This window comes from Poecilia mexicana, unplaced genomic scaffold (assembly GCF_051168715.1).
Source record: "Poecilia mexicana isolate PSO_F unplaced genomic scaffold, ASM5116871v1 scaffold_2, whole genome shotgun sequence".
In the NCBI taxonomy this organism is placed as follows: domain Eukaryota; kingdom Metazoa; phylum Chordata; class Actinopteri; order Cyprinodontiformes; family Poeciliidae; genus Poecilia; species Poecilia mexicana.
In genome coordinates, this window is record NW_028263371.1 from 18,020,921 (window position 1) to 18,165,099 (window position 144,179).

Here is a 144,179-nt window from a genome sequence, read left to right on the forward strand (position 1 = left end):
CGGGCCAGATCCGGCATTGTTCAGGGGGCCGGACCAAATGACGTGGCGGGCCGGATCCGGCCAGCGGGCCGCAGCTTGGGGACCCCTGCCCTAAGGTAATAGCTTGTTTCTACTACTTTATCCACTAATAATTGGCACAAAATTGAAAGATGTTTAGAAAATTCTTTATCAAAGTAAAACTGGAAACAAACAAATGAATAAATGTTAATTAAATTACATTAATTAACTTAAATGTTAATTATTATTGAAAACTTGATGACTGTGCTTAAAACAAACCTCTGCCTCTTTCCCATGAAACCAACCACTCAGCTCCTCCAAACTAGCGGCAGCAGCAATTAGCAAACAGCTGGAACTGCTGAACTATTTCTCAGTCCAGTGCTCCTAGGAATGACTGTTAGCGACATGATGAAGCTTTGTTGGAGCCTGAAGGCACAATGTCACAGAGTAGGAGCTTCTTAAAGAGACAGAGGCCCAATTTCAAGATGTGAAATTTTTAAGTCAAATTTCTTTTAAATCATATTTGACATATGCAGAATTTCCTGCACATATCAATTGAAGTTATATCTCTATGAACTACTTGGTTGTGCTATAAAATGGCGCTATATGCCTAAAACATACTGTCCCTTTAAATGGACAGGGCCTTCTAGGAGCTCAGCTGCGCTTGTGGAAGTGTATTTGCCAAAACAATGTTTGAGTTTCAGCAGAAAGCTGGAATCAGACACTTCAGAAAGAGCTTTAACATTGTTGAAAGAAAGCCACTGTGTATGTGATGTTGCCATCAGCACAGGGAGTGTGCTGCGGGCTAACTGCTCTGTCAGCTGTTTGACTATTTTTTCTTTTACTGAAAAAGCCCATTATGTGACAGCTTGCAGTGATGAATATTGAATTCACTGTGTGCCAACGGTAATGTCTCCAGATGTGCGCGAGAGTTTGGGCAAAGCGTGCAATAAAACCTGATAAATCAGGGAGGGAAACACACGCGACGTTGGAATCACATGCTCGGCGTCCTCGCGTTACTCTATTAACACACATACACACACACACACACACACTTCCTGCACGTATTACTTATTTTCACAGTAGTAAATATTTGAATGATTCCTGTTTATCTTTGCTGTGCATGAACAGCCGGGGACCAGAGGGGGAGGCAGCGAGCGTCCTGCCAGCAGGCTGCAGTGTATTAAGATAAACAAGCAGAGAGAATAAGTGACAGGTGTCCATTGAAGCAGCACAGGCCAGCCGCTGGGATGCGGAGGGAGTTAATGCCTAATGAGAATTCACCATCAACACTGACAGATGCTGAAAATAATAGTTACTGACTGACAGTTTGCTGCCACATTCTCACAGTTTGTATTGGAGGTAAAAGATCTCAGCGGAACATGTTGGAGGAAATATCGTTGTGATCCCGGGACGTTTTAATCTTCTCAGCTGTTTGACGTTTCTCCAGCTCTCTTCCCCCTCCCCCACCTGTTTCTTCTGCTGAACCCTCCTCAGACTACATCCTCGGGTTCAAATCGTTCATTTTTATAATGTCAAACTCATCCTGTGAGGATTAACAGCTTCTCCTCTACTTGCTCTGAATCAGATGTTTTTGTAAGACTTTAAAACTTCGACAAAACTAAAGATGCAGGGAAGCAGGCTGATTTCTGACCCCTGTTTTTTTTTTTTTTTAAAGAACCACATTATAAGAAGATGTGAGAACAGCAATAAGGCACCTGTGAGGCGCTGAGCCGGTTCTCCTGACCTCCGGCTGCAGAGGGAAGCAGACAGAACAGAGCAGCTGCTGCAGCTGAGGCAGACTTCTTCTCCTCCAGCCAACGGGGAAAGCGTTGATGGAACCCTGGATCAGAACCTGGCCCGGTTCAGACTAAAGTAAACAGCCATCATATTGTTATGACACACAGCACAAAATCTCATTCCTTTCTGTAAGATATGCTATAGGAGCTGCAAGTTTGAGGAAAACGATTTCTCATTTAGGGCAGTTTTTAACATATAAGGCTGATCGATACTGAGACGGATTTTTATCCCGTTAATATGACGGAACAGACGTCAACATTTAACACATGCCTTCCCTCCTAACACCGAGCATTAGCGGTCTTTATGACCTGCTGGTCCGTCCCTGGACAGACCAGTGCGGACTGGAAACAGCAAGGATGTCAAAGACTGCTTCTAACACATCAGGGATGTAGACAGAATGGTCACATGCTACCCGATACGTCTGACCCACAAACAGGTGCCGAAACGAATTGCCTTCACCTCTCAGTGGTCATAATGTTATGCCTAATTTTAATCAGATCCATACCTTGATTCTGAAATTTGGAAAAAGCTTCCAATGTTTCCAAATCCAGCAGGTTTCATGGATCTGCCTCTAAACATTAGCTCTGCTGACACTGGATACTTTTAAATCTCTCTTGGAGACGAGTTTTTATGAACTGGATTTTATTTCAACCCAAATTTATCGTACCTCATTAAAGCTGCAGTAGGTAACTTTTATAAAAAAAAATGTTTTCACATATTTGTTAAAACTGTCACCATGTTGTCACAGTAAGAAATGAGACAATCTGTGAAGAGATAGATCTCCTCCTCCTCACAGTGCTGCTGATACCGTCTGAAGAAACCAATCAGAGCCAGGAGGAGGGGCTTAGGGCTGTCAATTATCCTTGTGAAAGTGCTGCTAAATGTGGTAACGGTGGAGGAAAAAACTTACCATCAAAGGAAAACCGATTTTGCTGACAGGGACGAGCTGCACCCGAGCAGAGAGAAAAGGGTGCAAGGAAAGAGGACTGAGCAGCACCCACAAGGGCCTGATTGGCATCATTAAGACCCGCCTCCTGGCTCGGATTGGTTGTTTCTAGTTTGCACAGGGAGAAGGCAGAACCTGATTTTTTTTTTTTTTTTTTCACAAATTATCTGTCTCATATTGTCATAGTGACAGTGTCAACAGCCATGCAGCATGTAACGGTACATTCTGCAGCTTTAACAGTGTTTGACAAAAGCATTTACAAATGAACAACACCGCACGTGCATGGCGCTAACTCTGAACATCTGCCGCATTCTGATTGGTTCCTGTCTCCATCTTCTGTGTCACGGAGCATCAGCGGCGGCTGAAGCAGCCTCCGGCGCCCGGGGACGGCCTCTGGCTGCCCTGGACGCCCGGCTCTGACCTGCCGTTACGTCAGGGCTCCCGCCACCGCAGCCTCAGGCCGTCCAAGCTGTTCCAGGCTGAGAGGAGAGGCGACGGCTGCCTCCGAAGGACTTGATGTTCCCTGGTTCTGTAGGGATGTTGTTTTATGACCCAGTGCTCCGACAGAGAACCTTTACATTTAGTTTAATGAACACAAATCAAGCCACAGCATCGACGGTGTGCTCATATATTCATATTGGGCCCAAATACCTGCAGACGAACTTCATTCTCCTGAAACTTCCTGAACTAATATCTTTGCAAGGGGCGCCGAACTGAAACAATCTTCTCTGAGTGTATTCAGGACTTCAGTTTAATGTGTTTAAGCAAATCCTTTGATGGATGAAATTATTACATTTGCCCTCGTGCATAATTCATGTCCCAGTCCAGATTAGTTATTCCAGGGTTTAGAGAAATGCTGAGTGTGATTTATTTTTAATCAGAGCAGCTGTTTGCCTTCTCCTATCAAAGATCTGCTCTGACAAAGACGCAGACTCGACGAGACAGAGCTGACCCCACGCGACCGCTGCGCATTTTTAATCCGCCTGGTGGTGATTTTTATTTTATTTTTATTTAGTCTTTTTTTTTTATGGAGGAAACAGCCGCGCTGCAGCCTGCGGCGGCCTCTCGAACACACATGTTCAGTAAAACAAACATGACTGTGGTTTCCCGTTTCCCGGGACAACATCTGAAAGTGTTCTGATCGCTTCGAAATGTCACAAGCCATATTCACACGAGTCGAGATGAAAAGCTAAGCCCTCCCTGACAAGAAGTTGTTAATCTCTCCATTTGGTTAATGGAGTGTCTGCTGCTGTTTGCTGCTCACTTCCGTTTCGCCGGCACAACTGAGCGTCAGCGGCGGCTTCGGGTCGCCGGGTGGATTGGTGTTGGCGGATAGCGGAGCCGCTCTTCTGCTTCTATCCTCAGCCTGCTCACCAGATGAGTTAAACAGGGGTGGCTGGGTGGGACATCGGCTTGTTTTGTGGGGGAGGGGGCAAAATGAAATGCCTTTTTCCCCCCAAAAAATTACACAAGTGAATGTAACAAGTACCACACACTTTTGAACATAGACAACAACATCAGTAGCCTATATGCTACTTAACAAGCTCAATGTGCTGCATTGGCATGAGCTAGTCATTAGCTAACATTAGCATCCAACAGCATTACTCAACTCAGTCGGTTAGTTTTGGGGGGAAACGGCACAAAGTTCTTTACGTTTTGCTGCCGCACAGGTGTAAACCCAGCGCGAGCGTCTCAGCGCTCATGTTGCGTTTAAAGGCGGCTCGGAAAAACAGGTTACTACGTGTTAACAACGGATTAAACAGTTTTAACTGCTGAAAATAGTGACAGAAGGCACAGATATAGGAAGTGCGGATGCCCCTACTGTATCAAATCGATATAGGAATAACAGAGAGTTGGCTACTTTAAGGTAAAACAACAAACAGCTTCCAGTACTGTGTGTGTGTGTGTGTGTGTGGGTGTGTGTGTGTGTGTGTGTGTGTGGGGTGGGGGGGAGGGGGAACCGGCTGACTCTGTGGGTGGGCAATGCCCGCCCGGGCCGCCAGGCCTGCACAGGTGCGTCTATCAGTTTCTGTGCAATTCTAAAAGCCTGGAAACAGACTGAGTTTGAAGTTATTATCTTTAATGTCTAATAAACTTGCAGAAAAATATCTCTCATTCCTCATACTTTTAAAATATGAAATTCAGTAAAAGCTTTTAATTGTGTCTTATGTAAAAATGTTGTTAAAGATGGCTTCCTTCAACATTGATTTACTTAATTAAAAGTAGTGGTTTTGTTGAAAAATGCCTGAAATATTGTACAAACTGCTGGAAAAATCTAGAAATATGAAGTTTTGAAGAATAGCAGAGACTCTGGTTAGTGCTGCGCTGCAACGTCTGTGATGTTGATTTTGATTAGCGGACATATTGACCATCAATTAATGTTCCTGACTGTCTGCAAGGTTATCTTCTGAGCACAGTAGGAGGCCACAGGTGTGTGAACCCTCTCTGCAGCCGGCCTCCCTCTGGGTGCTGCTTTGTGGGTAATAATAGTTAGCAGCAGCAGCTGTGCCCCGTCTCCCTCCTTCACCTCTAATGTTCTCTAATCAGCCCTCTATCAGGCCTAATGCCCTGCAGTGTGGCCCTCACAGCTGTCTGAGGGGCCCTGGGTATCCAGACACCTGTCAATCTCTCTCTGCCTCATTTTCACGCACCAAGAAGCAGAAGCACGGGCCAACAAAACTCAATCATCCCACTCTGACTGTGGGATAATTTCCAACAGATATTTAGAGCTGCTTCTGGCAGAAAACAAAACTGGAACGTAAATCAAAAATCTCTACTTTTAAACGTTTGTTTGTTGCAAAACATAAATGGGAAGTATTATAGAAAATTTACTTTTTTGAGCTTCACATTATGCTATAATGTTATTCCCTCATCAGAAACATACCTGAAATGTTGCTTTGATTTTTTTCATGCATGTTTCAGAGATCATTTAACCTCCCAAGGGAACCATCCAGCTGAGCTAAACACCTGGGTGGATCTAGCACCGCCCTCAAGGACAAAGCTCCGCCTCTGAGCTTCAGGTTAGAAGCTTCCGAGGTCCCGCCTCACGGAGCAGCCCTCTCCCAATCAGCTCCTTCAGACTAGCCAGCAGCAACTAACAAACACCTGGTGGAACCAAGCATCAGCTGAGCTCATTGCAGGAGCTACTTCTCAGAGAAATGCTGGTAGAAATGTTGTTAAAGGGATAACAGAGGAGCCATGTTGTCATGACTTCCTGAAGGCGGAGTTTCAGAAAGAGCAGGAGTTTTTAAAGAGACAGAGGCCCAATTTCAAGTTGCTAAATTACAACATAGATTTTTTAAAATGTACAGCATTTTTATAACAAACCAAAACTTCACATATACTGAGTAAAAAGACACACATTTTTATCAGTGTTTTAAGTTAAATCAGACCAAACCTTTCTTTGTTTGACTTTGTTAGAATTACAAAATAATAATTTCTAATATCTCATCGAATTCAAAAGTTTTCATACATTTGGTCAGTATCAAGGATAACCGTCTTAAGCTTTATGACTTGGGTAAAACCTTTTGAGTTTGGGTTACCAGTTATCACCAGGTTTTCTGGCATTTAGCAAACAGAAAGAGTTCTAACTGAGCTAAAACAAGAAATGTTTGTTCTAACTTAACTTCAGACAGGGAGGAAACAAAACGTGAATGTGTCTCTTTAGTCAGGGTATGTAAATATCTGGTTTCAGCTGTAAAATAGTTCCTTGATTGAGCTATAAAATGGTACTATGTGCCTGGAAAATACATAAAACATCCTTTGTATTCCTCAACCTAAACCTTCTCCAGTGTCTGGAGAGTCAGCGGGTGGGGCTGCCTCACATTTGGAAACTTCTGATCTTTAAAGTTAAGTAATAATTCAATTAATGAAGCCTAGCGTCAGGGTTATAAAATCTTTTAGTTTTTCATTAGTTTAGTTTCATTTTCTTTTGACTTTTTTCTTGAATTCACTTTACTTTTCATTAGTTTTTTGGTGAGTTTACTAGTTTTTATTAATTAGTGAACTTTTGCTTAGTTTTAGTTCAGCTTTAATTAGTTATAGTATTTTTAGTTTTTTCATGCTTAATTTTTAGGTGCAGAATTCAAAAAAGTCAAAGCATTGTAATTATGTGAGCACTGACTGGGTGATGAATACTTCACAGACGATATCATTTTTTTATAAAAAATTGTTTCTATTATTGTTGGTCAACCAGCTGACTGCTGCTTTCTAACAACTTTTGCCCTTTTTGTCATTTTGTGAACTAGGTGTCGGCAGGAGGAGAATGGAGAACCATAATTTGCCAACAGCAAAAGAAATCTATTTTACATCAATTAGAAAGGCTAATAAATAGCATGAAGTCAAAGGTTATTTTATCTATAAGTAATGAGTTTTATAAATGCACCATATAGTTCCAGTTAGTTCTAGTTTCCCCCCCTTAATCACCATTTTTACTTGTTTCTGTTCTCATTCTAATCCGTTAGTTTTACTCCCGGTTTGTCAGAACTGAAGCTTTGCTCCCTCCAGCCGAACACACCCAGACGGCAGCGCAGCATCCCGGCTAACCGCAGGCCTCTGGGTGGTCTGCTGTGTTCATTACTGTCTGTCTGCATGTCTGTCTCAGCTGAGCAGCGCTGCCTCCGGGCCTGGTTCTGACGGAGCCGCCGCGCAAATGCCAGGAGGCTGATAAAACTGCAGCGACACCCTGCAGGCTGCTCGGGTCTTTCATGGCACTGCATGGATGAGAGAGAGAGAGAGAGAGAGAGAGAGAGAGAGAGAGAGAGAGAGAGAGAGAGAGAGAAAGAGAGAGAGAGAGAGAAAGAGAGAGAGAGAGGGTTCAGGCCTGCTAACACCCCTCCACTGCATCAGCAACCCTGTCTGTTAATGACTACCAGCTCTGGGAGACCCCAGGCAGGGTGTGTATTTGGGTGGGTGGGGGGGTCTGAAACCCACCAATTGGGCGAATAATGAGTTGAATTAGGAGATTTAGGGGTGAGGTGGAATGAGAACGGGGCGGATGGTACTGAATGAAAACCAGAGGTGCTTACCACAGAACCGCAGCGCAGAGAGACTGCAGCTCTGTCAGAGACCGGACAGACGGTTCATTTAAAGGGGCAGCATTACAGAAAATCAACTTTTTAAAGCTTCACATCATGTCATGTTATTCCCTCATCCAAAACATTCCCGGGGTGTTACTTTGGTTCTTTCATGCATGTTTGAGAAATCCTTTAATCTCCATGGCAACCATTCAGCTGGATGGACCTTGCCCCGCCTTTGAGACCCAGCTCCCCCTCACAGCTGCAGTGAGTTTCCACCTCGCAGAGCGGCCCTCCCCTGTGACGCCCTCACTCAGCTCCTTCAGACTAGCCAGCAGCAGTTAGCAAACACCTGGTGGAACATCAGCTGAACTCATCATAGGAGCTACTTCTCAGTGAAACGTTGTTAAAGGGTTAATAGAGGAGCCATGTTGTGGTGACTTCCTGAAATCGGAGTTCTTAAAGAGACAGAGGCCACATTTTAAGGTGTTTGATTACAAGGTAACATTTCCTTATGATTTTTATATAGCAAACTGAAGGTAACATAGTTATTTTACTGTGCAAAAAAAAAGCACTATGTCCCTGTAAAACACTTAATAATGCCCCTTCAAATTTCTCAAAAACGTATTTATAAATGTATTACAGATTTTACAGTGATCTCACAACTACACTGCAAAAAGTTATCCCTTATACCTCTAAATCATTGAATTCACATGTTCCATCCACTTCCATTTCAACAGGTGTTTAGAATCCAACACTGAGCCAGACTGCAGACTGCTTCCACAGACATTCGTGAAACATTGGGTTGCTATCAGGAGCTCGACGAATTCCAGTGGTTCAGCAAACTAAGACATGCAGGAACATTTCAGCCTTCTAGATGTGTTGTAAGGGTTTGTTGATGTCGCCTTTGTGCTCCAACATAATGGCCGCAGTCCGAACAGGCGTTTGGTTCAGAAGAACATCTGACTGGAATGCAAACTGACGCTTTGGGATGAATTAGAGAAGAGTCAACATCAGTGTCTGACCTCACAAATGTGTTTCTGTGAGGATAGCTAAAAACACCCACACTGACAAAGGAGAATGGAGTTTTTCTTACCTTATTTATGTTTGTTCATCATGACAAGTTAATGAACTTAATACATTTTCTTGGATAAACTTAAGTTGATGACTTGCAGCAAATTAACTCTTTTTTTTTTTAAAAGTTGGGTCACCTGTTTACTTATCTTTCATTGGAGGAGCACTCTGCTCAACCTGCGGGAAAACCTTCCCAGAAGAGTAAAGGCGACTACAGCCGACTTCATATTGGACTGGAACTGGTTTGTGTGTAGGCAGATTGTTGCAGCGCTAAACGTCGTCACTGAAAGTAAATCACATTGTGAGCAGGAAGCGAGCTTCTGTTTGCTCCAGAGGCATGTGTCGACTGAGAAGAGCATTTCCATCCAGATGAAGTCGACGTCTCCTCGAACGCCTCGTTTTGCATAATGTCCTGGATGATGGGCTTTGAAGGGAAAACGTGCATCCCAGTGTTGATCAGTTTTGTTGGGTTTGACGGAACAGAACAGCCTCCTCCGTAATATTATTTCATGTCAAGTTGAGTTTGCTTGCAGAGGAAACTGGCAGGTCTGAATAGGATTAGCATCCAGTCTGAGCCGCTGCCCACTTATTAGCTTTATGCTGCGTAATATTTCATTTTATTTAGCTGGAGGCTGATTAGTTTGGGCGGTCTGAGTGAAACTGGGCCGGGAAGTGCCTTCGTTGTTTTGAAGTTTGGCTTTTTAATTTCTTGGAATACCCGTCTTGGGTAATAAGACTTTTTAAAAGTGTGTTCTCGCCCTGTATAAACACAGGAAGCTGCATTGTCATCCAACGGTTCCAGTAAATCCCTCCCTCAGCGACCTCTTGGGTTGCTGTTTTTTAAATTTTTTTTTTTTTTTTTTTTTTTGTTCCATCTCTGGTGTTCTTTGATTGTGTACAAGTGGAGCAATATTTGGTTCCTGCGGCTGCGGCGCTCACTCACCCGGCCCCCGTGACCCCTCCCACCGCGCTCCTCCAAGCCAAGCCTTCTTCCAGTTTATACACAATGCACAACATTGTTCAAAAGACAAGGCGCTGCTCAGGCTTTGAACATCATCAAACAAAGTCATTCTGGGGTTTGCTCAGACAGCCAAACATAAACTCTCAGAGCCGGGTGATTCATGCTAGAAACAACGACAGAATTTGTTTTTTTGTTTTGTGAAAATGACACTAAAGCAGCAACAGAGGAGAGGAGGGATGGCCGCTTGGTCTCTGGACGACAGTCTTTTTTTGTTGTTGCTTTGGTCAGGTATTCTGCTCAGTGATGCTATAAGAATGTGTCAGCGAGTCTGAACAGTGTTCACACCAGCTTAATGAGAGCGTGCTGAACCAAACCCTCCATCCGTCACATATCCTCTACAATCCTATAAATCTGTGGAAGGAAAAGAAAAAAGATGAAAAAAGCTTCACAACCTAATTGCATTAGTGAGCATATTCTTTACCCCAAACTTTGTTAAAGCATCTTTTCATTATTTTCTCCGTGCCTTTCAGACTGTGAGGACGTCTCCTGTCCAAAGCCGCATTCTGGCCGTTCCAGAGATCTTCTGTCAGATATAATTATGAATATTAGCTAGTTCATTCCAAAACGTTCATTTTCCACTCCTGGAGTCAGTCCTTTGTTGCTTTTGTCTTTTAGGCTGTAATCCTTAAACAAACGGTATCATGCCTCCCCATCTGTACCGTTCTATCTGGTACTGTTTGGTTGCAGGTCAGAACAGATTTGTGTTTAGAACTGTTTATGATTTTATCCAATGTGACAAAAACAGAAATCCCACAGGATGATGCAGCCAGCACCATGTTGAACATGGCGTTTCTTTATGTGCAGAGCTGTTTGGTGTCAAACGTGCATCTTGGAATTATGCCTGAAATGTTTCGGCCTTGTTTCATTAGACCATAAAACTTTGAACCACAAGGTTCCAAAAATGTTCTTTAGGGCAGAAAAGAGATCTGTTTTCCATGTGTACTGTATGATAAACATTGTAATATTCCTTAAAGGACTGGAGTTTTGTTTATTATTTTGCTTGTACCGTAATTATTATTATTTCCAGAAGTCATGACGTGTTTGGTCGTACCATAAGACATGCAGGGTGTGAGCGCCGGATGGGACAGAGACAGCTGACGATGCAACAGAGAGAGAGAGAGAGAGAGAGAGAGAGATGAGATCATGTTGATCCTCTTTAGTGTCTCTGCAAATTGCAGCTTTAGCTGAAAGATGCAAGAAAGCCAGTCATAAATCCTAGCAGACAACACAAAACATACAATCGGGTTGTGGCTTTCACTTTTTCGGAAATTATTTGGGGAAATTTTCATTTTTAAGTCTCAAATGTGAAAGGGGTGTGTATACTTTTCAGACACAAGAGTTTCTCAGCAGGAAGAGTCAGTCCACAGACAGAACCACAGCATGAGCTGATTGTCCTGAGGCATAGAAGACGCACTGAGTGGGGCCGGGTCTGCAGGAAGACCTCTACCCTCCGGCTCATCAGCTGCACTCAGGCTCCATTGTTTACTGAAAGAGTCAAGATGGGCATATAGAGCCGCAGAATGCCTGATCCGGCCCCCGGCGGCAGGTTAAACACCTCCAGACACCTCAGGCTCATTACACAGTCAGCTTGAAATGTGTTTGTTCCACTGGTGCAAATGACTGTCATAATGAAGCTGTCGGGTAAATTGTTTTCTTGTTGCAGCTCGGCGTCAGGATGCATCTGGAGCTGGTCATGTTTTAGACCTTCAACATGTCCTGTCTTACTTTTCTCCTGACTGGAAATAGAAGTGTCCCTCCTGAGCTGTGAGTTTTTTACACCATGCATCTTCTCCTCACACATCTCCACATTGTGGGCTAAAGATCCAGCAGCACTGTTGCTAACTTTGTGCGGACCGAGTTGGAGTGAAGCTCTCTGCAATCCTTCTTAAAGTTCTTTCAGTGCTTTTCCAGCCACACTGGGCCTGGTTCTGGTTCTGCTGGAGGTTTTTCTGTATTGCTGCAAAGACCGGTCTCTCTTACATAGATAACTCCTGCTCTACTTGTTCTCATCCTATTTCACTTACATTTGACACTGTCAACCAGGGTATCCCTTCGTCCGCACTCACTGTTCTATTTGTACTTCTCTCATTAGTGAATATATCCTGACTTGGTCACACTTCTCTTTGCCACAGGATTTCCCAAAGGCTCTGCACATGAATCTCAAACTGTCTCTGACATGCTGTCATTGATCAAAACACATCATCTCCGACCAAGATTTCCCCCTGGGACTTGTAATGTATGTGATCTCCTAATAAACTGCAAACAACCTAGAAGTGTTGGAGTGGAGGACACAAGAGCCACTCACACATAGAGAGCGTGCTCAGTGGTTGTGGAAGTGAGCACGGATGCCAATGGTGGAGCATGTCTGCACAATAGAGACATTTCTGTGTAAATGTGGCCTGGCTGTTCAGACTCGGGTCACATCTGAAAAGATCAGAAATGCATCGGCTTTAGGGACACATATCCAAGTGTCCTGGGTCGCATTTGAAAAGTCCGATCTGTGTTGTTCAGACAGTCGTGAACAGATCAGATACATCAGGCGTACATGAGGTCAAAGGAATCAGATGTGGGTCACTTCAGGCTGCGGTGTGAACGCAGCCCAACTCTACAAACCTTTTTGAACGTTTTCATAGAGGATTGCTGGGTCACCCTGGTCATCAAAGGTTTTGGCTAACATTGTCTACACCTCACTCGAGGCATAGCAGGCTCTACATTTACTGTTCCATGATGGTGCGATGACCTACGCTACAGAAAGTGAACTATCTGTCTTCATCTGTCTCCCTTCTGCTGCAGCATCAGATCAACAGTTCCCTCTAGTCATATGTTACTGCTGACAGAGCCATCCTGGTCGTTTTTCTTTTAAGAAGCTAATTGTTAGCTTCAATACTAACTTTGCTGTTTTTTTTTTTTTCTGTCATTTGGGATTAAAGTCTCTCCATAAACATAAACATCCCAGATCAGATGAGTTGGATGTTATAATATGGAGTTACTGCATGGAACTGGATTAGAATATGATTATGCTTTCAGTTCATTGGAATGAATCGGATTGTGTTTGCAGCAGAAATGGACTTAATGGGTTTCTATATAACAATAACTATACACACGAAAGGGACGGATTTGTCTTTTTGACCACACTTTAAAGTGATTGCTCTGTAAATTGAATTATATGAACAGAGTTTGGTTTTAATTTAACATGATTAAGAATATGTAAAACGTGTTTGTAGTTTGGAAAAGGACAAATGATTGTGACTTTCGACTAAAGTCCTTGTAGGTTGGGTTGTTCAAAACACTGATAGAAAGAGCATCAAGTCCACCTCCGAGTGGGACGAAACACAGCAGAATGAAGACTGTAGAATAGCCTAGTCAAAGTCTACAACATTGACCAGGCTTTTCTACAACCTGAAATTAGACCACTTTGAATTGTGATGCGGTGGAATGTTCTTAAGCTGAAATTCTGAAAAAAAGAAGAGTGAGTGGAAATTCCCTCAAAGTGAAATAAAAACTAATTAACTGATTTTAAATGTTTGAAGTTGTTGCTGCTCGGAGCAAAACAACCATATGTTAGGGAGCGATTACTTTCTCCCACAGGACCAGGTTGGTTTGGATATCTTCTTTTCCCCTTAATGAATTAAATCATCATCTGAAAACGCTTTTTAATTTTATTGGATTATCCTTTATATTACGTACAGCTGCCTGATGAGTGGAAATAGTGAAGGACGAAAAAAGAAAAAGAGAAACAGAATAAATATGTAACAGGTAGATCACTTTTGCACGACTCTGCTAAAAAAAAAAAAAGCTCTTTTTGTTTACATCAGTAAATATGATTTCTTTATCCAGGTTTGACTTCCAGCTTTACTTATTTATGTGTTAATATTAAATGATTAATGTCAGCAGATTGGTGGGTTTGAATCCCAGCCTGGAGTCTTTCTGTTCTGTGTGGCGTTTGCATGTTCTCCCTCTGCATGCATGGGCGACTTTCAGGTTGACTGAATACCGCAAGTCACCCTTAGGTGTGAGTGTGTGTGCACGGTCGTTTGTCCTGCATCGTGTGTGTGCTTGTGTGTGTGTGTGTGTGTGTGCTGCCCCGTGATGGAGATCACAACAACAAACCAGTTTTGAATGCACAAATTTTTAATTCACTTCAACATTTATGGACAAAGATTTCCTTACTGGAGTCTAACCCTGATTCCTGTCACATAGAAGAACACAACAACATATCATCATCATCATCACACAGAGCACTGACTGGACAGGCAGCTCGCTGGGCAGCAGCCAATCACCATCGTCGAACCGGACGGTATCCATGCTAGTATTTCAAACATACAGAACGCTTACACGACTGCACCAGACATCAAATAAGAAGAGCGTGTGTGTGTGTGTGTGTGTGTGACTTTTTTTTTAAATAGCCTTGTTGAAAGTTTTCACTGAGTCCTCCGTCTCTCCGAACTGGCTCAAAATTTTTAAAAACACTCAGAAAAAAAAAACCAAACAAAAAAAACAACAATTTATCCCATTTTTGGGTATGTACAAACATTAAAAGCTAACAACAGAGTTAAACCTGCCACTTTTCTTTAAGAGCTCAAAAAAGTAGATTGTCATCAACTGCAGCAAAAAAGAAGCACTCTGGATACTTTCCTTCCAAGAAGTCTTTCCTATGTTTTTGGAGAGGGGAAGGGGAGCACAGCTAATAAAAAAAAATGGCATAACACAACATGACAGGACATTTTCATTTTACCCAGTAACATCAGTAACTGCCTCTCTTTATTTTTGTCCAGCCTCGCTGACGTTTCTTTTTTTTTTTTTTTTCTCGTCCCCCATTTTTGACGGCGGAACCGAAACTTTTACTGTCTGTTGTCCACACAGCCGCCCAGTTCTGGAAACCGCCGCTTCAAACCATGGAAATAAAACCTAGAAATAGCACGCAGTGACAGCAATTCTAACCATAATAACAACAATAATAAAAATAATGATAATAATAATCATGGATAAAGATAGCAATAAATAGGCTTGGTGACGTTTAAGTGCGGGTAGGTGTGGTGAAACACAGGGGCTGTGGGCAGGGAGGGGAGGAGGGACGACTACCGCACATAAAGTGACTGATTGTTTGGTTGCTGAACATCTAGGCTCTGTCTTTAAACCTTCTGGGTACTTTTTTTTTTTTTTTTTCCCTTCCACCACACGTTGACGGGTGGAGCCAGGAAGGTGGGTCAGGCCCGACTGTCCCTCGGGGAGAGCAGAAGGTCGCCCCTAACAGCAGTGAGTCCGTGTGAACTGTAAGTGCTAGACAGGACTACCGGGGGCTCTGGAGTCTCGTTTGACCTCCTCCCTCGGCGAATTAAAGCTTGTCTGTGTGCATTCTCAGGCAGGCGAAAGCAACGTCACCGTCTCCTGAGGACGGATGAAAGCCTCAGGTTCCCGTCGCCTCTGAGGGGAGAGAACCTGACAGTCAGGTGAGGACTTTCCCGGTGAGGTGTGCTCAGACTTCAGTGATCAGGAGGAGGAGGAACTTCCCTTTGTGGCAGAGAAGTTGCGGGACTGTTTCTGCTTGAGCAGCGAAGGTCTTAAAAATCAGACGGGACGGGGGTGGGGGGAGGGGAACGATAAAACGGTTCTGTGGTCATTTGGTCACAGTTACACAAACCGCACCTAACAAAACCTGCAGTCTGTTTCTGAGGTAAATTCACAAATTCCACAGATGGGAGATTGTCACGATGAACTGTTTGAGTCATGTACGAGTGGGATCTCAGATCAGTGTGTCGTCACGGACATCCACGCCTCACGCCGTCGCTTTGCTGCTGCCATGACAGCTTCCCAGAGTCTTCTTCTCCAGTTTTGTCCTGATCTGGCGATGTCGCTCGGTTTCTACCTCTGGTAGTCAGTCTGCTGTTGAGGACTGGATGAGGAGGAGCCGCCCGGAACCAGAGGACCACCAAGCCGGCCGGGCCCCTTGTCCTTGCCCTCCTCCAGAGCGACACTGTTACCGGAGGACAACTGACTGGGGGTGGAGCTAGAGGAGGTCGGGGGCTGGTTCAGCCCCCCCGTGCTGCCGCTGCTCCCCTCTGCCGTCTGGTAGATCTCCTCGGCCCCGTCCTCGCTGGACTCCGGGTCCTCAGAGCCGGAGAGCAGCTCCTCGTCCCTGTACTCGCTGACGTCGACGCCACCGCTGGCCGCCGCCCCCTCGCCCAGCTCCTTGAGGCGGCCGTGGTGCTTGACGTGGTAGCGCTGGTTCTGGAAAAACTTGATGATGGTGTGCTTGGGCAGGTCGAGCTGCGCGGACAGGGTGTGGATGGCCTCCTGATCCGGGTACAGGCCCACATCCTGGATGAAGCTCTGCAGTATGGCCAGGGCCTCTAAGGAAATCTGGAAGGAAACGGCCGAATCAAACAGGAAGAACCAATCAGTTTTCACATTTTATGAGACAGACCGATACGAAGGAGTGCAGAATTCACTGTATGAAAAGTTGTTGGGGCATAAAATTGCTGTGAGCTTTGAGATTTCGGGCTGTCAGCAGGAGTTTTGTGTCAGAACTCCTGCTGTTGGGAACTGCCGAAGTGCAAATCAAGTCTTCACCACTGGCCTTGCCGACTACCTCATGCTTGTATTTTAGCATTTTGTTGAAATGACTACAAAGTGTTGTAACCAAAGTTATATTATATTGTATTAAAGTGAATGGAAAAATAAAAAGGTTTTGAACATTTTATACAGAAAGTAAAGAGCAGACCTTTTGAAGTATGTCTGCTTCAACTATCAACTGTGAGTTCTGCCCAGTTTTCTTTGCTAAATACCTCAGTTTCAGTCAGACTGGACAGAGTATCTATCAGCATCAATTTTCAAATCTTGCCATCGATTCTCTACTGGATTTAGACACAGACTTTGAACAGGCCGTTCAAACAGAAGACCACTCCTTTGATCTAAGCTGCATTATAGCACTATCTGTGCGTTTAAAAAAGTCACATGTTTTTCATAGTTTGGCTTGTCCTGCGACGTATGTATGTCTCTGTCCTCTTCATGACGTAGGTTTTGACTGATGCGTTAAAGGTTAATTCATACTGACGGACATGAACCGTCAAGTCCTTCCTTAGACATGATCAAAGGAAGTCTAAGGAAGGAAGTTAATCGAGGGCTGAAAACAAAATGGAGGACTAAGTCCACAACTGGGTACTTAGAGGGCTAGTGAACAGTGAGGCCATGTCCTGTAGTTGCCAAGGAGATGAATATAGAAGTGTCTCTATCACACCGGATTTACACTGAATGCGTCTCCGCCCTGCTGCGCACTTCACTAGCAAAGTGCCACTGTTCCTGACCCTCCTATTTTAGCGGAGGGTCATCGGCACGTCACAAACTGCTACCAGACCTCCATGCCGAAGTCAAAAGTTCCTGTGAGCTTGTTGAAAAGCATCTGAACACAATGTAACCATTTGTTTCCTCTTCATGATGTAGCCTTTGGCTAATGTGACTTATACTCTGGGAAATACGCTAACACTCTCCTTCCTTGAGAAGGAGCCATTTTGTTTTGGTTTGTCGCACCAGATATTCATAGTGTGACCCCTACCACAAGATGTCAGCTGAGCCAAAGGGTCTTTTAGTGACTGTACCTTAGTGCGTGATCGTGGCTTCTTGTTGCAGCCGGCGCTGCTGGCCGCAGCAGGAGGACATCCGCCTGCTGCTCCAACTCCCACGTTCTGCGACCTCTCCTCATTCGCTTGGGCGGGCAGCGGCTCTTCACGCATTGGAGACAAGTGGTGCTCCTTTACCGGAAGTGGGGGTGGCCTGTGAAGTGCCTGGCGAGAAAGAAAGTAGAGCTGATTAACGGGGCACAGTGACCCCTGATCAAAAACCCAACCAGAAATCCATTTAGTAAAAGGAAAATCACATGGGTTTAAATCCAAGATCAAATGACATGTTTTGAGAAAATGTGGAACACGCTGTGATGCAATCCATCTTATAAAACATCCATTTACTGCCCCTCCTCTGGTACACAGTAGTCAGGGCTGCAGGGTGAACAAAAGGTGAGAACAAGTGTTTCACAGCTCCGAAGCGTCAAGCACCATTAACCGGCTCCAGGGCTGCATTTAAACGCCTCTCTGTCCAGTAAACCTTTGACCTAATGTGTGTAAGATTAGCTGTAGTGAAACACCAACCAGCGGTCCGCCAGGAAGCGTCTTGCAGCCCCATCACTATTTAACCCACTCATTCAGAACCTCTGAGGACGGACGAGGGGAAAGGGTGTTCAAGGACAATCATACAAAATAATGATGTGTACATCAGCATTAGCTGTATCTGCATCTGTCTGAGCTGCAGATACATGTGAGATAGTTAGATTGAAAGACCTTTCAAAACAAAATGTAAGATTTTTATTAACGTTGTCGTATTTTCCCAGCAGTTAGAAGTGAGATGTGGTCATAACGGATAAAAATAAGAAACATGTTAATTTTTGGAAAGCAGAATACCAGAACCAAACCCATAAATGTAGAAAACCTGAAACTTCTAGGCAGAAAGGTCAGAGTTTAACCTCTGAGCAAGATTGAGACAGGATGGTATGAGGCAGATAATATGTGGAAAAAAATTGAGCTTCTTTGCCTTCTAACTAGAAACGACCATTCAGTCAGGATGTGCGTCTCGGGGCTGTCAATCATCCTCTGTGTGGTGCTGCTCATTCCCAGCTAATGTAGTTAGCATGTCCACTGATGACAGCGGATAAACGGTTTTCCTGTAGCGGTGAGTTGTTTCTCCACCATTAGCACATTTAGCATCGCGTACACAAAGTTGACTGACAGCACTAAGCCCCTCCTCCTGGCTCTGATCGGTTGCTTTTGACCGGGAGTCAACAGCCACTCAGAGAGGCGGTTGAGATCTTTTCAGATTATCTGCTTCGTGTTACAACAAGGTGACAGTTTTTACAAACTTGTAAAAAACATATTCTTTAAAATAAAAGCTTTAAAGATCAGAAGGATTCTTGTTCAGCCTTAGAAAATGATTTCAAAAGCAGGTTTCTCACTTCTCATACTCCACACCAAAGGTGTTTTTATCAACTCAGATTATTCAGTAATCTGGGTTAGGACTGAAGCAGCTCAATGTTTAGCAGCGTTTAACCCGTAGCCTCCGAGGGGCGAGGCTGGGGGAGCGGTAGAGGAGTAGAGGGGGGGTTTGGAGGGGTAGGTGTGCTGGCTGTCAGGAGCAGCTGAGGCTGTTTGACAGCTGTGAGGAGGCCAGGATGAAGTGTTGGGAGGGATGTTGGGGATTCTGGTTGTTTGTCAGAAGGTAGTGGCTGTTGTGAGAGCCTTGTGGTCCCGGCCCGCCCCGCTGCCTTAAAGAGCAGGGAGGGGCGTCCCCACTGGAATGCCCAGCTATAAATCTGTGGCACATTAAAATTAAAGGACCCACATAAAGATAATAGTCCTTCGCGTTTCTCCCTCTCTCTTCAATAATAACAGGGTATTACTTAAATAATACTGTGGGCCGGCCAGACCATGAAACTGCTCCACTTTATTCGCGGGGGCTTTATATTCCGGGGGAAGGGAATGACCAGTTTACAGGAATTCACTCCTTTCTTTTCCCTCCTTTCTTTCCTCCTTCCATAATGCAGATTTTGTTTTGTTTTGCTCCCTCAAACGTCTAAAAACAGGCTTGAAGAATGCAGGCGAGGCCAAGAGCAGAACAGAGACAGTTAAAGGCATGAGGCATGAAAAAGAAGATGTGTTTCCTCGCCTTAATGAGGACCACACATCCACATGCCCCCCACCGCTGCAGCTAACCCAGACACTTAATAGCTTAATTGAGGGTAAATCATGGAGAGGATGGTGAAATGCACCGCGACCCGCCACCCCTCGTCCCTACGCCTTCATCACTTCTCTGCTTATTCGTGCTGACATGTGGGGACTCGTTGGATCAATGGCCACACACACGGACACACACACACACACGCAGGCATGCATCGGCGGTGAGGTCTGGTCTCCCTCATGAGCTAATGATGATGTCAGCGAGCAGAGCGCAGCGAGCCCCGCTCTAAAGACACCCCCGTCTCCTCCTTCACTCCGACTCTCCCCTGACTCCTGGTTCAGGACGGGAGTGAGACGGGGCGCTGCTGCCATGCCAACCGGGATCCACCACGTTACTCGAAGTGTCGATAAAACTGAGAATCCTCCACGACCTCCAGGAACCCTAGCACTGCTCCTGAAACTCATCTTATCCTGCAGGGCTTTTTGCATCTTCATTTGTTTCCCCCACTGAACTTTTATGTAAGAAATTCCTGTAAAAAGTATAGAAGCAGCTAGCACTGGAGAATAAATCTGATAAAATATTCAATATCATCACGTTCCTAAAATATTGGGCAAAGTCTCTCTTTTTTGCCAAATGTTATTTTGGGGGAAAAAAACCAAACAGAAACACCACCTCTGTAGGCAAAAAGTAAAAAAATAATAAAACATCACTTTGGCAAAAAATTACATATTTTTATGAAGGTGATTATATGTAGAATACCATAACTTTAACTTTTAGTATTATTGCTGTAAATTAGATTCCATCATCGTCTAGACCATGGAAAAACGTACTTCTATTAAATCCTAGATAATCCGTCTGGTAGAGTTTTCAGTAATTTCACTGAAATCCAAACCAGAACCGCACAGCATTCTGGGAGATGTAGGCAGAGGAAAGGCTTTAGCTGCTCAACCTCTCACAGCGAGCTCAACAAGCTTGGTGGCAGGCAGAAACTCACTCTTTGGTTGCCTAGCAACAACCTATTGAGTAACTTGCGCAGCAGCAGCTTCAGGTTTCGCCACCATGACTCATAACTGCTGAAAACATAAGAAACAACAGCGTGGAGAGAAAAATGTGGATGAAACGGGAGAGGTCACGCCACCAGTTGTCAGTATTCCAGATATTTAAAGCAAAAAAAATAAATAAAAAAACTAATCAATAATTATTCATATCGACTGGTATGAAATTTCTATATCATACGTTTTTCAGCTTTTCAAGTGCGTGTGTGTGCGTGTGTGTGTGTGTGTGTGTGTGAGCAAGTTTTCCTCAGAAACATTTCATCTATAGCACAAAATTCTACTAAAATATGTCAAACTTAGAGTTTATAACATTATGAAAGACGATAAGGTTCAATATGTACGGCTACCTGTCAAAGCCGTGTGTGTGTGTGTGTGTGTGTGTGTGTGTGTGTGTGTGTGTGTGTGTGTGTGTGTGTGTGTGTTGTGTTATAGAGAAAATCTGCGCAGTTTATGGGGTAAAAGTTTAAACGTGGGGACACGAAAACCAGGTGAAAACTATTAAACATGTCTGCTCTCTGGTAGATTTAATTAGAAACTGAAAAAAGCGAGAGCCTCGTGTCACTGAGGTCGACACACTGCGCTGAAACAGCTAGCTAAACGCGTAGCCGAGCAACGGGACGGCCGGGGGGACAGGACCTCTGAATCTGGTTGCTTTGTTAAACATTTTCTGATCCTTTTTTTCCTGCCCCCCCAAAAAAATGAGAAAAACATGTTTCAGACTTTAAAAAAGGCATTTGTTAGTCGGAAAACTGACTCACAGGATGACTGTTTACTGATCTGTCATCCACACAGGCAAACTCTGTTTAAGTTTAGGAATAAAAACTATTGTGTTAAGGTTATGTAAAGATCATGGTTTTGGTTTCCAAACCTCTGCAGCAAAGGCCAAAGAAAGATCAGAGCTACAAGAAGATCCACTGTAATCACTTCAGGAAAAAAAAAGCCTCATGCTCAAAGCTCAGAGGAATGTAAAATGTTCATTTGGTTAAAAAAAGAGAATCGCACACGCCCGTGGCACAAGCCGTTCATGTTTTCCTCACTTTCATGAGGTTTTTCCTTCATGTTCCTGTTTTAACAAAGACAAATTTAATAATAAATAGTATTTATGCAGGCCTTAAGTTAGAAAAATAATTCACCAACTTCTGACCAACAATTTACTGAAATTCCAGTTCATGTGTGCATTTATCATAAAAAAAACAACCTTTTTTGCAACTAGATGCATTATTGAACAGGAAACAAGATGGAGAGAGAGAAGACATGCAGCAAATGGCCCTGCACTGGGAATCGAACCCACGACAACTACATGGAGACCTACGGCCACAGACATAACAGTTTGTGTCTCTGTATGACTTTAAATTAGACTAAACATTCCTGTTTTTGGTCATTCGGCCACATATTTTTTTTTTTTTTTTAGTATTTTCAACACCCACAAACTCCCACACACCACCAAGTTGTCACATCCAAACCACATGATGGTGTCTTCAGACTTCAAAGCTTCCCGAATCTTCCTACAAATATATCGCTTGACATTACTGGCAAAGACGCCATTGTAATTTCATCAGACCACAGGATATAACCCTTTGTTCCTTACTGTATTCCTTGTCTATTAACTTTTACTCTGAAGAAAGAAAGGAAGTAGTACTGGAGTAGCACTGTTTGATTTTCATCTGGAGATGCTCAAATGCAGTTAGATATTAAAGAACCAGCACTAGCAGGAGGCCCTGAAGCAGATGCTAATTTCAACAATGCTAGTGGCTAATGGTCGTTTAGCCACAGTATCTGAAGAATGCAAACTGTTCAACGCGTGTTTTGTCTTTTTTCATGAAATGCCAAAAATGCTGCTCCACAAGCACCTAACCTTGACCTTTAAACAGGTCGGTCTTGTTGAGACGTTGCTGGCCAGCCTGAAGAGAAGGTCGTTTTAAAGTGGTAACATGAAGAAACTAAACGCTAACAGAAACAATAGGATCTGAGTCACAGTAGCAAAACATTCTCTCTTTTTTCCTTTTTCTTTGCTGTGTTTCACACACATGCAGACACAAGCTCCTTGTCTGCTGTTGAACTGAGTGAGACTGAGAACAGGCACAAGGGGAGGGCCACAGAGAGGCTTATTTGATATGCAAATATTATATTTTGTCATCTGAGTTTTCTACATTGCCTTCGTGTGACCTAGAGGAGAAGGTGGGTCAGGCTTCATTTAAAGAGAGTGACTGGCAACATAAATAATCTGAGCCAAAGTTAACATCCATCTGGATGGACTCCTCTGATGACCAGAATGATCCAGAAACGGACAAGTGACAGAAAAATATTCCATTTTGGATAACTGGTATTACCACTTATGGAGGTTGATTCAGATCAAAATCTTACCAATTTTTTTCTGTCAGTGATTGTTATGTGGATAACATTAGCTAGGCGTTGTAGCAACAACAGATACACCAAAAGAATGGTCACACCATAGCAGGACAACTCTACCACATTTTGAGATTTATGAAACAAGTTATTTCTGTGGGCTGCACAGTGGTGCAGTTGGTAGAGTTGTTGCCTTGCAGCAAGAAGGTTCTGGGTTCAATTCCCAGCCCTGGTCTTTCTGCATGGAGCATATGTGGGTTCTCTCTCCCACATTACATCTTTACTGAGAAGATGTAAGACTTACTCCTGAGTCTGCTTGTGTATCATCTGATTAATCTAAAGAAACTTGACTAGGTCCATGTTGTTCTTGGTTCTGAGGTCTGTTTTGTACCTTTACTTTACTCTCAGGAACAATTGCGGGACAATCAGAACAGACAGCACACATGAACCTCCGGACTAATCAGACTCCCCTGGAGTTTCAACGTGTTGCTTCTAAGATGCCTAAAAAAAAAGAAAAACAATTCAATGTCACTTTTAGATCAAGCCAATCAAACCACAGAGACCTGGGACTTTGTGGTGAGGCCATCTCTCCTTCTTTAAATCCCTTTTTTTCCCCATTCCTCTACTCCCCGTAACTCACACACACACACACAGAGACACACACACCTTCCTGTCCTCCTGGCAGCATTCTGAGTGCTCTGCAGTGAAATGAGAAAGTTTTCTTTTAAACGTAAATCAAGGCAAATTTCGACGCAGAACTATGAAAGAATTATGGAACATGAAACATTTATCTCTTTCTTAATGAGCTCAGGTCCTCCAGGGCAGCTAACGCTCCCTGTGTTTCTGCCTGCCTGGATGTGTGAGTGTGTGTTTGTAGGGGTGGAGTGGGGAGGGGGGAGTGTGTGACCACCAGAGACACCATTAACACAGAGATAAATATATAATGAGGGGAGAAGGAAGGGGGGGGGGTCACTTTTCTCTTAGTTTTTGGCATGACTTCACCTTCGCTGTTAATTTTTGCTTCATTTTCCCCAGATCCTCCGTCTGTCTGTCTGTCTAGGCCTGTTTCAGTCTCTGTCTTTTCGTCTGTCTTTCTGTCGTAGTCCGGACTAAACCACATCCTGTTTTATTGACATCACACACAGTTTCTCTGATTAAAAATCATAAGCAGGCTGGTGTGGGTCTCCATCCCGTATGCTGCGTATGTGCGCTCCGCATGCGAGGCTTTGCTGCATTGTCCTTTTCATGTCTCTAGCTGTGTGTGGTATTCATTCCATTTATCTGCAATTAAAGAATTAACTTAATTGTGGTTCACCAAAAAGCCCAGACTCCACCCTGCAGCAGAGCGAGAGGCCACCGGGGTACAGCGCTGAGGCAAACACACTGAGGCAAGCACGGACACACACACACACACACACACACACACACACACACACACACACACCCACACGCACACACACACACAGACACAAACACACACACGCACACACACACACACACACACACACACACACACACACACGGCGTCAACACTCCATCCTCAAATGGAAAACATAAATGATAAGATGCAGTAACCAAAGATCCAAATTATAGAACCTGCATTGTCTTTAAAAAAAAAAACCCCACATGATTTAAAGTTCACGACATGCTAAACTGAAGCTGTTAATAGGTGTGCAGACATTACACCAATGTTTTAGGAGAAGGAAATCTTGTAAAAATCAATGCTTTCCAGTGCCTAACACATTTTCCCAAATAAAAGTGTAGCGTCTAGTGAGAAGGTCACAACAGAAAATTAGCAGATAAAGAGAAAACCCGAAGGGTTGCTACTGTTAACTAAAACTAACAAAATAACAAAAACTGAAACTGAGAAAACATTTTTGTTAACTGAAAAAACATACACACAAAAAACAAAAACAAAATAGTAATTAATGGGGGAAAGTATAGCTAAATGAAACTTTATTGTGTGTTTATAAAAGTAAAACACACTTAAATTATACATGATATTCTTTGCTTTGGTGTTTATGAATCTATTTATTAGCTTTTTGAACGGATGTGAAATTGTTTTGTTTTTTTCCTCCACACCAGCAGTTTCCGTCAGCCATCAATAAATTACGGTTCTCCTCCTGCTGGAACTTAGTCCACAAAATGGCGACAGCAAAAGTTGTTAGAAGCTGGTTGTCCAACAGTAACATGTTCATTACTCGATCGATGTATTCATAATGACAATACAATACTTTGACCTTTTCGAATCCTGCACTTAAAAATAAAGAATGAAACAACTAAAGCTACTACTACAGACTAAAACTAAGCAATATTTCACTTTTACTATGTAATAAAAACTAGCACGCACTCTAAAAACTAATCAAATCTAACTGAATTAGTCAAACATAAAGTCGCAATGAAATAATAATAATAATAAATAATACATTTTATTTCAAAGGCGCCTTTCTGGCACTCAAGGACACCGTACAAAGAGTGAAAAGTAACAGCAACAATAAAAATGTAGCAATTAAAAATAAATCAAATAAATACACAACAATGTATCTATATGAAATCTATATATAAATCTATGTAAAAAAAATCTATATAAAAATCAATCAATAAAACTAAGCAGTAATGAAACACCCAAACAAAAGCGACGTAGCGTCAACCCTTCAGCGGCTCGTTCTCAGTCAGTGAAGTTAAAAGGTTTTTAGGTTTTTCTGTGAGCTACGGGAAGTCAACAGGGTCATAATCTGTACTTTACAACGCCTGATGGTCATTCATGAATGTTGTCAAATATCCTACCTGGTGTTCAATAAGTTCCAGTTGGAGTTTAAGCCCTGTAATAATAAGTCAAAAGGTAATGTTTAACATTGTTTTTGTTGGGTTTTTTTTGCATTTTCACATCGGGAAGGTTTCTTTTGTTTCACTTATGAATCTGTTAGTGTTGATGTTCTGAACTCTATCAATGCACAATTTGTTATAAATATAAATCAAAGAGAAAAACACTCACTTCAATCAGAATTCATTTGAACTTGCTTTCCTATAAAGTTGTGTCCATTGATTATAATAACACATTGATTTATTTTCTGCAACTGTAATTTGCAGGAACCAGGAGTTTTTTCTTTTTCTTTTCTTTTTTTTTTATTTCTATAAGTCAAAAGGTTCCAGGAAAGAGACCAACATGTTCCGGCAGCATAAGAATAGAGCCGACTATATAAACGCACACAATATTAAAGGCCTTTTTTTTTTATCAGAACATCTTATCTACATATAGGAAAGAGATTTAATTCACAGCCTCCACCCAGCTAAAGTCCATCACCAGTGCTGTGGCCACAATAAACTGCAATGAGCTGACTTGTAAAGCAGACGTTTTAATAGCTTTGTTAATCATCTGTCATGTAAAATCATCAGAGATTTACAGAGAAACATAACAAGTGTGCATTGTGGTCATAGTTCAGCTCAGCTAAACAGTAACACTGAAGTGAAGCATCCGCGTGTTTGAGTTGAAGACCTTCAACATGGCTGCCGCTAGTCCTGTTGGTTTAACCACTTTGTTTCTTCCTGTCTGATGTAGTCGTGCTTTCATGCAATATGTTTCCAATTCACATGTTTCCCGACGTTTAGTTTCATAATTTAGCTTTTTTTTTTTTTTTAATGAGATTTAATACTTTTGCTGTTTGTTAACCTGGATGTGGGGTTTATGAGGAAAACTGTTAATATGTTGTGGGATCTAATTATAATTATATACTTTTTTTTCTTAGGGCGGCACATTAAAATCATCATTTCATGTACATGATCTGCGGTCTTACATCACAATGAACAGCGGGAAAAAACTTCAACAACAAAACTTATTTACCCAAAATAAAGCACATGAAGCTGTTTAGCTTGTGAAATCTGTGCAGTAGATTTGTTTGTTACAATGGATCATTTTTCTTGTCACTCAATTAGCCTGTTTAGCTTAGCGCAGCTTAACTGTATACAACTCTGTCTTTAGCACCGCTATGCTAAGTCTATTCAACTTACTTATCTGCTTAAAGTCAAAATGATTGAAACCTTATAGTCTACAAATTACAAACAACTGTTTCATTTTCCCATTTTCCACTTCATGACATTTTTTTGGTGCAGTAATCTGAGGCTGTTTTTATCATCATTATTATTATTAAACACCCTCTACATCGACCTGCTGAAGAGACAAGAGATGAATATTAGTCACGTGGCTACAATATGACGTATTTAAATGAAAATGTTCATTAAAATGTAATGTCCTAAAAAAAAGATATGATATGATATGATATGATATGATATGATATGAACAAACTGACAGCTTGGGTAGTGGTGACCAGACAGGGCGGCCAATCAAATTTCAAGGGTATCCAGGGCCCCGCCCCCCACCAGCAACCCCTGTGGTCATGCCCCCGCGCCCCCTTTTTTTTTTATTGTGTAAAGTCAGCATATTTCTAAAATAACTTCTGAGTAATTATGGAAATGTATGCAGGAAATCCCTCGTCTTCTGAAGCACACCTTCCCACTGAAGTGAGACTCATAGATGCTGCCTTTTCTTTTTCTAGTCTGTTACTTCTGAGTTTCTCTTCCACAACAAGAGGCACATAAACAGCAGCGCAACTGGAGTAAAGAAATAAAAATAAATGGAGCAAAAATCAAAAGAGAAATTATTTATGAGGGCAGACTTTACCACACTGGCAGCGGGACGAACGTTGCTGCTGTGAGGGCTGTGGAGGCGGTTTCTGGAGAATCGTGATGCCGCACCGACACGCAGCACCTGCAGACCTGACACACACACTCTGGCAGGCAGTGATTTCTCAAAGCCCCCCGACGCACAGGACCGTCTCACACCGAACACCTGGGTCTGTTCAGACACACACTTCAGCGGTGCGGAGCTTCACCTCAGAGTCGCAGCGGCGCTTTCATTTTTTATGTGGATCTGCCTCGGCGCAGAACACCGGAACCACCCAGGATCAGTACCAGGCTGTGTGAAACATGGGGCCAATGTGGGGCCCGCAGTGGAACACACACCCACCCACACACAGATCTCGTTCCTCATTAATTCATGGCAAGAGCGTCACTTTGGACTTTGAACCACAGAAGAGGCAGAGGACGGTACAGCAATGCTGAGCGTCTGGATCAGAAGATGTGATGTTTGAGCATCTGCCTGTTTTTGGTTTGTAGTTTGTGGTCGAGACGATGCGATACTAATATCTGTACCAGTTCTGATACTGAAAGAAATTCTAGATCTATCGTAACAACGTGCCTGATCCACAAGGGCACATCTATTCAGTCTGATTCTATGCTTTGTGTCATACTTTATTATTTATTTTACATTATATGCAGAATTTTTCATTTCACTTCCTGAAGCATTTGAAAGAAGACTTGTCGCTGTATAACTTTTACACTGTTTTTATCAGTTGCCGTTTCTTTATTATTTATTTTAAATTGGATGCTATCCTCCTAATTTAATACTTTGTGCTTTTACTATGTGAGGCACTGCCTTGCTGCTGAAATGTGCTGCATAAATAAACATTGATTGATTGATTGATTGATTGATTGATTGATTGATTGATTGATTGATTGATTGATTGATTACTGAGCTGACTGAACAAATCAAAGTTGTGTAGTTTTTCCATGTTTGACCAAGCTTGTGAAGCTGTTGGTGTAGTTCATTGTGCTGTCCTGGTGCACAGTTATCAAATAAATTAGAAATTCACTACATTAATGTCTGTGTTTAAAAAAGAAATGCTTTAAGTCAATTCACTGTTTTTCCGAATCATACCGATATCAGCCGATACTAAACCTCAGATATCGGTATCGTATCAGAAGTGTAAAAAGTGAACCGGTGCATGTGGAATAACGATCTACTGGAGATCGGATGGATTCATGGGTTAAACGCATATAAAGCTGGACTCAGGCTAACCAACAACCTTTCCATCTATACTGAGATCCATGACAAAGGAAGTGACACGTCTTTCTGTTGGACGCGGCTCTGTGGTGGTTTGACTTTTTTGAGACTTGGGGGGGAGAAAGGAGGGAATCTGATAAGTCCTGACGATTTTTGTTTGTTTGTTTGTTTTTTTGTTTTTTTTTGTCAGGATGGAGCGACTTGCCCAGACCTGTTCTTTATCATCATCACAACACGATGACTGATCTCAGTGACGGTGGCTGGATACTGATCTCTTGCACAACAGTTTCTACAGACGTATAAAACAGATGGATGGAGCGAACGGCGCTGCAATCTGCATGATGAGACGCTTGACTTGAGACGCTGAAATCTTAAAATGTTGGTGTTTCATGGAGATACAAAGATATTCGTCCTGGTAGAACCGTCTTCATGAATAATAAGTTCCTCTGTGTGACTTTCTAGAATCCTAGTCCTCTCTTTCTTGCAGCATGTTTGCTAAGGAACATATTTCTTCCAGTTTTAGCATTTTATAAAAGTTTTAGTCTATTGCAGGACTCATTACTTCCAGGTTTTGTTGTAGATATGCGGTTATGTTTGGGATCACTGTTCTGTTTGTGATGCTATTTGCTTTTTAGCTTCTTTTTTTTTTACATCGACTCTGGACAAGTTTGGCTTCAAGAACATTTTGTGATTGACTCAATGGATGTAGGCCCACATCAACACCCCTCAACCACCATGCTTGACGCTTATGCAGCTATTCTACAGGTAGAGTTGGGTTTGAGAAAACTGGCAGCTGCCTTGAATGTTTTCTACTTGTGATGGATATGATGGAAATATATATAAGATTAAAAAAATTATTTGTCTGTAAATCTGTTCTACCCAAGACTGGTCAAGTGGCATTTTAAGCTTCACCTAGTTCAAATTCTTAAATAAAAATTTCCTATAAAGCATCTTTTACTGTCCATTTATTAATCAGTTAATCCTAAAGATAAACAGCTGGACACTTATTAATGTCCAGGCTGAGCTTTTTACATGTTGATGTTAGAAGGATATTTTTAGTTGCAGATTGTTTCTTTGCATCAAATGATCACTAAAGGAATGTTATTTCTGCATTTAATGCAATAAAATGTCTAGTTATTTGTTGATTTGCATTTTCTTATGCATTTCAAATGTACAAAAATAAATGAAAAATCCGCAATTTTCTTGATCCGATTACTCGTCAGAATAACCGATAAATGAGTCATTTGCTAAAATCGTTAGACGCAGTCCTAAAACAAAGTTGTATATAAAGAAAACACATTTTAAAGAAGAAAGCAAAAGAACAAGAGTAACTTCTAATAATTTTTACACGTTCAAAGGCGTGGGGAGAAGAATAAACTTATTTTTAACTCCACCCTTTTTGCAGCAGCAGAATCATCCAGTCAGTTACTGCTCCGGCTATGTGGCTTCATTCACTCCCTTCACGCTACGTTCAGAGCTGATTTCAAATTCACCCATGCAGGTTGGTGTTAAAATGTCTTGGCTGGTCTGTTTGCTGAGGATGAGGAGGGTCTTCGGTGGGAGAAAGTGAGTGATCTCCATGTTGTGTGTGAGTGGGAGGGTCGCAGCAACGAACGAGGCTGACATGTTAGCATGCATCCTGCATCGATCCCCCCTTGCCCCCGCCCTCCTCATAAACTAATGGGGCATTTCCTCTGATGCCACACCACCCAGCAACACTGTTTATTCTTGGCTCCAGAGGGGCACGCAGGGACACACAAACACATGTGCATGAGATCAAACGGCCCCCATGCAGAATAAATATGAGGGTAATAATGACAAATGAGCTGCGTGACGGTGGACACATCCAGAGGAAAAAAAAATAAAATCCAAAGGAGGCGCTGAAGAGAGACATGGAGGAAAACCAAGATGGCAGCAAAGTTACAGTGAACTAAAACTAATGAGATAAGAAAGAAATCCTGACATTGAGAAGACATTTGTTAACTCACAAAATCAAAAATCTTTATTCATGGGGAAAACCTATAACTGACTGGAACTACATCCTAACACATTCTGAAATCATAGAGATACTAAACTAATGTGATTTTCCCCCCCCCCTCCACATAAGCAGTTTAAGCAGTTCCTCCTCATGGTACTCCGCAAAAAAAAACAAAAAAAAAAAACAGTAAAAGTTGTTATAAGACAGTCAGCTGGTTGTTCAACAATAAAGTTCATTTTTTATCTTCTGCGTAATATTCAATAACCAATCGGTGAATAAATAATCCCAATACTTTGGTTACTCTTTTGGTGCAGAATTCAAAAAGGTCAAATTATGAAATAAACTAAAACTACTGCTGTGACTAATACAAACTAAACTGAACTAAACAAGCAAACACTTTAAAAACTAACTGAATTAGACAAAAAAAAAGTCAGAATGAAATAAAACTAGAAAACCCAAAACCATTACAACCCTGGTTTCTCTTTCAGTCCAGTCGGTGTAAATGGGTGTTTCATCTCAATGCTTCAGAACCACTCAGAGTTCAAGAGGTTCAACCAATCAGAAATGAATATTCCAGCGTTTGCTGCCTGATCCGGAGCCAACCAGCCTGTCCATCCACGCAGTGAGGAGAGCTTACCTGAGCGTCCTGCGGCAGGTGGAGGACGGTGTGCAGCCGTTCGCTGTGATGGTGTCGGGACTCCTCTTCATAGGCCAGGTCCCTGTCGGCCTGCGGCAGCGCCAGGAACCTCCGGATGGTGCACAGGTTGTCCCACAGGGTGCGGTTCTCGGGGCTGGGGTTTTCCTTCCATCGAAGCAGCTCACACAGCCAGCCCTGCGGAGGAGAGGGGCTTCTTTCAGACCTGCAGCGTTCACTTTCTTATCGCTTTCTGCTAAAAACCCCTCCACAGTTACTCCAGGCATTGAGAATAATCACGATTAATCACACACCTACTGTGATTACATTTTTTAAATCGATTCCTCCTCTGAAGTTCTCTCTTGTTTTCCCCAACCAGCTCACAGTGACATGACAGCTTCCTGCTGCAGGGTAAGGGAACTATTACGGGCAACTTCACCGACCCTCACGAAAAAAGTACGAAGTAACGGTTTAAATTGAGCGGAAAAGTCGTGGATCTACGGGACGTTTAATGAGGAAGATGGAGAGGATTGAATTATGTCTGCTAGACTGCTCCGGTTTGTGCCGCCAGCTGCTGTGTTCAGCCAGCCTCCTCGGGCAGCATGTGCCGCTAATAGCCTGATCATCTCCGTCCTCGTGGCCAGCTGCAGCAGATGGGTGCACCGAGCCGTGACCCTCCGCCACCCCCACGGACCCTCACAACCCCGACCTGGGGGACGGAGCACACCACCGACACACAGAAGAGACTCATGACCTGCATGCACCCACCCACCCACACACACACACACACACACACACACACACACACACACACACACACACACACACACACACACACACACACACACACACACACACACGCACACACGCATCTGGATGGCCGTCTCTGAGCCAGACGCTGCTGCTGCTCGCTCTGCAGATCCTGAGCTCTTTCACATTCTATCAGGTTATAACCTCAAACTTTCATGTATTTAATAAGGATCATATGAGGCAGACCAACACAAAGCAGTGCACAATTGAGAAGGAATATGATAAGTTTTTAACATTCTTTTCAAATGAAAAGCCCAAAGATGTGTCGTTTTCAGCCCCACTTACTCTGTTGAACTTGAATCAAATCCTACAGAAGTCAGCCAGGTAGTAGGGGTGCACCGATTTATCAGCTGGCCGATTTTCTTAATTTTGGGAAATTGGTGATCTGCCCATTTTTACACATGAAGCCGATCTTGTTCATCTATTTCTGTTTACTTCTGCAAAGGTTTTTCAATCAACCACTATCCTCTTGTGCTCTGCTGTGACAGAGGTCTGACTGACAGACTGGCCCACCAGGTCATGTCTATATTTTTGGAGTTAACAATAATCACCCTCACTGTTGGCAACTTATCGACTTTCTTGCCATGTTTAGCAACGTTTCAGATAAAAAATAAATTGGTATTGGCCAAAATCAGAATTAGCAGCTCAGGACTTTTAATATCCTGGTGGATCAGTCAGAAACATGCAACTGGTGAATCTTTACAAAGTAGTTAATAAAGTCGACTTGTGTCTAATGCAGCTGTTCAGTTTCAGCATCATGGACACCAAGGGAAGGTCAAAGTTCAGACTCAAATTTGGAGGATGACTGAGGTGTGACTGAATAAAAATGATTGGTTTGTAAAGTTCATCGACGTTTTCCATTCAGTCAGGCAAAAAGGTAACACTTTATTTGAAGGGGGTTGAATAAGACTGACATGACACTTTCATAAACATGACATATCACCTGTCATGAACATGAATAAGCCTTCATGAATATTTATGACTGTTGTCATAAAGCGTCATTCGGTAAATTATGACACTTTTAATACAAAGTTGACATTATTCGAAATGTCTTTGTTATGACAACTTGACATTAACCAATAAATCATTACTGATTAAACTTTACCTTTAATAACACAAAGTTACCTAATTTTTAAAGTGCAATCAGTAATACTTTTATAACAAATTTATATCATTAATGATTTATTGGTTAATGTCAAGTTGTCATAAAGACATTTTGAATAATGTGAACTTTGTATTAAAAGTGTCATAATTTACCAAATGACGCTTTATGACAACAGTCATAAATATTCATGAAGGCTTATTCATGTTCATGACAGGTGTTATGTCATGTTTATAACAGTGTCATGTCAGTCTTATTCACTCCCCTTCAAATAAAGTGTTACCGGCAAAACTTTTAGTCCTTACATGTGAAAAACTGGAAAAGTTGTTAGAGTTTTTCACCCACGATAAATCCACACCACTTATCATAAAACTTCGTCTGTAAATAATTTTGAAAAATAATTTCCTTCATCTGAACAATTAAACACTTTTTTTTGTCTGTTTCATGAAATCGCAATGAAATATGAAAGTTTCGGATTGCAAGGTCACACAGCATGGATAAGGAAGCTTTCAGAAATGTCAGGCATCAACAAAAAACCTCCAATAATCTACTCCTCAAAAACTAACATTACATAATTAAATACACATATTTCCTTTTTATTTTCTCCACACAAGAGTGTCTTCATGTTAGCTAGTTTTAGATAGACTCCCAGCATTGTTCTGCTGCAGAGAACAGATGCAGTAACTCGGCCTCCTGTGTACTAAAGCTGCACAGAGCATGGAGGCATTTTCCCACTTTCAGCAACACAAACTCCATCCTCCAGTGAGAGTTTAAAGTATTACAGAGGTCGACATCTAAAACTGCAAACAGCGCCACAGGCTGCAGCCACAGGTAAAGCTCTACAGTCCATCTCATCACAGCTCTGGATCTTTTTTGTCCCACCTGTTGCTTTTCAAAGCAGTTTTCTCCAAGTGGATTTTTTTGGACTCATTTATATCTTCTGGACTCTGATACAGACAGAACACCCCGGTCCGTCGGAGCCTCCTCTCCCGGCTCACCTGGCTCTTGTTGGCGGCCACCTTGGCAAACAAAGCCTGGGAGACTTTGGCTCTCTTCATCTCCTGCTGGATCTCGTCGTAGATGCCCGACGTGATGTTGACCAGCGACTCCAGCTTCAGAGGCAGGTCTGGGCCCGGGCCGGACGGCTTCGGCTGGGGGGGAGAGAAGAACAGTGCAGGGTCACAAAGTGATGGAGGTTCAACTTAGAAAGCCTCCGTTGAAACACACTGTTTGTTACCATTAGAAAGAGCGCCACCTGTGTAGCCCTTGAAGCAACAGTATGTAACTTCTATAAACAATATCTTTATTCCATATCTATTAATAATCTCACCATGTTGTGACTTTATGGTATGAGACAAATAATCTGTGAATAGATCGATCTGCTCCACCTCCTCCCTGAGTTTCTGTTGCCATCTGAAACAATGAACCACTCCCAATCAAAAACAACAAATCAGAGCCAGGAGGAGGGGCTTAGCGCTGTCAATCAATCTCATGTGCTCACAAAGTGTTGATGGCAGAGAAAACGATGCTATTCAGGGAGAACAGGAATAAGACAGACTGTGGGAGTTGTTGCTCTTCATCACCTGATGCCCATTTCCTCTCTGAAGCCACTCTGACATTTCTCTGCAGAGTGGAACCATGGGAGGGGAAGGCTATCAGCTGACGATCGAGGCGAGCCGCTCTCAGCAGACGCGCCGCGTTCTCTGCACATCTGCGGCACACGTCTCCACATGACCCGTGTTTACAGATCCAAGTCATTAAGAACCCCCTCTTTTGTCTCTTTGGGCTGTTTCTGTTCGAGCCGACGTGGGCTGGCTCTCCCAGAGCTTGTATACACAGCGTTTGAAGTCGTCCGCGAGACGTGCACGGACCAGCTCGCTTACATTCCCTCAGTGTAAACCATGCTAAGATAATTTTACATAGCCATAATAAGAACAGGGTAACATATTCATGGCTGCGGCCATGAATAGGCATATGCCCTGACATCAGAGGCGGCGCCTTATCACCGCCGCTGCCAAGCTGCTGGGTGAACTTGGAAGCATGCTGAATGCCGCTTTATTGTTTACCGCGAGCTCCTCTGGAGGCTTTTAAGGCTGCTTGGGGTCGGAGTTCTGGGCAGCAGTCAGATTAAAGATGGCAGATAACTCACAGAGTTGGAGATCTTCGTCTTGTTCTTCCAGATGGAGGCCCAGGTGTCCGGGGCTATTGGGTCGTCCAGGCTCCTCTCCCACACTTTCTATGCACAAACACACATAGAGGCCCAGTTCAACGTTTGCATCTCTTCGGATGTAAAAGAAAAAAAGAGAGAAAGAAATCTCTGTTTTTGTGTTTGTTGAGGTCGGAGGAGACTTCTAACCTGCGTGAGGCGCTGGGCTCCGGGGTTGGTGGAGTTGGAGGAGGGCAGCCCCACCGAGGGGTTCATGGTGCGCTCCCTCTCCTCCTGGTAGATGCGGTCTCTCTCGCTCTCCGGCAGGTTCAGGAAGTTCTGCATGGCCTTCAGGTTGACCAGCAGGGACTGGGACGCCGTGCGGGGGTCCTCCTCCTTCCTCAGGATCTCCGACAGCAAGCCCTGACCAACACAACCCAAACACATCGCCACTGTCACCCACTGCCCACCTTCAGAGTATTTAAAGGGACAGTTCAGGGCTTCAGTACTGAGGGGAAAAGACCAGGAGGACTTGGAGTGTCTTAAAGACGATTTGTTTTCCAGCCACATAACGCTGTTTTATAGCACAATGAGTTGTAATCAACTTGTTGATTTAATGCCTTAAAAGTGGGCCTCTGTGTCTTTAAAAGCTCCTGCTCTTTCTGAAACCGTGCCTCTAGGAAGACATTACAACATCACTCCTCTATTACAACAACGTTTTTGTATATTAAAGTAGTCTGTGTAATTAATTCCATCAGGTGCTTGCTAATTGCCGCTGGCTAGTCTGCAGGAGCTGAATCAGTTCTAAGGAGCAGCTGTGTCTCAAAGGCGGCGCTCGGTCCCATCAGGTGTTTTCCACAGCTAGATGGTTGTCATGGGAGATTTAAGGATTTCTCAAACATGCATGAAAGAATCAAGTCAAAACTCCGGATATGATTTTGATCAGGTTATAACATAATAATATGATGGAAAGTTTGAAAAAAAGTTGATTTCACATGATACTGCCCCTTTGAAACTCAACCATCTGCAAAGGTCACAGTGATTTATGTGAACACTAATCTGTGAGCCTTTAACCTGTGGTCACGTTTGCACACAGGCTGATTACCTTTTTAAATGTTCTGAAAACAGAAAAAGGAAAACTTCTTCTGTCCGAAAATTGAATGGAAAAGTAGCCAGTTAATAATCGGTAACGATTTAATGTTTTTTTTTTTTTTTTTTTTTTTTTTACATCCAAAAGGTATTTTGGATGCTTACTGTTTATATTTTCCTCGCTCTGTGTGTTTCACACAGGAAGATGATTGACGATGCACCGCCTCCAATCTCCAAAAGCCAAACCAATTCGCATCAGCTCCTCTTAATGTAACCCAATGCAAATGCTCGCAAAAACTGAGTTGTTTGGAACTTTGAAGTGGGCCTGAATCAAACTAAAACCAATCAATATAAATGTATGCTAAGTGAAGTGACGCATACCACCCGCTTATGAGCTTTGAAAAAACTGAACTGTGTCTTTCATATTTTATGAAACGTTTGACTTAGTTGCTTTCGCTTCCCCACTGTTTAGCAATGTGTGAAACAAAAGCAGTCTTTGGTTTGGATGAGCTATTGACTAGACAAACCAATCGCTGTGTGTTTGATATTTTTGGGTTAGAACTCATCAAACCCCGCTCCGTTCTCAGAATGGCACACACTCGTTTGTGTCCATTTGATGAATTTAGGTTTTTCCAGATATGTGGCCAGGCATTAGGAGCCAAACTTCTTGTCTTTGTTCTCATCTCCCCCAAAGAGACTTGGGGCCAGACAGCTTGCGGTTTTCCTTGGAGCAACTTTGCAAACCTCCATTATTATTATTACACATGCACCAATCAGGTTTTCACTGGTCAAAGCAGATTTATGATTTGATTTAAGATCTGACTTGCTGCTTTTGGGTTGATGTAATTAGGATATTACAGAACATGCCCGTGTTAATGTTTTCACCGACTGGAAAAGTTGGAGTTTTTACACTGGGTTGCAGTTAATGAGTAATGGAGGAAAATCAGGACCGAATCCAGGGGATTTTGGTCAATTTGATGAATCCAGTTTGATAGATTAATGCTAACCAAAAACATCTTAATTTGTACAGATTGTTCTCAACCACTATTTCAGTTCTAGGATTTATTTGTTTAAAACAAATATCACACAGTGTAATATTTTAAATGTCGTTCATTTGACTAGTTTTACACTCCAACTTTTTAAAGTTAAAGTAAGTCATATTAGCTTTTGTTATAAACACATTACTGATGTCGACTTACTTTCCTTTTGATCCATTTGATTATTTTGTCATTTTTTTTACTTTTGTATTATTTTTATAAGTAGTAAGTATTTATGAGAAAATACTTTATTTTAATTGGTTGGACAGTAATTTAAGCAATGATCTTAATGTTCAACGTGTAGCAATTATTAGCATCTGATCCTGTTTTCAGCTAAAACTGCCTCCTGTTTCTAAATGAGAAGGAAACTCTAGATGCCAAACAACTGGCAACGTTAGGCTATACCTGCAGAGTGATCCATGTCATTCTAAACAAAGCATATTTATAAAATAACTTCTAGTAATATTCTTGTGCTCATGAATGTCATATTGCCTTACCTAAAGGACTATCTTGGAAAACAGATAGAGTATCCTGAACGTAAGTGAGTGGATGTGTAAGTAAGTTACCGTGTAAATGCATAAGTCAGTTAATAAGTTAGTAAGCTAACTAAGCTAACACATACTGTGTATTAGTAGGCCGGTCAGGATAACAAATTTTGCTGGACGATAAATTGTCCCAGAAATTATTGCGATAAACAATAATATTGTTGTTTTGAGACCATTTTCAAGTGATATAATAGTAATGGTATAAAAATACAAAGACACATTCTTAAAGTTCAATCAACTTTAAGAATTAAATATTAGACGCTCCAATGAGCGTCTAATATTTAACGCTGGAACTAGAACACATTTTAAATATCCAAAATAAATAAACAAAATTAGAAAAAATAAATAAATTAATTATAAAGTCTCTGTAAACAAAAGTGTCCTTCAAAAAAAAAAAAGAAGAAAGATCTAGTTGAGACCAAAACACCAGCCTGAAGAATTTTGTCATCCAGTTTTTGGTAGAAACAGAAAACAATAAATTATGCAAATACAAATTACTGAGCTTGCTTTTAAATATCATGCAATTAATTGATTAATTGATTCATTGTGACAAGCCTGTGTATTAGCAATGAGCAAAACCAATTACTTGTTCAGTCTGGTGGAGAAACAGAGCTTCCAGTGGGATTTCTCAGCTGGATCTAACAACAGAACAAAGCGGACATCTGCGCAGGAGTCTTCTCCTCAAAGATGTACTCAAAAAATAGATATTTTATTATTTGGGCTGAGAACATTTAACCTGCTGGACTCCAATAAAAAATGTTTTTTAATGAATAAATGTTGCCATTGGTTATCGTTGGCTTCTAAATTGTTGATTGCCATCATTTCTGATGAGATCATCGATGTTCCCTGAATACAGGGCAGGTATTAACACGATGCTCTAATCCGAATATGAAAAGCTAAAAGAGGGTAAGCGTGTTGTTGATAGTGTGTGACCGGGTGACTTCACATGTAAGTGCGGCTCTATAAACAGACACAAAGCTGCCTCCCTCCATCACACCTGGCCTCCCTGAGCCTCCTCCTGTTACTCTGGCCTAATGGGGCGTGCTGTAACCAGCTCAGAGCAGCCTGAATGCATCAGGTGTTTGTGCCGCTGCGAACGCGGGGGAGCGGACCCAATGACCCGGGAAGCTGCTGCTAATCACAGGGACCACAGGACAGGAGAGAGGAGCCCTTCCATTATAGACGTTCTGATGCTTGGGATGGGCCACTGTGTGTCTTCAGCGGCTGAGAATGCAACAGTATGAAGCTACGGAGAGCATCACACACTGTAAAGCCTAATTAGTTCTCTTTACTTAAGAAAAATATATGCAAATTTGTTGCCTCCAAGTTCCCATTAGCTTCTATTAATTTAACTGATTGTGTAACATTAACTTGTGCAATTTTAGTGAGGGTGACTTCTATGTTTTCTGTCAAAATTTGAGCAAATAAAAAAAAAAAATTAAAAATTAAAACCAAGACCCAGGAGCTGTTTCGGTCAAATAGTTTTCTTTTTAAATAAGTATTTTCAAGTAAAATAAAATTTTAAAAAAGTGCTGTCGCGCTGCCACGGTTTATTCATTTTTCACTAGAAGCAGCTGTTAGCAAACACCTGGTGGGACTGTTGATCAGCTGAACTCATCATAGGAGCTACTTCTTATTGCAAAACTGGTAAAAATGTCGCTAAATGTTACTAGAGGAGAGATGTTGTGATGACTTCCTGGAGGCGGAGCTTCAGAGAGAGCAAAGGTTCTTAAACGACAGAGGCTCAATTACAAGGTGTTAAATCAAGTCAAATTTGGGTAACACTTTATTTGAAGGGGTGTGCATAAGACTGACATGACACTGTCATAAACATGACATAACACCTGTCATGAACATGAAGGAGTCTTTATGAATGTTTATGACAGTGGTCATGAAGTGTCATTTGGTAAATAACGACACTTTTAATGCAAAGTTGCTCTAAAAGTTGCTCTAAAAGTCCATTAAAAGTGCCAACTTTGCATGATTTTGTAAATTATGATAATTTAATGCTAAGTTGGCATTTTTAATGGACTTTCAATGCAACTTTTAGAGCAGCTTTGCATTAAAAGTGTCATTATTTACCAAATGACACTTCATGACAACTGTCATAAACATTCATAAAGACTCTTTTATGTTCATGACAGATGTTATGTCAGTCTTATGAACACCCCTTCAAATAAAGTGTTACCCAAATTTCTTTTAAGTCACATGTAAAATATACAGCATTTTTATAACAACTGGAGGAAACATAGTTACTTGATTGTGCTACAAATTGTGCCTGGAAAACACATAACACTTAACTAACTTTTAAAACCGTTTTACCTCAAAAACTTCTCAACTTATTTAAACTGAATGTTTTTGATTAAAGTTAACATTTTAATTCACCAACATAGTGTTAACAAAACCTTGACTGAAGTCGGGCTATATTCACTCATCTTTTTCAGTGAAACACATGGTAACACCCGACAGCGTAGCGCCCGATGCCCCAGATCTCATACCTGTGTGCGGTTGAAGGCCACCCTGGCGAACACGGCCTGGGACACGCTGGCCCTCTTCAGCTCATCCCTGACCTGCTGGTAGATTTCAGAGGACACCTCGGCGGCCGAAGGGTTGCTCCCGGGATGGTCGCCCGCTCCTTTGGAGGAACCCCGGGGGATGGGCGGGTGGTTGAGGAACTGCTGGTTGAGGCTCTGAGGGTGCTGATGGGCCAGCAGGCGGCTCACGGCCAGCTGCTGGTTGATGAGGTGGGCCATGGCGAGCTGTTGGCGAACCAGCTGTGGGGAGAGCTGTGGCGAGAGGAGCCCACCTGGCCCCAGCAGGGGCTGCAGCGCACCCGGCGGAGGCGGTGGAGGAGGAGGAGGCACCTGTCCTGTGCGGAGAGGGGGGCTGTGGTGGAGGGGGCCATGAGGTGATGGCTGCTGTTGGGGCGGAGGGGGCTGTTGGAGCGGCTGCGACGGGGCCTGAGGGTCCCCGGATCCGGCTTTGAGGAGGGGGCCGCCGGCACTCAGGTGGCTGAGCTGAGCCAGGTGGGGCGGGGGCCGCGGCCCCAGCACGCAGAAGTCCGACATGTTGTCCCTCTCAACTGGAGTCAGGAGAAGCAACGTTAAACAAGCACCAAAAAACAAACAAAAAAACAAAAAAACAAAAGCGACCTCAGAGAGTTAAAGTCTTACTTTTAATGTCTGCGGCGTCGCGACCAGTCCACATCTTCTCCAGATAGTCTCCTGCTTAAAACAATGAGCAGAGAGTCAGTAGCTGCGTCGACACTGGAATTACAAAAATAAATTGAATTTAGAAAAATGTTTTGCCACTGGGATGAGGTGGTTGTTCAGAGTTCAGAGTAAATTTCAGAGTTGAGGAAAGGGCCTGCACAGGAACTGTTATAACATTCATGCTAACTGCTCGTATAAAATGCTAAACTTGTTTAAAAAAATGTATTTATATGAGCTATATAATGTGTTTGCTCTTGTTTTAAAATGACCGAACCTGGCTGACCAGCAATCAGTCCGTCTCACAGCTTTGTTGACATATTTTCTAGAATTCTTAAATATTACATTATTGGACACAGGATCAAAGCTGTATGGAGACTGCAGATCGGAAATCTTTGCTAAAAAACTAATTTTTCATTTCATCAAAATTTGCATTTCATTTTTTCCTCATTCTCACTTCAGTTAATTTTGGGATATATTGTTAAAGAACCATGGTAAAAATAATAATCTCATGGAATATGAAAGCACTGCATTGCATGTTGTTGACATCCTCTTGCTTCGACATTTTAGGAGTATTGAAAATTATGGGTTGACATTTATCGCATCATTTATCATTTATCATGATAAATTTCTTATCATAAGAATTCCTATTTATTGTTGTCATAAGTTTCAGTTAATGAAGTTAAAAAGAACTAAACTGTCTGAATTCACAGAATTGTTAGTTTTACTATTTTCTCCTCTGCTTGTTCAAGGAAATTACCAATAAATATTAATTAGTGAAACAAATCCCATTTCTTTATGTAACTGGGATCCTAAAGAAGCATATTACAAACAAGTTTGTTTTTCAAGAGCTGTATTTGTGATTGCTGTGTTAGCTAAAAAAAAATCAGTAATAAAGAGTTCTTATCATCACTTTTATAATCATCACAATATTACCACAAAATATTATGATAAAACGTAAAGTCCATGTCGCCCAACCCATACTTCAGACTGCGTGAGTGCTGGCCTTACCTTTGATTTTCTTGTACTTCTTGTACCAACGGCCAAACTCTTGACATTTGGCAGTGGAGACGTTGGCATAGTAAGAACTGTTCACTATGGAGGAAATCATGCTCTGAGGGAAGGAGAGAGGAAAAAGATAAATAATAACTAACAACATATGAAATGCTTTGACTCACGCAACACCCACATAGCATTTACACACACACACCCACACACACACACACACACACACACAATAGAAGCAGAGAAACATTAATCATGACTGGAAGCCACCCATGGAAAGCCGAGCCAGCACAGTGCAGAAGGGGAATCTCCAGCCACACACACATATGCTAGCAATTAATGCAGCCATCGACACCCCCACCAGAGATGGCGTTAAACACAACATGCAAACACATTGCACACATTATGGGAGCAGGGCCGGGTGCCACACTTGTAGCTGGCTGAGGAGACGGTGCTTGGCATGAAGCAGCTGCAGTAACCAGAACCCGGTCTCCTGGGAGGTTGGAGGTGGATTCCTCCTGAATGGCCTACCTGAGACAGAGGACACTCCTTGGCCAGAGTGCTTTGGTTCATTTCCTTCAGCAGCTCCTTCAGAGCGTTCCTGACAGTCGCGTGGTTCCACTGCTCACAGGGCAGATCTTCCAGCTTCGCAAAGCTGCAACAAATCAAAGCCACACACACACACAGACACACACATCATTCATTACTATCCGTAGACACAAACGCATCAGTCACGCTAATCGTTTGGGACGTGTTTTACATCATTACACAGGGCGTGTTAGGAGAACCACTTCATCATAATTATTAAAAGTATTTAGAGGCAAACAAATGTAAGGCTGCTCCTTAAAGCAACATGTTCATGTGCCTAATCCCTTTATGCTGTAAAACTGATAGTTTTGACACTACAAGTTTGCTTAATTGAGCATTTTGAAATATTGGGAATATTATAATATTTTAAATTGGCTCCATGTGTAACAGTGAGAGGAGTCTATATCATAAGAACTGTGGATGAGTCAGAACCACAAACTGTCTGCTTCAAAGAGGGAAGAACACCAGAGCAGATACACCAGATGTACACTCCAGTCCTGTAGGTGGCAGTAGTTCATTTGAAGATTGTTTGAGCACTGAGTGAGAAGAAAGTTTGGTAAACAGTGGTTGAGTCTCCTACAGAGCACACCTGACCTGCATACTGCATAAAACATTTTCCTCTTTTATTGTCATAAATATCCAAAACATATTGGATAACATAGAAGAGTTTTGAGGGTGACAGTTAATTGGTTAAAGGGGCAGCATTATGTGTTTTCCAGCCACAGAGTGAGATTTTAGAGCACAACCAAGTAACTATGTTACCTTCAGTTGCTATAAGAATGCTGTATATATCAAATAACAATTAAAGGACATTTGAGTTTGAAATTTAACACCTTGAAATTGGGCCTGTTTCTCTTTAGGAAAGCTTTGCTCTGTCTGAAACTCCGCCTTCAGGAAGGTATCACAACGTGGCTCATCTTTTAACCCTTTAACAACATTTTTACCAGCATTGCTCAGAGAAGTAGCGCACATAATCGACTCATCAGATGTTTGTTAATTGCTGCTGGCTAGTATGAAGAAGCTGAGAGGGGGCGTCGTGGGAAAGAGCCGCTCTGTGAGGCAGACGCTTGGAAACTGCAGCTCTGAAGAGGTTGTTAGGTTCACCTAGGGGTTTTGCACAGCTGGATGGTTGCCATGGAGATCAAAGAGTTTCTCGAACATGCATAAAAGAATCAAGGCAACACTCTGGCTATGTTTTTGAGGATTAAATAACATATTAACATGATATAAATGTAAAAAAAGTCAGACTTTAAACACAGTCTGAGTGCCCCCAAGTGGTCAAATAAATAATTAGCCAAAATGAGTCAGAAAGTAGGTCGTGCTACCATCAGTTGGAGTCAGAGGAGAGTTTAACCTTAGAGTTCCATCGTGAACTTCTCTTTTTCTACTGTCTTTTTGTTGTTGTTTTTTTTTTTTTAGCTATTTTATTTTCAGCTTTAAATAAATGAGTCAGACTCTGAAAAATAGTCGCGCAGGAGCCCTGCCCTTGCTTTGGATACACACATAAACAAGCCTAGCTGGAATGTGCCACGACAATAGAAACAAATAAACCCTCTCATGTGGAGTTTATCAGTTCTTATCTGCTCATCAGGACTCTGCTTCATTTCTTCTCTGGAACCAGGACGTACCGAAGCACAGACCCCCCACCCCCCGACCCCTTCAATCCCGGTGAACACCTGACGCAGACAGATAGCAGATAGTTCTCCATCAGGGCTTTAGCATCTCAAAACCACTGCAGTCGCATCGGCAGCCCTGCAGACTAACAACCTGACCTCCAGCTGCGATCCTACAGACTTTTGAAACCAGAGCTGGTTGGAAGGAGGAAGTCTGACCTCTGCAGCTGAATGTGCAGCGTGACCATGTGATAGACCTCCATCAGCATGTCTGCCACGGTCGCTTCAGGCGCGTCTGTGAGGAAGTGGATGGGCAGAGGGTTCCACCGTCCCACCTTGATGATGCCTGGACACAAACAGAGAGGATCCATGCAAGTTTTAACATGTAGTCCTCATTTATTTGTTAAAAAAATCTTTAAAAAAAAAAGCACATATACTTGAGAGGCGCATTCCCTTATAATCTTTAGAAATCCTGTGATAACGTTAGAGTTTTTTATTTCTGTGGTGAGACATTTAGAGAGTTTTGCTGGCGTGGATTTTTTATTTTTTTTTGCATCTTTCTGAAAAGCAAGAGTATTCCGATTTTTCTCCAAGCTTGTGCATTGACGCGGATGACTTGACTCTATTGAAATTTCAGGAATAACGGAAATTTAATAGCCTGAAGTAGAGGAAAACAAAACAATAAAGAATAATTAGAAACAAGCACTTTGACTGTCTAGTTAATTAAAACCATCTGTCTGAGAAACGTTTCTCTCTCAAATATTACCACCCAGATTTTTTTTTTTTTACAGAACTTTCATGCTAAATTGGGAAGAAAGCTTACAGCACACACACACACACACACACACAAAAAAAATATTACACAAAGCTGCATTACACCAAGGGGGTCTGTGGGCCCCTTAGTATTTTTGAAATATCTGACCAACACCCCCATGTTCTCCCGATATGAAGCAAGAGCTGCAAGTGCCTGAACACAACCACAAAAATTGTCAGTCATGCCTAATATGCTGTGAGTGGAAACTGCTGAAAAACAAATGAAAAACATTTCTAAGCTCATCATGAGCAACAGCTGCTCCAGACTGTCAGATTCTAATGCTGCTGACTGACAGGTGAGCAGAACCACAGATTTTCAGACTGATGCTCCTGCACCTTTCATTCATAAAAATATATACGCATATATTTTTTTAATATAAAATAAATGAAAAGTTTTCATTTACATAAAAATATTCATATGAGATTACCAACAGTAGCCAGTTCACTCATTTAGTCCCCACTCCATGATGTTGGGTCAATGTGTAAAATTGAAACAAAAGCAGAGTGCAAAGATTTGCAAATCCTTTTCAACCTATATTCAATTGAATACACCAAACGATTAAATATTTTGTGTTCAAATGGGAACATTTTACTGATTTGTTTTCATTTTGATGCCTGCAGCAGGTTCCAAAAATGTTTGGACAGGGGAATGTTTACCACCATGTCCCATCACTTTTCATTATGGTGCCGACGGCAGATAAACGGTTTTCCTTTAATGGTACATTGTCTCTCTGCGATTACCACATTGAGCAGTGAGTACATGAGGATGATTGACAGCGCTAAGTCCCCCCTTCTGGCTCTGATTGCTTGTTTTTGACTGAGCTGTGCATTTCTTCAGACGGCGATAGCAGTTCAGAGAGGAAACTGTCACAACATGGTGACAGTTTCAACAAATATGTAAAAAAAGCAAAACTTTTTCTTTTTAATACTGATTACATACTGCAGCTTTAAAGGCAGACGCAGCCCAGAGACCTGTGGCGACTCTGGAGGAGCTGCAGAGATCAGTTTGCCATAAGTCACATAGCAAGACTTATGGTATAGGGAGACAATTAAATGAGACTAATGTGAAAGACTTTGTGTGACGGAAAACCAACAGTTCACCCTGAAAACAACCCCGCCTCCCGTCTGACTCACTTCAGGTTGTTTACCTTGAAATCTTTTTCATGTGTTAGAGCAGCGGTGGGCAACTCCAGGCCTGCAGGACCAGAGTCTCCCTGGTCCTGCAACTTTGGACCAGGGAGACATCAGGACAGCGGCACTCAAGGACCAGGATTGCCCAATCCTGTGTTAGAGTGGCCCACTTAAAGTCCAGAGCCAAACAACTGAACATTTAATGTTTCACGTTAAATCAGTGAAACATGTTTCTTGCAGAGTGTATTCCAGCTGAAGCAAACAGAAATTGGCCTTTTAAGAATTCAGTTTTTAATGTTTCAATGATGATGAAGTTATGATTTTATTTTTGTAAAATGTATTTGTGCACTATAAATCTTAAAACACTCCAGCAATGCAAGTTCAGCTCAGCACCGAGAGTCGCTTCTAGAAAATGTCACCAGACCACACAGACTGAGATCTGAAGCAACCTTAGCAATAAATTCAGCATTATGGTTGTATATCTGAAATTAAAAAGAGGGGAATATTATTTAGAGCAGCTATAGCGTGGCTTAAAGGCAGCAGTCCAATATTTGTGGTTGATGGGTAACTATAATACCAGTTCTTTATTTCTTTAAGCGCAAAAAATAATTACTAGTGACATTTTATGATTAAAGAGTGACCATAAAACACATTTTGTTTGCAAGAAACACAAAGAACATCAGAACCGTTACGCCTCAGACTCCCTTCAGCATGAAGCACTTCTATGAAATGTTGTTGGAAACGTACGACACTTTGCAAAAATATCCATGACCTTTGAACTTCCAACATATTTAGTCATCTCACAACCACAAATTTAAGTGTATTTTAAGTATATTTTATGCCAGCATTAATAAGATATTCCTCATAATCCTCATTGTAACGTAAATTGTAATAAAAAACCCCTCAAAATTCAAAATGAAGTCCCACTTTGCTTTGGTCCATCACATAGCATCTCCATGAAACACAGTAGCTGCATTTCCATTACAAATGTATGTAAAACATTTTCCGAAAAAAAAAAAACAACGCAATTTTGCAAGTGCAGAGTTTTCATTAAATAAGAAATGCAGTTAAAATCACATGTGAGTAAATTTGTTCACTTGAAAATCATGGAGGCAACGGATGTAATCATAATATTAATGTTTCAACACCAGGGCTCATTATCGGCCATCAGAGGAGAAGTTGGTGTCTTATTGAGGCGTTGGAGTAACAAATCCCCGTAAATGAATTTGTAGTCACTCATTGTGCAGAAGATCTGTGGATTCAAAACTTTCCACTACATGCGTTTCAATTACAAATTTGCTGAAAACCTTGTTTTAATGTTTAAAAAACACAATTTCACAATTAGTGTTTCCCTTAAACAATAAATTTAATTAAAGTCACATGAATCGGTTTGTTCACACAGTAAGTCATTAAAAAACACTCTGCACCATCATCTTCCTACCACTTCCTGTCATCTTTTTTGTCGTTTCCGACAGTGGAAACATCTGGTTGTTGATCACGTCAACCTAGCAACAAAACTATCTATCAAAAAAAATTTTTTTTTTTTTTTTTCCAAATTGTTGTGTTTCCATTAAACAAATTTATTTTCCTAATTCCAATTCGCACAATTTTATGGTTATCGAGAACGCAGCTACTGACAAACTCTACTTTTGATCAATTTTGCGATGCACATTGTCCAAAGAAGCGCTTTGTTGCTGTATACAAACTGGACTGACTGATGTGTTGCAAAAAAAACATTGTTTCCATTATAATTTTGCTAAATGCACCAACTTTGACACAGTAGAAAAAACCCACCTCATCCTAGCACAAAAAATAAGAAAACTTCTCAAAAAAAATTTTGTTTTATCGAAATCATTCCATTCCATTAACCAAATGTATTTTTATAAATCAAATTTGCACAATCTTTTGGTCAACAACATGAATGTAAGGAACTTCCAGAGGTATTAAAATGTTTGCTCAACATTATATTTCTAAATTCGGTGTGGTGTAAAGTAAGACTATAATGTGAAGGGACGTTTCACCATTTCCCTCCAGTACACACAGACTCACACACACGCACACGCACACACACACACACACACACACACACACACACGCATGCACGCACGCACAGGCTTCTTCATGGGACTGGCTGGAGCTGTGAAAACTAAACAAAGCTAATCGCATTACTATCCTCTAAATGAGATCCAGACGCGTCCAGAGAAGTCTCCCATCATCTCTCTTGTTCCTTATGCGCCCCCCCCCCCCTCACCCCACACCCAGTCATCATCCACCCTCCTCCCTTGCATCGCCCTTTGTGAGTTTCTTCCTCCCGTTTCCTCTGTTCTGTTCTCTGATGTCTTTTTGGTGTGTTTACTGCCCAGCTATATCTGTGTTTCCACTCGGTCGAGCTGTGTTCTTCATTAATTGGGCCATGCAGAGGGAGCATCGTTAAAACACCATGTACAGAATGGACCGTTCTCCCTCAGGGCCCAGAGGAACTCCTGAGGAACCTCAGACCACCATGGGAACAAGCAACCATGATCAGAACAAACTGTGTCGGAGCAATTGCAGTTCATGTAGGCTGATGGATGCACAAAACCACTTAAGTATAGTAGGCACAGTTAGATTTACAGATAATTGTACTTTCTTAAAGGGGCAGTATTATGTATTTTCCAGCCACAGAGAGCCATTTTATAGGACAATAAAGTAACAATGTTTCATTCAGTTGTTATAAAAATGCTATATATATCAAATATGACTTAAAAGAAATTTGACTTTGTAAATTAGCGCCCTGAAACTGTCCTCTGTCTCTTTAAAAACTTTCTGATTTACTGAAACTCCGCCTTCAGGAAGTCTGAGGAGGAGCTTCATCCTACAAGGCGGGGCTAGGTCCATCCAGGCATTTGGCACAGCTGAATGGTTAGAGAACTTCTGAAACGTGCATGAATGAATCAAGTCAACACCCCAAGTAGGTTTTTAGATGAGGGAATAACATTATAACATGATGTAAGGCTCAAAAAAAGTCAATTTTAAATAATACTGCTCTAGCTGTGCCTAACTGGTCAATTTTACATGCCAAATTTAAAATGTTGGATTATTGTTGTATGTGCGTTTTTTTTTTCACTTCACACATTCAGACAGACTGTACTGCCTGCCTCCATGCAGCGTCTGCACATCCAAACATGAAGCTAATGCCAAGTTAGGTGGAAGCGAACGGGTGAATAAACAGACAAACAGGAACTCACAGAGGACACATGACAGCACACAGAGCAGTGGACACATAGCGACTCGCATGCAAACACACACACACACACACACACACACACACACACACACCCCCACACACACACACACACACACACACACACACACACACACACACACACACACCCACACACACACACACACACACATACAGAGGATACATAGCCCCTGCTTGCTGTGTGATGCATTAATAATTGATCCATCATTCTTGGTCTGCCCCCATCAGTGGGCTGTGCTTCTTGTGCGCATTTAAAAGTAGGAATTATTGTTCTCATTTCCACATTAAAATTCCATCTCCCAGAGACGAGCTTTCATGTGGCCGACTGGTGGCTTGGCTCATGTCTGAGTGTGCCCATCTGTACAAACGCACACTCACGTCTCCGGCTCCTCTCATCAGCGCTCGCACGGGGCCTGCACGCATGGATGCATGCGCGCGCACGCACACTCACGGGGAAGCGCGTGCGCGCACAGTAATCCCATTGTCCCGCACCACGGTGAGACTTAATGGTTGACGCAGCCGGCCTGAGCCGCTTGATTTAAAAACGGTTCCAGGTTCCGCCCCTGGCACGCTCTGAGGGAAACCCCCTGTGTCTGACTCATCCATGTCATCCACACTGACACTGTCAGGGTTTTTTTATTTTTTTTTTAGTTATCTTTTAAAAATGCTACGTAAGCAGACAGTTCATCAAAAACACTTAAAATGTGAGGATTACTGAAGCAACATGTTCGGTTTAGAACTTTGATGTTAATTCAGCCGTTATTTTACTAATTAAAGACGATCTATTGAACTGATATATTGTATTTACAGACCTTTAAATCCCAGAACAGGATAAAAAACGGACTTATTCCATATCTGCCCATAATTCTGCATTCATTTTAGCGGGCATTGAAAAACACTTGGTGCAACAAACACTGCAACAGGAAATGACTGGATGGAGGTACAATAAAAAGCACTTCACACCAAGGCAGTGCCAGAACCGCTGGTACACAGGAGCTTGAAGACCAAAAGTTTCAGTTTTCTTTTCATAGGACAGCAGAGGAGGTTGAGTGCTGGATGTATGGAAAACCAAAAGGGTCACATTTCTGATGACTGCTGCAACAACAGTCCAGTAGCCACAGCTGGTGACAGGCTAGTGATGTGCAATCAAACAGGATGAAATGTTCACAAGTTTTGTAAATTTGAACAGAAAAATGTTTCTAGTGGTGCAGCTTTTAAAGAGTTTCCTCTCAGTGGGAAGGTCCTGGGTTTAAATCCTGACAGGTGCTGTCCTCTGTGAACGTTTGCATGTCTTCCCGGTATACATCCACATTCATGTGTGTTACGTTACCAGGATATTCTAAGTTTACACACATGATTGTTTGTCCTGTGAGTCTCTGTGCTGCTCCATGATAAACTGACCACCAGCATTAGAAAATAAAGACAGAGCGTTTCAGCCTCAATAGCTTCAGGTTTTCTATACTAAAGTCGTTACATTTGTTTTCAGTGATGAGGCCTGGAATCTGGGCGTAGTGATGGACTCAAACCTGAACCCTGAGAGTCACATAAAAACAGTTACAAAGTCGGCCTTCTGTCACTTTGAACTGCCTGGCTGCGAATAAGCTTGACTTGTTTTGATTACAGACCGATTTTTAAGGGCCTTCTGCTAAAAGAGTGTGGCTTCATGACAAGCCACCTGCTGTGGGAAGAAGGTCTTTGTCACCAACCAGTGGTGGCTGGTGACTGGGAGCATCAGTTTACTTTTAATAGACCGTTTACAAACTGTCCTCTCTGATCTGCTCCACACTCCAGCGAACAGCTGGATGCGACGCTTTGACCCCTCCTGACCTGTGAGACGTGGCACCGTTAACTGTTCGCTGATTGAAGCTGTAAAGTACAGGTCTGCTCTCATCCGCTCTATAAAAGCTTCCAAACCCTTATAATTGAAATAAACAATATCTTCCAGCTAATTACTGGGCTGAGCTAATTAAAGAAAGGCCGCGGTGCTTTAAATACACCGCTGGGACGCAAGAATGCAGGACACAATTCAAACAGGGAGAAAATAGCTAGGACTCTGTATAATTTTGGTCATAGACCGCATGGGGAAAAAATGTATAATTTAAGCCAAAAATTATTCATTTAGCATAAACGCTTGTTTGAAAAAAAAAAAAAATGCATTCATTTGGAAGATGCTTGTGAGCGAGGTTTGCGTGAGGCTGTTTCACGCTGGCCGTGCGCGAACGCGTTCTTGTATTAGCTCTGGTCGTTTTTTTAAGGTGAATTCCGCTCCAGTCGGCTCAGTGATGTCTCCCTCAGCCTCGCCTTTGATGGGCCCGGCGTTGAGCACTGATGTGGCTCCTAGTTGTCAGCACATTGTCTACTGAGACAGACAGAGACCTCCGTTTGGCAACAGAACACTGAGGTTACAAGTGTGACTAACAGCGTTCGTCTGTAAACCTTCCCCTAACTGTGGAGCGGGCTGCTCAGGCCGCTAGCGTAGGGTAATGGCTGTCTGAGTGATTGTTTTGTGGCTGTTTACTGCAGCTCTGAAGTTTACAACCTGGAGCAGAAAAAGCTCAGAGCAAGATTTCTTTTTTTTTTTTTTTAAATCAAGTGAAGGAGTAACTAAGTAACCGTTTTGCATTCGGCAAACATCTGTAGTTATAAGACTGAGTTGAACCTCAGCACAGCAAACAGCTTCTGGTTGATATGCATCAAGAAATTAGGTGATTGGAAACTTAAAATTCTGATCCCGTACCGAAGTGCTACCAGGTTGTCCTGACAACCGTCATCACTGATAAAGGGTTAAAATGAAGTGCAAGGAAGTAAGAGACTATACTTCTAAAATTTATTTTGTTCATGTCAGGTTTTCCTTAACATTACTAAACAAAAAATTGCATAAACTCCCACAATAAAGGAGGAGTAGTGTACATAAAATGTAAATAACTCAAATTATGACACAACTAGAACAGAGAGTCTGGACAATTTACCAAAATATTTTTTCCCACTAATCCAGATCTTTTCACATTTTGCAAACTTCAGACTATCTGAAAACGTCGTTCTTTCCATTCCATATTAAATCATATTTGTTCTGATGTTTTGATCCAGGGACGGACATTTTTTTATTTATTTATTTTTTTTGCAGAACAGTTTCGTTGTGATAGCTTTACGGTCCAAGAAACTATACTTAAAGCTGTATTGCACAATTATACATTCTAGACATGTTGAGATGTGTCTGAATGACATTTAGGCTGCATGAGAGCGAGAGAGAGCAAGACTTTCAGCAGATAACAGCAAAACTATGCAGGATGCGACAAAGTAACTCCGGTTTATTAGTTTCAGCTTTTGACCTGTAAATCTGGATTAAAGAATGACTAGAGTCTTTAGAGAGTGATATGTTATACACACACTTTAGTGTGAATTTCAAGATACATCAGAGGTGGAGGCTGTATGTGCTGAGCCTGTTTCAGGATGGATGGAGAAGAAATAAGAGCTAAAGACCCAGTGGTATTAAAGGGATTAGCTGCCATAACAGAAGCCTTCAGCTGTTATGAAAATGCTACACATCAAATTTGACTTAAAAGAAATTGGACTTTGTAGTTTAATGCTAAATTGGGTCTCTGTCTCTTTAAAAGCTCCTGCTCTAAATGAAGCTCTGCCTTGAGGAAGTCATCACAACATGGCTCCTCTATTAACCCTTTAACAACATTTTACCAGCATTGCTCTGAGAAGTAGCTCCTATAACGAGCTCAGCAGATGTTCAACCAGCTGTTTGCTAAATGTTGCTGGCTAGTCTGAAGGAGCTGAGTGGGGAAGCTTGGAAACTGCAGTCCTGAGGAGGAGCTGCGTTGCAAAGACAGAGCTAGGTCCACCCAGGTGTTTTACACAGCTTAATGGTTGTCATGGAGATTCAATGATTTCTCAAACATGCATGAAAGAATCAAATAATCACTCACACAGGAATGTTTTTGATGAAAATTAAAAATCGATATTAAATAACTGGATCTTTAAAAAAGACTAATGAGTTACAGGCAGTTTATTAGTTTGGCAAAAGCTATAATTCTGATTTGAGGATTATTCTAATCAGAAATATAGCTTCAGCTACAAATAAGACAAGCTATAGCAAATTAGTGATTTGAAAGACACTTTTTGCAGTTTACAAAATCTGTGCATATAAATATGTCTGCACGCTGAAACAAGAATTAAATGGGACAACATGAACACACACACACACACACACACACACACACACACACACACACGCAGTGTTAGGAGATTTCAAACAGATGGGGATCTCCCAGCGTCCTCAGCCAGCTCCAGCAGCTCTGCTGCCCCCCCATCACTCTGCTGTCCCGTTTTATAACGTTGTGAGGCAACTTCTCCAGATGGAATATTCTGCATACTTGAGAGAAGACAGCAGTAAATGACACTGTCCTGCTGCAATGACTACCATGTGTGCGACAATAAATTACAGCGTTTTCTCTGCTTCATAAACATTCTCACACGTACCCCGCACACAGTGTATTTTTGTCTTGCGAGGACATTCCTGTCCAGCTCTTTGTTGACTCTTTAATGACTTTCACAGCCCCTGTCTGTGTCTCTGGTATGTTTTTCAAGCTTTCTCGTGCTTGTTGCCACTGTAACAATGTCTGCTCTCTGTACACACCACTTCACATCACACACTCCCCTCAGATCGTTGCTGAGAGGGGCGCTGTCCTGTCTTGAATGCTGAGTTGTGAGTACTGTAGCTCACACAGAGAGAACGCGGTTTCTATTCAGCTTTGTCTTCTTAAAAGAAGCTTCTTTCAGACGTTTTCTGTCATTTTACTGTTCTAGGAGTTAAAAAGGAATAAAAACCAGCATTTACCGTGTTTATTGACACTCCTGGTGACTAAGCTTATGCTTTACATCAAGGATGAATGGGTTAGAAAGCACTTTAAGCTAACTGGGAAGCAAAGATGGGAATCGGGAGGGTACACTTCAAAAACACCAAACCTTACCAAGTATTTTTGTTCTAGTTTCTAGTGCAAATAGCTTAGTACACGTGAAATAAGACAAAAAGGTAATTTTTAGAAAGAAACAGGAGCTCATTTTAAGTCAATAATGCCTTAATATTGATGAAAAAGTCCTGATTCCACTGGCAGATTATTTCATTTATAACACAGGAAATTTACATGTTATTAGTGCATTCGATGAGTTTGAAGCTGTTTAATGGCCTATCCAAAGAAAAATGTTGTCTGTAAGCAACTTAGTAACCGATTCATAAATAAGCCTAGTGTCATTGGTAATTTGAAAGTCTCCCATTTGGTCTGGCTGCTGTTTTGAAATCAATATTTTCTGTCTTCCTGATGTCTATATTTTGTGAAGTGCACCAGTCCCTCCTGCAGTCAAACACTCACACACAACGATGCTGCTGCCACCACACTTCACAGCTTTTTAGTCCAAAAATGAAGGCGTTTGTCCCTTAGAGTATTTGTAAACAGTAATTCATCATTTTATGTTAATGTCATAATACTGGCTTCTTCCTTCCTGAATGCCCTTTCATCCCATATTGGGTCACCACTAGTAACCACTAGCAGCAGCTGTGTTTGCATTGCAGATGTGCGCAACATTCTGTCAATTTTCCACTAACGTTGAAAAAGAAAATCAATTAAATAAAACAAATTTATGTTGCAAAATAAATAATTTTGCAATTGGGATGCTTCAATGAAATGAGAAACATAATTAAAATCAGACATGAATGAGCGATAAGTTATTAAAAGACAAGCCCGTATCATCCTCCGATGCAATTCCTGTCATCTTCTTCTTCATGGTTTTGTGCCGGTTGCAACATCAGCTGCCCTGTGATGCAAAGCGTTTCCATTGCAATTTTGCAAAATAAGCCAGTTTCAATATGGCCACAAAACCTCACCTCATTTTAGCATCAAAACGTCTTATCAAAAAGCGAGACTACCGTGTTTCTATTAAGCAAATTTATTTTCAAAATGTCAAATTGAGCAATTATTTGGTCAATGGAAACGCAGCTGCAGACGCTTTCTTTGCATAGATGAATGCAGGATCTTTAAGAATCTGGAATTTGGACCTATGGCAACTTTAAGTTGACGTAAGACCCGGCAAACTGTGCCAGGAATAAAAACAGGCAGTGACAAAAGAAAATAACTTTTTTTTTTCATACCGTTTATTTATGAACTGTACCAAACGGCATAAGCTCATAAAACATACTTTGCGATAACAAAACCCTGAAGGAAGCTGATGTGAATGTGTGTGTGTGTGTGTGCGTGTGCGTGTGTGTGTGTGTGTGTGTGTGTGTGTGTGTGTGCGTGTGCGTGTGCGTGTGTGTGTGTGTGTGTAACTGACCGTGGGCCTGCGCGGCTGAGCTGTGGGAGTAGCCCAGCGCCAGCAGGGCCGTCTCCACCAGCTGGGAGAAGAGGATGTCCTTCCTGACCAGCACAAACTCGGCGTGCTCCTCCCTTCCCTCACACCCGTCGCCCTGAAGCCCCGCGTCCGACTGCTCCACCACGCAGAAGACGGGAATCATCAGACCTGTGGAGAGACGACAACAAGTTAAAGAGAACAACGAGGACTTCTCTTTAAAAGCCTGGCATTAATTGACGATCTTCCCGGCACAAATTGGTCTCCTCAGATGAGAAACATGTGGAGCGCATCTGGTGTCGGTGAAGCTTGAGATCACTTGCTTTTTTTTTTTTTTTCCTTCTTGCTTTCACTTGTAATGTATTGGTACACCTCAGACCCCCCTGTAGTCAAGGCAGTAACATCAGATAAATAAGACAGAGCAGTTTTAGAAAGCACCGTTCAGCTGCTTAACGGAATATTAGATAGGCATTCATAGGAATGACTCCTCTCACAGATATGCAAAGCCAATACACAAAACAGTCACTGTGATAACAGCAGCTGCCCTCATTAGGGCATTAATAACCGTTATGATGCTAAATGTCCTCTAATGCTCTCCATGCAGGTCACATATTTTACCCAGCCGTCACCGGCCTCCAGGTGGACCACATCGAGTCCAAATCAGACTGTTCAGACACCCGGGTGCCTCGCAAACGTTTACTGGAACTGGAGCGAATGGACTACTGACAACTTAATGCCCTTCCAGTCTGAGTCACTTTCATTTCTCGGTGCACAAAACAGGGTTCAGCCTAGGCTACGGACACGCTAAAGCTTTCATCCATGCAGAGCATGTCAAAGAGCAACGCTGGTCTCATCTAACCAAAGCGCTTCAGTCCTCACGTCTGCTGAGTCCCCAACATGGCTTGTTGTAAACTTTTAACAAAATGTCTAATAGCTTAATTGTTGCCTTTCTCCGTGAAGAATCGACTGGAGTCACTGGGCGTCCACAGGCTGGCCCACGCCACCACACGTGGCGCTTTGCGTGTTAGCTAGCAGGTTCTAATTAGCTGCATTTCCATGGACCACAGAATTGCACAAATTGGAAGTACAAAAATAAATTTGCTTAATGGAAACGCAGCAATTAAAAAAAAAAAAGCTTTTTGATGAAAAGCTTTGCTGCTAAAATGAGGCTGTTTTTGGAAATTAGTGTACTTGGTAAAACTGAATGGAAACACTTCTGTTTTTTTTTTTTTTTTTGCATCGCCTGAGTCGTGTGATCAACAACTGGATGTTGATGCTGGCAGAAAAGATGAAGAAGAAAAGAAGTGGTAGGAAAATTATGATTTTTAAAAAAATGATTTATCACGTGAAAAAAACATTAATCTGTGATTTCTATTTGCGTTTCTTAGGTTATTGTCACACAGTGCAAACAGAAACAATTTGAAAAACTCGTTTTTCGAAAAAAAAAATTGGGATCATCAGGTGGATTTTTGGTCAAATCAAAATTGATTTATTCTGCAAAACTGCAACGGAAACACTTTTTTTCCCCGCATCATCCCAGTCACATGATCAACAACCAGACGTTGTTGCCACTAATGCAAACCAGGAAGAAGACGACAGGAAGTAGTTGGAGGTTGATGGGGCGGCATATTTTTTAAAGACTTATTGCGTGAGTAAGTTTATTCATGTTGGATTTTAATTGTGTTTGTTACTTAACAACAACATATTTAGGCACTGGCGGAATATGGAGAAAGTTTTGTGCACTTTTATACCGAGAACTCAGCTACTGTTGATCTACCACACTGATGTTTTGCATCTCGGCACAAAGTGAAACAGCTTAAGGGGATCGATTACCATGGCAACACACTGTCAATAACAGCGGAGAAACCTGCTCTTCAGGAAGAGTCTAATTCCCAAATTTCCTCTCCTCGGCTCTCTGCTCTCACACTAATGCCTCTGCTCCAATCTGGAGCTTTTTTCCTGAAAGGCTTTTGGTTTTGGGCCACCTGTCAACCGGCCGTTATTTAAAGTCCCCTGAAGAAATGATGGACTGGGAGCATTAGGCAGCGTCCCAGCTCTAATAATACAGGCGCTGGTGTTTTACCGTATGGCCAAGCAAACCCACACACATTCACGGTTCTCTCAAGTAAATGGTAAAGGGTTCAAGTCCACACACACACACGTACACACACACAGAGAGAGAGAGACCCCGATCCATCTCCTCCATTGTTTTAATCAGTCAATTCCGATATTTCTATTTCCTCCTCATTAATCACTCAGCTCCCAATCCTCCAGGCTCTCATGGAGTGAATTACACACTGGAGGACCGTGCCAATTGAAGTAAGTGAATTTCCCCCAACAGGGAAATATAACTGTCAACACGGAGCAGCTCCCTCCGACCCGCGCTCCTCTCCCTCCGTCTCTCTCCATCTCCAGCTCCAGCTCCGCCCGTCGTCTCCGGCATCTTGAGACTGGATGATCTGGTTTGGATGATGCGATGTTGCCTCAAAACCTCTAATCCCTCTAATATGTTGAGGGATGAGTGAGTGGAGATATTAAAATAAGATATGTGTGTCTTGGCAGGTTCGCAGTGCTGCAGCGTACGGCGGCTGGTGTGTGAGCTTGTAAGTCGGGGGGTATCTGCTGTGTGGCGCGGCCTACATGTGCGCGTTTGGCCCCCATCCTCGCAGCAGCCGTGTGGTTTTTGGGGGCGACACATGGAGTTTCCTGTGTTCAAAGTCAACCCGTCATTATTACAAGCCGTGGCTTCCACCGAGCGCAGGAAACCCCGTCCTTCTCCTGCCTCTCTCTCTCCACACGGTTTCTTCTCCTCCTCCTCCGTCTTCTCGTTCTTTCTGCTGTACCCCGGTCGCCGTGCTCAGACCTGACCCTCCTTGCCGATTTCTTAACTCTGCCTAACCACAGATGGATTATCTTCACAAACTCTTCAAACCCACAGAAAACGGTTTTGTTTTGTTGGAGGAAAAAGAAAAAAAAAACAGATCCGACGTCCGAGGAATATTCCGACATAAATTCTAAAATATATTTACATCAAATGGACCGCATAACGTCAAAATAAATTGATCGATTTTCATTATTGTGCTGCACGTTTCAAACTGTGTGCTCTCCAAGGTCTTTAGTCAGAATTTCCATGCTGTAGGATTTATAACACGCCTATAAAAGAAACCCTTCTGTCTCCTTTTTTTCCAGCCTTTAAAGACAAAGCTGCCAACAGAGACACTAAAATATTACATCTTTTCCTATACTGGGGCAGAATCCAGGATATTACACAATATTTCTGTGTTTTTTTTAATGCATCACAATGGACAAACTTAGATTTTAATGCTCTCACAGATGCTTGAAAACCCATGATTTATTTCCTATTAGAACACAAAGTCTAACTATTGGACTGGACAGCGAAGCATTTTAACATGCTAAAAGTTCAAAACCGAGTCAAACAGCTTGAATAATACTAAATATCATAGATGTGCATTGTTGGCACTAAATAAACTATTATTTGTGTGAATGCATCAAAATACAAACATCACAACCAGAAAGGAAAGAGACAGAAAAAACATAAGACAACATGCACATGTTAATGATATCATCCAAAGCAGAGATGCACTGTTCCGATATTAATATCTGCATTGGCTTCAACGCGTACTCTAGGCAGACTTCCAGAAGAAACATCTCAGCAGGAAACTGTGTTCCCATTAAAATGTAGCAGCAAGCCAAGAGTGTTGAGAGCCACCATAAGCAGCCACTGACAGGTGGAGAGGAAACGGGCTCATGAATCTAGCTAGCATTCTGTCCCATCGTGGGAAACATGGAACCTTTGAAGAGAAATGTAAGCAATATAGTATGAAATCTCAACCATCCTGGACAGCACAGGGGTCACAGCTTACACACAGTTCCCCTCAGTACATGGGAGCAGTTTCGATGTTTTGCCACCGTGCTTAAAAATAAAAAATAAATAATTACATCGTGATGCGTTTTCCAGCCAGATTGATGGATATCACAGGCTGTGATCATGCTTCCAACAACTCACCTCTGCTGGTTGTTCCTTCATGAATGTAAGCAAAGCTAAGCTTTGTGCTAAAGGCATCGCTAGACAAGCTCACATCTCACACACATATGAGTGACTGTATTTGTGTCTCTCTCAGCCAAATTCCTTATTTTGTAATGTTTTACATTTTGATTAAATGTGGACGTGACCCTCCTAAAGGCCACTGAAAACAAACTTTAATCTGGGCTAGCAATGTCACTTTCTTTCTTTTTTTCTGTAGAGCTGGTAAAGAGTGGAAAAGGACAGGAAGTATTCATGATGCAACATTTATTCATAAAGTGAAAGGACAGGTAAAAACCGAGACATTTCTGCAAAAGCATGACAGCACCGACACGGAGGCACTCACATGAACAACTGCACACAAGGAGGAAACAACTTTCGCAGTTAATGCTGGGATCGATAACCCAGAGTGACTTGTATAAATCTTGTTTATATGGAGCAATCTCCTTTATTTGGTAAGCCTGTGTTATACAGTTCCCCCCTGACTTATAGATTAACAGCTCAGGGCTCTCAAAGCACGACAGCGTGGAACACGGAGCCAAACTCGACCCATGTGGCTCGCAGCGCAGCCAGCGGCTGTCTGTGGGTTTGGAGTACAACGCTGCTAAAAACCTTCTGGCAGAAGGAAAGCATGAAAAAAAATCATCGTATGTCATTCATTTATGACAGTTCTCCTCACCATGCTGCAGATTTCATTTGTAGAAGATAACTAATACCAAGTATCTTCACTGTTACTTCAGCCTCTACAGTGAAGCTGACAGATTTCTCTGTCAGCTCTACGGTTACCTCCAAGGGGCCGCGGCGGGGCTCCGTTGTGGCGCGTTCGTGGCCCGGTGGGGCTCCCGTTCAGCTCCAGTCGGCTTTTCTTTCCTGGCGGCGGGAGCCCGCTAAGGTCCGGACTGCCGCCCCTCCGCTCGGGACTGCCCTGGGCGACGGGACTGTCCCCTCCTCGCTCCATCCTCCTCCACACCCCCAACGGAGCTCCAGTCAGAGACAAAGAGTCTGAAGGGATTCAACAGAAAAGCCAAGGAATCAGGAATCCAGTGGATTTTTTTTGTGTGTGTGTGTGTATATATTTTTTTGTTAGTGTATTTTGCAGAACTACAATGGAAACAGTTTTGTTGCATCACATGATCAACAACTGGATGTTACTACTGGTGGAAAAGATGACGAGGACAACAGGAAGTGGTAAGACAATGATGACGGGGCATATTTTTTAATGACTTGTCACATGAACAACTTATTCACATGTGATTTTAATTACATTTAATGGAAACACAGAAATTGCAAAATGATGTTTTTTTCAACATTACTGGAATATCAACAAAGCTTTACACGGATTTGTAATGGGAACACGACTTTTGTCCCAAAATAACATGACTCATTCTCATGCTGCTTTATGCAGACACTCTATCTGCACCGATGAGGATTTCCTCACCCCAGAATGCCAAATGCTCTGACAATAACCTTACCTATTTCAGAATTATAATTATAATCATTTGACCACTTGAGAATATTGTTTAAGCAGCACTGGCAATGATAATTATGGAAAAATAAATCAAATGATATGGCAACATCAGTAAAAGTAACTTACTCTGTTCTGAGACAGAAGCACACTGTTTTTACATCCTTCATCCTAATGTACACACACTTCAAAAAGACACGTATGTCATGTTGAAACCCTAATCATGTTTGAGATATGCCACCGTCCACAGCAAGATGAGGAACAGTGTGGCAGTGGCCATAAAAATAGCTCAAAAATATAATCAACTTAAATATCTGCTTAACAGCTTCGCCAAAGTAACGATATTCCAAAATGATAAAAGCACAAACAAGGCCTCCAATCTGACCTGTAGGTGAAATATGTCTATTCCTTGAGAGATGATGTTATTATTTCAGGCTTTCTTCAGAAAAAAGCAACACAGCTCTGACTTTTAGTCATTTTTTTAAATAATATGAATCAAACAGAGAGTTTTAACATCCAATATATTATATCTCTCACAAGCTGACGTTAGGGGGAATTACAGGAAAGAAAATGTCGACATAAACTTCTACAAATGTTTTGTTCTTCTTGTAATTATGAGGCTGATTGACAAGCTGTCAGTTCAGTTCACTTTGTTAATATAAATCAACAATAACACTGCAAAGTCCAGTCCAGTTAAATCCACTCCATCTAGGAATGATTATTTAATCTTATACTATTTTCTTCACTTATCAAAGAACAAAGAAATAGTTACAAACCCACAAGGAATTTGTTTTTATGCTTTGATAAACAGCTTGTACCCTTCAGGCAGACAGTCGTCCCACAGCACCTTACACATTATGAAGTATGTATGGGGGAAAAAAAATGGATGAATGAAAATGTTACATTCATGTTGCTACCCAAGTTAGCAACTCTGAAATCTTTTCAGCGTTAACTACGTTTAAACCAGAACTGCAAGCCGTTATCATAGTTCCAAGCCCGACCCATCAACTCCGCCCTGACCCCTGACCCCGCCTCCCGCCTCCCTCCCCGTCTCCATCAGTTCCACCCCTGGCCAAGTGTCGCCCAGCTCCCACCAGCAGAGCAAACATCATCACAAGGTGCCACTGTTCAAACACAAAGGGCACTCTTAAAGAAAAATGAGAATTTGAAAAAGTTTTACTTGTGTTAAGCTTTCAGACAAGTTTGGCATCTTTAACGAGGAGTAACCAGGCTGATCTGGAAACTCACACATTTCTAAATATGTGTTTAGAAACACATATTTAGCCAAAAAAAAAAAAAAAAGCCAGCTTTTTATTGCCAAAAGATGGATTTATACAAAAAGAATAACTTTTTCTAAAAAGTGACATCATTTTTGGGAGGCAACAATATTGAAAACTAAGAAAGTATTTTTTTATTAATTCAAAGATGAGTAACTGATACAGGTTCCATTTGCCTCCAAAGTTATCCATTCCTCTCAAACCTTTCCACATTTTGTCATGCTTAAATCCACAAACTTCATTGCATTTTACTTGGATTTTCTATGATGAACCAAGACGTGTAAAGTGGATGTTCCACGGCGTGGCAAAATGTGTCGCAACTCGCCTGACGTAAACAGAGCCAGGGAGCCTGCAGAAGTCAACTCCAGGCTCGGTGCTTCCTGATTGGGAAGTGTCAGCCAAACGTCTAATATGTGTAATGCCATTAGCAGCGCTGCCAGGCCTGAGCGGCGGCTTGGTGCCAGCACACCCGGGCCAAATGAGCAGCTGTTGTTCAAACAAAAGCTCCCCGGCAATATCCAACACTCTGTAAATAAAAAAAAAAAATATCCGGAAGCTGTAGGACCGACTCACTGATTTGCAGTTCTCAAAAAAGCATCAGGTCTCTCCACTTAACTGTGGAGTCAAGCCCTAAATAAAGACATACAAATCGAAAACAGAGGTAGATTTACTGTTTCTAAAACTGATTCAAGCCGCTCTTGTTTATGTACTTATTTCTCAGATGAAGCAGAAGGTGGAATTGAACCTGCAGAACTCGGTGCCTCAGTCTTTGCGTGTTTCTCCAACTACATTCGATTAGAAACCAGAACTGAAAAACCTCCAAAAAAAAAAAAAAAAAAAAAAAAATTGCTTCCATTATTCTTGTTAAAAATACATTTTGTGTGAAAACCAAGATCGTAATTTTTACCACAATAAAGAAAAACAGCTTGTGTTACAGTTTATTATTTTATATCATGGAACAAAATACAAATAAGCACTTTGTTGTTTCCATTACCGCTTTCTGATGCTAAAATCTGACAGTAAACACTAATAGAGTGTGACAACATTAGGAGTTTTATTTCTGCCCTTTTATTCAATGAATGCCTTTTCAAAGAATCATGTAAACGATTTTGACCTTAAAGTGAAACCATGTGTTCACAGCCGAGGTGCTTCTACTGAACAAATGATAAAACGAGTTTCACTTCATGTGAAATTCGCAGTTTCTAACAGCAAATGAGAACCTGTTTATAGACAATGAGTTTTTTTTAATCATACAAGTAACAAGCCATGATGGTTTACAGTAAAGCCAACATGTTAGTCACACGGCCCTCAGCTATCTTTGTAGAAAGATTAGCAAAGTTCTCACTCTTCTTCCTCTCTATTCTCCTCTTTTGTCCCTCCACCTTCCACACACACACACACACACACACACGCACACACACACACACACACAGACGCATTCTTCCACAACAGCGAAGCTGAAAAACACCACAAAAAAAGTAAACAAACTCATGATCTTAGAGGCGCTTGGAGCCTGGGGAAAATGTCCAAATGAACAATAAATTAAAGACATTAGCTCTGGCGTGATTAAAAAGTGTGGGAGGCCAAAGAGGCCAAAAATGCGGGCGGCAAAGTTTAATAAAAGAGAAAACAAGTTCAAAGAGCTGAGCAGAGCGAGGGAGCAGAGGGTTTAAATGCGACTACAGCGGTGGCTCTAATTCACAGCGTGAGGCTCGCTGAGAAAAAGGGGAGGCTCCGCAAATAAATCCGACCGCTAACAACGTCGTAGCTGCAATAAAGAGCAGCTAGCTACGATAGCATGTTAGGGGGGAAACCAGAGGCTCGCGCTCAAATTCAAACTTGATGTAACGTTCTGATTCTGCTTCATATTTTCAAATAACCCTGCAAAGAATCCGACGGTATCAGCAGCAGGTCCAGTCCTGCTCCAGCTGCCCATGATAGCCATCAGAACCAGGCTGCGTCGACATCTTCTCATCTCCCTGGAACTCACTCACACACACACACACACACACACACACACGCACACACACACACACACACATCCCCAGCATCTTCCTCATCTCTACGCACATCCTGCTTCTATTACACTTCTTCTGGTATTTGATCCAGCAGATACAGAATCAAGCTGCATATTTGGGGGGAGCATCTAATCTAACAGATAAGATGTCCTGCCTGAATGCCGGCGAACGTTACCAAGTCACAAGGTCAGGAGAAGACACACGGGTGTTTTTCTATCGACCATCTGAAGACTTCATTAAATTTGCTGCATTTTATTTCTGTACAGTGTTTGAGGGAAGGCCAGGCCCTGTAGTAAACTCTGCAGCGACCACTGCTGCAATTCTGTCATTTTCCTTTTTCTTGGTATTTGTCATGCTGCTGTGGTCCAACCTTTACAGAAAACACCATGTTGTCACTTTGAACAGCGTAACCAAAGTGACGCTGCAAAAACACCAAATCTTACCAAGTCATTTTGGTCTTGTTTCTACTGCCAGTATCTTAGTATAGTTGAAAAAACACACAACTAAGAAATAGGAGCTTGCTTTGGGTCAGTAATTCCTTACTTGTTCTGATTTAGGAATTTACGAGGCAGACCTTAAACCTCGTAAATTGTTGTTGTTGTTGTTGTTGATCGTTGAGTCCTTCGCTCTTAGTTACACCTGTAAGTTTTGTGATGTTATTCCATTAGGGGGTTAAAAACTTTTAGTTTTTAACATATTGATGGCTACAATGGTCTCTTAGATCATTTGCTCTGCTCTCCGACACACACACACACACGCACACACTCCCCCCAGTCCTCCCAGTGAGGAGATGCCCCCTCCAGTCTGTAGCTCTGTGTTGTGCAGAGACACAACAAAGGCTTTTGTGCATTGTTTCCTTTCTGTTTACATTAGGAGGCTTATTGAGTCCAGCAGGTGGCAGTATGACCTACAGCTGGAGGTGGACGGGCTGCTTGCTGCTTTGCAGAGGTTTTAGTTGGTGAGGACGGATTAGTTACAGATTTTCAGGATGTATTTTCGACCGATCCGACAGCTCTGGATGCTGGGAGTTTCTCCTGTCCAGATGTAGACAGATGTGATTTGTGCTGAGGTTTGTTTTTATTTCCACTCTGGTGTCAATCTACACCATGCAACGCAGTAAAACTGTTCAAGAACACTTTGGCGAGACCTGAGGAACCTTTTTACGTTACAGGTATTTTGTTATTCAGACATCATTTTAGCTCAGATGTTCACCTGCAAACTGAAGCTGTAGGAGAGAACGTGTGGAGAATAAGCCAGAACCGCTTTTAGTCAAAACATATTCAGTGATTTGTGGGAATTTATGAAGAAATCGGTTCTTTGGCCAACAGGTTCTTCTATAGTTCAGAGTGAGAAGAGTTTAATAGTGTCAGATATAAATCAGTGAATTTCCAGGTTTTACAGCTGATAAATATCAGTCAGTCACTGCAAAAACACTAAATCTTACCAAGTATTGTGGTAAGATTTAGTGGTAATGTTTGCTTTAAGCAAATAATTCCTTAATACTGATCAAAAATACTTGTTAGATTGGCAGATTATTTCATTGATTTTATTATTTACATTTTTCCCAATGTGCCAATAGAACTACTGCTTTTGATCAGCATTAAGGAATAATTGACTTATATGTTACTGAAAAGCTCCTTGTAAGTTAGTTTAGCCTTATTTCCAGTGTATTAAGAGATCTGCACAAGAAATTATGCAAAAAAACAAATACTTTTGAGAGACTTTGTGTTTTTGATTCGTATTGTCAGTGAACTTTGTTTTGTCTCAGCTGGTTAAACGTGAAGAGGTTTGGTTGTCTGCACCGGTGAATCAGTTACCAGAAACTAAGTGACAAACAGGAAACATTAAAAATCTAAACGACTTCCTAATCAGAAATGAAACGGCTCAATGTGTGAACGTTACAAATAATGTCACTGTTCTGTAGTGGCATTTAACTGCAGACACCTGGCTTTATTGTCTACCTGGACTTATTCATTAGCTGGTACCAGGTTGTTTCTAGACATTACATTTATTCAAGAATAAATTGTCAAATTTATTAGTTAAATAAATTAAACTGGGACACGGACCGGCTGCCTGGAAGTAGTATAGAAAAGGATGTGTGTGCACATCCATTGTCTGGATGCTGAAAGCCTCCAGGTCAAAGCTCAGAATGACTCTGCCTTTTTTATTTTATTATCACGGTATGCTCAGTACTCATTTTGCACAGTTGGAAATCCAACAGACCAGCAGATCACCAGGTGTCACATCTAAAACCTTATAAAAGTTGATGAATTAAAAGAATTAATGATGCTTAGCTACATTATTCTGTAATGTATGAATTTATGAACATCGTTGTTGTTACTGTTGATCGTTTACGTCATTTCCTTCTTTCTTATTTCTTAACACTGCAAAAGCACCAATTCTTACCAAGTAAATTTGGTCTAGTTTCTACTGCAAATATCTTAACTCATTTCAAATAAGACAAAACCAACTTACAAGTAACGTTTCAGCAGGACATAGGAGCTTCTTTTAAGTCTATAATTCCTTAATATTGATGAAAAAATATGAGTTCCACTGGAAGATTATTTTAATGCCTTGCTAATTTGGCCTCCATCTCAGTTCCTCAAAACAAACGTTTACATTTGTTTGTAGTTTATTTGTTTTTTCGTTTTATTTCGTAGTTTAGTTGAAAGTTAGCAGCCTAGCTCAACAGTTTGTTGACTGAGGTACCATAACTGTGGGTTGAGTTGTTTTCGTGAATAAATTCTTACGTCTGTAGTTCCATATCATCAAACCAGCAGGCTGTCAGTGAAACAAGAACTGAAGCTGTTTGGTTATTAATTCCTGATAATCAGGCGCCGTCCAGACTTGGTGATTTTGATCTCAGTTATTAACTTTGTTAATAATTGTCTTTGGCATTTATTAATTATTAATAGCTATTCATAGCCGAACCAAACCTATTTGTTGCACAACACAGGACTTCCTCCAAATTGTTGAGCTTCGGCTCAAATCAGTAACATGATGGTTGAAACTTGAACACTTATGGGATTGTAACACAAAATGATCCTATTTTATTTATTGATTGATTTAGATAATAGCAAAAATATAAAACAGGAAAAGAATAAGCTTCTAAAACATGTGGAATTGAACTACATTGAAATTTTGTGGACTGTACTTCGCAGCCATTTAAATGTACTTTAACAGGTCTGTACGGAGGAGCGATCAAATGTCACGCAAGAAAGAACCCATACTTATTAACCAGTTATTGTTTATAAAATTCAATAAAGCTGTTGTGTTGGAAGAGTCATTCTTTTATCTGAATTCCCATAATAAATTTCATGATATATTTAAATGATCTTGAAAATCATGTCCAAAATGAGTGAATGTATACTTCTGACTGCTACTGCACTGCAAAAACAGAAAATCTCACTAAGTGTTTTTGGTGTAGTTTCTAGTGCAAATACCTTAGTTCACTTGAAAAAAGTCAAAAGTAACTTACAAGTAACTTTTCAGCAAGACATAGTCAATTATTCTTTAATGTTCCACTGGCAGATTATTTAACTTCTAACATGGGAAACAATGTTTAGTTACAGTGAAATGAAACGGGCACTTTGCTATCAATATTAAGGAATTACTGACTCCTATATCTTGCTGACAGGTAACTTGTAAGTTAGTTAGTTGACTTATTTCAACTGTACTAAGATATCTGCACTAGACCAGGAAAGATTTTGTGTTTTTGCAGTGTAAATGCTTATGATATTTGGCACAATAATTAATAACACTTCCCTGTGGGTAAAAGTAATCAAGTAGGTAATCTTCACAAAGATAAGATGGTTTCTAAACTCTGGGAACGGACTAATAACTGGGCGTGACGAAACATGATATAACCATCTCCCTCCTCAGCCTGATAAATGCCAACCTGCTTTATCTATTATTGGTGTGTTGAGCAATAATGAGTCTTTGTTCCAGAGATCGTCTTTAAGGACAGGCGGACAGTATGTGGTGCATCACATGTAAATGCCCCACGCGCCTATTAAAACGGAGCGTTCAGCAACACGACTTAGATACTGAGATGGCTATCGAGTCCATAATAATCACAAGGTGTGTGACAGTGAGGGCAGTTAATAAACAGGCGATAAGAGGAGCTGTTGCACGTCTGCTATGGAGACATGGGGCTGCGCGTAGCGTGGGTTTGATAAGGAACGGCTCACAACACATAACCTAGTTTATCGCTCCGGAAGGCACCGTCAGACCCAGCCGGCCAGAGCAATAATCCAACTTTACTAAGTTTGGGCTGAAGTGAACTTGACTTCGGAGGATATGTGTAATTAGGTTTGACCCGCTGTGTTTCCAGTAAACAGCCAAGTGTAATTATAAGTCGCTGAGATAAGATCAGCAACATGTGGGGGGAGGACAGCAATGTACTCATCTGGTTGTCTCTTTAAATTGACTGGTAATGGTAGGGACAGTATAGAGCATAACTATGGCAACTTTGAAACCGCAGATGCTTCAAGCATTTACATACACTGCAAAAACACAAAATCAATAAGACAAAACTCACTTACAAGTAACTAAAATATAGGCGTTGCTTTTAAGTAGATAATTCTGCAATATTATGTACTTTCCGAACACAAAGTGCCATTTTACAAATTACATTGTGTGTAATTTTGTAATATGATGTATTTGAAGTATTGACTTAAAAGAAATTTGACTTCATAATTGTAGGAGAGATAAGAGCTAAAGACCCAGCGGTAATAAAAGGATTAGCTGCGGTAACAGAAACAACAAAGACCTGTGACAAGTTAAAGGGGAAACCTGAACTTTCGAACTCTGTGTTGTATTTTGTAAAGGAGATTTGTTCAATTAGATAGTCCTGATTGGTTTGAAGCAGAGGGATGCTGCCATACACTGACATTTTGTTCCTTTTAACCAATTTAAAGGGGAAGTAATACGTGTTTTCCAGGTAAATTCTATAGCACAATCAAGTAACTATGTTACATTCAATTGTTATGAAAATGCTTTGTATATAAACCATGACTTAAAAGAAATTTGACATTGTTATTTAACACATTGAAATTAGGCCTCTGTCTCTTTAAAAACTCCTGCTCTTTCTGAAACTCTGCCTCCAGGAAGTCATGACAACATGGCTCCTCTATTAACCCTTTAACAAATTTTACCAGAGCTGCTCTGAGAAGCAGCTCCTGTAATGAGCTCAGCAGATGTTCCACCAGATGTTTGCTAATTGCTGCTGGCTAGTCTGAAGGAGCTGAGTGGGAGAGTCAAGAGGGAGGAGGGCTGAGTGAGGCTGACGCTTGGCAGGAAACTGCGTCTCGAAGGCGGGGCTATGTCCATCCTTGCGTTTTGCACAGCTGAATGGTTGCCATGGAGATTAAAGGATTTCTCAAACATGCATGAAAGAATAACAGCAACACTCCAGGTATGTTTTTGGTGATGGAATAACTTTATAACAAAAAGTTCATGTTACATAATACTAAAAAAAGTCCTACTTCCACTGGCAGATTATTTCACTTATAACACGGGAAAAGGTCTTATTATAGGTGAAATAATCTGCTGGTGGAACTAGGACTCTTATTAATATTAAGTACTATTGTACTAAAAACTCAACACAAATACGTGGTAATATTTTGTGTTTTTGCAGTGTAGTTTGATATTAATAACCACCTTATGCCTCGTCGTATGGGCTTCCTCCCTAAATTTTCCAATAATCTCTCAACAATAATTGCCCTTGATGTAGGGAGATGTGGCCCCCCAGATAAAACTCTGCTGAAGGGCCCCTACTGCTACCGGGAAGTCGTCCGTCCCTCAGTCTGGGTTTATACTTCCATGACAAGAACCGACAGACCAGGAGCCGAAGATGAGATTATAAAGTACAAGAAAAAAGAAAAGATTGTGGACACACCCAAAGGACACATCAACAAACACACCTATAAACAATGTGTTGTGCTCAGACACACACACACACACACACACACACACACACACACACACACACACACACACACACACACACACACACACACACACAGAGGCCGACATGTAATTCAGAGGCAGACTCTGCTCACTGTTTTTAGCTCAACCCCAAGTTTATATATAAAAAAAAACAAACTCTTCTCTGATGGCAGGAAACGTCAGAATACGGCTAAAAAACCAAACATCCAGAAGATGTCCTCAAACAGAGTCCCACTGAGAGGCAGACAGGAAGCACACGCGCACACACACACCCTAAGGTGAAGCTGGGACCTTAACACAGGTAGAAAACTAGTGAAGGTTTGAGGAAGAACTGACCTCTGACCCCCGTCTGAACCGTCTCTCCTCTCCAGCGTCTCGCTGCCGGACTCTGCTGCCGTCCAAATGCAAACCAGGCAGAGACGGAGCGAGCTGCCAGGGCATTATTAGCGCCGTTAGCGGGGGAGGAGGGGAGGCGTCGCCTCCAGGGAAATGTCCTGAGATACGGACGCTCTTCCCTGTTCCAGCTTTTATAGCAGGGCTATCAGGCTATTGGTTAATGCGCGGCTCTGCACAGCAGATAAAAGAATGGCAGAGATATTAAGAGTCCTGATGTCTAATGATCACGCATGCAGAGCGTGCATGTGTGTGTGTGTGTGTGTGTGTGTGTGTGTGTGTGTGTGTGTGTGTGTGTGTGTGCGCACAGGGGAATGGCAAGTGATTCGCTCTATTCTACACTGCAAAAACACATTACCACATTATTTCTCTTATTACACAGAGAAAACATCTTGTTATCAGTGAAATAATCTGCTTTTTCATCAATATTAAGGAATAACTAAAACAATCATATTTCTGGCTGAAAAGTTACTTGTCAGTTAATTCTGTCCTATTTAGTGGATACTGGGATATTTGCACCTACACTCACAAAAATAAATAAATACTTGGTAAGATTTAGTGTTTTTACAGTGCAGTAATGTCAGTGTCATGTTTGAATAACTTCCAGCTCGACAATTTTTTTTTCTGTTGGTCTTTAACAGATTAATTTTTCCTCCAACATGTTTGGATTAATCTAGAAAAGTAAAATGAAATAAAATGTTTTTACCTGACAAACATATTTCACGTACTGATGTAGATTCAACAGAGCTTTACTTCAGATTTTAAAGGCACAAAAACAAAATTAATTCAATTCAAATTAAAAAATATGTTATCGATCCAAAAGAGAATTTAAGAGTAGTTGTAGATGCTGGTGGCTGTGGGTAGGAGGATCTCCTGTAGCAGTCTGTAATACATCAGATTTCACAAAGGTTCTGACTGAAGATACTGAGGTTTTTTGTTTTGTTTTTTGTTTTGTACTTTTTTGCACTTAGATGCAGAGATATTGCATCTCACTTAGATTATGTGGAGACTCCTGAACCTCAGGTGTGAGATCAGACTATTTCCTGGCTCTGGGTCTGGTTTACTAGCTCGTTTCGATGAGAGCTGGTTTGTTTCCAGGGGGATGCTTCACATTATTCACACATCCACCAACAGGCAGGACTCTGCTCTTTCACCGCCTGAGCCAACGAGAAGAGGGGTTTTATTTTACGTGGTGAAATTAGAAGGAAGCTGTTCCTCGGTTTATGGCCGTCTGTTGTGGAACTGCCGATGTGAAGCGAAACCTTAAAGGCTCTCGTGTAAACGTCCTGCTTGATAAGGCGGAGAGGAAGGCGGGCGGCCTCGACCTCCAGGATGAGCAGGCGTCCTTGGTCACACACACAAAGAGCGCTAATTCTACGACGTTACACTGTAAAAACACGAAAACGTCACGAGACATTTTGGTCTCGTTTCTAGAGCAAATGTCTCAGTACTTGAAATAGCATAAAACTAACTCATATGTAACTTTTTAGCAAGATATAGGATTATGTTCAGATTCAATAATTCCTTAATACTGATGAAAAAGTACCAGCTCCATTTCCATGGGGGAAATGTCAGGTTACAAGTAAAATAATCTGCGAGTGGAACTAGAACTTTTTCATCAATATTAAAAAAATGATTGACTCTGAACCAGATTCTATTTCGCGCTGAAAAGTTCCTTGTGATTTAGTTTTGTCTTATGTCAAGTTTACTAAGTATATTTACTAGAAACTCGACCAAAAACACATTTTAAGACTTTGTGTTTTTGCAGCGCAGCAACAGGAGGAGTCGGCTCCTTTAAGCAGACCTGAAGGGTCAGATGAACTCGTCCAGCCGGTTTCCTGTCCTCCACAGTTCAAAGTTTACAAACCACATAATCAACTTTCTAGTCAGACTCGCATCATGATCTGTGAGCAAAAATACGACGATTATCGAGGTCATCAGAGTTTTGTCAAAATTACCAGAACGAGGGAAGACGGCAGCAAAAACTGATTTATCAAGGATTCCATCAGGATTTTGTTGTTGATAGTCATATTCAGGTAGAATATTACGTATTAACAAATTTGATAAGCGTCCAATGCGCCGGTGCTCCTTCCCTCAGGTGGTGTAACAGTCTGAAACGGTTTGGATTTTTTTTTTCTTTTACTATTGCTGTCATCACACACGGTTTTAACTCATTTCCCATTTCAATGCTGTTCCACTAACTGTCATTATTTTATCATGGTAATCGTAAAACCGAAAAAAAAAACAATTTCACTCCTAAATCAAACATCATCTGCAAACTGTTCTGCTGCAAGAGGTCCGGCCTTCCATCAGCTCTGAACGGCCCAGCCGACAGAGAAACGGATTCCTCTGCAGCTGCACATCATCACAATATCATATTATCAACAATATTGCAATCACAAAGGAGGATTTTAATATTCTGGACTCTTTTTTTTTCTCTTAATTCTCTGCAGCCCAGCTGGATGACCCCTCCCTGACCTTGATGCATACCAAGCGGCATTTACAGCGGCTCTGTTCTTCACCAGCGATAAAAAGGCGTGCTCCAATAATTTCATTTGCCAGCCATAAACCTGTGATTAATTACGGTACACACCTTTCATTCAACTTTCCCTTCAACAACAGGAAAACTAAGAAGTTTATGAAATGTATATTTTTAACAATAATAACAATAATAATAATAATAATAAAAAACAAACTTTAAACTGGACGAATGCTTCATCTCTAGTTTCGGTGTCTAAGCAGGTTTTAATGACTGCCTTACAAGAAATGAGCAGAAAAGTTCAGCTGACAGTCAAACAGCAGCACAATGTAAGCGCAAAGAAAATGATTATTAAAAAAAAAAGAAAAGAAAAAGAAACTGCATCAGTTTGGTTTCCTGGAGGGGAACGTATGGAGCTGCTGATTGGCTGCTGTGAAAACCTGTTGTTATCCTGAAGGTTTGGCTGGTTTACACGTGATTTTATGGGAAACACATAAAACTCTGAGCTGATGAAATACTCAGTTATGTTTTGCTGCAACCCAGAGCAATAAGGCTAATTTTTCATGTTTATGTTTTTGCATTAAACGTTCATCTTTGCTACGGGCCAAAGCCAAGCAGCTCTGCAGAGCGTGGCGTCTGCTCTCCGCTTGATAAAAGCTGCCATTCATTTATTAAATTCATACAATTCTACTGCTGAGTAATTTTACATCGTCCAAAACACACAAGTTGAAAATCATGATCGGAGCAGTTAAGATGCATTTCTAAACATATGGATGCCTCTATCAGAAATGACTAAACAGGTTTTCAGTTTTTAACTTTAACTGAATCCCTACTAACAACCACAGTGACATCTCTGTGCACTCGGAAAAATAGAGTTTGGAAGATGTTAAATATTGCTAGGTATTTAACTTTTAATCAAGCATAATCACTTGGAAGTGAATCAATTAATAAAGAACAGAATGAAGCTGCAGTTGGTGGTTTTATGTCTGGATGGTTTTACGTAAAACTGCATCAGTTCAGCTAAAGTTTACAGTTTGGATGGAGATTTAGCTTGTTTAGCAGCAGAGCTAATGCTATAGTCTAGCATGCTAAGCTGACCATGTTAGCAATGCTTATGCAGTAAAATGTAAGAATGCATTTTAAATGTGTTACTTATTTCACTAAGGTTGTATGCTTTAATGACAACCCGGGCCTGGTTGCTCTGAACATGGAGCTCCAGTCAACCTGATCAATCAGAACTGAACTCACCTGGATGAGCAGCTGCATTTAAAAATGACAGTTAGTTCAAAATGAACTTTTTCATGTTTCTTTTGGCTGTTCAGGTTACATCACACCCAGAAATAACAGATGAAAATCCAGCTGAATAAAATATGTTGTGTAAGTGTTTGGTCAGTGTGAGGCTGCTGTCAACACAGCGCTGCTTTTTGTTACAGTCATTTAAAAAATAAATTAAAATAGAAACTCGCCAATTTAGAAACAGCAGTTTAAGTTGCAGCGTCATTCTGATGAAACAGTTTGACACCCAACCCAGGAATTAAGCCTCGTATTGTGGTAGATTTTTTAAAACTGTTACTGTCGATGGGTTTGATTCATTTTTGGGAGCACTATGCAGCACGCACACACACACATTGACTCCGAGTGAACACAGGGAGCGCATCTCTGACGTTCTGCAGTATTACCTGCTGGATTAAAAAAAAAGTGGTTTGTGTCGGTTGCAGAAATCTGGGCTCTAACAGATCGCATAAACACTCACATCAGACTTCGAGTGCGCAGGACTAAACTGACCCCCACAGGCGCACATACACACACACACACACACACACACACACACACACACACACACACACACACACACACACACACACACACACACACACACACCCCACACACACACACACACGAGGCCTCTGCTGTCTACTCGGAGCCAAAGAAAAGCATAAGCTTCTCCTGTTCTGTTGGACGCATCGCCTGCGCCATGCAGGCCAGGAAAGTTGGACCGACGCCTCCCATCACACTGACCGAGACCAATCTGGTTCTCCACGCGGTTCGAGTGGAATTCTGCTTTTAACACCAAAGCAGACGATAAAATAATAATAATTTAAATAAATAAACGTAAGAAAAAGTGACAACATTTAGAGGAATTGTGCCTGGTGAGAGGGACGTATTTTTAGAATAATTTAATGCGCGTCTCACGAGCTGCGAATAACAACAACAACAACAACAATAATAATAATAATAATAATAATAATAATAATAATAATAATTACGTATCGTGATTCACAAGGAGCTTCGCGCGCGCACTTCACCTGATCAGGTGCGAAGAAGCTCCGCTTTAAAAACTAAACGCTACAAAACCAGGAAGAAATGCATCTTGATTTAACCTCCGGTCCAAAACATCTGGGTTCTGCGCAAGCTTACAAAATAAAAATATTGAAATACAGAAATAGCAGAGATGATTTTTATGATTCCCCCCCCCCTTTTTTTTTCGTCGAGCAGCAGGATGGAGTATTGCTCCTGACAGGACGGTCCTCTCGCTGCGGGGCTGCTTCTCATTTGTGGCCTCCCAGCCTCTCACTCCGCCGCCTCTCTTCACATTCCTCATGCTTTTTGGGACTTTTTTTTTTTTTTCTGAACGCACCGCTGCTCAGTCACAAGGCCTTCATCTGCGTCTGTTACCTGCAAATTATTCGATTTATTCAGCCCGGCTTCCAGTGCTGACCCAATGAAAAAGCGACAAAATGATCCAAAAACACGCGAACTGTAATGATTGACGGCTCTCGCGGTAATTGGTCATTAATTGTTTTTCTTGCACGAGTTAAAATGTGACGAAGTGACGTATTTTAAAACGGATTTAATCTGTCACTAGAAAGATACATTATAGATATATATATATCTATACATATATTTATATATACACATATATATATGCTGCGGCGGAGGTTCATATATAATGAACACTTTTAAATAAGGATGGTTAACATTTATCACTGGTAAGCTACTCTTATAATATAATTATGGTTACATGGCTTAAACGAAATTGCTTGAGGTTTTCCGAAAAGAAAATCATCCCACAAATAATTTCTAATTTTTACTCATGATTCAGATTGATCATAATTAGAATTAGCCAACTGTCTCTACTGTACAATTATCAACCTGAATTAGACCACTAGTAATGGAGAAGGCGAAGAAGATCCACTTCTGTTGTCTTATTTACAGCTATATAGTTTACTTCCATGTGTTCGGAATCGTTTAGAGTGTGTGCGTGTATGTGTGTGTGTGTGTGTGTGTGTGAGAGAGAGAGAGAGATAGAAAGAGAGAGAGAGAGTGTGTGTGTGTTCTGCACTCACTGTTCACGGCGTGTCTGTAGCGCTGCTGCCCGCCGAAGAGGCTCTGTCCATTGATCAGCAGTAGTGAATCCAGGGCTGGACCTTGGTTCGGGTCCGGGTCCTTCTGTTGTCGGACCAGATCTGAACTCGGAGCAGAAGATCCGGAGAGAAAGAAAAAGTTCTCCGAGAGAGCGCGCTCGCTCGCTCACGTGTGTGTCTCTGTGTGTGTGTGTGAATCTGTGCGGTTTGTGCGCAGAGCGGCGCGGTCAGAGTGGAGCGGTGGCCGGATGATGGGCGCTCAGGAGCGGCTTACTGAGACGGTCTGCGGACCGGACTGCGCGGCACCGGCTCTGGGTGAGTTCCTCTGACTTTCTCTGTCCTCCGGCCAGCTCTCTGTGCGTCTCCAGGCTGAGCCCGACTGGATTCACGTCTTCATCCTCGAAAAGAGGGAGAGAAAGAGACAGGAGGCGCAAAAAAGGAGGAGAAGAAGAAAAAGAAAAAAAGCGCGGGTCAGTCCGAGATGAAAAAGAAAAAAACCTGAGCCAAAAGTAAAAAAAAATTAAAAAAAATAAAAAAAAATAGAAAGAAAAGAAGAAAAAGGAAAAAAAACAAAAACAAAACAGCAGCGTCTGAGTTCCAGTTGTGCAGCGGGCGCAGAGCGCTTTGGAATCACACTGTCACTTTCAATCGTCCACTGCGCTGACGGCTGCAGCGCCTGATAGAGGGAGGAGAGAGGGGAGGAGAGACGGCCAGGGGGAGGAGAGGAGCCGCCGCGGAGGGGCTCGGTGGGCCGGATCTCTACTGGAAGTGACCAGGGAGGAACTCTGCTGATCCGGATCAGGAGAGGGTCGTGACCCGGCGGCGGAGGAACACCCTGCGGGGCACAACTCGGCCCGAGGCATAAGCGAACTCAGCTGCTGTTTAAGGCCAGCAGGGGGCCCTCAAGAGCGCTTGATCTCTGACACAGCTTGAAGTTCAGAGCCGTTCTGAGATTCAATTCACTTCTTAAAGATGGAGGAGACAAACCGATTCCTCAGACTGCAGCCTGGAGATCAGACCGTCTGTGCAGAGCAGGAAGCAGGAAGTAGGAAGCAGGAAGTAGGGGCCAGCTGTCATGCTCTCAGCAATTAGACTGCAAGACTGACTGAGCTATCGACATAGCTAATGCAAGCAACATGATATGTATTTTATTAATTTTTGTCTGTGTTTTTAGCATAACTATCAGACTAAGTGCTGTGAAGCCAGTTTTGTTCCTGTTGCCATAAGCTTCCAAAACTTTGATTTAGCATAGTTTTAATATTGTTTTATTTTATTTTTTTACCTTGTAATCTTATCCAAATGTCAATACTGTATTTGTGTTGGTGTTTGTTTTTTTTCTTATTCTTTTAAATATTTCAAAGTACTGAGAACCAGACCACTGTGAATCATGTTATATTAATATTTATTGTGTGTCTTTGTAAAGTTTCCTGTTTGGAAAGAAAACCAAACCACTTCACTGAACACACCTAAAGGTAGAAATAAAGTTTGAGTGAGTGAGTGAGTGAGAGAGTGAGTGAGTGGTCGGTCGGTTCTGACATTTCTTTTCTTTGAAAGAATTTAACACATTTTACAAGTGAAATGCTCACAGTAATCATTTCCGCTGATACCTGAGTCCCGTTTTGCTGATTATTAGTAACTGATGGGTTTCTGCTTTTAAACACCAAGCTGCTTCTGACCGGGTGACTCCACGATTTATTTTCTCCTGGTTGTAGATGAGAAAATGTGAACTGGAGTTTAGCTCCCCATATCAAACTCTTCGTAGGATCTGCTCTGAGTTCTGTTCACTGAACTATTTGTAACCAAACATGCAGAAACCTTGAGGTTAGAGAAGAAATAAACTTGTCGGAGTGTTTTCTGCTTCGCAGCATGAACTTATCAGGCTGGTATCTGCAGCTTCTCTCCGTCTCATCCAACAGCCACAAACTGAAGTCCATGTTCTGATGTGTGTTAATAAGTAGCCTAATAATAAGTCCAGGATGAGCTCCCTCTCTCCCTCCCTCCACTGTGTCCACATCAGATGCGCTGCAGCGTTAATCATAAACCTGTGGGGTGATAGACAGATGTCACAGCACCGTGTCTAATAGATAAGGAAGCCTGAGAAGGTCAAATGCCACCGAGGGCTGCTGCAGGGGAGTGTTCCCTCCCAGCAAAAAAAACAATAAAAAAAAAAAAAAACACATTTCATCTTTTGTTGTGATTGTTGCATGTAGAGTAGGCTGACTTTAGCAGGAATAAATGTTTCACATGTTGGAAACCAGCATTTTCTGGCAACATGGAGCGCGTTGTTGGAGTTTTTAAGGGTTCATGTTAACGAACAGGCAGGGCCGGCTCTAGGCTGTTTAGGGCCCTGATCCGAATTTGATGTTGGGGCCAAAAACAAAAAAACAACAGCATCACAAATAACTTTGTTGGCGCTTAAGAGGGGTGCATCCAGAGAGTTTGGTATGGGGGCGACCAGGTGGAGATGGTCCACCTGGGGCGGACCAGACTTAACAAGACTTAACAAACACAGACAAATGAAGGAGGACTAAATAAATACATAAATAAGTTTACATCTCACATCAGCTCACTGAGTTATTTAATACATAAATAGAATTTGGAATAGCACGTTTTTAAGCCTATAGCAGCAAATCAACAACATTTAAATTCTGGGGGGAAATGTTTGCTTTTCAGATGTATTTAGGATCAGTTACAGAATGCCTGGAGTGAGACGTCAGGAGGGATTCCTTGATGCATCAATTCACAAACGGCTTCCTGAGCTGGGATGTAAAACATAATTATTCACTTATTAAATGTCTGAAGCAAAATGAGATTTGAAATCCAAACAAGTCTATGAAATCATTTTTGATTCATTGGAGCAAATTTAAAAGCCATTTTGTTCTTCATTTACTTAATGACTGTTACAGCATTTTAAGATTTATAATCTGTAAGGATTAAAGATCCCTTGGATGCCGCTTGCTGGTCTGAGGGAGCTTTAACTAGAGGCAGAGTTTGCCCATACCTTGGGCCGGCTGTGCATAAACAGCTTACCGGTTATAGGAACAAGGAGATGACTTTTTTCAGCCAATAGAAACTGAATATTCACACCATCCCAACATGACTTAGTGCTGAGATTTAAAAAAAAAAAAGGAAAAGAAAAAGAAAAAAAACTATCCACAAAGGGCACAAAGGGCCGCGCAATGCACGAGGACGCGCGAGAGGGGGTCGCCGCGCGCGCAGAAGATGCGCAGACCTGCCAGAGAAGCTGCGGCGCAACTATTATGATTTAATGTGACAAATATGCGACGAATACAATGCTGACGGAGATCTACGCCTCCTTCAGATGTTTCTAAAATTATTATATTTTTGTAGAAACGTCATCACGGAGCTCCTCGCTCCGCCGCAGAGCGCCAATAACACCTGGAACAGAATAACTTGATGCTACACGTAAAATATTCGTGGCTTTAATTTCATAAAACAATTCTGCTCTTAAAAGAATATAGTATTTTTATTGTTTACTAAGTTGAAATAATTAAGTTTGTGTTTCATTTTTCAGTGTATTTCTTTCCTCCAACAAATTTATAATTATAATAATAATTATTATTATTATTAATAATAATAATAATAATAATAATAATAATAATAATAATAATAATAATAATATTAAATATCTCTTGTTATTATTGGATGAATTATTTATTAGCAGCTCCAGATCAGGCAGAAAGCCGACTCTGACTGTCTGCAGGCAGCGAGTCTCAGGCTGGAACATGAACGGAACTCATGAATAAAAATACTGAAAAAATACACACACAAAAAATCGTCATAGGATTCTAGTTTGCTGAGTTTCATTTGGAAACTGTTTTTTTTTTCAGTGTGTGTGTGTGTGTGTTGTTGTTTTATTGTTTTTTTTTTTTTTTTGCGCAAAACAAAGAACAGAAATCTTCCCAGAAATACTCGGCAGTAAATTATTGAAGCCTCCATCCTCTCTCCCTCCCTCCGTCTTATTTTCCCACTTCTTGTGGATCTACAGATCAACTCAAACAAGCGTGCAAATTCCCACAGCGGGGTGAGCCCGAGATGAAATATTGATCCCTGAAATAAACAGGCTGATTCTGAGACAAAAAAGAAAAATAAATCAAATAAAACCCCAGAGTTCTTCGAGTGAGCGGAGGAAGACGCAGTGCGGCGCAGGTATAAGGCCTCCGCCGGGATGCCTGCAGCCCCATCACTGCTGCAGCCGCCGCCGGGGAGGAAAAGCAGAGCAATATCAGGGTTATTATGTTAAGAGCAGATTCATAGAAAGAACGAGTATGATTTTGTGCAGAGCACGAAGCTCATCTAAAATTCAACAAGTCAGCGGGTCATATGGAGAAGAACGCGCCTGGCTCGGATCAGGCAAAATGAAGCGTGAAGAAGGAAGCGCTCCTCTGGCTGCAGCCCGCAGCGCAGCTGATGCGCAATAAATCATTTCTTCAACTATTAATGACGGCGCGTTTCATTTTCAGGGGCCGTTCTGTTCCCCAGCTCCTCTGGTTAGAGTATCCCGGTCACCTGGTCACATGGAGCCGGTGGCATCACTCTGTGCGAACAGCGCGGCGGTGTGGCAAGCAGGAAGAGGCTGCAGCTGCGCAGGAGGCAGGCCAAAGTGGCGCAAAGCAACGCGGAGCGGCAATTCTGGTCAGAGCGGGAGAAGAAGGAGAAATTTGTTCCGGAGAGTGGATGGAAAAAAGGAAGGAAGGAGAGAGAGAGAGAGAGAGAGAGAGAGAGAGAGAGAGAGAGAGAGAGAGAGAGAGAGAGAATGAATAAAGAAAGAAAGATTGTTATTTCTTTTGTGAAATATAAAAAACAAGGAAAGATTTTTTTAATTTTTTTACTAACATCATCAGAACGACAGGTCACTTATTGTTGGGGCGGTTTGAGTTCTTCTGAGGCCTTTTGTTGTTCAGCTCAAACTTTCATCATTTCCTCTGAAACCAAGAAAAGAAATGAAAGTGGGAGATGACGAGATAAAAATCTAAAGTCAGATCTGGAAAAAATCCTCGGAGCCTCAGATCTGCTGCGGGGATCTCGTGTCCATTTAAAACACGGTTGCTCACAATCTGACGAAGTGGGCTAGGTCTCCACCACACACACACACACACACACACACACACACACACACACGCACACACACACACACACACTCACACACACACACACACACACACACACCACGCACACACACAGAGAGAGATAGCAAGAAAAAAAAGAGAGAGAAAGGATATGGTGCAAAAAAATGTTTCAAGAAAAATGATCCATCAAACAGCAGCAAAATCAGAAATGTGTTCTTATTTACTGACAATTGTAAAAAAAAAAAAAAGAAAAAAGAAAAAAAGAAAGAAAGAAAAAACATTCAAACCAAACTGATATTATTATTATATAATTGTTAAGGAAATAAGTTATAAATAATTTAATAATAATAATAATAATAATAATAATAATAATAATAATAATAATAATAATAATAATTTTGAGCCAATAATTTTGCTAAAATTATTTGTATTGTTTTTTGTCAGGGTTATGATTATTAAAGTTGCCATTTAAAATAAATATAGTCGTTTGGGGAAAAGCACGGGATTGAGGAAAAAGAAAAGAAAGAAGAGAAGAGAAAATAAAAGAAAGAAAAAAAGAGTGCAGATGCGTGTTTCTTCAGAGGAACTGAAGGTATCAGAGGAGGTTGAGTGTCTGTCAGAGGGTTCGGGGCTCCTGGGGGCCCGGGAGCTGCGTGGGTTCTGCGTGGCTCCGCAGCGGCACTAAAGAGGAGCTGATGGCCCCAAACGGCCCAAATGGCTTGTTTTTAAAGGTTGGATCTCGTTTCCGCGGAGCATTAATTTGTCTTTAATTTGTCACTTTCGGGCCGCCCGCTAATTGCTTCCATGCTCAGGTCACGGATCACGGATCCATTATTGCTGCTCTGCTCCATTTTTCACTGAGAGGCGGCGAACCCGCAGCTTTAAACCCGCCGCCGTCAGCAAACACAGCTTTTCTAAATTAATTACTTCATTATTATTATTATTATTATTATTATTATTATTATTATTATTATTCATTTGTATTCCTTATTAAATATTTCGTGTCACTTCAGATTTAGGAACAAATACATAAATTAATTATTCATAAAAAAATATTTGCATAATTATATCAATAATAAAAAAAATCTGATATTATTATTAAAAGTATATCTATGTGTTAAATTGTTTTATAATTATTTAGATATTGAACAAATAATTATGTTGTATATTTTGTTTGTTTTGTTTTTTCTTTTGGGAACTTATAAAGGTTTTATTAATAATGGTTGTTAATATTATAGCCTGAATATGAATGTGTGTTCTCAACTGTTTCTATTTATTATTACATGTGCTTAGTGTAGTTATGTATATATTATTTATATTCATCCATGTATTCCTAAAAGGCATGAATTCATTATTTCAGCAGGTGGAATCTGATCAGAACCTTTTAATATTCATCAGTACTCTGTTATTTGTGTTTCCTGGTTCAGTCATAACGGAGTCTTAATCAGCCAGTAACTGTGAGGCTGAGCTGACCCTTAAAGCCTCGAAGATTATTTTTTCCCAACTCCACAAAAATAAATGTGAAGTTTAAAAAAAAACAACAAAAAAAAAACAGCCTGTCTTCAGGTTTCGTATTCCATGTCAACATTTCTGCTCAACTCAAATGATCAGCAGCGACTCCTGATGACTTCATGGCCTTTGAGTAAAAAGCCGTGCTCAGAGCCGGGGAGGTTCTGGGCGCTCTGCGTCCAGGACCCATCAGGACGGCCGTGTTCCTGGGCAGACAGCAGCTCTCTGCACCCGGCCTCCTGCTTCCAGCTCCAATCCGCAACACCAACGATTGTTTTCCTTTCAGTAAAAGCCCCCGCCGCTCGCTTTTCCACCCAGCAACAAGTTCTTACCTGAAATCAAATCCGCCTGCTTAACGAGGAGGAGGGGGCCATTGGGGGGGAGGGGGGGGGGCACTTCTAAACGTCAGCACTCTGCACTATGTCATCCAGCTCAAGTATTTGACAGCTGGAATTATCTGTAAATACTTCATTAAAGTGTGTGTGAGCCCCCCTCTGCCCCCCGTTTACTTCCCTCCATGGTCCACTTCTGGTAAGATCGACAAAATGATAACATAAACAAAAAGAAAAAGAAATTCAATTCTCATTTGGTGGAAGTGGGGGAGAGCAGAGGGTGGGGGGGGGCACGATCTACAAAACAGTGGAGGTCTCTGTGATGAAGTCTGGAGTGTGTGTTCAGTGTTTGGAGCTCAGGGTTTACTCAACTGAGCCAGACGCTGAGCCTCCGCAGGCTGATGGGAAGCAAAGAGGGACAAAAAAAAAAAAAAAGTGCTAAACTAGAAACCCAAACATCTCCAACTGTTGGTCCAGCAGGATTCACCGGCGAATCAAAAAAAAAAAAAAACCCTCTGAGAGATTCATCCTCCCTTGAACGGCGGCTTACCGCAGAGTCTGCGAAACCGCCGGGCGAAGCGTGAAGATGGAAAGCACCAACGAAGGTGTGTGTGTATGTGTGTGTGCTTCCAGTTTGAGGTCAGAGGTCATCCTGCAGGTCCTACCTTGACGCTCGCTGGGTCACGTCTCGTCTCGTGTCCAGCTCCTCGTGTCCTGCCGCGGCCGCCCGCAGGAGATGATTCCGCTTCACACTTCCTGTCTGATTGGGCGGAGCCCTCCATTCAAAATACACGTCAATCATTTACTGTGGGGCAGCGCCGAGCAGACCCTCTGATTTCTCCAGGGGAAGTCAATGATTGAAAACACGAATTGAGGGACACCCATGATGGCAAGTATTTAGAGTGGCTGTGTGTGTGCGTGTGTGTGTGTGATACTGTTCAGCGACTGTCAGAGTGATAGTGATCTGGCTGGCTGTGTGGAGGGTGCAGGGTCAGAGGTCACCTCAGTGCTGTGATCTTGTGTTTGTTATTGCTTTGCTGCCCTTGGACGGGTTAACATAGCACACACTGCATCAGCTGCTCCACGCACTTCCTCTGTCTCACACACACACACACACAAACCCACACATACGCTACTCAGCCAATGGGTCTGTGAGAGGCGTCTGAGGGTCACTTCCACATGTGTTGATGGGTCAGAGTGAGTTAATCTAAACTGGTGAAATGTTATATCCCAGCGCAGGGCGGGCAGGAGCTGCTGGTTCATCGTGTTCAGACTGGAGTCACGACCAGCATGTTTGACACTTCACTGCTTCAGGATCGGATGCACAAAAATCCCGTCGCACTTAAAGGGGCAGTATTATGTGTTTACCAGGCACATTGTGCCATTTTAGATCACTGTCTTACCTTCAGTTGTAGTAAAAATGCTGTACATGTCAAATATGACTTAAAAGAAGTTTGACTTTGTAATTTAACATGTTGAAATTAAAGGATTTCTCAAACATGCATGAAAGAATCAAAGCAACACTCCAGGTATGTTTTTGATGAAGGAATAAAATTATAACGTGATGTAAAGATCAAGCCCTTTCCACCGTCCCATGGTTTTAAGAGAGGGGGTCGACTGGAACCCACAGGTGTTTTATTCTGTGTGGAGTCAGTGCAACACCGCCAGACTGCTGCTGCAAAGCGAATTTCCAAGTCTTTTTTTGTGTGCGAGTGTGTGTGTGGTTTCAGGAATTGACTGTCTGACGGGACAACTCCCCCCTGCATCAGTTTGTCAGAGATAACAGTGGGGATTATTTTTCTTAAAAATAAGAAGATGATGAGTTTAGCTATAAGTGGACCCCAAATACTTCCCCTCACCCCCATGACACAGTCGGAGGTACTAATACCGAACCATAAAAATATATCAGAATTGTGACTTTAAATTTCAATCTGTTCTCACATTCTGCTCAGTCTAGGCTCTATCTGTTTTAATGTTATCAGAGAACAGAATAGTCAGGTCAATGGAAGCATAGATTCACACAAAGGTAAAATATAACAATAAAAAAAATATCAAATCGACTTGTGTGATGAATTAGAAATTTTACCAATACATTTGGTTATTTTTTTCCTAACTGTTTGGATACCAGGTACCTTTTACGAATGTATTTTTGGAAAAGGGCCTTGTGAAAGGAAAACCACCAATGCTTGGATGGTAAAATGAAATGTCTAACTATATTTTTGATAAAATTCACAGCAGTACAGTTCTTTAATTAGCTGTAGTTATATTTGTTAAAACTGGCACTATGTTGACAGTATAATATGAGACATAATCTGTGAAAATATTGAGCTCCCTTCATGAGATACTATTGCCGACTGAAGAAATGCACAGCTCTCTACCAAAAAACAGCCAAAAAACTACCTACTGTCATCAATGTAGCCATGCTAACTAGCCTTAGCATTCACAGCAGCAAGAGCATTCAAAACGTCACAGTTTTAGTTGTCTTAGAGCGTGCAGATGACACTTTTCCCACCTCATTTTTTTTAATATTACATTAAATAAAGACAGGAAAGCAAATCCTACCTGTGTGATCCCTGGGAGGAGGAGGATGGAGGTTCAGGTGGTGTTTCTGAGACTTCCACAGGAGGAGGAGGTGAAGTGGTAATTTTTGCTTTTGTTCTACTTTTTCTGGCGACTAGATTTAACTGTTTAGCCAATTGTGAGCGTCTTGGCTCGACGCTCAGGATGAGCTGGCAAATGTCACGGTAGATCAACCGGGTGACTTAGCTCTTCGGTTCGCGGGGAAACAAAAAAAAAAACCCAAACCTGTTAAACCGGCGACCCCGCCTCTACTACGCACGTGGTGAAAATTTCAGGCCTCAGAACTGCAGAAGGGTTAAAAGTCCGGTTATTTATTTTTAGCTAGCTTAACTGCAAAGTCACATTTAGATAACAGAAAGAGCCCCAAGCCGCCAAATTAGCAAATGTAAACTGACCAATAACATTTAGTGTTATACCCTTTTTCCACCACAGTGTTGTTAATAGTAAAGGGGGTTAACTAAAAATAATAATAATAATAATAATAATAATAATAATAATAATAATAATAATAATAATAATAATAAAATCCAGCAACTAAAATTTAAAGGAACATTTACGCACAGTGTTCAGCCGTACAGCTGCAGGTCCTACTGGTAGGTCACAAATCGGGTCAGATCTGTGCTGTGTTATCCAATCCTGTGGATTACTGATGGTTGATCCTGAATAGGAAAGCTACTTATAAGATATTACTCTTTTCTGTCCAAGTGTATTGACTTTAAGACTAATTCATGATGTGACCTTTAGTTTCAACCACTTAAAGACTTCACTATATTGTCAGTAGAAAATGTTTTACGATTCCCTATTTGAAACTACAAATGAAAAACAGAAAAATCTTAAAGTTTTAAATACCAAATTAATTGAGCTTACTGAACAGTTTGATAACTATGATCAACTATGGTGACTATGGTGAGTAAGTGTGATTGAATTGTCTTTTTTCTTTTTTTTTTTTGGAGATGCCTTGAGATTACAGTTTTTTGTGAATTGGCACTATTGATGTGAATTGAATTATCATGTTGGATTTTTATATTTTCCATAAGGTCAAATAAAATAACTGCTATTTGTCTATTTACTAATAAGGACTCCACCGGGAAACATGATAGCTCCACTGTTAAACAGTCAGCTTTCAGCAAGATGTTATTTAAGATTCAGCCCCTGATTAGCTGCTCGTTCTGACAGCACACACTCAGATCTTTCAGGATTTGCTTCACACAGACAGACTTCCAAATGTTTCTGTGATGCAGCCACCACATGAATACAATCACAGCCACATCTGAGAGCCGTGCCGACTGCAGCAGCGCCAGAAGAGGTATGGTAGCGCAGACAGAGGACGGTTCTCTGTGCGTCACACACCTCCTCTGAGTGTGGCGGTCGCTGCCCACCCACCTCCTTAAAGTTCAGATTTCAAACACTCTAATCCCCTGTAACACGGAGGATGCCAGGGAAGGTGTGTGTGCTGGAAAAAAGCGGGCTCTATCCTCTTAATCAGCCGGTATTTATTGTCTGTGGAAAGTTAAAATCAACATGTTCAGGATTCCAAAGCGAGCCCTGCGGCCTCAAAACTGCTGTTCAAATAATCGCAGCACAGATACCAGATAAACATCATAAAAATTCTTCCTCCACCGCAGTCCTCCACTTCTCACCTGATGTTTCAGCTTGCTAAAATCCGGATCCAGGTTGTGACACTCTTCCACATCCTCAGTCAGAAAGTCTACATGTGCGCGTGTGCGTGTGTGTGTGTGTGTGTGTGTGTGTGTGTGTGTGTGGCGTTTCAGCAAATGCTTGAATGAAATGAAAACAAATGGGGATCTTAAGTGAGGTGAACATGACTGATGGAGCTCTGTGTGGGGAACAGAAGCATTAGTGTGTATGGTGAGTGGTCTGGTTTGGCACATGGGCTCTGTCTGTGTGTGTGTGTGTGTGTGTGTGTGTGTGTGTGTGTGTGTGTGTGTGTGTGTGTGTGTGTGTGCGTGTGTGTGTGTGTGTGTGTAGGAATGATGAAGCAGATGAGGAGAGGTGGGATGGAGTCAGTGAAGATCTGATGTTGCCAGAACCTGCCATGTGTCATCTATTAGCCGAGTTCAGTTACAATGATTTAGTTGCCAAAGCATCACATTAGCTCCACAGATCCAAAACATTCAGTGTGTGCGTGCGTGTGTGTGTCTGTGTGTGTGTGTGTGTGTGAGGGGAAAGCCAGATCCTTGTTCACATTAAGTAAAGTTCCAAAGTCATATCATGACATTGTTTATTTCTCACACTGCTGCTTGTCTTTTATTGCCCTGAGAATATCGAGTGCCATGGCAACACATACCAAATGGCTGGGTGAGACGTTTTGGGAATTCAGCAGGTATTAGAAGCAAAGTGCAGGGCAGCTGTAGTTTAGACGTTCTAGTAAAACTGATGGTAATTACACTGGAAAGGCAATGTTTTTCTTTTTTCTTTTTTGTTTTTGCTTGGTTAATGTTGAGCTGCTAATGAAATCCAGTCAGGTGAAACTAAGTAAAAAAGTAAGAGTTTAATCAAAAACAACTTAATCAAAAAAAACATTTACAAACACTTCTTTGCATTATTTAGTTCTCTACAAACTTTAACTTTATAGACAACATAGATATGGTACTTAAAGGTGCAGTTTGTAACATTTGTAAAAATAAATATATATTTTTTACATATTTGCTGAAACTCCCCATGTGGTGACAGAAAGTTAGACAGGTAATCTGTGTAAAGGTCGATCTCCTCCAGCTCTTTGCTTAGCTGCTACTGCCATCTGTAGAAATGCACCACACAGCCAGGAGGAGGGGCTTAGCACTGTCAATCAATCTTATATACTTGCTGCTAAATGTGCTAATCGCAGAGAAACAACTTATTGCTAAAGGAAAACTGTTTATGCATCGGTGGCCATGCTAACTAGCCTTAGCATTTATGACAGGCTGTGCTAGCTGCAGAGTAGCACAGAGTAAGGGGGGAAGGAGAGAGGAGGGATGAGCATTGCCCCATGGAAAGGTGATGGACAGCTCTAAGACCCGCCTCCTGGCTCTGATTGGTTGTTTCTAGTTAGCACTGAGAGAAGGCAGAGGAGCTCCATTTTTTTTCACATATTATCTGTCTCATATTTTTCAACAAATATGTAAGAAGATAGTTTTCTATAAAAGTTACATACTACAGCTTTACAGTGGGAGTAAGTATCATGTAAAATCATTGTTTTTGAACTGCATATGTTATTCCTTCATCAAAACCACTCCTGCGGTGTTTGATTCTTTAGTTCATGTTTGGGAAATCCTTGGATCACCCCTGGCAACCATTCTGGGGTGCCTTAACTCTCTTTAATAGTGTAATGAATGATGTTCACTGAGAGCATTTCCTCAGGTTGGAGGTGAAACTCTCAGCTGAATCTGTCTGTAGCCGTTCTCCACCACTTTATCTGGAGTCATCTTTGATCGTTTTATCTGGAGATTTTTTTTATCTTGCTGCTTAAACCAGTTAAGGTCAGTTTGGTCACACATGATGTTGAAAGTATGAATACACAAGCAGGGTAAGACCCCTTAGAGTGGGTTTCTTTGCTTCTCTTGGTCTCATTCTTAAGATGAACGAAGCACAAGTCCAGTGCTGCGAAGCAATGGCTGATTCTCTGATTTTTACTCATTAAATTGTCAATCTTATCTCTTTGTTTTGTCTCCTCTGGGGTAAAAGTTATGGATTGAAAGCTCCTGAAAAGCAGAGCGGCGCAACAGTTTGCTCTCGCAGAGCTCTGGCTATTTTCACAAAACTCCTCCCCCTCACGGAGCAGTCATCTCCCACTCAGCTCCTTCAGACTAGCCAGCAGAAATTAGCAACACCTGGTCTCATTATAGGAGCTACTTCTCAGTGAAACGCTGGTAAAAACGTTTGTTAAAGGGTTAATAGAGGAGCCATGTTGTGCTGACTTCCTGAAGGCAGCGCTTCAGGAAGAGGAGTTTTTAAAGAGACAGAGGCCCAATTTGAAGGCATTAATTTCCAAAGACTAATTTCTTTTAAGTCATATTTGTGGTATAACACATTTTTATAACAACTGAAGGTAACTCAGTTACTTGGCTGTATTATAAATCGGCACTATGTGGCTAGAAAATACATAATACCGCCTCTTTAAAGAACAAAGCTGTTGAAGATACAAGAAAAAGTGTGAAATATAAACGATTTTCAGTTTTAATTACAACTGAAGGTGACAGTTACTTGGCTGTGTCATAAAAAGGCACGATGAGGCTTGAAAATACAACAAAACTTTTGAAGATGCAAGAAAAAATGTATGAAATGCTTCAAGTTTGATCAAATTTAGAAATAAATTTGGTCATCTGTCAGAGGAAGGAGGGGAGCGCGAGGTGACAGAGCCAGGTAGAGTGGAAAAGGAGAGGTGAAGTGAGGGCCGACACTTTCCTCCGACTCCAGCCGGGCCTGTTTTATCTCAGAGGGAGGAGAGAAAGAGGAAGAGGGGTCTTCGAGGGGACAAGGCCAGGCTCGTCACTGCGGTGAGGAGAAGGGAGAAAGGAGAGGAAAGGAGAGGGGAGGATGGTAAGATGAATCTGCTGCAAGCCTGGGGGTCTGCCTGCCCATTCGTCTGCATGTCTGGGCTCTGTGGAAAGCCCTGCTCCAGGGGCTAACTGATTAGCTCTTAATTTGAGGGCTGTCTTGAGGGAACAGCCAATGTTTCTGCCTACCGTCTATAAACCCCGCAGCTCCCGGGAGGCTGTGGCTGCTGCAACAGGACCCCAAGCATGTCAACATGCACATAGAGACATGCGTGCTTATGAAATGATGGATAAGCAGATGAGGGGATTGTGAGCAGGAAGTGATTGTTTTAAACAGACAGCAGCAACACAAATCTTTCTGTCCTACTATCAAAATACAGACACTGTAGAGTTCAGCCAGGCTTTTATACTCAGGTTAACTGATTATAAAAAGCTTATTTCTATCTGCATTAGATCACATGACGGCATGAATTCAAAGGAATTACTTCCATAAAACAGCAAGTAATTTAATAACAATAACCTTTCAATTGAACCTAATATGATATTCAATAACAGTCTAATGTCTTACTATCTCTTTACATGGAATGTTTTATTTAAAAACAAAATCTGTATGAAGAGTTTCAGAATGAGAACACATCATATCAGTCCAGACATCTCTACTTAATTAGTAAGGTTAATTTCCTAACTATTTTTTTATTAAAACAGAGTTAAGCTTACATTTTGTTTTCCCCAGCCAGACAGCCAGCGAGGTGCCACGCGATAAAAATGTCTCTACCGATAAATATTTGAACATGCGCCTGTTTTATTTTCAGTTTCCATCGCTAATCACAGCGCATACAGACGCCGCATCTGCATAAATCCTATTAAATATCTCCACCTCCATGCAAACAGATGTCTAAGTAAAACCAACCTCATTTCTGAACACAACAAACAGTTGAATCCAACTCGGTTTTCGCTAAGCTCGTTAAGATGACAACTTTTTAATTCACGCTTAAGCTAAATTAGTAGAATCAAAAGCAAAATTAAATCAAGAATTTAAACATGTTGCTCAAAACATTCTGGATGTTTTGGACTCTATGAGCCCACCCTTGAATTTCCAAGGCACAAATGAAGGTCGGGGGTCATTCTGTGACCTCTGTGGTTCAAACCTTCACTCTGCTGCTCTGTCTTTGGGAACGGCATTCATTCTTTGTCATTTACTATTCATAGAAACTGAAAATGGCTTTTATCAATATCGTCATTTACTGATGAATTTCTAAGTAATTTCTTCTAGCGTGACAAAAGATTTTTCTTTTAATTAGCGGGTTTTTGCTAATGATCGTGTTACATGTGAATTTGGCTAATAGAGGTTTACAACACCATGCTGATCCACGGGGGATTGCAGTCTGATTACAATTATTCATGCTGTACACAATTGCTACAATAACACTATTTGATTCTGAGAAATCGCTTCCGACTAATTATGTTATGAGCAGAGTTAAATTCTGTACATATAGTGAGATTTTATTCTCTCATCTCTGGAGGCTCTCCAGAAAATTCAGGCTGTAAACCAGGATGGATGTGGAAGAGATGCAAACAAACCTGATTAGCTAAGAACTCATTCCTGAAGTTTTTTTTTTTTTTTTTCAGGAAATATTTGAAACAAATGATAGAAACCAACTGCATGAAGAGGAAACAGAGACGAGGATATGACCAACAACACAGGAATCCATAAAGATAATGACTGACAGATTTTAGGTGAAGTTAACAGAAAGCAAAGCTAACTAAACACAGCAATGCAGTATTTGTCAAAAATGTCTTTTTTATTATTATTATTATTATTTTTCGAAAGGGAGTAAGCTACAGTTAACTCCTGGCTGTCTGAACTTTGGCCGTAATGAAAACCTCTGCTGCGTGACCGTGTCTGCAAAGAATGTTCACCGCTTCTCCTGATTATTTTATCATGTCCACAAATGTTAGAGTTGATTTTGACCAGAACTTCTTTCGATGGCCGCCACTCCTGAAACAAATAAACATATCGACGGTTCTCATCGCTGAAAATGTTGTGGCTGCTGGTTTTTGTACCGACCTCTTCTCGCTCTGCCTGTCAGGACAACGAGCGCATTGACCACAGCTTTCATTTAAGCTAAACCATTAAGCAAAGAAGTCAGGTACAATTGCACCATCCTGCTTGATGAAAATAGTTAGAGCTTCTGAATGTAAGATTACAGATCTTTAGATTATTTGCAGGAAAAGTATTTGCCTCCTTAAGAAATTATGTTTTTTTTTTTCTTTGTTTCAGATCATTCTGTAGAAAGACAACCTGAGGGAATGTGACTGACCACCGGCCACAGATAAGTTTGTCGCTTTTCTCCCAAGAATCATAAAATTGTGCGGATTCAGACTGAAATTAGATTATGCTTCTGTGATCAAGCATGCTATTAATAATGTAAAATCCTCTAATCTGATTGAATTAAAATAATTCTGCATAGAGGAGTGGGTCAAAAATAATCTACAACTAGGTACAAGACTCACTGCCAGTTATCACAGACCTTTGATATCAATTATTATCGCCAAGGTCGGCGGAACCAGGTAATAGGTTTTCAGGGGCAATTCTTTTTTTTACACAGGGCAGGTTGGGTTGACAAGATTTTTTTTTTTTGCCTAATAAATACAATCCTGATTTGAAAACAGCATATTTTATCTTCCTGAAATTAAAATTAGCTGGATTATCTGAAACATTTACATGATTAAATCCATAAGGGGACAAACAGTGTGTTCTAACTAAATATGGCTGCTGAAGAAACTGTTGTGCAATCAGTGCAGAATGCTATTAGCATCTCATGTCAGGTTAGCTTATGTTTTAATGTTATGCACAATATTGCGGCTGTAATTAGAGCTATATACAGTATTTATTGCTGGCAGCTTTAAGCAAAGAGGCTGATATTTATCCAGTGATTATGGGCACTAAAGCTCAGCCCTGCTTTGTTTTCCCTGTGTTGTTTGGCCATTGCCATGACACTGTGTGGGTCTCCACAGTCAACAAGCAGCCAGCAATCTCCCATTAGATCAGATGCTATTAGGGCAGAGAGGAGTCACTGAGCAAACAGTCACTCTGCCTTTAACGGCGAGTTATCTAATCTTGTAAACTGGGATGAGCTGGACTTTGGAGTTCACAGACAGGAAGGCCAGTCTGTTCGTCAGCATTGTTTAGAAGGAAATGCCACTCAAGATGTGACGGGTCTCCATTGGTCCATGGCGCTTTACGAGGGGTTGGGGGAGATCAGATAAGAGGTCTGCGTGGTTCTTTGCTGTGGACCTGATAACATCTGATGCTGATGACTGGAGATGGAGCCTCGTCTCGATGTGTTCAGCCTCAGGTTGCGTTAAAGGCCTTGAGGAGCCGTGACCAAACAGATGAGATGCTATATGGGATTAAATGGTTGGCTTTGTCGATTTTTCCCTTCCCGTCTAAAAGCAGGTTCCGTTTTTGCCCATCTTCACTCACTGTATGGATAAATGGATCGTCAATTTACAATTTGCTTTCTAGCTGAGAGAGCAAGTTAATATGCATGGAGCAATTATCAATCCAAAGTGATTCACATGATAGAAACATAAAACATAAAGATGTAATTAATGATGTTTTAGTTGTTAATGAAAAGGTCATTTTAAAAAGGGGGGAACATTTAGCTGTCATTTAAAAGAACTCAGTATTGCAGCATTTTTGCAGTTTTCTGGAAGTTTGTTCCAGATTTGTGGTGCATAGAAGCTGCTGTTTCTCCTCGTTGGTTCTGGATGCAGAACCAGAACCAGAAGACCTGAAGGGTCTGGAAGGTTGATACAACAACAGCAGATCTTTAATGTCTCGTGGTGCTAGGCCGTTCAGTGATTTATAAACTAGCAACAGTATTTTGCAGTATATTCTCAGAGCTGCAGTGAAGGACTCTAGAACTGAGTGATGATCTCTGTCCTCCTGGTTTTAGTCAGAACGTGAACTGCAGATGTTTTTCTTTAGCGAGCCTGTTGGAGCAATTAGGGGGTCAAGTGAAGATAAACGGTAGATATTATCACTGGAATTATTGTAATATGCTCTGTTTAATTTTATACCTTATGAATATTGGCTTAAAAAACCCTTAAATTATAAAACTATTATTATTATTCTGCTTGAGTTTGTACATTTGTAATGATGCAATTTGTTGTTACCCTTTTATTATTTTTGTTATTTTACTAAAGTATCAGAATCAGTGAGTACATTTATCTTTTGTCTGACTGATTATATCATTTCCACGAGTTAAATTTGACTTTAATGATCTGACAGAAACCCAAATACTTAATGCCTCTCCTCATTGAAATAATCTGGAACTAGTATTTTTTTCACCAATATTAAGGAATTACTGACTTAAAACAAGCTGCTGTGTCTTGCCGAAAGCATACTTGTAAGTTAGTTTTGTCTCATTTCAAGTGTACTGAGATAACTAGACAAAAAACAACACCTGGTAAGATTTTGTGTTTTTACAGTGTATAGATAATGGATGGACTGGATTGAATTTCTTTTTAAATCGTTTTGTCAAAATCTAGAAATCTGTAAAGAAAAGGAACAGATGTAATTTCCCACATTGACAGCACAGTCTGAGAAAACAACCTTCTGTCAGGAGAAAATATCAAATATTTATAATTTGGCCCTCGAGACTTTATGTGAATGTGAGAAGGTGAGTTTTCTCCACCATGTGACTGGCACATCAGACAGGTAAAGTGTCCCCATTGTGGACCTCAAACCGGTGTTTGAAGACAGTCCCCCAACACACTGATATGTGTATAAATAACATCATTCAAAGACCAACAAACAATATTCCCTTTAATATTTTAAGTGACTCGAGCAAATGACTTCCTGATTTATGAATTGCAGACAGTTTAATTCCGACTGTTTTATTGAAAGAAGCGGAGGTGATATTTAACTCAGTGAAGGTCAAGGACCAATAAAACCAGAATAAAACAGGCTTTGAAAACAAGAGATTTTATTGAATGAAATTCTTCCTGTGACAGTAAAGAAATGTTTTCCTGACTGTGTGGGCTGAACTTCAGCACCAGATCCTCCAACAAACAATTAAAGAAAACTGATTTTTTTATGACATGCTTAGAGGAGATACAGTGACAGTAGCTCCAAACTGTGATGATGAACACACTGGAATCTGATTGTTTGAACTGTTGCTGTTCTGAAGATGTCTGTGTGTGTGTGTGCGCGCGTGCGTGCGTGTGTGTGTGTGTGTGTGTGACTGCTGTTTATGGGTGTTAGGGTAGTGGTGTATTTTTATTTTTTCAGTTTTATGAAAATCAGTCAACTGAAGATAAAACTTTGTAGAACAGATTGACAAAAATGTGTGAAGGTCTCTTCCGCATTAAGCTCTTGTTCACCACGTAGGTAACAGTAGCGCCCCCAGCAGGAGGTCCCCCCCAAAATCATTCAGTTAATAAAAATTAATCTTCTTCAATCGAGGAACAAAATTAAAACCCAATAATTAAATAAATAAATATGTGTTAAAAAAAAACACATTTTAATTTATTGTTTGTTTATTCATTTTTAGAGCATAATAGACATCACAGGATAAGCGCAAAACAATGGCTTATGTATTGACTGAATTTTGTGAATGGATCACCTACACTTGCCAACAACCCTGTTTCAGAAAAAAGGAATTAAATTAAAATTTTAATACATATTATAAAAATGTTACTTGTCTTCCTGAGCTGGTCTGGTCACGACAGTTAACGTTTTCAACGTTAACGTCCTGCATGACGGTGCACTTTTTTTCCCCCTTTTTTTGTTAATGGAACCAAAAGGCACTGAATTGCGTAACACCTTGTTGGAACAATAATTACTGAGATTATTAATTTTAACATGTTTCGTTGACTTTTTATAATTATTCTTTTTTAATGAAGCTACAAACGTTTAGGATCTTAGTGAATATTTTTGATAAGCCAATCAGAAGAGGAAGTGCTGGTCTCAGACTGGCGGCGTTCAGTTTGTCACCTGCCGAGATCGACTCAAAACCTTTCCGCGATCGACGTATTGGGCACCCCTGAACTAGGCCATCAAAATTAGACATGGCTGTGAGACGCACTGCTGTTAATCTTATGATTATTCATATGCCTGGTAGATTTAGATCTAAAATTATTTCAATTTGACCAACAAGTATTTTTTTGATTCAACAAAATGAGGCGCATCTTAAAAGATCATGAGACAATGCAAAAGGAAAAATACATTTCTAGAAAAAAGTGTCTATGTGCTTTCATTTAAATTTTATTAAATATTACATGAGGTTGATTCTGCTGAAATTCTGCATGTCAGCCCAAACCAGCCGATACCGACCAGACCGCAGGTCACACAAGCTGCATTTCTGTGGCAAATGTCCACAAAGCTTTGTCAATATTCCACTAATGTTAATTACACACATTTTCTCAATTGTGGTGTTTCCATTAAATAAGAAATGCACATGAATAAGTTTATTCACATGATGAGTCAGTAAGGAACATGCCTACTACTTCCTGTCTTCTGGTTCTTTGTGGCAACATTCGGTTGTTGATCTTGTCAATTATGATGCAAAAACAATGTTTCCATTGCAATTTTGTGAAATAAACCTCCTCACTCACTTGGCAAAACCTTTTTATCAAAAAACAAGGTTTTTTTTTCAGAATTGCTGTGTTTCCATTAAGCAAATTTATTTTAGAAATGTCAAATTGTGGAATTCTACAGTCAATGGAAATGCAGCCTATGATGTGGACACACTAAGTCAGTTTTCTAAGCTCAGTGTTTTTCGTGCTGAACAGACAGTAGCTGCATTTCCATTGACCATATAATTGAGCAATTTATTTATTTTTTATTTCGAACAGACAGAAAAGACAATCAAAGAAAAAATCCCAAAATAAAATAGAATGAAACAAACTTAAGAAATAAAAGGGAAAACAAATTATTTTGCCCGAGTGTCATACAAATTTTATATTTTCTGTTCGAAAAGGAGCAGGTAGAAGATACAATATTTTATAATGTCCTGCCCTTTTCATACTTATCAATTTATAATTAATTATCTGTCAGAACATCAAAAAGAGACAATTTTTTTCCACTTTACATTATATTTAAATATGTACAATTATTTAAACACTATTTATATAATCAATAGCATTTATGGACTATAAAACAGTCATCTTATATGACATATTTTGAAATAAACTCCATTTTAATCAGTTTTTTAAGCTGGTTTATATTTGTACTTGTTTTTGAACTCATCATTCAATCCATTGCAAACATTTACTCCACGCACCGATAAACAAAAATTCTTCTTTGAATTTGACATTTCAAAAATAAATTTGCCTAATGAAAACAAGCCAATTTTGAAAAAACTCTTGTTTTTGAATAAAAATAATGTTTGCTCTAGGATGAGGTGATTCTTTCGGCTGTATCAAAATTGGTTTATTTCACAAAACTACAATGGACACACATTTTCGCATCACACGAGTCACATGATGATGATCAACAGCGAGGTTTTGCCACTGGCAAAAACCACAAAGAAGAAGACAGGAAGTAGTTTGAGGATCGTGTTTCTGAGTGACCTATGTGTACAAATTTATTCAAACTGATTTTAATTATGTTTCTTATTTAATGATTGTGAAACTGTGGGGGTTTTTTTACATTAGAGGAATACTGACAAACTTTTGTTTTGCTTGTTTTGTAATAGAAATGACAGTGAAAGGTTTTCCCAAAGTGTTTTCTGTGTTTTGCTCGTTGGTGTGCTCATCTTTGTCCTTCCCCCTCCCTCCATTTCCCTCAAAGCTGAGTTCCAGAGTCCAGGCTGAGGAGTCGGAGACGGCAGCCTGGCCCAGCCTGCCCAGCGTCAGGCTAAGTGCCTCTGACAGCCCACCACACAGTTATTAACTGTGATCCCCCTCTACCGGGCCTGAAAAAGGGTCCACCAGAGGGCTCGGCTCCAAACACAAAGACCGCTTTCACCTTTGCATACCTTCCTGACCCCTCAGCACTCACTAATACATATTTACATGATTTCATATATGAATCACACACTTTTAGCTGCCCTGCTAACATTTCCTCTCCCTGCCGGGAAGAATTTGATGCTTTCATAAGAACATCTGTGAAGGTGTTGCCGTCACGAAGTGTGTGCACACACCACTGCTGCTCATACCTTCAGTCTCCGTGTCCCCTTATGGAATGTCGTCCCCATTGCTCGTGGCTTTTATCCATATAGGTGGTCTGCTGTGCTGTTTGTCCCGCGCTCGGCCTCCTGCGTCCCCATCCTCCTCACAGGATGTGGGCGAACGGGGAGCCATCAAACAACAACACAACATGGGTCATTAGAAGGCAAAATTGGGAGAGAAATAAATAAATGCTGGAGCAGAAAGGGGGAGGACGGATGAGGGAGAGAGAGTGAGATCCATAATGACAACTGACTAAGTTTAGCCACAGAAAGGCTCTGAGATAAACAGCAGCTCGTCCCGGCTAACCGGAGGACTGCGAGTCGCTGCGACGAAAACCCCCAAAACCTGTTTTTTTTTTTTTTTTTCTGCCCACATCGGCCATAATGACAGTACCGCCATTCAGTTGTTGAATATTTGAGGCCGTTCCCTTTGAGGTGACTGGCTTTAATATAGAAAGAGGACAGACACAGCGGAGCGGCGGACGTCCCCAGCAATGTTCAAAGCTGCGGCGGGACAATGATACGGCTGACATGCATTATTCCCTACAAAAGCTGCCCTTTGTTTGCTTTATGCCCAGATCCCACAAATTGTAGGCTTCGTCCATCAGCGTGTTTTATTTCAGTCACAATCTGTCCTCGTTTTTTTTTCCTGTCCCTTACTGACCTTGGCATTTATTGATGTGACAAACACACTGAAAACCCCGTTTCGGTTCCTCTTTGCGGAAGCCTAGCTGTGACCTGTTAGAACAGCTGGAAGGATAAAAACTCCAGTAAGGTCAGACCAGTCTGGGAACAGCTCTCTGCCTCTCAGGCCTCATTCTAAGGGCTCAGATTATCCTCAACTATCACTGTAGTGAACTGCTTCAGGTTTCGGCCACTGGAGGACAAACTGGCCACATTTCCTAACGTTCTTCTCCTACTGTTCTCCAACTTCGTTTTTTTTTTCTTTTGCTGTTATATCAAACGTTAACTTTTGTTTTTTCTGGTGTTGTGTTTGGCTGTGGTTCCCTCCAGGAGGAGGACATCAGTGGAGCTAATGCTGCCATCAACTAACCCTTCTCCCTCTCCTGCTGTTATTTTTATTTATTTGGTAGGAACAATGCATATCAACTGACATTTCTGGATTAGCTAAATAGCCAATGGTTATTTTCAGCTGTTGTCCCTGAACATTAACTTTTGTGTCTAGTTATTGTTTGTTACTCTAGTTTAGTTTAGTTATTCTTTAATGTTGTATTAATTTCCTAGTACCCAATATACTCTCCCTCGCCCCCTGTGTCACTTTTTCTCTCTCTCCCTTCACACCTGCAACCCGTTAGCTCATCAGTCAGGTCATCTGTCCTACATTCACTCTCCCACCTTTTAAACACTTCCTCTGCTGTCACTCCTGGTTGGATCCTCCTTTAAATCCCATCACTTCCCACTTTCATCCTGCTGGCTTTTTATTCCCAGTTCCTGTTTGTTTGTTTTTGTTGCTCTCTGGCTCCCTGCCTTCCCTGTGAATTTTTGTATTTTTTGATCCTTCAGTTTGAATTAAAACTGCAAAAAGAACTCCACATCTTCGCCTGCTGCTTTGGGTCCTTCAACCAATCTACACATCTTTCTCAAAACAGGTTAAAAACTATAGAAAACATGATGTTTTTTTCCCCATGTGAAATAATCTACCAGTGGAACTAGTACATTTTACTAATGTTCAAGAATTATTGACATAAAATGAATTCATATATCTTGCTGGTAAGTTACAAGAAAGCTTTGCCCTATTTTAGCATATTAAGATATTTATACTATAGCCAGATGAAAGTACTTGATAGAATGTAGCATTTTTTCCAGTGTACACCAGCTGCACCATCACTTCGGTTTGTGTGCGGTATAGTGCTCCTTTGCTTGACTTTCTTCAAAATGTTTATTTCCCTGCCCATCACCACAGCCTTCTTGCAAGTGAAAAATGCAGGAAAAAATGTAAAAAGAGAAATCAAAGAACTGTCAATCCAGGAACTTTGCCTTTTGGCTCAGCTCCTTCTTTGCCAGAACAGATTGAAGCATCATCCTCATTGCTGCCACTGATGAAGAGGAAACTGTCTACAGTGGCTGAAACTTGTGAATAATTGTCACTACAGAATGTTGAACGTCAGGCTGCTGTAGCCTTTCCCAAATATATTACATTATATTTCATTCAGTGTGACTTTTCCATAGTAAATGGGAATGCAACTGTTTTTGTGGAAAGTGATAATTCTCTTAATCTGCCAAATGTTCCAAGGATCAGTTTTCAAACAATCAATTTTAAATTGCAATCTGAATGACTGATTCTCTGTTAAAACTGAAAAATGTAACTTTTATAAAAGAAAAAAAAAGTTTTTTCTTTTTATAATTTTGTTTTACATATTTGTTAAAATGACCACCATGTCATGACAGTATTTAGACAATCTGTGGAAGATTGAGTTACGTTGGCTTCTCCCAGAGCTCCCAGTACAAACTGCAGAAATACACCACTCAGTCAGAAACAACCAATCAGAGACAGGAAGAGGGTCTTAGCGCTGTCAATCACTCTCGTGCTCACCTGCTCCCTGGTGCTCTCTGTTACGCTACAGCTCGTTCACCACAACATAGCCTGCCACCAATGCTAACGCTAGTTAGCATAGCCACTGATGACAGTGTAAAATCAGTTTTCCTGAAACGGTGAGTTGTTTCTCTGCCGTTAGCATATTTAGCACCATTGATTGATAGCACTAAGCCCAGCCTCCTGGCTCTGATTGGTTGTTTTTTGTCAGTGCATTTCTTCAGACAATAGCAGCATAAGCAGGAGGAGCAGCTATTCACAGATGATCTGTCTCATATCATGGTGACAGTTTTAACAAATAAGGGGGAAAAAAAACATATTTCTGTAAAATATGTTTTTTTAATGCAGCTTTAAAGTCTAAAAGTGCAAAAGAAAGATGACTCAATATTTTACGGCTCCGTGTCCCCATGGGAACCATTTGCCTGTTTTCTGTATTACTTCCATATCCTTTCATCAATGCCTAAGAAGTTTCTCATTACGCTTTTAAAGGCTGTCAGAGCGCCGTCATATTCGGGAAACGACTAACAGTTTTCTGCTTTGAGTAATGCCCCTTCAGAGAGGTCAGGCACCATTAACCGAGCACACCGCCAGAGTCAGAGCAGGTCAAAACACCCCATGGCGCCAGCGCACACACACACACACACACACACACACACACACACACACACACACACACACACACCTACACACACACGCACACAGAGCTGATTGCTCAATTAGTGCTCCTTTAGCTGGTGCCTCTCTTAACCCCACAGCTACGCTTACAGGTCATTACATTCAGGGTCAAGTGTGATCCTTGTGCTTAACTGCGTCAACAACTGGCAAGTGCAGCCGCGTGCATATTTTACAAACAGACCTCTGTGATTTACGGACGGATGCGATCAGAGAGGCAATGCTGCCCCCTTGTGCTCTACACTTTGCAATTACGCATGGTTGAAAGATATTTGTGGGTGGTTGGTAAATCCCAGACCTAACTTACTCAGGCCTGCTCTCCGAGAAGCACATCTGAGAGTGGGTCACACACATTTACCTCATGTTACAGATTCCTTACAGCGCCGTGCAAAGACGTTCACACCAGTATTGGCTCTTTGTATAGTTTTTGCATGTTAAAACTAGAAACTCACTGTTGGGATTCAAGGTGAAAGACTAAACAAAACACAGGCATGACGGTGCATGAGGGTCAATGTAAATAGAAAAAATATGGAGGAGTGAATTTCCACCCAAAAAAAATCTCAGAAATTAAAAAATAAAATTAGTTTGAAAGTTGAAAATTTGCTAGAAAAATGTCTATTTTTCGATTTATTTACAATCCATTTATTTTTCCTTGATATTTTCAAACTCTCTCTTCCTACATATTTTTTCTTCATTCTTTTCACAGTGACCACACTTTCTGGTATTATGCGTTTTGTATTGTAAAAAGGGTATAATTAAGTCTTGATCTTGTAATTAATTATTAATATTTCCTCCTTTCCATTTCTTCTTCCAGTTCTCCTTTCTACAGAGCTTGTTTGGTGGCATGGGAGAAAAAGAAAATACCGTGGCCGCAACTTAATAACTCGTGAGAACGACTTGTTTAATTTGTGGGAAAGACTTAATTATACCAAGCCATGGGCATGGCTTGTTTTTTTTTCCAACCATGTCACCAGACGTGGGTGAATATTTCATGTAATTGTTTCAGACTTGTCTCCTCCTACCGTCTGAATTTTATAAAACCATCTTCCTTTGCTTCTTTCATCACACCTTGTTTTGGCCATTCTTTCATCAGTTTTTTGATAATACTCTTTCTTTTGGGTTTGCTTGGTTTTACCATGAAGCTAACAGGATTTTGAATTGCCGTCTTTGACATCTTCTCTGACATATTGTTTCCTTTAACTCCAACATGTGCAGCTGGGCAAATATTAGTGTTAGACAAATGTTTTGTATTCTAAATAATGTATGCAATATTTCAAGTAAAATGTCTGGGCTACTATCAGAGTAATTATGTTTTAAAGTTAATGATGGCGTTTGAATCTGTGATTTCATATCTTCTGTGTTGTTGAACCGCCAACATCTCGCCTGCTCACACCAACAATCCATCTGTGATTCCTTGCTCTATTTTTAAGTTTAATTCCAGTTCTGCTATGCAATACCCTCTTCTTTCCGAGTCAAAGGGTTTTTGATAAAATGACAAGTCTGGTTTGCATCCTGCACATCACCCTACGACAGTAAAATCAACCAGATAAAAGTGACATTGGGTTGCTTCAGCGTCCGTCGTAGCAGAGGGGGACGCTTTCTGAAACGTGCAAAGGCTCAGTTGGAAAAAGACAGTCTGTGATTGTAATGTGTCAAAAACATGCAAACAGCTCTGAATTCTTTTGCACAGCATTTTAAGTCTTATGGCCAACTTACAGGGTGCGAAATGCGTTGGAGGAAGCAAAGGGGATTTCTTTTTTTTCTTCCAGGGAAGCATCTTTAATAAAGGATCAGTCTGAGGCGCACTGTGAGCAGCCTGGGGTTGGACGTCTTATGAATGCCTAACTGAGCAGAGGCATCCAGCTGTAGTGGGCTGACGCTAAGTGGTTTTATTAGCTGGAGAGTTGAGCTGCGAGGTAGAACAGCTGTTTACAAAGCTCCTCTGTTCCTCTGCGGAGCTTCTTCTCCCTGAAAAAGACGGTGCAGTGGGGCTGAGGAGGAAACTCCCTTTACCACAGCCCTGCTATCTCTGTGGGAGTTCATTATACACACAGACTGGCCACACACACGGATGCACACACAAACTCATTCATGAGCTGTGTGAGATTATTGCACATTCACAAACACTGGTGGGCAGATGTGCATTTTACCGCACCGTAAACTAACCACAGTGATTATTTCTGTGGACATCCCCCTTCCCCACCCATCCACACAGGCTCCCCCGGCAGCCTTCCACCCACAACGCATCCACCCACGAGGTCTGGGTGTGGATGTTAAAGGTTGAGGCAAGGAGCACCCACATGGCAGACATTACTATACGGAAAGCCACAGAGGAGTCAAAGGGTCAGATGATGGCAGGGGTAACACCGCTGTCACTTAGACCTCACACACAAGAGCTCCATCACTACACATTTTACTGCTTAGTGGACGAATTAATTCTCTGGTTCAGGGTATTTTTCGTGATCTTGTTGCAGTTTCACTAGGCTCATGTTTAAATTCCATGATTTTATTTATTTATACTTGTTGTAATGAGTAAACAATTTATGGTCATGTTCGAAGCTATGCTGATGATAAACAGTTCTATGTTGCATTGTTCCACTTTTTGACCAAATTTCAAATACTTGGGTATGGATAGTTTAGATTTTTCTTCAGCTCAATCTGGACTAAACTAAAAAAAAAATCAAAATTGGTATAGAAGTACGAGAGAAAGACTTTAAACATTAAAATTAATTAAAATATTAAGGTGTTTTATTTGGAACTAATCTCAGTTTAATGTCAGATTAAAAATCCTAGCCAAATAGTCCAGAACAATTTAAGAATAAATTAAACTCCAAGGTCTATGTCAAGACACACTAGTGCTCACCATCCACTATCACTGTCTGTGGCTGCTGTCCAATAGCTTGCCAACATCAGCGTGTGAATGACTGACGGTAGTGTGAAGTGCTTTGAAGTCCTCTGGACTTGATAAAGTGCTATACAAGTACAGGCCATTTACCATCAATCAGTATTTGAGCCAAAGTGGAATTCATGGTGGACGACTTTGTTGAAAGCAAAGCATAAAAATCCAAGACCGGAATTTACCACAATGCTTGTCGAAAAGCCACAAAGCTTCTGGGAGAATGTACTATAGACAGATGAGTCAGAACTGGAGCCTCTTTGGCAAGGCTCTTTGTTCACAGATGCAAAATGAAGCAGACCGAAAACAGAACACCGTCTGTACGTATAGAGGAGGCGTGATTCTGTTCTGGAGTGGCTTTACTGCATCTGGTAGAGCGACTTGAACAGTGAGCAGAAACCGAACCCGGTACGATGATTCCTCAAGACTATCAAGGCATTCTGCAGAGAAATGTGCTAGTGTCAGAATGCTTGGTCTCAGTCACAGGTCATTGGTCTTCCAACAAGGTAAAAACCTGAAACAAACAAAAAAGTCCTATAATAATGAAGAGCTTAACTGGCCTTTTATGAGCCCTTATCTAAATCCTGCTGAACATCTGGAGAAGGTAGCCTTCAAACCTGAGACCACTGGAGCAGCTTGTCCATGAGGAGTGGACCAGAACACCTGTGGAAATTTGATTGCCTCAATATCAAATATCAAGTTACAGGTACAATAATTTTTGTCAAGTCCTTTTTCATTAGTTTGGTTTTTCTAATGGATGTGTTGGACTTCAATTCAAAAGCAATGTCTGATTTTCATTGATTCATTTTCAGTCTTTTTTTTTTTTTGGTGTTTCATTACTTTTGTCAGTTTTAATTTATTTCAGTGACCATGGGCTCTTCGTAGATTAATTTTGTCGGCCCACTTTTAAGTAAGTGGGACGAATTTATACAGAGCTTTCCCTGTCATACTGACCACACAAAGTACTTTACAACAGTCACAAACACATTCAAGCACAGACTGGTGGGCAACTTGGGGTTAAGTGTCAAATCACTATGTGACAGGAAGAAGCTGTAATTGAACCCACAACCGTCCAACTACAAGAAGACTGCTCTTACAGAGATGATGGGGCGTATTTTTTTTTTGTTTTTTTTCGGACAATGTGCAGCTGGCTCCTCCAGAGCTCTCACAGCATCGCACAGTCCATAAAAAGTTGTGCGTCATTCAAACGTATTGAATCCGTAACTCTTCTGTAAAATCACCAAATTTCATAGGTAGCCGGTCCCAAGAATAAGGGGCTCGTCTCCCCGACGCCTGAATAAGACGCTGACATCTCCTCTGATTGGCTGACAAAGCGCCATGGCTGAATTATGAATATTTCATGCAAGTGTTTACACCCGTCGCTTCCATGTTTTTGAATGACCTATTACGTTTGCAGGCTTATTCACATAATTTTATTTTAACAAATAAAGTTGATATCTGATTTCTTATTTAGTGTAAACACTGCAATTACGAAATTGCATTTTATCGACATTAGCAGAAAAAGATTTCGTGCACATTTGCAGTGAAAATGCAGCTACTAAACTTTTGATGTCCGTTCGAGATTTGTCAGCTCCCTGCAAATCGACCCATCTCAGATCTGCGTGTGAACCAAATGACATTCAGATCCGATCAGTCCTCCTGATGTGCTCATGGTTTTATTGTCAGTAGGAACAGATGTAGACACTCTAGCAGAGCAAAAACCTCAAGTTCTGCTTTAGAAACAGCAGCTTTCAAAGTCCAACAAGACCTGAGGGCTAAACTGCAGATAATGCGTTTGTACAGGGTGACGTTACTGTGCCATTTTATTGACACTGGTACCATCTAGTGGTATATTTGTGGTATGACATTTAATCAAATTTGTATAAATCTTTATTTATATTTTCAGTAAATAACATTATCTCCTTGTACATGTAAAAACAGCCAAATAGTTTATATTAAAACCTTATTACCCTCGAAATTTGGACAGGGAGGCAGCTTTCAGTCACATTAAAAAGAGAAGATCCCATTGAAAATAATGATTGGAGGCCAGAGTCCCTTTGAGTCATCAGTGAGGGAGAAGAACGGGAGAAAATCTGAAAATGTCTGAGATGGCAAAGAAAGAGCAGTAAACCATCAGGTCTGAAGAGGAAAAGTAAATTGTGCTCACTGTATATTTGAGGAGATCAACTCTTGCCACAGTGAACTTCAGAGGGTGACACTTCTCCAATCAGGAGGAAAAAGCAAAACAACATAAATTAGGAGAACTAATGAAAAACAAACAGGTTTTGTTCCTCACCAGTGAACTGAGATTAAGAGCAGAGCAAATTCACTCAACGTGTGGCGCTGTTGAGTTTGGATCAACTAGATAAGGTCCAAGTAGAGCCATTTCAGGTGTGTGACCTCAGCTCAGCATCTCCCCCTGCAGGAGGAGTCATGGTACTTCACAAAAAAGGTCTTCTCCAGGTTTTATGTTTCAGAACTTTAGAAATTATTGTTACAGTGGACTTTGTAGGGGGAAAAAAAAAGTTCACAGACATTGCATCTGATTGAATATTTAAATAAAACACTGTTGCTGCTCCTCACAAGTTGATTTAAAAAATAAAAAAACCTAACAAGATTCAACCGTCCTGAGAACATTCTGGAAATAATAAATACATCATGACCAGAACCCTGGAGCACACTCCTGTTGACTTGAACAAGTGTATTCTTGTGGCTTGTAGTAAAGAATCAGTCCAGGCTGTCTCTCCCAGTGGTTCAGTATCCCTGTAGTCCGTTGTAAACCTTCTGTACAGATCCCTGCTTCAAGATACCCCGGATACCTGGAACAACGCATACATTGAGGGACTATTAGTAACGGAAGAGTCAAGTGGTTTCGCCCCATGGCAGATGTAGTACAAGAATTACAGTAAAAATATGTAATCATTTAACAAATTACTTAAAACAAAAGAAAAAAAAGTTCAACAGGCTCTTCTCTGCCTTTTATTACAATGTCATCTGCAAATATGATGATCCATGGTGACTCCAGCAGACAAGCAGTTCAAAGCTGATTGATATATTCTCACCTTGACCTTAAACTGTTATCTAGAATCATAAAACAAATATCACAGACCAATAAAACTCATTTTAATGTATAAATGTGGACTTTCTTAAAAATATGTCTATATTTCGACATTAATGGACAAGTGGTTGCTGCCATGATGGACTGAAGATTGTTGGACCTTGTTTGGCTAGGCTACTCTAGGCTAGGCCAACAGCCTTTTCTGGCTCTCGTCTTGTACGAGTCTGACAACTGGCAAAAAGCCACGCACTGAGTAGTTTAGCATAGCTTCCATGCCCTCCATTGTTATGCTGTGTTTGTAAAGATCAGTTTGTGTTATTTTTCAGATTCTGGGTGCGTCTGGTTATATGACAACCCCACCCAGTTGAGCCGTTAGTCATTTGTAATGGAAACCACTGACTGCCAATGCAGGCCTTCAGTCTGTGATCTTACTAAGATGTAATGGAAGCCCAGGTTGCTTTGATAGTGGCCATTTGCGTGGCTGGGTCTGGTGTCTCATCTTTCTCTTGATAATACTCCATAAATTCTCTATGGGGTTCAGCTGACCAATCAACAGTGATGACATGGTTATTAAAGCCAGTATTGGTGGTTTTGGCAGCTGAAGTCGACTCCAATCGTTGCGTTAGAATCGAGGCTGTTGCTGTCGCTTGTGCACTTCTTTTCTACCACTAAACTTTCCATTAAAATCTTTGCACTCAGGACTCTTAGCCAGCTGGTTTAGCCGTGACCTTGTGCATCAACTCAGTCTATAAAGTCTTATAATTATCCACAACATAACATTTCTGAAGTCCTTTTTTGTTACTCTTGGGGAACACTCCAATTTTTCGAGAAACTGAATTACCACAAATAAACACTTAAAATGTGTCACTCAACAGGCACAACAACAAGCTTCAGCTCCGTCTTCTCACCGTCTTTCTGCTGATCATCAAGTTGTGTCTGAGGAAACTCCACGTCGAAGGTGATGATGAGGGAACCTCGGATATTGATGTTGTCAAAGTTTGGCAGACCCTCTCCTTTCTTCCACATTCGAGCTCCGGGTTTAGTGATCTTGTCTCTCACTATGTGGACCTGTTAAGAGACGCATTCAGTTCAACTCCTACTTTCAATTGCCAGAATACCTTCTTTCTCCATCAACTTCAAACAGTGCAAGTTCTAAAAAAGAAGGACCTTGTGCCCGTCCAAATGAACAATGTCCATCTCGAAACCGACCAGAGCCTCAACCAGAGAGATGGTGACGTTGGTGTAAAGGTCGTCTCCTCTGCGTTCAAACACCGGATGTCTGAAAGAGAAAACCCAAGTCAGAAATCTGCTCCCCACACGCTCGTCTCATATTCATCAGTAATGAAAGCTGCTTCATACTTCAGCACTTTGATGCGGAATCGCAGATCTCCAGGCTCGCCGTCAATGTGAGGTTCACCTGAGGTCACAGATAAAACATGAGGAACGGATGATAAGACCTGAACTAATTACTCTGGTTAGGCTTTGTGAAGATCACCTTCTCCAATGAAGGGATATTCCATCTCGTCTCTCACCCCCTGTTCAATCTCCACCTCCAGGGTCCTCTCCTCGTTGACCAGCCTGAGTTGAGAAAACGTCACGTTAGAGAGGAGCTTATGCAGACTCACTTAACTGTCAATACAAGAACTAACAGACACAGTTAAACTTTACGATAAAGAAGCTGGCAGCACTCGGTCGTTCATTCAGGCAGGACACACGCGCCGTAACTAGCAGTGCTCCAACTACAGTTTTCTGTCCGATCACCAATGTTTTAAAAGCCTGGCCTGCCTATTCCGATTTTGGTCAACACAATAACATAAAAAAGTGGCTAACGATAGATGCTAAGTTAGCAACACTAGGGTGACCATCGTTAACTGCAGGTGGGGACGTGATCTGGTGGCCGGGTTGGTCAGTCACACCAGAGCAAATGGACACAGTGGTTGATTTCCAGACCTTTGCGGAGGTAGATAAAGTCGGCGTCTCATGACTATTGGCCAATCGCTGAGCTCCCAAAATTACGGAAATCTGGCCCGATTTAATTGTTGCACTTTCTACATTTAACTTCATGTAGAAATAAATATTTTTGAAAATAAAAACAGACCACAGGGCAGACACCTGGGTTATATTTATGTTAAGTCATGTCAAGATTTATAAGTGAAATTTCATTCTCATTTTGTATAAAAACCTTGATAAAACAGGGCATTATTACCCCTAAAGCAAAGAACTCTGGGTAATATCAGCCTGCTTGTGTCTTTTCACAGGAAAACTAAAAGTGTTCACACCCTCATTTTAAAATAACTGAATTGAGGAATTCCAGTTGCTGGTCACACCTAAGCTTCTTCTACAAACAACAGAAATACAATAGGTCAATTTCAGCATGATACTGTGACAGGATGCTGTCTCGGTAACAGATACGCAGGTAGCATCCTTTACCAGGAGTATAAAGCTAACAGGCTTTATACCTGTTGGTGTAGCACATGTTAACATCGAACTTTACAACACTCTGGAGTGGCAAATCACACATCTGTCTCAGTTTGGTAGTTGACAAATCCAGAAGAACGGAACCTGCCTGTTAACACTGTGCCAAATGTAGAGTTTGGTGGAGGCAGTGTCATGCTGTGGGGCAGATTTTACCAGGCTGTCTTCAGCCCTTTACCTCCAATACAGGAAACCCTTTTTAGGCCTAGGAAGACCTTTTGAACAACCTCATGGTCCCAGCTATCTGAACAGTTTGGTGATGACAACATGACTCAATACCATCACACAAAGCAAGATCCATAAAGACATAGACAAACAAGACTAGTGTAGCAGAACTCAACTGGTCTGCATAGATTCCTGACCTCAAACCCAATAGAATACCGTTCTCGACTTGGGGAAATGTTTACAAAGAACCCCAGGGTTTAAAGATTGAGCCATGTTTGGAAATTACCAGAAGACCCCAAACATGCTGCCTCGGCTGCTCATACCCAACAGCTTCCTGACCCCATGTCTTCAGGATTGAAAGGATCCAGCAGGGTGATAAATTTGATCAGATCTGGTGTCTTTTTCTGACGTATACAAGTATTTTAACATTCTTCAGGGCACCACCATGGCAGGGCCCTTAGCTCCGTTTGAAAGTACAATGATGATCCAGATGTTTTGGCAGTGACGTAAATGCTGCGTTTTGTAAACGTAATCAACTCCAAGCTCTAACTTGATAACAGTGGATCACAAATACTCAGGATTTGGTCCAGAACTTCATATCCAGGTCAACAACAAAAATAAGATGCATCATAATTTCAGCCTGAATGACTCCACCCTCTCTTTCATGATGAGGGACTCACTTGACGTTCGGACACTCGTCGCACACCATCTCCTGAGTCATCTGGAAGCGGCCCGGTCCGAGCTGTGTCGTCCTCATTTCCTGTCTGCAGTTGCACTTCCTTTTGCCAGGAGCTTCTTTAGCTACAGGCTTGTTCCGCACAACCTGGCAACAAAACGGTTTCAGAAAGAATCAAAAATGAAACAAAAATACGGCAGAAAACTCCTATGTTGTTCTACAGATGGTATTAAAGGTAGTTCTGGAAAATAAGCACACGCTGGTAATTCAGAAAAGAAGCGGTTCTCCATACCTCCACAAAGTTCCCAGAGTACACCTCTTCCAGCGTGACCTCAAGGTCGAGAACTATGTCATTTCCTCTGGGGATGTTCCTGTCCTGCTGCTGCCGATTTCCTCCAAACATGAAGCCGAAATCGCCAAAGAAGCTTTCAGGGCAAAGAGGGTGAGGAAAATCAGTCAGTGGACATTTCTTTTCAAAAACACCAGGAGCCTCATGCACAGTGCAGTTTTCACACTAACTTGGCGTACGGAAAAATTTAGAAACGAGTGGCGCACAAAAAAAAATTCTGATGTATAAAGCCGTACATGCACCTTTCCTTTATACATTTCAATTTGCGGGAAATAAAGCACAGCTGTTGGTCTGCCTGTCGCCATCCATAAATATATCTTAATGTAAATTTGTATAAATACCCATAAGTCTACCACCACGTGAAGCAATAACCATGGTGACGTCCTTGTTTGTAGCAGCATAAGTATTTATAATAATAATAATTATATATTTTATGTAAAAGGTGCTTTCATGGCACAAAAGGTAACCTCACAAAAAAACAAATGAAAATAATACATTTTAAAGAAAAAAAAATATCCAAATAAAAAAAAAAAAAAAGAAAATAGAGATCCAAGTGTAAATTCCTGTTTGAACAGCAGAGCGTTCAGCCAGGATCTAAAGACAGACAGGGTGTCAGAGAGTCCTTGGAGTGAGAATGTGCACCGGTACCAGTGCTGCACGGCTCCTTCTTTAAGTTTTGCTCGGAGCTCCAGGATGATCAGTCTGGATTAATCATCATCAACATTTCCCAGCAGATCAATATGATCTCTGAAGACACGCTCCCTCTGAATCCTTCCATTGGTTGATGTTCCCCATCAGAGCCAAAGCTCCTCAGAAAGCGGCTCACCTTTATGCAGCTACTGATAAACATGTGATTACATACACACCTTGATCACCTTAAAAATAATCAAACCTGTCTGGAGTTCATCTGCGGATCCAACCCCGTTTTCTTTTTCAGTCAGAATGAAATTACCCCATAGATGCATTTCATGCGCCGAATTCGGCTCACGGACCAACGCGTTACATCTTTATGAGACAAAAACTGAAGAAAAGTACTATTTACGTTCGAGTGAGGTTTTCACATCCTTTTATTTTGTGTGTGTGTCAAGTCATTGTCTGAGGATAAACGTGGTTCAGTTTCGTCGTTTACGTTTAAACAATGACATATTAAGATCATGAAAAAACATCGGGTTTGATGCTTCTTGATTTAAATTCACTGAATGGAGTCAGACTTCAGTGTGTTTATGTGACTTCTGAGGCTTTCTAGTTTGTTATTGAAAAGTTTGCGTGGCTGCCGCACATTTTCGCAGCAGGTCAAACGTTTGCATACATTTACGCAAACTTTCACACCCCGTTCGTTTTGTTACATGCCGACTTGTGCGTAAAATATGCCGCCGCACATTTTTTGTGTATACGCATATTTTATACATGAGGCCCCAGAGCTGAATATGTGATTCAGCCGTTTGAACAGATCTGGACTGAGAACCTCCAGAACATCTGAGCCAGATAACATTTAGTCAGGTTTAGACGTCCAACTGCTTGAAATACAGAACTAGTATTTCCTGCTCAAAGACCACAACAGAGAAGTTTAATAAAATATCTTATCATTAATGGTCTGATTTATGATGGGACTCGATTAAAACTTTAAACTTGTCAGTCTCTTTGTTTGAGGCAGATCTACAGCCTTTTACCCCTAATCTGACCAGATCCTTGGATATTTTTTTTATGTTTATAATATAAGACAATCCAATGATTTCTAAAAGGACCACAGCACCAACCTGGAGAAGATATCATTATGAGAACTGTGATGACCTTCTTTGAGTCCATCTTCTCCGTACATGTCATACTGTTTCCTTTTCTCCTCATCAGACAGAACCTGGATACAAAACAGCCAATCAACTTCATAGTAAACACATGCACAGTATCATGCAGAGGTATTCTGAACTTTTTCCACATTTTAAGGCTAACATAAAATTGTTAGATAATTTGTAAGTAAATATATTGTTGAAGTCAGATGCATGATCTGATATTAATATCTGTATAGTAGGGGTGCATCGATTTATAGGCCAGCCAATTTATTGGTGCCCATTTCCTTAATTTTGGAAGATCGGTGATCGACCGATTTGACTGACAAATCGGCCAACCAGGTCATGTCTGCACATTTACAGTTAACAATAGTCACCCCATTTTTGCCAATTGAGCAACTTTCTTGATATATTGAGCAACATTTCAGACAAAAAAAATGGTATTGGCCAAAATTGGAATCGGTAAGTTAGGCTTTTTCAAAGATAGGTAATCAGCGATCATCCACAATACTGCAATTGGTGCATCCATATAGTCCTGATATTGAAAATATGTGCACGATCCATAAGGACAGATATATTCAGTCTAATTCTATGTCTTGCTGTGAGCGGCGTCATGCTTTAGTATTTATTTTGCATTATATTTGGAATCCCGAATTGCACTTTGTGAACCATTTGAAAGAAGGTTGGTTGCAGTTTGTGCATCATGCAGGCTGCATCAACTACATAAAGTATTGTGCCGAGTACAAAGTAAAAAAAAAATCGTGTCGTATTTTAAATAGTAAAAGGTTAAGCCACATATACTGTGTCAAGCTTTATCTCTATCAAAACGCGCTTACAGTAAAATCCAAATATATTAATGAAATCTGATTTCCAAGCTCACAAATCTTAACAGCACTTGTGATTTGTAAGAATACTTAAGATATGCAAATCAAAAGTCAGTAATAAGGTAATGTGAACGTTTGAGACGGAAACACCTGCAGCAGTTTTTAAAATCCACTCCCAGTCATCCACGTCTGACTTTTCCTGTCGCCAGCTGTGCTACGCTACAACCAATCAGCTGCAGCCACACGGTGTAGTCGGCCAATCACAGAGCTTTGATCGTTTATAATAGTAACCAAATAGCAAGCGCACAAAAGACTTTTATAACAAAGCCGTTTGGCACTTCTGGTACAATTTTGTTCTACATTGCATTTCATTGAACTTTAGAAACACTCTTGCTGTTGAGTAACTATGCTGTAAGGAGGAAGTGTGTGTTGGGCCTCATTCATCTATTACTGGTACAAAACAATAGTTGTATGCTCACCTCATAAGCTGCTCCCAGATCTGCGAATTTGTCCTGTGCTTTGGGGTCGTCGGGGTTCCTGTCGGGGTGTAACTGTAGAGCCAACTTTCTGTAGGCCTTCTTTATATCCCTGATGGTTGCTGTCTTGCTCACCCCCAGGATCTTATAGAAATCTCGACTACATCAAAGGGGAAGAGAGGGGAATGACGACATGTTCATTATTCCATGGACAGAAACACACCGAGCTCTGGTAGCTTCCTCGTCAGTGAAGCAGTGGTCTACTAGAGGAGACAGCAGCCGGTGTTAGGTTCAGGCTCCCTCCGTGTGACTGCTAGCTCCATGCTAACTAAGCTAACTAAACCAAAACATGACCGCTAACACCAGCACGTTGGGGTTCAACAGCATAAAAGGGCTTGTCGAAACGACAAAACGCCTCTTGGAGGTTCTGGTCAGAATATCAGCCTGCTCTCCTCCACACCAGGGTCTACCCGGAGAGACCCGGGTAGACCAATCACAGCTAAACATGTGTACCTGCTGGCAGTGCCGTTTCACCGCTGGGTCGCTGCTTCTGCGAGCGACACCCGCTTACCTGGCAAGCACTGCCGTGGTGATATAAAGCAGCAGGCAGCACGCATTCCAGATGTTAATCCCTTTCTTAGCCATAGATCCCCGGAGTCACGAAGGAGAAGATACAGAAGGTACCAGCCGGCTTTTGAAGCTCAGATCCCGCAGCCACTCACAAGCCTTCTTCCTCCTGTCAGAGAGAGCCCTCCCACCGCGGCGTGTCCACTATCTCCGCCCACACTTAAAGAAGCTCCAGCCGCATGGACCATGAGTCGAGGTTACTCTTTCTGTTGAGAGCCAAAAGTGACACAATAAATCAATGACATCTGGATATAACTGGAAACATATATGCATTGAAAATAATGTTATTTATAATTATTGAAATGTTAAAATAATTTCTAAAAACTTGCATTCATTGTATGTTAAAATCCAGGTTATTTAGCATCAATTTAATTAACTGTTTAATAGTTTGTGTAATCTCAGTAAATTTGCTGTTGGCCTGCAGTAAATCAGATGTTGAGGTCAGTGTCATTCGCTGTTATCACAAAAGTTGTCTGAAATAACCCATGACAATTAATGCATACCTAACTGCAAAAAAATACTTTTTGCTGTAAGCTTATCCTGTTAATTACATTTTAAATAGTGCTTTTTTATTTACCATAATATATTGTAACATACTTAATTTCTTCTGAAGTAAATAAGTTGTTACTGATTCACAATCTGGAAATTATTATTAAAAATATTTAAGATTTGCACATTATTGAAAGATCTCTTTAATTAATAAATTGTGTAATGTAGTTTGATTAGAAAGCAAAATACAAACAGTCTTACAGTCATTTTAATTTATTATTGCTCACTAGTTGATAATTAAACCAGAGGTTATTCATGGTCATAAAAAATGTTATCAAAAAGCAAGCTAGTAAGCTCACAATGTGAAAGAACAATGCAGTGTGGATGCAGTTTCAGATAAATTCAATTCGATTTATTTGTATGTTGCAAAAATTAAAATTTATTTTAAAATGTGCATAGTTCATTTAATCCAATCATACAGTCAAAAGTAAATTACATGGATTTTATTTCTGTCCTCATTATAGAACACAATCCTGTGTTCTAGTTTACTTTTCCTGCTGACTTTTAGAATGGAAAAAGTCCAGAGTTATATTAATTTGAAATTAATGCCAGTGGTGCTGAAGTGGCTAAGCATGAGGAGCCCCATTTGAATCAGGGTCTTCCCAAGCCTTTGTTAGGTCTTGTGGAAAATTCTGTTCCCTTGTGAAAATCGAACTTACAGGATTTGTTGTTGATGAAGAGGGGAATAAGCACAGTTAAAGAGTCTGTGAAAAAACTAATAAGCACCCATATTAAAGAGGGGGAACAGATTATATCAGCTAAAATATTTGGTTCCCCCCTCATCACTTTGGCAAACAAAGAACAAATGTTTACAAATTCTCAGTGATTGTTATGCGTGATAGTATGATTGAGTCACCAAAAATTAACAACTGGAAATTGATTTTATCCAGCAACCTGTCATATTTTACATTAGAACGGGATTTTCCAGAAAGCCTGGACTCTAATTTTTTAAGGAAGTCTTAATTTTTTGTGCCCTACAGCCAGCTTCCATCCTCTTATATCATTAGTGAAAAATTATAAATACACACAACGTGTTGGAAATCCGTGTTTGGTGACTGACGTTTAATTGTCAGGTTAAGTGACAAAAGTTGGAACTCATAATTATGTCAAGTTACAACCTTGACATAATTATATGAGTTGTTTTATCGAGATATCGATCAGAAAATGGTCTGACCCGCTTCTCTGGCTGCAGTGCGCGCTCCCGACACACGGGAAACAGATTTTCGAGACCAACTCCTTCATGCAAAGTGCTGCGCGCGCTCCTGCGAGCTGCGCGCGCCGCTTGTCGGGAAGGGAGGCGCCAAAGAGGAAGAATATTCAACTTTACTGTGTGTGAATGAAAACAAACCGTGACAAGTATACTCGGAACATCGGCGTCAGTCTAATGAAACCGTGACGAGCAGTTTATCCTCCCGAGGGACTGAACACATCGTTTCCTGTGTGGGACAAAGTTCGGAGGTAAGAGCGCTCCTGGCTCTGTTAGCCAGCTGTAGCTAACGTCGGCTTGCAGCTGAACTTTAGTCAAGTTTACTTTTCGGAAAACAAGTTGGCTGTCCTTTGTTATTGCGTCACCAAAATGTTTTATGATTGATTTACTTCATTTACTTTCTACTGTGGTGCGGCTTAAGAAAGCAGCTCAGGTTAAGTCGCCCTACGAAGAGATGAAATGTCAGGTGTGGATGACACCAGCAGTTGTCATGGGAGCAAAGCGGGTCTATGTTATGTTCCACATCCAATTCCACCCTCAGTGTTCAGACTTCAGGCACAAATAAATGTTACCACTTTTAGAAGAAGCTCAAAATCTTTGAGCAACATCATAATGAGGATCATGTTCAGAATGAACAAGCATACCTGTCTATCTGGAATAAGTAGGCGTGCCCAATCTGCAGGTTTTAACTGTTGCTTCATTCCAAAAAACAATGCTATGGTGCAGCTATAGAAGGTAGCTGCAGTTAAATCAGCAGCTAATGAGGGTATATATATAAAAAAATATTCTGTAATCTGTAATTAAAAACTGATATGTTCTTGTGAACACTGCCATGCACTGTTTGAGGTAAATAAATCTGGGCTTTTTATTTTACAACAAAATATCTAGAAAGGTGATTTGGTCTTCACTGGCTTCTGTCGTGATTTAAATTTAACTCCAAGCACAGAAAAACCTCACAGTCATTATTAACTCATAATGATTCCTTTGCAAAACAAATATGGAGCTGGTACTTTGTTGAAAATTAAGTACTTCAATTCAAAGTATGACAGAGGCAAAAAGCAAATCACAAGGAAAATATCAAGACAATATGGGCAAAACAACAATGGGCAAAAAAAAAAAGTCACATGAATCATGATCAGAGTATCTGGATGAAATAACCAGACCAAAATAGCACTGTTCAATGTTAGGTTAACCATTTACATAGACAATTTAGTCTATGTAAATTTTGTAACCATGGGAACAGTGTTGAACTTACATGTTCACACACATGTTCAGGTGTTGTACTATAAACATTTCTGGCACATTTAGATTCCCATGTTAAAGGATGGCATGCGTTCGTTTTTACAGGGGCCTCATACAGTATGGTAGTATGATTTACAACATTTGTTATGAAAGGTAATCATTTTCTGCTTCATTTCCAAAACTGAGTCACCATTAAAACCCAGCACCTGGACTGCTTCTGCTAACATTTGTGAAAGAACGAGTCGCTGTCGGGTGCTCGGTGAATTCCAGCAGGCTTTCCTGGGAAGTCCAGTCAAACTTCTCCACTACTGAATACGACACAGACTGCTACTAGGGATGTTATAGCAAAGTGAAAGAATGAGAACGTCAGCTGTCAGAAAATAATTTTTTCCCATCTAAGGGAAGCAACTTCCTCCATATGATGTGTTCTCAAGCTGTAAACTGAACTTTTTAGGCTTATGACACTCTGTTTTCTTGTCACTCTAGAAAGGCCTGATTTGTGGAGTGCACAAGTAAGTGTTCTCTGACATTGTTCTCCAACTAGAAAACTTCTGAAACCAATCAGCTGCGTTGAATTTTCAATTCAGTTTATTTTCACAGCACCAATTCACAACAGATATTGTCTCAAACTAAAAATAACTCAGAGGGATTTCTTTAAAAGGGGAGGAATTGCATGTAAACACTAAAATGTTTTGATTTCTGCGATTTAAAAAAAAAATCAGATAGGAATGGGTGATATGGACTTAGTTTTATCGGGACACTTGCTACTAATGTGATAAAAGTGACAATAAGAGCTATTTATTACTTATTTTTTAAGTAACAGTGTAGCTGTGACTGCATGGCACAGCAATCAAAGCTGCACAAACACAAATACTGCTCTTAAAAAACACACTCATTTGTTTGTTATGCGCTTCTTTAGGACGCCAGTCACAAAATGAAGTATAATATGTATCACTAAAGTGCACACAGTAACTACATTTAATCATATTTTCAAATGTATTATTATTTATTGATACACCTTAGTTGAACAAACAGTGGAGAAAAATAGCAGAACTAATAATCCTAACAATAAGGACAGTTTTGTTGTTTGTTTAAACATCGATTGGAATTTATTGTGTCAATGATGAATCAAAATTCGTATAAGAAATTCAAGATATTAAACAACACAATAAATGGCCAGCCTTATATTTAAAGCCGTTTACAACAATTTGTTCAGCTAACTTTACAGTTGTGCCTTATTTTTTTATTTACCACATAAAACCTCAATAAATCCACAGTGAACTGTGGTTGCAACATGACAAAATGTGAAAAACTTTGATGGAACATGAACACTTTGGCAAGCCACTCCTTGCTTTCAATCCAGTCCAATTTAAAATACTTTGTTCATCCCAAAGAGCGATTAATTATTGTCATAACTTATATCATCCAAGTATCTTCAATGAAACGTTGTGGATGATGATTTAAATTGTGTGATTGAGATCCTGTGAGCAATAAGCTTCTCTCATAGCAGTCGGTAGCTACGTTTCCATCCAATTGTCATGCAAATTTTGAGCGAACTTTTAAAATGTTGCAAAAAATATAATGCGAATTAGAAGCATTTCCTTCTACTGGTTTGGAGCGAATCAACCAGGCTGCACAAAACGTGATCTTGTCAGATGTTGACTCTATGAATGGCTGTAATAAACCAGGTGCAAAGGTTGCAAACCAGCATGAACCACACATCTCAGAAAAATGGAGAGACTCCTCGAGGGTAGGACTTAACTTAGAAATTTTTCAGAGTTTCATGCCTATAAGTAAGGCACAGAGCTAGCAGTGTATGACAGCATTCCACCACTCCCGTCCCATCTTGGAGCTTCGGTGGCCGGCCACTCCAGGATGACAGTTTTCCCCTACGTGCTCAAGGTTGGGACTGTGATTCGCCACTTCATAATTTATTTTGCAAATGTGTTTCCATCTTCCTTTAACACTCTTACTCTTTTTTGGAAAAAGCCAAAAACCACTTCAAGCAAATGTTAAAAGCTTTATTGCGAAATTGAATAAGTTATTTTATATTAGTATATTTCTATTTACCTTTTCTGTTGCGATACTCCAAAATGGACAGGAAAAAAAACATTGATGGAAACATGGGTACTCGCGCAACGAATTTGCTCCTCCTCTTTAATCTCTATGGATTTATTTCACTTTCATTCTGTGTATAACTTCTTCTGTGCATCATGTGAAAACTCTCCCTCTCCCCTCAGACATGGAGGCGGACAGTGTGAGCATATGGCCACGCATGGAGCCCTTCTTACTGGGTGCCCTGCAGGTGAACGCACCGACCGCCGGTTGAATGCTTGACATCATCCAGACTCGTGTAGATGTGTGAAATGACCCAGAGTGTTGTCCATTTTCAGGTGGCTCCCACCTCCAAGCTCAGCCTGCACTACCTCCGGAAGATGGCAGTCTATGTCCAAACTCGGGAAGGCTGCTTTCCTGACCTGAGCTGGTCCATGTGGCGGCATATCGCCTGTGGAAAGCTGCAGCTTCCAGAAGACCTGGCGTGGCTCTACTTTGAGACATTCGACCTGCTTTTGGGTCACACTCCAGAGGAAAGGCTGGAGCGGGCAGAGTGCCTGTCCCAGTGCTCCTCCAAAAGCGAGTTGGACCAGCAAAGAAGTAAGGTAAGAGGACACCAGTGGTGGAGAGCGGCAATACCAATTATTGTTTCTCATGTAACCCAAAGTTGATGCTGAGCCGTTGTGTCTCTGTCCCCAGTTGTCAGTGGACACGCTTCAGTTCCTCCTCTTCCTCTACATCCAGCAGCTGAACCGCGTGTCTCTGCGGACGTCTCTGATCGGTGAGGAGTGGCCCAGTCACCGAGCTCGCTCCCCCTCTCCATCAGAGCGAGAGACCAAGGCCAGCTCTCAGAACAAGGTGACAGACACCAAAGACAGGACCGACCCGACTGAATGTAGCATGTTTGTTGTCTTGAAACTGGAAGCACGGGTCTTATCACCATCTCCTGGTTCTTTGATCTGTTGCTTATAGCCCTTCTTTGTTGCTGGCTTTGTTTGGCAGAATTGGGACGATCAGGCCCATCTGTCGTTCGTTCAGAACCACTTGGCAGATATTTTGGAGCTGCTGGTAGAACCGGGGCAGTTGTCTCAGTCAGGACAGGCCAAAAGAGACTCTCAGGTGAGCCTATGCTATCTTACTAAGAAGACTTGAAGTTGCAAAGGGGCAATCAACATCATGTTAAATCCCATAAATTGGGAATGGGATGTTACTCATGTTCATGTGTGTTTGAAGACAGGGAAGTGAAATATTTGTGGCAGTGTTCAGCTGTTAGCTTTGCATGTTATTTGTATACCTGTAACCTGGGTGCTGTGTTGATATTTAGGAATATCAACACAGCACCAAGAAACCTGACCTGTTGTTTCAGGTCACCAGATAAACCCACTAAACATCATAAAGTCTTACTGATGCCAAGTTTAAAGGGGCAGTATCATGTGTTTTCCAGGTACATAGTGCCATTCTACAGCACAATCAAGTAACTATGTTAATTTCAGTTGCTAGAAAAATTGCTGTATATGAAATATGACTTAAAAGAAAATGTTGTTTCTAACTTAATGCCTTGAAATTGGGCCTCTGTCTCTTTAAAACCTCCTGCTCTTCCTGAAACTCCACCTTCAGGGATTCATCACAACATGGCTCCTCTATTAACGCTTTAACAACGTTTTTTCCAGCATTTCACTGAGAAGTAGCTCCTATAATGAGCTCAGCAGATGCACAATTCCACCAGGCGTTTGTTAACTGCTGCTGGCTGGTCTGAGCTGAGTGGGAGAGGGCTGCTCTGTGAGGCAGAAGCTCCAAGGAGGAGCTGTGTCTTGAAGACGGGGCTAAGTTCAACCAGGCGTTTTGCAGCTGAATGGTTGCCATGGGAGATTAAAGGGTTTTTCAAACATGCATGGAAGAGTTAAAGCAACACTCTGGGTATGTTTCTGATGAGGGAATAACATCACAACATGATGTAAAGCTCAAAAAAGCTGATTTTACACAATACTGCCCCTTTAAAGCCCACGGATATTCTTGTTCACCATGTTTTCTGACCAGATGTGTTCTGAATTTCTGTGCTCTAGAAAGATTTAAAGCGCTGTAGTTACCCTTCTGTCATCAGATCTCCCTGGAAGCCGTGCGGAGTTTAGGCCTCCTCCTGGAGGGCTCGGTTGGCCATGGAAAAGGCATCCAGCCCATCCACAAACTGTTGATCAAAGGGCCGCTCCAAACGCCGTCTGGCTACTCCATGCTGAGCCGCTCCTTCCCTCTGCACAAACTCCTCTCATGTCTCCAACAAAACCTCACCCTCAACCCGTTTGGGATGACCGCCTGCCTCCGCTCGGGGAAGAAACTAGCCTGGGCCCAACAAGGTGTCACTGAGTCTCCTGGTAGTCAGACTCCTTCGGCCTTCAGTCTGCCTGCCTGGAAGAGTTTGACTCCCTACCTGTTGTCTTTTCATTCCAGTGGAAGGAGCCATGAAGAGAGCTAAGATAGCCCGCAACACCCACATGGCCCCATCCGGCAGCAAGATGGTGCTGATGTCCCAGGTCATCAAACAGACTCTGGCTAAAACATCCGACAAGCTGACCGGCGCCAACATCAAGATCCACAGATGTTCTGATGCCTTCATATACCTCCTATCTCCTCTCAGGTGAGGCCAGCTTCTGATTTGTGTTAATGTTAGCGCCAGCAGTATGAGTGATCTCCGTCTCACATTAACACTTAGAGTCATATTCAATAAATTGGAATATGGATTCGCTCGCTTGTTAGATTAAAAGCAACTCTTGAAAACAACCTTTAAACAGGTAACATATTTTCATTAGACCCACACTTCTGCATTAAGAATATTTTAATTGGTCTGATGTAATATTCTGAACTTGAATATTATGCTTTCGTCAGCTTTGTGCAAGAAATCATCATTAACAAAAATAAAACATTTTTTTTTACTTATAGTCTATTGGGAAGTAATCTACATAATGTACAACTTGTGAACTGAGTTACTGAAATATATTAACTTTTCATTAATGTTCTACTTTATTGACAATGACTAGTTGAGGACAGCTGGAGTGATACTGGCTCAGAGCTCTCCCACATTTCTAGGAACCTCTTTCCTTGAAGCAGGGAGGAGTAAAACGACAGACGCCAAAATGATTAACAATAAATAACACCTGAGCGATGTTTCCACAGCTACACGCCTCGAGTCTTGAAAGATCCTCCCTGAAAAGGAAAACATGCAGATCTGTCTGCACAAAAACTGTTGATGTGCTCCAAGTTAAACTGTTCATTTGACAGAAGGATTCTAATTTGTTAAACCAGCTTTAACTTTGTTTGAATCAAATACAACATGGTGCATGTCGGTGCATGTATCCCACATTTTACTAAGCAGAGTTTCTTTTCCTCTGCTTAGTAATATGCTTAAATTCAGTGGGTCATCTTGTCCTGTCTCTATTTTGAATTTAGATGTTATTTCCTAACTCAATGAGAATCGATAGGGAATCGAATCGATAAGTGAGATCTATGATGGAATCGCTCTCGGTACGCTCGTGTCACTCCCATGGAACATGAACTCACCGTGTTGTGTTTTTGTTGCATTCTTTAGATCCGTCAGTGTGGACAAATGCCGTGACAGCACAGTGGTTCTGGGTCCAGTCCAGACCAGCGTCCACATCCACAGCTGTCAGAACGTACGTGTGGTGTGTGTCGCCGGCAGGGTGTTGATCGGCGCCTCCTCGCGCTGCACCGTCCACGCCCTGACCCCCACCTGCCCGCTGCTTCTGCCAGGAAACTCCGACTTAACCCTGGCTCCCTTCCACATTTTCTACCCCTCCCTGGAGGACCACATGGCCAGCGTGGGGCTCGCTGTAGTCCCCAATGCCTGGGATCAGCCCTTGGTTCTGGGAACCGAGGGCCTCGCCAGCCCCCCACTCAGCTCGCCCTCCAGCTCGGACAGCACCTGCTACCGCCTGCTGCCCCCCTCTGAGTTTCACACGCTGGCTGTGCCTTTCCAGATGGAGGGCGACACATGCGAGATACCTGGCGGTCTGCCCCCTGCCTACCAGGCAGCACTGAGGGAAAAGCAGAAAAGGATACACAACTGGCAGAAAACAGTGATGGAGGCCCGACTGAACAAGTGGGTATTAGGAAAAACCTGGCAGCGCTCCATGCTTGGTGGATTGATTATTAAAGTGCAGTATGCAACTTTTTTAAACAATAAGTTTGTTTTCTTTACATATTTGTTAAAACTGTCACTATGTTGTCACAGTACATTATGAGACAGATGATCTGTGAAAAGATCAAGCTCCTCTGCTGGTGGTCCTGTGGTCCTGCTGTCATCTACAGAAATACACCGCTCTGTCCGAAACAACTACTCACAGCCAGGAGGAGGGTTTAATGCTGTTAATCGGACTCCTGTAAGCACTGCTCAAATCCTCCCCCTTTTTCTTGGCTACTCTACAGTTCGTTACCCACAACAGAGCCTACCATAAATGCTAAGATGTGTTAGCATAGCCAACAATGTTGGCAGATAAACGACTCTCCTGTTGTTTCCATGTAGCACCATGTACACAAGTTGATTGACATCGCTAAACCCCTCCCCCTGGTTCTGCTTGGCTGTTTTTGATTGTCTTTCTGTAGGAGCACTGGGAAGAGGTAGAAGAGATTATCTGTCTCTGTGACAACATGGTGGCAGTTTTAACACATATTTAAAAAACATGGGTGTGGCAACTTTATTTAGTGTTATCGGAGTAAAAGAACTGCAACCTTTTAATTATTTCATTTCAAAATGTTCCTTCCATTTTACCATTATATGCTGCTTGCTGTTCGTTTGGATAAAATTCCAAAATAAGGTGATCAATGTCGTCATGTGAAAACTTTTAAGGAATATGAATACTTTAGCAGTGCACTGTAAACCAGGGAGGAGTTTGATGGAAAATGTCTCCCAAAGATCAATGTGGATTTGATCTATTGGCTTCTGCACTGTCTGACCCAGACAGACTAGTGAACCCGTGGCAGGGCAGGGGGGCGGATGGAGGGAAAATCTCTCAGCGGGCTCTGAAACTCTTTCCTGACTTTTTAAACCCCTTTTTTTCTGGATGTTGTGTGTTTGTAGGGAGCAGAAGCAACAGTTTCAGGAGCTGGTGGAGCTAAAGTTCCACGAGTGGCTTTTGGAAACTGGCCACCGACAGGAACTGGACAGCCTGATCCCAACCATGGCCAACTCCCAGAAGAACTCGGACGGAGCGGCGACAGACTCCAGCCGGGCTAAAGACGCCAAACCTGTCCAGACGACTGCTGCTTATTGAGCTCGTGACTCGCTGCTGTGTAGGGGCATGTTTCTGACCTGATCCAGAACACCGTACAGGCAGACTGCATCCTTTGTGTGACGGGTTCTGGCTCGGGCAGTTGCTGCGCTGCAGGTTCAGGTGTGACCTGTTTTCAGGCTCAGGAAAGGCAGCTAAGTCCTCAACATGAAAGAGCAGGCAAAGGAGTAGATCGGCATGCTGTAGAGCAACATAGCAACAGGTTGCTGTTCTTGGAACAACACTTTTAAGGGGTATGAATACAAAATGCACTGCAGAAAATATGCCAAGATTTCAATGGGCATTTAGAGAAAAACGACTCCTGTTGTTTGGTCAAAGGACTGCTTAAATTAGTTAAAGTAGAACAAGAGTTGTGAAGGTTTTTTTTTTTTTTTACCCAGGTGGAACCAGTTGACCAAGAAAAATTCTAAGAATAGGTTTCCTTTTCCACGACAAGGCATTGCTATTATCTTTCCAATACTGTACATAGTTCAAACCTTCATAAGCATCCACATGCTTTGACTACCTTCCACGGTGACTTACAGGGTAAACATGAGGCACGTTAGCTGTTACTGGCTGAACTGTGAGGTTCAGTTCTTCCAGCACTTCCTGCCTTGTGTCACATAGAGAGCACTCTGAACAGAAGTACGTTGCAGAATATCCCGAGAACCTGTGGTAGAAACTGAAGTGAGCAGCAGTAAACCAGGAAGGAGCTCTGGTGGAGTCTGTGTGTCGGGTTCCATTTACATCTGCGGCCAGAACTTGGATCTGGGAATATACGCCACAACCCGTTCATGTAAAAGGTGGAAAACCAGCCGGATCTTCTAATCACCAGTTGGTGACCAAACCCAAACACCGGGAGCTGTACGGTATCCGTCACTATGAGACTCTTGTAGTTTGATAATCCTGTGAAAATACTAGTTTCATAGAACAAACACAAAAATCAAAAAGAAAGATAATTCACCTTAATTTAAGTTTAAAAAAAAGCAACAAATGTTCTTAACACTACCAAAATTATAAAATATATTGATACTTTTAATATAGATCTCTATGCAATGTATTATTGATCAGTTTAATACTAGTGTGTAGGATATTGTAGTATTTCTTATTTTGCTTTTTATAGAATAAAACTAGTCAAACTAGCAGTTTTGAAACTGTAATCTGTAAAAGCTCCACCTGGATCCCAGGAACCTATCCACATCAAGGTGAAAGTGCTTCACATTAACTCAGATAGGCAGAAATAAACATATTTTAAACCTTTGGAAGCCATGTTGGATTTTAAAATTTGATTGGTGAGAATCAGATTTTCCCCTTGGAAATCCAACTGTTTGTTGTTGCTGCTTCAAAATTCCCACCTTTTATTTTGAAACGTACACCTTTTCACACACAATGACAATGGGTCAGACTTGTCTTTCTTTGGTTCTTTTTTCTATTATTTCTTTTTGTATTTCAGTGCCACCCAGGCTCCGTGTCTGAGTTGGGCAGATGCTGATCTACAGCCAGTTGGATAAAAGTGTTGAGACACAAAAAAAAAGATGGGGGGGGGCGGGGGGGGATAAAGACTTGGTGTGTTGTGCTGCACTGTGATCCTCCTGGCAGCTGTACGTCCTTATCTGTTTCAGTGTGGATTTATCCTGTCCTTACAGCAGGAACAGCCTGCTGGGCTGACATGTGCCAAGTAACAAGCATGCTGCAAGCACAATAATTTCACATGACATGTATGAATATTTGTGAACATCAGCTGTTGATTATTTTTTATAAACCCTTTGTTAGAAGTTGTATTACCTCGAAGTGTTTCTCAGTAGCTTATTTGCACTCACTAGCTTCCAGCGTATTTACAGTTTATGTGTAACAGGCACATTGATCACAGAAAGCTCACTGCAAAAACGCTAAATCAAGTATTTTTGGTTTACTTTCTAGTGCAAACATCTTAGTACACTTGAAATGAGACAAACTATTTTACAAGAAACTTTTCAGTAAGATAGAGGAGCTTGTTTTAACTCAATTCCTTAATGTTGATGAAAAAGTACTAGTTCCATTGCAAATTATTTTATTTATACTAAAGTTTTTTCCCTTGTTATAAATGAAATAATCTGCCAGTGGAACTAGAACTTTTTCATCGACACTAAGGAATTATTGACTTAAAACAATCTCCTATATCTTACTGATCTTACTTATTTCAAGTGTTCTAAGATATTTGCACTAGAAACCAGACCAAGAATATTTGGTAAGATTGAGTGTTTTTGCAGTGCTGCTGCTGCTTTGTGTTGATGAGGGAAGTTACTGTAAAACACTCTATGCATTTGAAGATGTGTACACTGAAAAAAAGGCCTTACTGCAAATGCCTGCTACCTAAATGTCCCTGCTGCTGTAGCTGCTCTGTAATAAGTACAGGACTGTTCATGATCAAGTGGAAACTAATAAAAGGTTTGCTAGAACTACACCTTCTCTTTGCTCTCCTGCTGCCAGGTTTAGAAACCAGGATGGTCCTAATGTACTAATGTGGCTTTTTCAGTTCTATTCAAAAATCTATGTAAATCTACATTCCTGACAAAAATACACTAATTAAATCTTCCTTTCATGCGTATTTGTAGGTATTTATAAACTTTCAAAGCTTCCACTTCACAGAACATGTGACTCCCCCACTCAGCTCCTTCAGACTAGCCAGCAGCAATTAGCAAACACGTCTGCTGAGCTTTTTATAGGAGCTACTTCTCAGAGCAATGCTGGTAAAAACTTTAAAGGGTCAATGTGGGAGCCATGTTGTGATGATTTCCTGAAGGTGGAGTTTCAGGAAGAGCAGGAGTTTTTAAAGAGACACGCCTACAGGCTCAAGTCTTGGCCTGATGATCTTTTCTGCACGTCTTCAATAAACCTTATAAAAGAAAAACAAAGACAGCGACTCAATTTCAATGTATTTAATTACAAAGTAAAATTTATTTTACATCATATTTGATATACAGCTCTGGAGAAAAATTAAAGAGCCCACTGCACTGAACCCCACTGAAAACCTGGTGGTTATTACACCAAATATTGATTTCTGAACTCATCCTGAGTTAAAACATTGTTGTTTCTAAATGAATATGAACTTGTTCTCTTTGCATTATTTTAGGTATGAAAGCGCTTCATCTTTTTTATTTTGACCATTTCTCTTTTTCTGAAAATACAAAATTTTTGCTTGGAATTTCAGACATGTCCTCAGTAGTTCATAGAACAAAAGAACAATGTTGATTTTACTCAAATATATACCTATAAAGAGTAAAATCAGAGAAAGTGATCATTTTAGTGGCTTAAGTTTCCAGAGCTGCATATATTGCATTTCTTTAACAAGTGAAGGTAACATGTTGAAGTTAATCACAGTTCCTTTTGGGAGATATTTTGATCCCACCCTTTATTCATGGCAGTGCTCTTCAATAGAAATAACTCAAAGCCCACCCTCTTGGACAAGAAGAAACCCATGAATTGGATCACGGTAGCTCTCACCTTTTCTAATTCCAAAAAATATTTCTCTGGTCAGAGCTGAAGGGAGCTAAGAACAGGTCAACCATGGAGGGAAACCTGTTAAAAACTGCAAAAAAAGAAAAAAACTGAAAAAAAAAAAATTATATATATATATATATATATATATATATATATATATATATATATATATATATATATTATATGTATATATTTTTTTATTTTTTTTATTTTTGCCTATAGTTTTACTTTTAGGACCTCAGTCTTGGAGGAACAAAGGGTTGAGGTTCATCTTCTAGCAGCTCAACGACCCCAAACATCCAGCCAGAGATACGATGGATCAGTTCAGATCAAAGTTTATCCATGGCTTAGAGCACAGACAAAGTCCAGGCATTGATCGACTTCAGAATCTGTGGCAAGACTTGAAATTCAACCTTCATGGATGTTGCAATCTGACATTGAGGTTGTAGTATTTTGGAGAGAAGAGAGGACAAAAGAATTCAGCCACTGGCTGTGCAAAGCTGAAAGAGACTCGGGTCTAAAGTCTTCATAGTCATGCACTACTTTGTCTTAGTTTACAACATAAAATTCTACTAAAATACAATAATGTTTGTGTTAAAATGTGGATCATTTTCACTCCCTTAGCTGCTGAGTAACATTTTGTCTAGTTGCCCCTGGATTGCATCTCTTTGTTTTTAATGAAAGTCTTATTTCAACCACAATTTCTGTAAAAATTAGAATAGACCAGAATGGCTTTACATAACTAGTGGATGGATGAATGTGGATGAATCCAAAGAGTAGAGCTGAGTTATGAGCTGGCAGGCTCTCACCATGTGTTAGTGGGCTTTGGACCCAGCCAGTGGACGTGTACCATTATGCCGTAATCCTTCCATGCTTTTCTGGAAAAACTGAATAGCACTAGAATCACTGACTCAATTTTTGGATCTCATTTTCATGACAAAGCGATTGTTCCCCTTGTACTAACACTGTTGCTGTTCATAAATGTGAGCGAGTGTTGGGGTATAAAAAGCAGTAGCTGAAAGGCCAGTCGACACCGAGACCTCAGGGGATCCACCAGCGTCATCGCTCAGCATCACCAAGGCGGTCCCAAGCAATAAACTCAAGATGGGCAGGGTGAGTTAGCATGAGGCTCAGGGTGTCTGCTCCAAACTTCTCTTGGCTCTGGACTGGGAAAGGGGTTTTTTGGAGGGATATTCCAATTATGGTTATGTATACAGAAAAAAAAAACATCTTTCTTTAGCTTTTTAGGTAGACCTACAATACAAAAGTAATCCATACTGTTTTCTAAGATGAGCCACACATCGGAGGAGCCTCACACACTAAATTTTTTCCTCCAGATTATCTTCTACGAGGACAAGAACTTTCAGGGTCGTCGTTATGAGTGTGACAGTGACTGCTCAGATTTCCACACATACTTGAGCCGCTGCAACTCCATCCGAGTGGAGAGTGGGGCCTGGGTGGTGTACGAGAGGCCCAACTACATGGGCTACCAGTACGTCCTGACCAGAGGAGAGTACCCGGAGTACCAGCGCTGGATGGGACTCAACGACCGCCTCAGCTCCTGCAAGATAGTCCATTTTGTAAGTCAGTCTGTTCTGGACCTATACTAACTGGGGTTTTGGACCACAATGACTGCAGTGCGGGGTAAAATGTTAGAGTTCATGGAGTGCCATTTATGCAACCAGTGCCTGCAGGGCTCAGTCAATAACCAATAAAGGATGTGTTCCCTGTGTGACCCTCAGTCTGCAGAGTCTCTCATCTAAAAATCAAAGCTGTGAGCCGACGCTGCTTGTTCATGGTTGCGATCACATGACGTAACCTGAAATTCTGCTTGGTGGACATTTCATCTGCCCATCAACTCTCCTTTATCTTTTATCCTTACTCCCCCCACCCCTTTGCTCTAGTCATTCCTAACACCTTTTCCCTTCAAACACCCATCTGTGTCTCCCTATCTCCTCATGTTCCCCTCTGCTTCCAGACCAGTGGGACCCTGTACAAGATGCAGCTTTATGAGAAGGCAGACTTCGGCGGCCAGGCCGTGGAGGCCACCGAGGACTGCCCCTCGCTCCTGGAGAAGTTCCGCTGGAGAGAGGTCAACTCCTGCAAGGTCTTTGATGGCTGGTGGGTTTTCTACGAGCGTCCCAACTACACCGGACGCCAGTACTTCCTGGAGAAGGGAGAGTACCGTAAGCCTGGTGACTGGGGTGCCGTCAGTCCTTTGGTGCAGTCTTTCAGGCGCTTCACAGAATGATTGAAACTCAATCCAAATTGTTCCACGTACCATAAGTGATGTAAATCAGAGGCATTAACTGCTGTAAACTGGTTATGTCACACTTCCACCAAGCTGTGGTTTTGAACTGAGGCCTTATAAATAAAACTATTAACAAAATCACACGTCTTTAGAGTTTTCATATGAGCTGTTAAAGTCATAAATCCAAGTATGAGATTAGAAATGCTATTATTGCTGTTTCTTTAAAAAATTATTAATGATTGATAGTGGCTGATAACCAGTGGATCATTATGTCTATATTCAAAAATCGGATTAGTCTCAAATCTTTGTACGCTCACTGTCAACATTTTATATAGCCAATGTGCCATAGTGGCATACTTACTTTACAGAAAGGAATTAAAGGGACATAAAGTATATTCATTAGCATAATTTCATTGAAACTAAACCACTAACAGAAACTCTGAAAGGCAAACTCAACCCAATGTTTCAGGTGAGAAAGAAGGATTTTACTTACAAGTGCACAAAAATTAACCCCGTGGTTGTAGTTCAAACTTCTGTGGGAAAGGGGTGTGCTGTGGTGGCGCAGGGGTTAATATAGCTGCATAAACAAACCCTATGTAACCTTTCAAATAAAATAACCATGTTTATCAGAACAAAATAAACAATCAGGATGAAAACAGTGACATGTATAAAATGTTGAGTGATTATGCTGAAATTTGCATAAACATTAGCTCATATGTTGCAGAACTCTACAATGTTTCCAGTCTCTGATGTTTATTTCTTTAAATGCAAAATCGACCTACTCAACTAAGAGTAGCAATATTAATATTACTCAAGTAATAAAAAGAAGTACAGTAGAGTAAAACTCCTCATAAGAGAAGTATTATATAATTTTCATAAACTAGAGTAACACGTGAGTATAAACTTTTTTTTAAACTTGAGTAACTTTTGGTGCTTAAGTACCAAAATGGATCCGACATCTTGAGATCAGACTGGAGTTGACTCCATGGTATAGGAACCATCACAATGAATGCTTCTCTTTTCTGTTGGAGTAACACTCAAAAGAAAAGTGCTGTGTGAGCGTAAGGGATGGGCAGTATCAGATCGCTGTAGGAGAGAACTGAAGTAAGCAGGAGCCAGTACGGCCATATTTACTACTGTAAGATTCTGGCTAACATGTTTTTGTGATAAGATACTGTAATGTACCATTCAGTTCTTCCAGTATTTTTCACTAATAAGTAATTTTAAATAAACGGTTTATAGTTCTGAACTGTTAGTGATGGTTGCCAAAATACTATATGGTAATGTCTTGTAAATATGCTTTATTTACTACAGTGCTGGTACTTTACCGTCAATTAGCAACATTTTATTTGTGTGTACGTTTATTTTCTATGAACAGACCGTTAACTGCAATATGATTTTCTCTCAGTTTGTCTCATTATATATGACCCTGATAGGTTAATGTGACTGTCTAATTCTCTGACCCCTTAAATGTAGTATTGGAAGAAAAAAGAATTCTAGCTGTATTAATAACTGAGATATCACAAAATGTGACTTTAGTCATAGCCACTTTGGAAGCTAGTCTAATATTCAACTGCATTGGACAACATTACCTTCACTTACCATGTTAGTACAACAAAAAAAAACCCAGATTGGACATTCTTTGTTATTTTGTTTACAAGTTATCTGACCTATAACAGCAGGCCCCCGTCACATGTGTCAGCCATCTTGAAAAATGGTCGTCATATTGAGCTTTGCCATGGCCAACAGTATGTGGAAAGATTGCCTCACTTATTTGCTTCACTAAGAGCAGTGTAATATCTTCAAGCTCTCATGCTATCAGTAGATCTGCTAAAATTAGTCACACGCCTGAAACAAAACAAAACACACTTTGAATCACATTCTGACATCAACATTGTTTCCCCTGATTACCTTCTCTGTGTATTTAAATCCACTTGTTCCCTGTTGGACCCTTGTCGTGGTTTGTCATTGTCGTATGTGTCTTGTTTTTGTGATTGAAGTCTTGTTCTCTTCCACTGCTACCAGTGTCTTAGTTCCCTGCTTGATCGTTTACCTGTGCCGCCTGGATTCTGTGAACTTGAGATATCTATATAGTTCGACCTGGGTCCAGCCATGTCCATCCTCACTACCTCAAATACCACAATTTATGACAGCGGGGTCACCCTCGATAGGTCACGAGTCCATTGCAAGGCACTTAAACAATACATGTAGCAAATTTCAAGTTTGCATCACCACTGGAAAGATTGTCTCACTTATTTGCTACAATAATAGCACTGTAACATCTTCAAGGTCTTCTGCTATCAGTAGGTCCGCTGTAATTAGTCAGATGCCTGAAACAACACACAACTTTTGTATCACATTGTAATAACTTGAAGCGCAGAAGCCGGCCTGCCCACAGTATTAGCATACGGCCAAATAGATTGCACTGCATTCCCAAGTCCAGCCTATCGTCCGTGGCGTACTTACCAAAGAAGATAAATATGTAAAGTACTCTGATTACTTGGCTTTTTCTGTGGTGTTAACACTGCATAAAAGGCTGTTCAACTTTACATGTGGTCAAGAATAAATGAGTCTCTGACTTGCTACTGACTTCAGCTCCTTTCCTTGGGCTTCCAACAGAAGAGCTGAGTGATAGAAAAAGCCAAAGGTATTTGTACAGTTTTGCTTCTGAAGCTAATCAGTAACAGGGCATGCTATGAACTGTAGAATATGTTTATTTTAACAGCAGCTATTCAACAACAAAAGCTCATCTTTACAGAGACATGAAAGCTGTGATTGGACTGCAGTTGATGCTGATAGGAGTCTGTTGTGGTGAGCTCTTCATGATTTTTTCACATAACACCTATGTGGCTGTTTTGTCTGGTTTTCTGATACATTATAGCTAGCTGTACTTTTAGAGAAAAAACTCTTAATGACACATTGTCTAATATTTTCTACAATGGTTCGGTTTTTTAATGCTGTGGATTTAAAGGGTATTCTTAGAGTTTTCTTCTTAAACCAAAAGTCTTCATTTGCCTATGGGTCATACCTATGATGTTATCATACACACACATCATTACTGTGTGGGTGATAATCTTTCAGTTATCAATACCTTATTTAATCCCAGCTGATGATAAAGTTTTTTGATGTTGTATTAAGTCAGTGCACACATTGTTAGCATAAATGTCAAATGTGTTTGTTGTTTTTAATGAGGTATCTGAAGCATTTTTTTGACGGGAAATGATTATATATATAATGAACAGAAATAATAATAATAATAATAATAATAATAATAATAATAATAATAGTAGTAGTAGGAATAACAAGCAGCCATCTGCCATGGGCAACTGAGGTTTTCAGAAAACAGAACAGAGTACACAAGAAGAAACAGACGAACTGATGTTGAATTATTTTAGTGTTCATGACAGTAAGAAGTTAAAGCAGAAGATGGAGAACTTTGGAGTTGTAATAAGTGTTATCAGCTGGCTGTACTCTCCAACTCCTTTTTTAAAATCATATCTCAGTTTCAAGGTCAAGTCTTGCTGTTGTGGGTTGCAACAACTTGTTTCATACACACACATTTTCCATCTCATTTTTCTTCTTTTCTAAGGTTTGAAATCTTCCTGTGATGCCAAGTATGATGGAGTTAAATGCTATGGATCTTTGGGAGGAACATTGAACATTCAGATAATGGATGATGCCTCAAAAATACCTTATTTCAAGTGGGTAAAGAACCGCTCAGTGCTACTCCGCTGGATGGCCAATAAGACTGTAAGCCGTACAAGAGATAGCAGATTTCACTTTTTTCCAAGTAGTGGGACAGTTAGGATCACTAACCTGACAGCGGATGACAATGGTCTATATAAGCTTGATCTGATTAGTGAAAATGGAAAATATGAAGGCTCAAACGTTCTGCAGCTGCACGTTGAAGGTAATCCACTGTTGATCTTCCTACATTTTCTGCTTCCTTTGTTTTTCCTCTCATACATTAATGGAAGTTATAAAAATCTAGTATTGTATTTCATACATAGAATGTGAAATATAGCTGCCATGTCTGTTCTGTTCATTTCCAACTTCCCATCAAATGGAAGAAAGGCCTATATCTTAATTTAATATTTAAATAATAATTCTGTGGTTTTTCTCTCAGCTCCTGTGTCTTCTGCCTGGCTAGTCTCTGAGTGTGCGTCCTCGGGTAAGCAGAGGGTGTTCTGCTTTTCTGGGGCAGGGGACAATACTCGGTACAAATGGACTCTGGATGGACGACCACTGAAAGGCTTTGAGAACATGTATGGAAACATTCCGGCTAGCACCATTCTTCTGGGACCGAAGAAAACAGGTCGTCTGGTCTGCTCAATCAGCAATCACATCAGTCATTCCTTCAAAGAGATGAAGGTGACCAGCTGTGGTGAGTAAAACCATCATTTTAAATTAAACAGCCTGATCGTTCATATTCATCAGCTTCATTTCTAAAAGCTTCCCACCTGAGTGTTATTTAATCAAAAGGACACTGGGTATTTGGACCAGCAGCAGCCAATAAAACATGGACCAAATTGGAGGAGGAAAAAAAAGAAGAGTTTGAAGAACGTTTATTATATCGTTTTGTGTGTGAAGTGGTGTTTTTTATTGCATGCACAAATATATCTTAATAAAATTCTGCTTAATGCAGATGTTTCTGTTAACAACAGATACACTTTTTATTCATACAAACCACTGTAAAAAGCACAGGTGTTTACCTGATAAACTTTATGCTTCTCTCCATGACAAGCACAGTCACCTGGATGGTCTGGCAGTTCAACTCCTGTTCAGTCAGGTGCATGGGCTGTAGGGTCTAGTTCATCACCACACCCAGATTTCAGGCCTGATCACTAGTTTCTAGCTGTAATAACTGTACTGTCAGCTAACTACAGATGCTTCCTCTTTAGGTCCAAATATTGTAACTTTAGTTTTGTTTTTGTTCAGATGGAAAATGTTATGGCACATTCAAGCATTGATTTATTAAGTTAATCTGCTTATTGCTTGGATGGGTTTAGGGTGACAATGTGTGTCATCTGCAAAAATATGATAACTAATCTTCCCTGTTATAACCTTAGCTGGCAGGACGTTGCAGATATAAAATAAGAGGGGCCCAGGATTGAACCTTGGGGTACTCCCCATGCTGCTTATGTTTGCTCAAATGAAAAGATACTTCTTGACACAAAGGAGCTCCTGTTCTTTAAGTAAGACTCGAACCAGTCAGGTAATGTACGACCCAGTCTCCAGTTGTTTCAATTATGCACCATATAATCCTCTGTTCCACTTTTTAAAAGCACTGTGGCTACAAACTGCTGGCCACAGTGCTTTGTGCTTCTTATTCTATGCTTTCAGTATTTATTGGTCTTATGACCCTAAAATGTGTTATTTTCCCTGGAAGAGTCTTTTAATTCTTCATTGTCTGCTTATTCTCCAACAGTGACGGGTGGGAGAAAAAAATCTGGTTAGCTCTGGATGAAACTGTCCCACAGAAATCGGTACATGGAAAGTTACCAACACCTGGCACAGATTTTACAGTACTTCAGTTTTGACTCACTACAGTACAAGTTACGACAATACTCAAGTTATATCAATACCAGTGATGTTGATGAATGTATATGATTCCAGTCCATATTGTGGTAGCTCAACATAGTGGTTTTTCTTCACAGTACATGAGACCCTTTCTGTCTTTGCCATTTTTGTCTTTAAACACTCGCTGTATTAATAGGGTTGTTGTCTTCTGAGGGTGTTAAGGTAAAATCCCTCTAAGCTGTGACTATTTGACTTGGGAAAGATAAAATAATGTGAGGCTGACCAGATGTGTAAGTGTCATCCTCTACCCTGCCTGTAATCTCAACCGTCATAACCTACAGTACTTTAATCATGACTAGAACTGTGTGTCATCTATGCGAACTGCAGCTATTCCTGCAGTTCACATAGAGCTGTGCAACGAGAGCTGTATATATACATCATGTTGTGATTGTTGTCTTTGGTTGGGTGAACAAAATCCTGCCTAAGATCAGCAGCTGTTAGCGATCAGTAGCACACAGCTGGCAGATGTTTAATGTCCTACGGAGCAGAAAGTTGACGTCATTGTTTCTCTCTACATCCAGTGGCTGGTGCAGGTTGCTACAACCGATAATAGCCACACAGGGAAGAAAGAAACAAACGCACCCAGTACAATACTTTCATCCTATTGGCTGAGAGGTTGCCAGGCGACTGGGCCAAAAGGCAGTTCTATGTTTCGTAAGCGAGCAGAGACTAAGTCTGAGCACGAGGAGAAGATTTGAATACAATCATTACAAGTTTTGAGAAGAAAGACATGAAGTCCTGCTTTCAAAATAAAAATGTAAGCAAAAGTATTAAAGGTTTTGAGAACAAAAGATATGAAATCCTGATTTCAGACTGAAAATGTGCACTCTTGGATTATGGCAGAAAAATTCCTTCATTCATAAATGTCAAACTCTCCAAAGGCTTCAAACAGACATGCAAGCTACTCCACGGCATTTTTCGATGCGCTTTAGTCCACATAGCCTTTGCATGTAAACCAGATGCGTCTGTAGCTCAAATTTGTTCTGAATGCAACTTTACACTGCCTCATTGTGAAGCTTACCAGAAGGACATTAACAGATTCTTTTGCACCTTAACAGAAGTTCCCAAACAACAGTATTTTACGCAATGTTGATTTGCTGTTAACTTTGTCACATACTTTCTGAAGTATGTGACAATGTGCAATGTTTGCGCATTATGTATGTATCAAAGTAATGTGAAATGTTCACGCATTTATGACGATTCCATGAACCAGTGCTACTTCTTATTCTTTGCAAATTGCTGATGTGCATGACATTGTTGCTGGAGTGAAAAAACACAAAATCCCTGGTGATTGTTTGGAGGCCGCCGGCCATCCTGGCGTTCTGTGATACTCCAGACCTCACAGATGGCCAGTCTGCCCGAGCTCAACAAAGAAGTTGAGGTGTTAAGTTGCCAGGATGAATCAGCTAGTTCAATGAAAGATCTGGTGATGTTGGTGTTATTTTGTTCCCATTTACTCTTAAATAGATTGTGTGCCTCTGTGGTAATTCTTCCATTAAATGTAGCTGATAGCGAAAATTCAACCTGGAAGACTCCATCACCTCCGTTCGTCCATCGGCGTCATGCTCATCTCCGACCTCAGCTCTGGACCTCACCCGGCGTGTCCAATCATCAATCAAGCTCTGCATAAAAGGATCCACACCGAAGCAGTCAGCCGCTTCCCAGCTGCGTTCAACCCACCACCACCCCTTGTCCACCCACATCCTTCGACTCTCCAGGATGGCACCCTTTCCAGACCTCCACCACCAGTGTCGGGCCCTGGGGGAGAGCATCCCTAATCGGTTATCGGGATGTTCATGGAGTTCACATCAAATCTCAGCTCAGATCAGCTGCCGGGGCCCGAGCGCCAAAGATCTGTTATTCATTGCTGTCATTAAATCTTTTAATTGTTCCTTTTTCTTCGTCTGAGTCTTTCCAGATTGAACTGATATTTCTTTGAATTTCAGTTGTGAAGAGGAATATATTGACCATTTTGCCCAGGTTGTTGCTTGCCTCTTGATTGCTGGAGATTGACACCGGCCCGACTGGCGACCCTGCAAGGATAATCATGATCAGATAAAGGATGGATGAAAGAATAAAATATGAAAAACCTGACAACTTCTCACTCTCCCAAAAGTGGAGGATGCAGAGATCCCTGCTCTGTTGATTGAAAGGAAACATTCTGCTCGCTAAGCGAGTAGAATGAATCAATGAAAATCAATTTCTGAAGTGAAATTTTAAAATATAAAATCTTCTACAGAAAAAGATTTTAGAATAATCATCACGAATTCAATTCATCATGAACCAAGTTATAATTTAGTGCCCCTTTTCTGACATTTGTCTGTAACAGGTCTGGTCTTATGTCTTAGGTTTGTCATTCTTGAACTTTGATATTTTCACTAACTTTCTGCTGTACAGTGGTGCATCTGCAAATATGTTGTTTTTGAAAGAAAATTTATTTAATCAAACATTATTAAAATTTAAATATCATAAAGTATTATTTTAATTAAAGACAATAGCTTTTAAACCACACAGCATCATACATAATGTGCCCTATTTTCTTTCTTTTTTTTTTTTTTGTAACAGTAAAACTTGTTGGCATCCTCTAAGAGGTGAACGTTATGGAGAAAAAAATTTTTGAATATTTTTCAGCTGTATGAATAGTAGTGTGAATACACATTTGTCTGCCTTGCATCATGTCACTTCATTTAGCTGTTATCTCATAGAGGAACTACAGAGTTAAGTTGGACCTCGAAAATGTTTCATTTTCGATGGAAAAGCAGAACAAAACATACAGACCATGCACGTCATGGTCAAACAAAAAATAGACCCATAAATTGTTTTTAAGTTCCATGGAAATGAATCAGCTAGTTCAATGAATTAATTTAGAATACATTTGTAATTGAATTAATACGCTGAAGCCTATGAAGCACAATAAATTCTGATTTAGTATAAGTAAAATACAAGGGAAAAAATAAATAAAATTACATATACACACACACAATAAACAGATGACTTGACAGAGTGATGACATGAAGCTTAGATGGACGGTTTTGCTCATAGCTTTGAACTGGTAGCTATTTTATTCCTAAAGTGAAAGTGCAAATTGGCATTTGGAACATCTGATGCTCAAAACTTTGAATGTTGCAAAATATCTTATCAAGTGAGGTTCATCATTTATCTGTAACATGTCATCAGTAGATCTAAAATGTTGTGATAAAATTAAGTTGTGTTTCATTCATTTACATTTTTAACATGTTTTCTCTGAGGGTGTGGCACTCAACAGATTTACTTTCACAAGTGGAGTATATATTAAAACAGGGTTTAAATCTTATTACTATTTAATTTATACACAATATATTGGTAGTCCGTGTACCTTTTGTTCTATTATTCTTTAATTGGAAGCTTAAAAATAATAAAAGATTTATTTATTCATTTTCAGGTGAGATTAAAAAAAATACAATATATCAATTCTGAAATCAAAAATCAAACATTTATAAAATGCCTTGCGAGGTTTTTATAATGAAATGGTGGCAGTTTGCTTGGCTGGATAAGGACTTATGAAAAGATATGAATGCTTATTATTCTGGCCACTGTTTTAATGTAAACAATGCCACATTAAAGGGACAGTGAATATTTCTGTTTTGTTGGGATAGGAACCAACCACTGTGATCATTCATTCCTCACTTATTCAACTGCCCATGTGAACTTGGAGACATTTGGTCCTTATTCACCAACGTTACACTGTGAGAACCTAATATTTAGTCAAGTGAAATATTTCACCCAAACGCGAAAGCTGTGAGGATTGTTGGATTCCGACACAGAGAAACAGAATACCGCACAACAATCAAATGAGGAGTTTTATAAATGTTTCATTTTCGATGGAAAAGCAGAACAAAACATACAGAAAAACATCAATGTTTTGTATTTTTTGAGTTTCACCTGAAAATGAATAATGAAATCATGTCTTATTATTTTTTCAATTTTTAATTCTCAGTTTTAAAAGAACAATTAAATGACTGGTACCTAGACCATCAATGTTTTCTGTGTTTTTGTCTTGATTCTCACATCAAAAATCAAACATTTATGAAATGCCTGATGCAAACAATTGACATTCAGCAACAACCTCATTTGGTTTCTCATCTCTGTGAAAAACAATGAAGAACACATATGGAAGTTAACTTGTCTAAAAAGTGGTTGACCGGTTTATGACTCCGATTTTTTTTCCCCTTGGAAATACGGATAGTGGTCACAGAAAGTGTCATGAAGCGGTGATAGAGAGGTGGTGAGGACTAACGCTGAGACCCAGGTTATGGTGATGATGATGAAGATGATTTAATAAAGAGAGCTCAAACAGTCCAATACAGGCGGCACGGCAGAGAGAATAGCACACAGCTAATTACCGGTAGCAACTGATACACAGAAGACTGAAAACGAGATATGACGCCGACACAGACTGACGCAGACAAACACAAGGATCCGACCAGAGACAAAGACAACAGATGGGACTAAATACACAGGAAGGGTAATCAAGGAATGGGACACATCTGGGAAGCAATCAACGGGGAAGAAGCAGAAACAACAGAGACTCAGGACAGAAACTGAACACAGAAAAACCTTAAAATAAATACACAGAAACGCGGATCATGACAGAGAGATACAACAGGTTATTGAAAGATTACAAACAAAAATGAGATAACACATTTTCAACATTTTAAAGAAAACTGATTTTAAAAAAAATAATTTTTTTTTTCAAATCTCCAGCCAAGACAACACATTATAATAAAAACGTGAGGTTTTTAGAGATGAAGGAGGAAACAGGTCAAGCTAAGATCTTTCTAGGCTCATCTAACAGAAGTCCACAAAAGAAACCACAATATATTCATGTCTACAAATGGAGAGAAAATTCAACACAGCATTCATGAAAGTTAAATGAGAAAAATAAGCCAAAAATAATAACTGATGATAATTGGCCGAACATGCAACCCAGTGATTCACACATCAGTTTCAGGCCTTGAACTTAGTTGAAAGAACATAGTGCACTTTTTTTTGTTATCCTTAATTTTAAAAGTAAACAATGTAACAACCCTGAAAAGACTACATGTTGAAGGAACTGAATGTTCCAGTAGGACCTCTTCATATTGTCTAAGAATGTATGAAGATCGCACCCTACTGGTCAGAGGTGATAAAAGAAATCAATATGATGGATCTAAACTTAGTCTGTTATTTCACTGTGGTCTATACCCAGGCATGCAGACCGTTTTTACAAATATTTGTTAAATAATGAGTTTGGTGGAGGGTGGATTATGACGTAAGGTTGTTTTTCAGGAGCTGGGCTTGGCCCCCGAGTTCCAGGGAAAGGGACTCTGAATGCTTCAGCATACCAAGACATTTTGGACAATTCCATGCTCTCAACTTTGTGGGAACAGTTTGGAGCCGGCCCCTTCCTCTTACAACATGACTGTGCACCAGTGCACAAAGCAAGGTCCATAAAGACATGGACCAGATGACAGAATCTGGTGTGGATGAACTTGACTGGCCTACACAGAGTCCTGACCTCAACCCGATAAAACTCCATTGGGATGAATTAGAGAAGAGACTGAGAGCCAGGCCTTCTTGTCCAACATCAGTATGTGACCTCTGGAAGAATGGTCAAAAATAACCCCAAAACAGCTTTCAACTCTTCTGGGACAGCCTTCCCAGAAGAGTTGAAGCTTTTCTAGCTGCAAATGGTGGACCAAGGTCATATTGAATTAGGAATGGAAATTACTTACTTCACTGTAAAGTGTGTTTGAGTGTTATAAAAAGCATTTGATGTCATTTCATCTTGATGGCCATCCTGGATGTCATCTTAGTCTAATATGTTCCAAGATGGTAATTTTGTTTTGTTCAAAATTACCTTAACATGTCAGTGCAAAAAAAAAAGCTTTATAGGATATTATTTATTTCTTCTTTTTTACCAGTTATCTGACCCATAAGAGTTGGCCTCAGTCAGATGTGTCAGCCATCTTGAAAAATGTTTGCCATATTGAGTTTTGATATGGTCAACAGTAGGTACATGTAGCAAATTTCAAGTTTGCATCACCACTGGAAAGATTGTCTCACTTATTTGATACAATAATAGCACTGTAACATATTCAAGGTCTTCTGCTATCAGTAGGTCTGCTGTAATTAGTCAGATGCCTGAAACAACACACAACTTTTGTATCACATTGTAATAACTTGAAGCGCAGAAGCCGGCCTGCCCACAGTATTAGCATACGGCCAAATAGATTGCACTGCATTCCTAAGTCCAGCCTATCGTCCGTGGACGATAAATATGTAAAGTACTCTGATTACTTGGCTTTTTCTGTGGTGTTAACACTGCATAAAAGGCTGTTCAACTTTACATATGGTCAAGAATAAATGAGTCTCTGACTTGCTACTGACTTCAGCTCCTTTCCTTGGGCTTCCAACAGAAGAGCTGAGTGATAGAAAAAGCCAAAGGTATTTGTACAGTTTTGCTTCTGAAGCTAATCAGTAACAGGGCATGCTATGAACTGTAGAATATGTTTATTTTAACAGCTATTCAACAACAAAAGCTCATCTTTACAGAGACATGAAAGCTGTGATTGGACTGCAGTTGATGCTGATAGGAGTCTGTTGTGGTGAGCTC

At 41.0% G+C, this 144,179-nt stretch overlaps 4 protein-coding genes across 7 annotated transcripts; 2 read left to right on the forward strand and 2 right to left on the reverse strand.

The window, feature by feature from the left end:
* Positions 1-13,966: 13,966 nt before the first annotated feature.
* satb2 (SATB homeobox 2) lies at positions 13,967-77,956 on the reverse strand. Of its 4 annotated transcripts, none has more exons than XM_014989752.2 (14): positions 77,142-77,956; positions 61,000-61,215; positions 56,154-56,339; positions 44,849-44,975; positions 42,960-43,083; positions 42,435-42,537; positions 41,388-41,438; positions 40,713-41,296; positions 35,754-35,966; positions 35,547-35,633; positions 34,396-34,548; positions 31,489-31,683; positions 17,449-17,634; positions 13,967-16,213 (listed from the first exon to the last, which is right to left on the reverse strand). In XM_014989752.2, exons 2-14 carry the CDS (start codon positions 61,169-61,171, stop codon positions 15,716-15,718), a joined length of 2,679 nt encoding a protein of 892 aa, XP_014845238.2. In that variant the 5' UTR covers positions 61,172-61,215; positions 77,142-77,956; the 3' UTR covers positions 13,967-15,715. The 4 variants fall into 4 exon arrangements, with proteins under 4 accessions (XP_014845238.2, XP_014845236.2, XP_014845235.2 ...); XM_014989750.2 differs by having other exon boundaries at positions 17,449-17,655; XM_014989749.2 differs by having other exon boundaries at positions 17,449-17,655; positions 41,388-41,441.
* Positions 77,957-107,128: 29,172 nt separating this feature from the next.
* Positions 107,129-116,030, reverse strand: dnajb11 (DnaJ heat shock protein family (Hsp40) member B11). Its single transcript, XM_014989753.2, has 10 exons — positions 115,847-116,030; positions 115,279-115,435; positions 113,949-114,046; positions 112,135-112,267; positions 111,847-111,989; positions 110,022-110,104; positions 109,886-109,943; positions 109,694-109,805; positions 109,435-109,594; positions 107,129-108,287 (listed from the first exon to the last, which is right to left on the reverse strand). Exons 1-10 carry the CDS (start codon positions 115,918-115,920, stop codon positions 108,223-108,225), a joined length of 1,083 nt encoding a protein of 360 aa, XP_014845239.2. The 5' UTR covers positions 115,921-116,030; the 3' UTR covers positions 107,129-108,222.
* A 1,689-nt stretch (positions 116,031-117,719) lies between these two features.
* tbccd1 (TBCC domain containing 1) lies at positions 117,720-128,675 on the forward strand. Its single transcript, XM_014989754.2, has 9 exons — positions 117,720-117,909; positions 121,141-121,205; positions 121,294-121,560; positions 121,655-121,813; positions 121,958-122,074; positions 123,057-123,306; positions 123,401-123,587; positions 124,536-125,066; positions 126,045-128,675. The coding sequence occupies exons 2-9, from the start codon at positions 121,143-121,145 to the stop codon at positions 126,235-126,237; spliced, it is 1,767 nt and encodes a 588-aa protein (XP_014845240.2). The 5' UTR covers positions 117,720-117,909; positions 121,141-121,142; the 3' UTR covers positions 126,238-128,675.
* A 2,046-nt stretch (positions 128,676-130,721) lies between these two features.
* LOC106919423 (gamma-crystallin S) lies at positions 130,722-132,103 on the forward strand. The gene is made up of 3 exons (XM_014989755.2): positions 130,722-130,827; positions 131,052-131,294; positions 131,693-132,103. Exons 1-3 carry the CDS (start codon positions 130,819-130,821, stop codon positions 131,963-131,965), a joined length of 525 nt encoding a protein of 174 aa, XP_014845241.1. The 5' UTR covers positions 130,722-130,818; the 3' UTR covers positions 131,966-132,103.
* Positions 132,104-144,179: the final 12,076 nt, after the last annotated feature.

Bases quoted from the DNA above. Each gene is read 5' to 3' on its own strand.
- satb2 (XM_014989749.2), bottom strand. From the start codon at position 61,171: ATGGAGCGAGGAGGGGACAGTCCCGTCGCCCAGGGCAGTCCCGAGCGG. The intron at 42,538-42,959 runs GTAGGCCATTCA...TCCTTCCCTCAG, and splicing joins AGGAGTGTCCTCTGTCTCAG to AGCATGATTTCCTCCATAGT. The intron at 35,967-40,712 runs GTATGAGATCTG...TGTGTTGGTCAG, and splicing joins TGGCCTTCAACCGCACACAG to GGCTTGCTGTCGGAGATCCT.
- dnajb11 (XM_014989753.2), bottom strand. From the start codon at position 115,920: ATGGCTAAGAAAGGGATTAACATCTGGAATGCGTGCTGCCTGCTGCTT. The intron at 109,806-109,885 runs GTATGAAGCAGC...TTTCTCTTTCAG, and splicing joins TTCCGCATCAAAGTGCTGAA to ACATCCGGTGTTTGAACGCA. The intron at 109,595-109,693 runs GTCCTTCTTTTT...GTCTCTTAACAG, and splicing joins TTCATTTGGACGGGCACAAG to GTCCACATAGTGAGAGACAA.
- tbccd1 (XM_014989754.2), top strand. From the start codon at position 121,143: ATGGAGGCGGACAGTGTGAGCATATGGCCACGCATGGAGCCCTTCTTA. The intron at 122,075-123,056 runs GTGAGCCTATGC...TTCTGTCATCAG, and splicing joins AGGCCAAAAGAGACTCTCAG to ATCTCCCTGGAAGCCGTGCG. The intron at 123,307-123,400 runs GTGTCACTGAGT...TTTTCATTCCAG, and splicing joins ACTAGCCTGGGCCCAACAAG to TGGAAGGAGCCATGAAGAGA.
- LOC106919423 (XM_014989755.2), top strand. The intron at 131,295-131,692 runs GTAAGTCAGTCT...CTCTGCTTCCAG, and splicing joins CCTGCAAGATAGTCCATTTT to ACCAGTGGGACCCTGTACAA.